This window comes from Quercus robur, chromosome 5 (genome assembly GCF_932294415.1).
Source record: "Quercus robur chromosome 5, dhQueRobu3.1, whole genome shotgun sequence".
Classification (NCBI taxonomy): Eukaryota; Viridiplantae; Streptophyta; class Magnoliopsida; order Fagales; family Fagaceae; genus Quercus; species Quercus robur.
Genome location: NC_065538.1, coordinates 50,273,397 through 50,417,575, shown reverse-complemented (window position 1 = coordinate 50,417,575; position 144,179 = coordinate 50,273,397). Strand labels below are relative to the sequence as shown.

Sequence of the window (144,179 nt, the reverse complement as noted above, 5' to 3'; positions counted from 1 at the left end):
ATGGTTCCATGGAATTTGTTGGATCGCAAGACAAGTACTCGCAAACGGGATATAATATGCAATGAGCATGGAAAGGTATCATAAATCTGATTGTTTCCGATGTCTAAAATCTCCAACATTTTGCAATTGACCAGAGAAGTCGGAAGCTTTCCTTCTAACTGATTCCCATTGAGATCTAGAGTTGTCGAAACGGCAGTTGTCCACAAAAGTATCAGAAATAGTGCCATGGACTTTGTTTCTCTTCAGATTGAGTACCCCAAGATTCTCAATTGCTACAGGTAAACATGTGGGAATTATGCCATTCAAGGAATATTTGGACAGATCAAGAACTTCAAGATATGGAGCCCTGCATATTGACTCTGGGATGCTCCCATAGAAATTATTGTTTGCGAGAGAGAAGAAATAAGTGAAAGAAAGGTAATCACCAATGTTGTTTGGGATGACAGAACTGAAATTACTCCTTGAGTAATCCAAATATGTAGCAGATGGTGGAAGAATTGGGATAACCCCTTGAAATTGGTTGGAATGAAGGTCAAGTAAAATCAGATTAGAAGTAGAACTGAGAAAAGGTCTTCCCATATCCACTAGAGAGTTGCTAGATAGATTTAGGTGTAGAAGGTTTTTGAGTTTCCAAATCCAGTTGGGTGTTTCCCCGTGAAGCAGGTTGTCTGAAAGGTCCAGATGTATCAAATTTGATTGGTTTTTCAAGAAATCAAGAAATTATCACAGTTTGCAATGGGCCAGTCTTAAGTTGGTAAGACTGGGGGAGCATAAACCCGGTAGAATCACTCCAACTAGCACCAGATGATAAGTTGTTGAATGAAAGTTCAAGAACAGTGAGATTTGGAAGGTTTTTCAATATGCTTAGCTCAAAAGTGCCACCAAACCTGTTGGAAGATAGTGAGAGGACGCTAAGACTAGAAAATTGGAAGAAAAACATCGGTATTGGCCCTTCGAAATTATTGCTACTTAAATCGAGGGTGTTTAGAAGACCAGGAGTCATGTTTGAAAACTTTCCAACTAAACCAGAAAATTGGTTATTGGACAATATTATCTTCTGAAGTTCTGGAATGTTGAAGAGGGCTAATGGTGTACACCTGCTGAATGAATTGTTATTTAATTCAATATTTCTTAGATTTTGAAGAGCTTCCCAATCAGTTGAAAGAATTGAACCAGTTAAAAAGTTATGAGCAAGATTCAAATTCACAAGTTTTTTAACAATGTAAACGATGGGATTGGACCTACAAAACCATTGGCTGAAAGGTCCAGATCTACTAGTTCATCGAGTTTTGCCAAGGAATTTGGAAGTGGTCCACTAAAATAGCAACGATCAAGCTTTAACATAGATAACTTCAGGTTAGTGATGGAATGTGGTAATGGCCTAGAAAGATTTGTATGACTGAGCAACAGGTTCTGAAGGGAACTATTCTCAGGCAATACTGGCAAGACCCCATTAAGCAATTGGTTTTCTGAAATGTCAAGAGTCTGTAATGTGGTTACCTAGAAAATGTTCTCTGGAAACCTTGCATGCAAATTACAAGAACTGACATGCAAGGAACTCAAGTTCGAGAAATTAGCAAAAATTCTGAAACTGAAGTAGATAGATTGTTCATGTCCAAATGTATCACTGAGAGTGACCGAAGCATTGCAAGAGAAGAATGAATAGGGCCTGAAAGAAAACATTCAAACATGCTAAAAACTCTCAGATTAGGTAGTGAAGACGATAATGCATGGCACCACTCTTTTCCCTGAGCTGATATATTTACCCCATCAAGATAAAGCTCTGTAATTGTCTTTAAGTTATGAACAAGCATCATTAAGTTTGGATTCTCTAGTTTTAATGAACAAATACTGCGAAAGCATAAAGAGAGATCAAGAATTTCCAACCTTATCAAGCTTGATATCCCAACCGGTATTTGGCCAACGAAATCAGAGTTTGAAAGGTTAAGATAAATCAAATTAACAAGGTTTTCGAACCCAGATGGTATTTGAGTATCATAGAAGCTATTTTCTGCTAAATTCAGACTCTCAAGATAATGAAGATTAAAGAGGCTGCTTGAGTTATCAAGTCCACCTAATATTGACTCATTGACAAGTTCAAGACCAATAACATGACCCATATTGCAGGTCACACCAGTCCAGGAACAGCAGTCTGTGCTTGAATCCCATGAGACCAACTTAGAGGATTGAGAAGAATTGAACTTGAGGCTTTGTATGAGATGGAGTAATAATAGTTGTTAGAAATACTGAATAATTGTATTGTATTTCATGATCATAGAATATACATGAATGCCTTTATATAGGAGATATATGTGTGCGGTACAAGTAAATATGTGTGCAGTACAAGTAAGAGTGTAGTACAAGAATGTGTACTATACAAGTAATCTAGCTGGGCCTAAAACTCATAACACAATATATGTTAGCAGTCCCCCTCAAACTCAAGGTGGATGTGAGACCAACTTGAGGTTGTCAACCAAATCACAAGTGCGTCCCTTAGGAAGTGACTTGGTGAAAATATTTGCAAGTTGATATTTGGAGGAGACTGAGAAAAGCTTGAGAGCATCATAGACAAGATGATAACGGATAAACTGACAATCAATCTCGATGTGTTTAGTCCGTTCATGGAAGACATCATTGTGAGCAATATGAATGGCAGTCGTCACAATAAAGAGGAGTAGCACAGGATGTGGACACACCCAAATCCTTAAGAAGCCATCGTAGCCAAAGGAGCTCAAATGTGGTATCAGCAAGGGCATGATATTTTGCTTCAATACTAGAGCGGGCTACAAAAGTTTGTTTCTTACTTCGCCAAGAAATCAAAGAAGAACCAAGGAGAAAGCAATAACCCGTAATGGACTTGCGATCAGTGGGATCTCCTGCCCAATCAGCATCAGAGAATGCACGGAGTACAAGAGGAGACTGAGCTGGGTAGAAAAGGTCATGGAAGAGAGTGCCCTTCAAGTATCGAAGAATGCGCAGAATAGTAGCATAGTGAGTTGATTGTGGGGCAGACAGATACTGGCTCACCTAATGAACAACATAGGAAATGTCTGGATGAGTAACTGTGAGATAAACTAGGCTGCCAACCAATCGTCTGTAAAGAGAAGGATTAGACAATGGTTCCCCCCCCCCTCCCCCGAGGGTGTCAGATGCGCATTAAGTTTAACTGGAGTGTCAACAGTCTTACTGTCAGTGAGTCCAGCTCGAGACAAAAGGTCAGAAGCATACTTGGCTTGAGTAATATAAAGACCATCTATGGAATGAGTAATTTCAAGACCCAAGAAATAGCTGAGATGTCCAAGATCTTTCATCTCAAACTACTGACTGAGAAAATCCTTGAGTTCTTGAATGCCACTAAGGTCATCACCAGTTATGATTATATCATCCACATATAAGAGAAGCAAAATGGTACCTATATCGGTGCAATGAAGAAATAAGGCAGAATCATACGGATTGGCAGTGTAACCCAAACGAAAGATAGTGAAGCTGAACTTGGCAAACCAAACTCGTGGAGCTTGTTTAAGGCCATAAAGTGCACATCGAAAGCGATAAACCTTGTTTGATTCAACAGAGAGACCAAACGGAGGTTGCATATAGACTTCTTCATTGAGATCCCCATTAAGGAAGGCATTTTTAACATCCATCTGAAAAAGATCTCATTTACTAGCAGCAGCAACAGCTAAGAGGGCACGAACAGATGAAATACGAGCAATTGGAGCAAAGGTTTCTTCATAATCAATCTCATACTCCTGTGTAAAACCTTTTGCAACAAGATAAGCCTTGTAGCGCTCAACGGACCCATTAGAGCGAGTTTTGATCTTATAGATCCACTTACAACCAACCATAGATTGTCCAAGAGGGAGAGTGGCCAGATCCCAAGTATGGTTTTTGGTTAATGCATCAAGTTCCTCTTTCATTGTAATCTGCCATAAATGGTCAATGGAGGCCTCACGATAGGTGTAAGGCTCGTGAAGTGTAGTAAGGGCAATGTAATAATGATAGTCAAGTAAATGAGCAGGAATGGATCTTACCCGGGTTGAGTGGCAAGGTAGAATGTCTTGTGGAGGATCTTCAGGCAGAGCAGGAGCAGGGGACCTAAGCTCAAGGTAGGGTAACTCGTCATCAACCTGTTCATCTTCAACCTGTCTAGGAGAAGCATCAAAAATATCTGGAGGTTGAATAGAGAAGTTCAAAGAATGATCAAAAGTATTTGTAGAAGGAACAAGAGACTTATCTAGAAATATTTCTAAAACAGAGGAGGTAGTTAAGGAAGAACGAAAGTGAAAGAGTTCAACAAACAATCGGTGTTCCCAAAAGACAACATTACGAGAAACACGAAGACGATGAGAGACAGGATCATAACACCTATACCCTTTTTGAGTTTCGCCATAACCAAGAGAACAACAAAGTCTAGATCAAGGCTCAAGTTTGTTGTGCTCATGAGGCTGAAGAAGAACGAAACAAGCAGATCCAAAGGAGCGAAGGTGATGATAGTCAAGGGGTGACCCAAAGAGATGCTCATACGGAGTCTGATTATGGATGACAGCGCTTGGAATGCGATTAATCGCATGAACAGCATGAAGAGCAGTTTCACCCCAAAATGGGGCAGGAACTTTGGCAGAAAGAAGAAAAGCACGAACAATGTCAAAAATATGTCGAAGTTTTCTTTCGACTCGACCATTTTGCTGAGAGGTATCTGGACAAGTTAGATGATGTACAATGCTATAGGAATGTAACAGAGCTTGAAATGCATATTGAGTATATTCAAGAGCATTATCAAATCGAAAAGTTTTGATACGTTTGGAGAATTATGTTTCAACCATTTTTGCAAAGTTGCTGTATATTGGTAAAATTTCAAAATGAGATTTCATAGGAAAGATCCAACTATAACGAGAATAATCATCAATAAAAACAACAAAATATCGAGATCCACTAATACTAGCAATAGGAGAAGGTCCCCAAACATCAGAATGAATAAACTCAAAAATACTATTAGAAATAGATTCACTGTTATTGAAAAGCAAAGCTGGCTGTTTTCCTAATTGACATGAAGTATAATCAAAATTGTCTTTGGACACAGAACCCAACAGACCCTTAGAAGCTAACTGTTGTACCCGAGAAGATGGTACATGACCAAGATGAGAATGCTAAAGTGAGAGAGATGGTAAGGAAGAAACTGCAGCAGCAACAGAAACAGGAGCAACAGGTGGAAGATGAAGATTGTCCACGGTCAAAGTCAACGGTCAAAAGTCAACATGGCCAATGGTCAGCGAATGACGTCAGCAAGATGATGTGGCGTTGACATCAGCAAATGACTGGATGCTGACGTAAGCTAGGGCTGACGTGGCATGTCACGGGGTGACGTCAGTTGGAGTTGAGGACGGCGCGCAGGGCACGTGGGCTTTGACGTAGAAGCTTTAGGTGGCGCATGAGGGCGCGTGCGGTCTCCGATGACTGCGAGGCTTCCACCGACATGTAGATCAGCTCAAGACGATCTTAGTAATACCTCCAGAAATGTGATCGGAGCAATATTCACGGCAATGATGACACATGCAGTGGTCTGTGTGGTGTAGGACTCCTCAACGACAGCGGCTGCAGGTCCAGAACCCAAAGACAACGGTTGGAAGACGTTGGAGGTTCAACAGCGAGAGGCTGTGGCGACTGTTGTGATGGCAAAAGAGATGTTGAGATGGTGAAAGAGATGTTGAAAATGGAGTAACACCAATAAAGACAAGAATGCTAAGAAAAGGTCAGAGCAGTGGCTCGGATATCATGTTAGAAATACTGAATAATTGTATTGTATTTCATAATCATAGAATATACATGAGTGCCTTTATATAGGAGGTATATGTGTGCGGTACAAGTAAATATGTGTGCAGTACAAGTAAGAGTGTAGTACAAGAATGTGTGCTATACAAGTTATTTAGCTGGGCCTCAAGCCCATAACACAATATACATTAACAATAGTTGCTGCTCTTCAAGACATTCACTGTGAACTGAGACAATGTTTTTGTAGAGGAACATAGGGAGTGTGGTGATCAATAATAGCAATGAGAAGTGTGAGAAACTCATTAGGGGCAGCTGTGAAGGACACTTGTGAGACTAGTTGAAGAAAAAATCCACTTATAACTCACTAGAGGGTCCATAAGCTTGACTTTTGGCGTGCGGGTTTGCTCTTGTTTAGTTGCACAGAGGTTGCAAGAAGTGCAAACAAAAAACAGTAACACGCGCGATTGAAGAACAAATGATAAATAACAAGTCTGCTTACTGGGTCTTCCTAGCAACTACTTATCAACATTGGTCTTTCTATAATAGCGTGTTTTTTGGATTTGGAAAAAATGGAAGAAGACAAATGAAATGGAATAAAAATGTTCTCATATTTGGATATTTAGTGAGGAGAAAAGTCGTGTGAAATGGAAGAAAATAAGCCCTAATTATACTCTTCCAAAAATAGTCAGATTCGGGGGATTCTATAATCTAAAATATACAGCATACTATTCTTGTGACTCAACAGCATTTTCTAATCTCCTATATGGAAAGAATTTGGGTTCAAGTTCCTCTCCACCTCTTGTTTTAAGCATATATACATTGTATAAACAAATATCTAGTGCCCAAAACTCACATTTTTACGGGGACTAAGATAGGTCAATGTAAATAGAAGAACTTCAAGTTCCTCTCCCTCTCTTGTTTTAAGCATAAATACATTGTATAGGCAAATATCTAGTGCCAAAAACTCTCATTTTTACGGGGACTAAGATAGGTTAATGTAAATAGTCTTACTCCCAATTTTTTGGAAATGCTGATTTCCAAACTCAAACTTGCCCCAAAATATAGCATAGTCTTCATGAACCCTAATTTCTCAACATATTCTTTTAAGTTTTAATTAAAAAGTTAAATAATAAGTTAGTTTCAATTTTATTTTTAATCTCATCGTTTCTTTTCTTTATAACTAAAATTCGTTTACCATGCCAAACATCAAATGAGGACCGTGTTACAAAATTTTCATTTAAAACTTATTTTTTTTCTTTTCTTTTCTCGTTTTTTAAGAAATATTGTGTAGTTTTCCAAATTTTAAGTTTCCAAATAAAATATAGAAAATAAAAAATATTAATGAATAAGTAAAACAAATACATTCATATCAATTTTTGAATGAAGGTAAAATGTAAGTATAGAATCTATACTATAGATAGCAAGAGTCTTGAATTTCTGAGCTATAAGGTTCTCTTCTTTATCAAACCTCTCTCATTGTCGAATTATCAAAAAAATAGAAACGTAACTATAGTTAAATGGTTTTTCTTTTCATCCATCTTCTCTATCAAACAAGGAAATTTGATATTCATTTTTATCTTTCCACCTTCCATCTCCCTGCCAAATATCCGAACGTCTAGAATAAAGCACTACAATTTCTTTCTCCCACTTTTTTATACCTTCTATTTCTCTTTCTAGCTTTCCATTTTTCCTCTCATTTTTATTTTATTTTTATTTTCTCTATCCTTTCACTTTTTAATCTCAATCCTTTTTAAAGTTGATTTTTTGAAAAGCTCAATATTGATTGGCTAAAATTCCGTCTTATATTGCAGTCAAATGCTTAAAATTGAGAAGGTTTAATTTTATTAGTCCTTGGGTGAATTAATAAAAATCAACACAATAATTGGTTTATATTGATTCCAAGTTCATTTAAAAAAAATTAAATAAATAAATAGTGCACCCTTACTTTGGCTAAAATCCGGTCTTATGTTGAACCATAACTTTGGCTAGAGTTCATTTAAAAAATAATAATAATAATAATACTTTAGCTAAAGTTTGATCAAAATTTCCCGAATTTTTCTTAGGTTGTGTTTGGCGATATGTAAAATCTTTTTCGAGTCTAAATATTTTCAATTGAAAATATTTTCCATAAAGGAAAACATTTTCTGCTTTTTGATTGTGTTGTGAAAATTATACCGGAAAATAATTTCTTGTGTTTGGTATTGGATGTAAAAAAATCTATTTCAAAAAATGTAAGCCCAAGCCAGCCACCAACCACCAGCACCAAGGACAAGCACAACCCACCACCACCCACACAAAATCCAGATCGGAAAGAGGGAAAAAACCGCCTCATTGCTCCGTTGCCATCACCACCCATAGAAAATCCACCACTACCTATACAAAACCCACCAAAACACCACTACCTACACCACCACAACAACAACAAAACCAAAGTTCAAAGAAAAAGAAAATCAGACTCAAAGGGCACTTGAGTGAAGGCACTAGATTGGTGACATGCAATGTCCGATCTGACCTCGGTTGGTAGGAGAGAAAGAGAGAGAAGGTAGATCAGCAAATGGTGACGACAAGATCGAGTGGAGATGGGTTGGTCAAAGGTGGGTTTGAGAGACAGATTCTTGTATATTGGGTTTGAGAGAGATGAAGGAGAAGAGATCGGAAATGGAAGAGAAGAGGAGATGAGGAAGAAGAGAGAAAAGAGAGGAAGCAAGGGAGAACTCACTGACACGTGGATGGAGATGGGCAACGTGATTTGGGTTTGGTCCGAAGCTTGAAGATGGGTCTCTTGGGTGTGTCTTTCTTCTAACGCTTTCTCTCTCTTCGAGTGTGTGAGTCTAGAAATAGAATGAAGGTAAAATGGATGTGTAAAATGTTTTACAGGTCAGCTGGGGGTATTTTATGGTTAACTGAAAATTATTTTCAGTTTAACCAAATTTTCATGTGCACCCCAAACACATCAGATTGTAAAATAATTTCCTAATTCTATTTACACCCGAATCAAACGCAGCCTTAGTCTCAAAATTATTTATTGAAAATTTTTCAAAGCCTTTTTTTGGGACTCAAATACTTCAATTATCATTATCATATGAATATTCAGTCTCCAAATTCCTTAGGCAACTCAAGGCTCCTTCCTCTATTACATCAAAAGAAAATAGAAAAAGCTTCTAGAGATAATGTGTTTTTGGGTGATGACCAGCTGAATTTGCATGTGAGTGACTTGATTGATAGTACAACAATACAATAGGATAGGGAAAAGATCTTTGATCTCTTTGTTTATCAAACTAGAAAAGAAATACTAGCCATTCCTCTGTCCATGACTGCCTCTCGAGACAGGCTAATATGGAAGGAAAATTCAGCAAAGTTGTTTATAGTGAAGTCTGCATATCAGGTTGCTTTAAAGCTAAAGGAAAAAAATCGGGTTGAGCACTCTAGAGCAGTAACTGATCGGGCTCTCTGGAAAAAAACTAGACTCTTAAGACTCCTCCTAAGGTTAAGATGTTTGTGTGGTGCGCCTGCTCAAATATTTTACATACAAGAGAAAACTTGCATGGGAGAAAAATGAAAATTGACCCCCAATGTGAAATATGCTGCCAGAAACCTGAATCCATTGGTCATCTTCTTTGGAAATGTCCCTTAGCAAGGAATGTATGGGCACTTTACCGAGGGAAAATCCAAAAATGTTCGAATGCAGAACAAGACTTCTTTGCACTCTTTAGGCTGATGGCAAATAGGCTTACACAGATGGAGTTGGACAGATGGGCAACGATATCGCGGGCATTATGGAATGCTAGAAATAAATTCTATTTTGAGAATGTCCAACAACATCCTAAAGCTATATTGGAAGGGGCAATTGGCTATTTGGAAGAATATCAGAGATTATGTGCAGCAATGGGGAACCATTAATAATGTTTTTGAACCTTGTTATAATTTGTTGTGTGTTGTTCTAGTATTTAGTGTAGTTCTCCACAGGGGTGGCTTGATGCATCTGGGGGCCTAAGGCGAAAATTGATCATCTTAATTTAGATGCAAAATTACTACTAATTAACATGAACTATATAGAAATTTTTTTTTTTTTTTTGGAATTTTTAAGACAGAAAAAATTTGACAAAATTTTTCATACTTGTTGATGTGGTAGATTGATAGTGGTAAGTAAAACAGTGGTGTTAGTAGTAGATTTAGATGAAAACTAGTAAAAGTTTGCTAATTGAACTCTTATTATTATTCTTTTTTTTTTAGAAGTGCAACATTCACAATATTTTTTACAACAAATCCTAGATTTTAAACTGCTTTTTGTTTTTATCTGAAAATATCATTATAATTATTTTTTTGCCATCAACAATAGGCTGTAACAACTTGCTACTTAGCATTAGTTGTAAAAGTGTTGTGAAAAATATTGTGGACGACGTTGCATTTTTCTCTATTTTTTTATTTGTTTTTCATCTAGTAAAAAAAATTATTTTATTTATTGATTATAAATAATCCTATTGGTTAAAATTTGGGGGCCTTTTTTTTACTTGGGACCTTAGGCGGCCGCATTTCTTGCTCCACCATGGAGCCGGCCCTGGTTCTCCAACAGTTTTGCAATTATGCACATGTGCTGTGAAATTGGAAGGGGCAATTGGCTTCTTGGAAGAGTATTAAAGATTATGTACAATAATGAGAGTTTTTTTTAACCTTGTTATAATTTGTTGGAGGCTGTTCTGGTATTTGATGTACTTCTCCAACAGCTCTGAAATTAGGCACATGTGCTGTGAATTTGGAAATGGCAATTGACTTGGAAGAGTATTAATGATTATGTGCAGTAATGGGGTTGTTTTTGTATGCTGATCTGGTATTTAGTAATGCTGAAACTCTGCACCTGTGCTGTGATATTGGAAGGGGCAATTGGCTTGGAAGAGTATTAAAGATTATGTGCAGTAATGGGGTTGTTTGTATGCTGGTCTAGTCTTTAGCAATGCGTATATAGCAATGATGAAACTACACACTTGTGCCGTGATATTGGAAGGGGCAATGGAGAACCATTAATTCTGTTTTGAATATTGTTATAATTTGTTGTGTGTTGTTGTGGTATTTTTTATTTTGATGTATTTTTTTCTACTAGGCTTGGAGTTTATGCGCTTGTGTTGTGATGGCTATGGTGCTGTACCTTTATACTTTTATATAAATAAAAGTTTCTATCTTTATCTCAAAAAAAAAAAAAAATCTCCGGTCATAAAATTATTAACGTTTAAATAAATTGCATGACTCATTAATTAGGTCATGCAATTAAAAGTTTTCTTCATTTTTTACTTATAGTTCTCCAACAATGAGCTTCTAAAAAATACTAAGTCAAATGAATTTTTTGGGATTAACAAATTAAAAAGAAAACTGTATCCTGTTTATAAAAATATAAAACCATGTTTAACTTTTGGGATTAACAATCTATATAAAAATAAAAAAGTATATATAAAAAAAAAGCAGTATTCTATCTACAAAAATATAAAACCATGTTTAATTTTATGAGAAAAGTTAACCGATGTTCTAATGATATTAGTTTAGAAAATATTTTGTAAACTTTTTATGAGGGAAAAAAAAAACAATTAAATTTTTTATGACTTTTTATATTTCTCATAAAAATTGCATCAAAATTTTCTTAAAATTATTTATATTCAATTGTTATAAGAACACTGATTCTAAATTTAATTATTTAACTTATCTAAGACTATATGTTTACATCTAATTTTCCATTTACAGTCATCTTATATGGTAGATTATAATTGATTCCCTAACACTTTTACCGTCAACATATAACTAGCAATAGGTGTGAAATTGGTTTTATAGTTGTCAAATTTTACAAAAAAATTTTCTTTTTTCTAAAAAACTGCAACCAAACTACACTACCAATTACAGGTTGTTTTTATGTTTCTCAAAAAAAAAAAAAAAAAATTACAGGTTGTTTTCGACCGTTGGGTGACTTGTCACCGATTTTAACGGACTTAGGAATAGTCAAAGAGTCACAAAGTTCAAATAAAAGAGGCTGCTACTATCACTTTCGAGTGAGCCGCGTGGGAATCACTCACCAATAATTGTAACTGACAAATGCATTTAATCGCACGAAAATTATTGCACTTTCGGTGAAACCGCCCACTGTTTTTTCCCGAAAGGACCAAACTATCCTCGTCGATCAACCTAAAATGTCAGATAAAAGGGATATTTTAGTCAATCAAAAATAACAACCAATGAATGACAATAATGTCAACAGGGTCAGTCCAAAAATTACTGTAGCAAATCACGAAGTTCATTCTTCTATTCTTAAATGATTAACGTTACTGTCCACTCTACTCTTGTTTTACCCAAGTTTGATGGTTTTGTTTGGCTTTGTTGTTGTTTATTTCTCATGGATGGTTCATGGGTCATTGAGAGCTTAGACTCTCTTTGGTTCTTCACCAACATTTTTGCATCAAAAAACGAGTCTTTGGATTCAGCCAGTGATGGAATTGACACACAAGAACATGTCAATGATGAGCCTTCCAAAGAAGAATCATCCGAACCCATTTCTCCAATCCTTCAAAACCAGCCAGATGAGTTGCCAAATGATGAGAATTTGGACCCAATGTGGACCAAATGTGGTGAATTTGCTGATGAAATTGAACCCCAGATGGCCAATCATGTTGAAGATGAAGTGATCGAGCTCAAAATGTCAGCTGAGAAGGAAGAGAGAAGGAAGACAAGGAGAAGAAGCAGCAAGAGAGGGTTGAGTCATAGGAAAGAGATTCTTGGAGAGCTTGATTTGTGCCTTGATGTGGAGGAAGTTTCTATGTTTTCAATGTTTAAGGAAACATGTGGGTATCAGAATCAGAGTTTTGGAGATCAACATCGAAGTAAGAATCTGATGCCATCATTCAATGATAATGTGGCCATGAAAGAGCATCTCAAGTATTGGGCTTATGCAGTTGCCTGTACTGTCAGATAAACCAATTTGAAGGTGGGGACTAGCTCTCTTAACTTAGCATAGGATTGTGTCTCATGGTCACGGACTTACTCTCTAATTTAACCCTTTCTTCTCTCCTTTTTCTCTTGCTTTGTTTCAAATTAGACTAAATTAGGTAATATGGGATGCTCATGACAGTGTATTGATCTGTGTAAGAATTTGGCTTGATCTAGTTAATCCAACAAAGTTACAAATTTCCTCTTCCTTTTATTTGTTTATTTGTTTTTTTTTTTTTTTTTTTTTAATTATATAATTTGTGTGGATATTATACGGTGGTAGTGGCAATGTGGCATTTTAAGAGCAGCATACAATACAAGCATATTTCAGTTGTACAAGAAATGGCATGATTTTTGCATATGGAATTTATGATTCAATTAATGGAGACAGTAACAAACTCCAAAATTCAATTTCAAGCGAATGGAGGAAAACACTAATATAAAGAAATAATTTCATTTTCTCGCTGAAGGGAAAGGAAAAAACACAATCGAACCATTGATTTTATAGACTAATCAAAATGAATTGGGACTAAGAATTCTGAAAGTTGACCCAAAATTTTGCCTTGTGGTCCTCCTTGTTACTGAAACCTAAAGATCTTAATATTCAATCTGTCATGTTAGATTTTTGAAGTTGGAATTATTCTACCTTTTAGCTCAATAAAAATGAATAATCCACCTATTGTATACTTTCTTTTGTAACGAAAATTAGAATTCCAATCCCAGACTATCAAATCATATAAAATAAAAAAGCCTAATTCTTGAATATATATTGATCCACATATAATTGAATTAGCTCATACATGAATCATTTACCCTATTCCGACTATGTGACATTGATTTCATTTTCACCCACCCATTTTTAGGAGAATCTATCTCTTATAGTATAAATTATATGAATTGTGGATTTATCTCTCACATTGTATTAGCTTCTCACAAGGTATGGCTCGCACACCACATACTATATATGAGAGGAAATTGTGCATATATCCAAATCATTGAATCCTATGAATCAAAAATGACATTTGAACTGTCCCAAAAATAAAAAATAAAAAGTCCTCTACCTAGTGAAAGTCAAAATAATATACATGAGATAAATATTGCTTTCCTCACGATGATTCTCTCCTTCAAGCTTTCTATTTCACTAGCATTTCCTTGCCAAATGTGAACACTACAAAACTAGTGCCTCTATTTTAGTTCTTCTATTTGGATTTCAAGTTTTCAACCAAGTCTTACTCTAGTTCAGTTACACAGAGTCATAATTAGTTCCACCCCTATTGAATGCTAGGATTGCCTACCAAGAGTGAAGCCGTGAACTTTGCTTAAACAATTGAGTAATGGTGCTAAACTGCTAATACATTAATCAACACAAACCCCACACCAGCAGTTATATATATGAACAACATCAAGTTTACCATTTTGTTAATGTTACACCACTTAATAACATTTTATAAAATTAAGATTTTAAAAAATAGATTACTTATTCTCATTTTTCTTAATATGAATATTAAGTTTCTTGTAATTGGAAGTTGGACACTAGTATTCACTTGCCTTCAGTAATAAACACTTAAGGTTCATTTGGTTGGAAGGGTGAAAAAATAGTAAGATAGAAAAGTTTGATCATAAAAGAGATTTTTTTTTTCTCTCTTATGTGTTTAGTTTGGAAGATGAAAAAGTGGTGGAGTGAAAAATTTATTTGTTTAGTTGAAAAGAAATGTGAGTGGATTGAAAATGAAGTTTGTATAAAATTACTCTCATGCTCCAATTACATAATATAAAAAATAATTTCCTTACAATCATTAAAAAAAGTACTTATTGTCATTTTTTTTTTTTTTTTGCTGAATAAGTATTTATTATCAATTAAAATTAAAAGACTAATATCCTATATAAATTAACATGTCATTAATATTGTAATAATATTTTATTTTTCTTTTTTATTTTATTTATATATAACAATTTGAGGTGCCTTCTTTAAAATAAATAAAAAATAAAAAAGTGAAAGGCACCATCTACATCTACATCTACATATATCTAAAAACTGAAATGTAGCATTTATTGTTACTATGCTCCAGTTACGCCACGTCAACGCCATGTCATTATTTATTTTCTTTCTTTCATTTTTATTTTTCGATTTATTGATTGACATTTATTGAGTATCTCCTTAGATTCAGGTGTTACTCTATCTCCAACTCTACTGCGTGTCTCTCCATCAACTCAGACTCTTCAAATGCCACTATTATATGGAATTTTGATAGTCACCGATAGATTGCAACTTCTTCACCTCCTCATCTCTCATTTCTTTCTTTATAAATTATCAGTTGTCCTCTCTCCACAAATTGATCGGTATGGCCTTCAATGGGATAGTTTCTTGAGTGTTTTAACCGTTCTTTCTGTCATGACTCAAGTATGTCTGCCAAAACCCAATCAAATGAGTGCAAGAGACAGAGAATGACTCTAAAGCTTACAAATGCAACTGAAGCACATGAGTGGCAAACATTAGTAGCCTAGGGGTATGAACTCAAGAAGAGTTTTGTTATTTTTATTATTCTTATTATTTATTTATTTCTATCTCATTACTTGAGAAAAAAAAAATCTAATTCAATTTTGGGATTTCATAATGAATAAGTTTGAGTTTTCATGGCCTTAAAACTATTCAAATATATTTTTTCTTTTTCAAAATTGATTTGAGTTTGGCATTTGATCATGTTTGTTATAAATTGCTTTATGGTTTCTCTTCTCTAGGCTGCAAGAATGTTACTCTCAATATGTTTGCTATAATATTTTTCTATTTAATAATTAACTTCAATGTGATGTTTTCATTTTGGCCTTTGTTTTATAGTAAGAGTGTTATTTATTTTCACCAAAGAAAAATTGCTTTTGTTCTTTTTTTCCTGTCATTTTATATGATGAACTAAATTTCTTTTTTATCTTTATTTCGTTTGTCCACTCATTGGCAGATGTCAACAATCAAGCCTCGCAATCACTGGAAGCTTTTTATTCTATTGAAAATCTTACCAATCAATTGGTAACCATTCTATTCTTAGAAACTTTTGAAGGAAGGGGAATAAATTTTTTTTTTCTTGGGTGATGCTTGATAATTTGATTTTAATGGTTCAATACACATCAGTTATGTTAGATTTCTTTTTTCTTATATTAATATTTTGTTGTTTATTGTTTAATTGGACTGTTTGGTACCCAAAAATTGTGAAAATGGAAGAGAAAAGAGAGTAGAGTTTGAATCTTAACCTTTTTTTTTTCCTTTTTTTTTTTTGTAGGGAACTTGGGGTCTAACAAATTTTTTTTTTTTAAATTATCTTAATTTTTTAAATGAAACTTAAATTCTTCAAAGTACATCAATTTAAGTAGACTGTTGTGTTGTGACTGAAATTTTTGTGTTTTAGACCTTAGTTGGCATGTTTGGTTGATGAATAACTTTGTGGATTGTTTAGCTTTTGAGAAATTGTTTGGGATTTTAGGAGTGATAAAATTCAAAAAACTGAATTCCTTTTAAATTCCATTAGCATCTAGCTTTAGACTAATTGTTGTGTGGATGGAAAAATTAATTGGTTCTTGATTATTGAATATCTATCAATATATAATATTTTGTACATGAACAATAGTTGGGTTTGTAGTTTTAGATTTTGGATTATGTAATTTTTTTCAACAACTTGATTTTCTTTTTAGAATTTTCTCCTCTTAAATATCTAGAACACTGTGTACATGAGTATTAGACAAAACTTAACAATACTACTATATGCTAAGTTTTAAATTTTGAATTTTGCTATTTCTTTCATTATTAAACACAGTATGATATAGCTGACGTGATCCAATGAAGGCAAAAACAATTACTATTTTTGAGGCATAGCAACTGATACAATTTGATAATTTTCTATAGCCATTTAAAGTTCATGAGCTGGAATTCTCATAGTTATCTCTTTGGGACTAGAACAATTGGCTGAGCTCAGCAAGTTTGCCACCAACTTTGACCACCTGTTGGAAAATTTTTATAAAATTATTATTATTGATTAAATGGTCATTTAAGTGGAAAGATCAAATTAATTTATTTTTCATAGCCTTCTCATCAGTTTTCTTTTTAACCAAATTTTGAGATTTGTAAATTACTTTCTATTTAACAATTAATTTCATATATACAGTGATATAACGCATGGTTTAATTGTTTTTTTACCACAAACTTAAAGGCTTAGGTAGAAGCTTTTGAAATCATAGAATTGATTGTCATGCATTAACTACTTTTATGATAGACGTTTTGAATTCTTTAAATTCATAAACATTACCTATACAACTATGAAACAACGAGTAGAAAAAGCTACAATGCAATAAAAATATGGAATTAATTTGGTAAGGCTAGGTCTGACCACAATATTATATGGATGTACGTGGTCAAGTTAGTAAGATATAATATATAGGCCTACGTTCTTAACTCACTTACAATTTGTATACACACTATTCATATTTGCACTATTTTAATTCTTTGTGGGAATTCAGAATATTGATAAAATGAATGTAATGGCAAGTGGGTGATTTGTATATGGACACATTAATAAATGTGTATGGTGGACTAGACATGGGTGGAATCAAGGGCACATTATTGTTTAACAATTTGGTCTTTGATGGAAACTGGTATAAGTGAGGGTCTATTATAAATTTGATTGTTTTTCTTAAATAAGGTTTGTTTAAAACATATTTTATTTATTTACTTTATTGTAAATAAAGTTTTGTACATGATGATTCTAACCTGTTAAACCTCACTTTAGGTTTTTTTTTGGTGGTCTTATCATTTTTTAGTTGGCAACTAATGTTCAATTTTTAAGGTGAACAGAGATGAACGGATTATCTTCAATTAATAAATTATGGATTATATCATATTATAAAATAATTATATATTCTCACGCATTGTGTGAGTCTGTGACTAGTTTGTTATAAATTAAAGAACCCACTATTGATAAAAATAAATAAATAAATAAAACAAATAGCCAAAAAATGCAAAGGCAATTGTTTGACTAAAAAGAAAAAACAACAACACAACGTGAACATAATAGACATAGTAGAGAGGTAGGGGCAAAATTGATCTTTAGCTGTCATAATGATTTCTCTTTTGTTTTATCTTCAATTTTGGGAGAAAATACTTAGATCTCACCAATGATCTTTCCACAAATCCACTTAACTAAACACCAATTTTTTTCCCCTCCCCATTTTCTTTCATGTTTTTTCAATTCTTCCTAAAATCCATCCAATCAAACAGACCTTAATGCCAACAAAGTTATTTTTCTCAAGTCTAAGGTAACCAATTGAACCAAGGGCATGAGATCGAAATGCTTCTCTAAAAGGGAATCCACTTTCCCAATTTGAGGATTCAGGACAAACAATATTAAATGTTGATTGAGTCCTTTATTTGGAGCAAGAAATAGTGTTGGGTTTGTGCGTTTCATGGATCCAAATTTTTTCCAATTCGACATATTGATTTTGCCAAATGTAAGGGCCATATTTATAGGTTGTGAGATTAATTTCTGGTATATGATGCTTAAAGGGTTGGGTTATCAATGCATTGCATTATGGGCTTTGGGATTTGTCTCTTTATTATTATTAGGTAATTATTTTCATTTGCCCGAAAGATGTGCAAAAACTAGCATCTTAACAGGTTTCATCTATAAGTAATAATGAATCTTCAACTCTAAACGAAATACATCATACCCCCTTTTTCTTTTTTTTCTTTTTTCTTTTTTGGAGCTAAAATACACCATAAGATAGGATCAACATAAAGAGAGCAAAAAAGGGAAACAAATCTATATGCAGATTATCAACAACAAAAAAAAGGGGTGAAAGAAGAAGGATATACCGGTACCTGCAGACAGATACCATAGTAGTTGTTGGTTACTTGGTCCTAGACATTAATTTAAATCTAACTAAACATTAAGAAGTCTTTAGTACACCAATTAAGATAAGGTCAATGAGATACTCCTAAGTTACAAGCATTTTTTTTTTTTTTTTTTTTGAGTTAAAGAATTTACGCAAATGTTATTGTTTTATTGCGCATCGAAATCTGCACTCTGCAGCCGACGATGGTGGAAAATTTCACTAATGAGGACAGAGTCCAACATAAATAGGAGCTTCTCAGTCATTTCAATAAATAAATATAGCAATATATATACTATCAACATTAGGTTTATCTTTCTCAAAAAAAAAAAAGGTTTATCTTTTAGTTGGCAAAACTAACATTATTTTTGTCAAAGCAACCCTTAAACTGCACAATGTCATTGAAGAGATCCCATGTGATAGGTTTTAAAATATGTGACGATAAGTAGTGGTTATACCGTAAAGACATTTTGTTCACCTAATTAAATAAAAAAATGTGACAGAGTTAAACAATTACCAAGTTTTTGCAAAAATATAGACCGCTTCTCCCATTCCTCTCTATAAATAGAAATTTCAATATTGCTATGTTTCTCATCCCTCCCTCAACCAAGAATAGTATATCATATAAGATAGAGATAACCTCCTCAAATATAATGAAAGGTGTTTCTTTCCTTGCGACTGTGGCCATTTTGGCCTTGACATCCTCCTTTGTTTCTGCCTATGATCCTAGTCCTTTGCAAGACTTCTGTGTCGCAATTAACGACATCAAATCTGGTGGTATGTATAGAACACACTCTCAATATTATTAGCAGTAGTAGTATTATCAATCAAGTTCTTTTGAATTTATTATAAGTTCCTACATTAATAAAATTATGCCCCAAAGGTATTTTTTCCCCCTACATGACATGTTACAGCACATTGTTACACAAATGTCTTATTTGCAACAATAACTAACTTTTCTCTCTTTGTGTAGTGTTCGTGAATGGAAAATTTTGCAAGGACCCTGCAATGGTCTCAGCAAATGATTTTTTCTTCTCCGGACTTAATATTCCTGGAAACACTGGAAACAAAGTCGGATCAAATGTCACTCTAGTGAATGTCGATAAATTAGCAGGTCTCAACACTCTAGGCATATCTTTGGCTCGCCTTGACTTTGCACCAAATGGCCTAAATCCTCCTCACACTCACCCTCGTGGTACTGAGCTTTTTGTAGTCATTGAGGGTACTTTCTTAGTTGGATTTGTCACATCCAACCCAAACAAACTCTTCACCAAAGTTCTAAACAAGGGAGATGTCTTTGTATTCCCAATTGGTCTCATTCACTTCCAATTCAACATAGGGGAGACTGTTGGTCTTGCCTTTGCTGGTCTCAGCAGCCAAAATCCTGGGGTGATCACCATAGCAAACGCGGTCTTTGGATCTGTTCCTCCCATCAATCTTGATGTTCTCATCAAGGCCTTCCAACTAGACAAAAATGTAGTTGAATATCTTCAAAAAGCATTTGCGCCAAACTAGAATTCTGAAAAATCTATGAAATAGTGAGGGTGAACCACTATAAAATTTGAATAACGAGGTTTGTTTGGTTTTACTTATTGTAACGTCATTTGAATAATTATTATCAAGTAAAATGGTTTCTTCTAATGGCTTTTATGTATCATTGTGTCATTTGCAAGGCAATACAATTTGTGCAAGACTAAATCTAGATTACACCTTGGATCCAAGACGTTTGAAACTACAAATGTTTGTACTATTATATATAAATGGAACAATATTGTATTAAGAATAGATAAAATAAAAAATAAAAAATAAAATAAAATAAAATCATTTTAAAAAATGGCAAGCCATGTTGAGGGTTCGGTAGTACTTATTTTATGTCCAAAAACCATTCCTAAAGGTAACATTGAAGATTTTTTTTTTTTTTTTTTTTGGTTTTAATGTAGAAGAGGAGTTTAAATCTTAGATATCTTTGTTGGAAATACTAAAATATGCTAGTTGAGATACAAGGTTGAAGAAATATTTTTGAGTACTCTTGAAATAGTATGAGTATGGACATTTGTGTTGTATTCATACGAAAGAAATATGGAAATGAATTATACACGATAAAGAAACGTTATATTTAAGCAATTAAATAAAATTATTTTTTTATGCCCTATTTTTGATGTAGAAAATAATGGGAGAAATATACAAAACTCTTTGTGGTGGTCAACCTGTGCATAAGTACGGTGATGTTAACGGATAAAGATTTCATATTGTGCATGCTGACTACCAAACTAATTGCTAATAAATTCAATTACCATTGAGTTTTGATATCAATTAATGATTTTTCATGTAAGAGGTATACTTGAGTCATATCAAATATTAACTTACATGTTAAGGTATTAGTTGTAGACACTTCATTTTGTACCCGTTAAGAAATTTTGGTCCCCAGCCCCAATAATGAGCTTGACATATGTCAACCAAGGGTATTTAAAGAGTTCACAATAGTTTGGATGTAATCACAACTCAAAAGTGCTTAAATTACGTTGAAAACGATTCTAAAAATGACATTTTCTCACTATTTTCACCATACCTTTTGATCCACAAATAATTTTTAAGCAAGGTTATTTCATTAGAAAGTAGACATTTTGGGCTTCAATATGGACACAAATTTTGCCTAATTTGAATTTATATTTTGTGAGTTAAGCTAGGCCTTCAAAGCTGTCAGATCAGGGTTTCTAAGGAGCATGTGTACACATGAATCACGCATGCACCATGCATGTGCAAGCCGATTTTCTAGGTTCCAGAACTTCATTTTTAAGGGCCTAAAACATCATTCTTTGGTATGAGCCGGGCCCTAGACCCTTGGAAACATCCAAAGACCATTAAAAAGCCTCAAAAACCCTAATTTTAATTTATAAATACTCATCTTATGTCTCCAATCAAAAACCTAGCTAGAGAGAGTGATTTTTTGGCCTCCATCTTCTCTAAAACCCTATTTTCTATTTTCAAAACCCTAAGGCAGGGCCTTGGCACATTTTTTACAAAATTAAAACCTCTCTATGGTTTGTTCGAAGGCAGAAAGTTTGCTTTCAAAATTGTTTTCTAAAACCCATTTCAAAACCTTTTATTCTTGAGTTGTGATTACTAACAATTGTTGTGTTTTTTTATTATCTTTGTCTTCTTCATCTAACCTTTGTGTTGTAGGCACTAAGGGGTTGGTTAAACAATCTCAAAACTATGATTCTAAAGCAAGGAGAGTCTCTTTCTATGATTTCCCACTTTGCTACATAGGATTCACATGATTCTTTGTTTAATACTATATTAAGTGTTCTTACTTGTTTTAGTTGATTTTATGATCTTTTTTTGTTTATTAATCTAACCATGGTTTACTATATTTTGTTTTTGTTCTCTTTTGTTTCTTTGTTCTCACATGATTCCTCTTAAGTTTGACATGTTTATTGAGTTAATGTTAGTTTAGTATAATTGTTTGTTTGTTTATATTGATATCTTTTATATTTTATTTATTTTAGTTTAGTGTTTAGGGTTTAGGGTTCTACTACAATTGTTTGATTTATATGTTAATATCTTTGAATGATTAAATATGTAAAAATGTAATTTTTTGAATCTGTGCTAAAAAATGCATACGCATCATTGAGTATGCGTGCGCATGGTTCAACCATGCGTACGTATAGTTGAGTATGTGTGCACACCCCGAATCCAGATTAGGGAAAAATTCTTATTTTTGTTTATTTAGTTATTTTTCACATGATATTTTATTCGATTTGACCATTTTTAGGTTAATTAATTGTGTTTAATTATTTTTCATGTTTGTTTGGATCTGTTTGCCATGTTTGGTTTATTTTATAATCTTTCCTTATATGTGTGATTTAATTGTTATCTTTTCCTTTTTCTAATATGTTTGATTGTATTTTATTTGTTTCCTTTTATATTGTGATCTTTAATATGTTGTCATGTTATTTCCTTAAGTGCATGATGTATGTTCAAGTTAAGGATTAAAACTCTCTTAATAAACTCTTTAATTAAATATGTCCTAGTAATACATAATGGAGGTCGGCCCACAAGCTTGGCAGTCTTGGGTGCCTAACAACTTCTCAAGCTGTACCCAAATTTCAGACCCATAATTTGGTATTCAAACCCATGCATGTAAGTGATTGGCCAAAAAGGCCCGATATGGTTCATAGAGCTAATCTAGATGACGACTCCACTTTTCTCCACCACAATCCCCTCGGCTGGGGCATACTCTCTGTTGTGCCCACATTAGTAAAATCAAGATTTTGGTTCGGGAGCAAGATTAAGATAAAATATATAAGACGAAATTAATTCAAAAAAAAAAACAATATATAAAAAGTAAATTTATTAAACTAAATACTTGATTAGCATAGAAAATATAATGTAGATATAAGTTCTAATTTAATTTATTCATTCTCGGTTCAATTTATTTATTTTTTTCAATCTTAATGTGTTAGTATGATCATTGTTATGCCTAAACTACTTCATAATTTAAGTTGACTATAAATATATATATATATATATTTCAAAAGTAATATATATATAATGTTCTTTGTATAATCTTGTAGACACCTCTATATATATAAAATGTTTTTTGGATAATCTTGTAGACACCCCATTTTCCTATATGCATTTAATGCTATTAAGTGGACAAATGGTAATTTCAAGCCTCAAGTGGTTAAAATGCCACTTTAGTTCCAATTTCTTCACATAAGGTAAATCTTGAAGTTATAATGATGAAAACAATAGGCCACGGGCCTCAATCAAATCACTACAATAAAAGATATCATCAAATCAAGTTTTAACGGTTAATATACATCTATGTGGTTAAGTCTGATCATGTGTGATTATGAATAATTGATTTTGATTGGTCCCATGTGGATTTAATTTAAAATATATAACATTTTGTGTTCCTAATGGTCAAGACTAAATATAATGGTGGAATTGCATGCACTTTATTAATCCAGATGTCAAAGTATTAATGATCCTTTGAATTTTGGTGAAATTAGTGTTTTTAAAGTGATTGATTCAATGATAATCAGGGCATATTAATTCTAAAATAGTGTTAATGTTAAAAGGGAGTTAATTTAGGTCTATGAATGATAATTATACTACAAAACACATTTCCAAGAAATGTCCTTTGCTTACTATTTCATGAATATCTCTCACACTACTATGAATTTATTATTGGGGTTTTAGACATTGTATAGTAGATGTAGGGTGACAAAAAGGAAAGCCCATCCCCAGGCCAGGGCTGAACCCCAGCAAAAAGGAAGGTTCATCCTAAGGCTAGGTCTAGCCTATCTGGGGCAAAAACCAGCTCGAATAAGACCCACCTTCACTAGGTGAGACGTAATTAGAAATGCCCCTCCTTGGCATGACTAAACATGCAGGCAAGGATCTATCTTTGTCGAGGATATAAAGTAGTGCCTTGGGAAATCCGCTTGCCGAGCACAAGATTTGGCGGCAAGTACAATTTACTAAAAAATCTTCTCAATAGCTGAGTTTGGGTCCCACTTTTGGCACACGACAAAACGTGTTGAAAAAGTGATATAGACTCAGAGACCCACTCCGACCCTATAAGTGATGGGTCTCTAAGAGAGAGGTATAAAAGGGATGGGAAAATCAAAGTAGGGGTTGGAACCAGAATTAGGGAGAGAAAAGCGTGAAAATAGATGGCAATCTCAAAGGTAAGAAGGTCTAACTTAGACCTAAAAATGGTGAACTTAGCCACTTGGTAGCCTCCTCGGCTAGCCAAATTCCATAATAAGTTGTTATCGAAACACCATTTAGTCACCACCTTTTACCACAAGAATTTCTCTAGGACATCCCATTTTGGGCTAAACCCAATTCGGAATACAAATTAATCGGGAGTTTGACCCTAACCTGCCTAGGGTTGTTGGGAAAACACCACCGCAGTAGACATTTGGAGTTTCAATTTGAGAACAAGAATGAATTAATTCCAATAAGAAACATGTGGGATATGATTTATTAAATTTGTCTCTATTAGCTATATTTGGGAAGAATTGGGATTTGTAACCCTTTGCTTGCACTCTACTCTCACCACCCAAGAAATTAATGCACCAAAGTCAACTCTCAATTAAATGCCCTATCTCCCTAATTTAGAATACTCTTCCCCACACTATAAAAAGAGGTGGAATGCTTGATCCAAAGCAATCCACTTCCTTAGAGCTCTTTAGGAAGTAACAAAGAAAAAGTAATTTGGTGCTTTGTTCCTCTTGGTCTCGTATAACTAGAAGGGTAAAAACTGGTCCTCCAAGTCTCGAGTTCTCAACCTGATACTTGACCTCACTCCTCCAAAGTTCTTATAGGAGTACCTTGATTCTCATTTGGGATTTTAAAGGAAGTAACAAAGAAGCAAACCTTGTGGTTTGTCCTCCTAGTTTTGCCACAATAGGACAAAGCGCTGGATGAATTCTGACTATCAATTGGCCCAGCTGGGTTAAGAGCCCTAATTTTGCTTCACCTTTACCCGATCTATCACTCTCTCCTTTCTGCTCTCACAGTCGCTCACTCTCGAAGTCTCGACTCTGCTCTGACCTTGTCGTCACAGACCCACGACGAGAGCTCTTTCTCCTTCTTGCCGCCAATAATTCTCTCTATCTCGCTTGCCCCTGATCTGAATCGGAACCACTGAGTCGATTTTTTTTTTCTTTCCCTTTTTGCCTTCCCTTCTCTCTGTTTTTTCATTTTTGGATTTGGGGCCTTGGGCCCTTTTGCTCATGTTTGTATTGTTGTGGCTCGTTGTGTCTCTCTGACTCAGAGACCATAGTATATATATATATATATATATATTTATATTTTTTTTTTTCAGGGAAAGGAATTTGGCTTGTTCTAGTTAATCCAACAAAGTTAAATATTTCCTCTTCCTTTAATTTGTCTATTTGTTCATTTTTTACTTTAATTATGTAATTTGTGTGGACATTATACGGTGGTAGTGGCAATGTGGCATTTTAAGCAAGGTTTTCAGACCCGGACCGTTCATTGAACCGTAAAAGGGAGAGGTTCAAGGGCTTTGAGGTTGGACCGAGGTCGAACCGGGGTCGAACCGTGATGACGTCATAATTAATTTAATAATTATTTTAAACATATATAAAAACATTAAATTAATTAAAAAAAATAGAAAAAATAACTAAAATAGCCTAATTCATTTAGAAAAGCTTATTTCTAAAAAATACATAAAACTTACAAAAATACAGTACAGAATTACACATTGTTACACACTAGACAAAAAAAACTCCTTCCCATCAAAAATGCATGAAAGAAACAAGTCACTAGACAAAAAAACTTTTCAAATGTAACATCCTTTCCACAAGTTAATTGAACCATAATACAAAAACTGATCCCTAAAACATCCTAATCCCACATTCACTTTTCCTTTTCAACTTTCCACAGAACCTACTCATTATGCAACAGACCCAAAAAAAAAAAAAACTAAATAATTAACTTGTATTGCTGGGAAAGCATAGGGTTTCTGAGAATAATGTCTTCTTATCTGGGAAAGCACAGGGTTTCTGCAAGTCATTGGTACTTGTATTACTGTTTTTGCTTCTTCTCACTTTGACTAGCTATTAGCTTACTTTTGTTTCACACTGTTTTTGCTTCTTCTCACTTTGACTAGCTATTAGCTTACTTTTGTTTCACATTTTGATTGGTCATTTCTTCTTCATTGTGCTTGTCAAGTATATTAATATGTGGTCTGATAGCTGTAGTTAAGTAAATTTGAAATCTAGCATATTCAGATGCTATGTTAATTATGAGATTTCAATTATGTTGAGATTGCTTTTAGTAATGGGGCAAATGATTTGAGAATAATGCAAATATTATTGAAACCAACAGCAATAAAAAATACAAAAAAAAAAAAAAAAAAACATGCAGCAAGAAGTTGCAGACACAACAAAGTAATTTTGGCAGACAGAAGCACCAATTGACCCAAATCAATTTTCACAATTACAATAATATCACAAGCCTTGTCTTCACATACACCAACACTTCAGATCTATATCATCATCCACAATCAATTTTCAATTGACCCAAATCAATTTACACACCAACACTTCAAATCTATATCATTATCCACAATCAACTTGCAAATATTAACAAAGAAAAAACAGATTAAAGTACCAACGACGGCGACGGCGACGGCGACGAGGCACAGAGTGAGCTGCGACGGGGACGAGGGAGAGAGGCAGAGATGAGTGTGAGAGAGTGAGCTGCGATCTGGGTTGAGCTGTGACGGCAACGAGGGAGAGAGGTAGAGACGAAAGAGTGATTGAGACTTTGAGAGAGTGAGGAAGAGATCTGGGCTGAGCTGCAACAGTGCGACGGCGACGAGGGAGAGAGTGATTGAGAGAGTGAGGATTGAGGAAGAAATCTGGGCTAAGCTGCGACAGTGCGACGGTGACGAGGGAGAGGCAGAGACGAGAGAGTGATTGAGACTTGAGAGAGTGAGGATTGAGAGTGATTTTTGAGAGAGGCAGAGACAAGTGAGGATTGAGAGTGATTGAGAGAGGGTTTCAGAGTGAGGCTAAGAGTGATTTTTGAGAGAGGGTTTAAAAAAAAAAAAAAAAAAAAAAAAAAAGGCTGAAATTAGGGAACCGTCCGAACCGTGTGAACCGGTCACGGTTCACAGACCCGGACGGTCGGACCACGGTCCGGACGGTTCCATGCTTTTTTCGCATGGAACGGTTCCTTACCTTAAATGGACCGTGAATCTGAACGGTTCCCGGGTTTTCCGGTCGGACCGTACGGTCCGGTCCGGGTTTAATAACCTTGATTTTAAGAGCAGCATACAATGCAAGCATATTTCAGTTATACAAGAAATGGCATGATTTTTGCATAAGGAATTTATGATTCAATTAATGGAGACAGTAACAAATTCCAAAATTCAATTTCAAGCGTATGGAGGAAAACACTAATATAAAGAAATAATTTCATTTTCTCGCTGAAGGGAAAGGAAAAAAAACAATCGAACCATTGATTTTATAGACTAATCAAAATGAATTGGGACGAAGAATTCTGAAAGTCAACCCAAAATTTTGCCTTGTGGTCCTCCTTGTTACTGAAACCTGAAGATCTTAATATTCAATCTGTCATGTTAGATTTTTGAAGTTGGAAATATTCTACCTTTTAGCTCAATAAAATGAATAATCCACCTATTGTATACTTTCTTTTGTAACGAAAATTAGAATTCCAATCCCAGACTATCAAATCATATAAAATAAAAAAGCCTAATTCTTGAATGCATATTAATCCACATATAATTGAATTAGCTCATACATGAATCATTTACCCTATTCATACTATGTGACATTGATTTCATTTTCACCCACCCATTTCTAGGAGAATCTATCTCTTATAGTATAAATTATATGAATTGTGGATTTATCTCTCACATTGTATTAGCTTCTCACAAGGTATGGCTCCCACACCACATACTATATATGAGAGGAAATTATGCATATATCCAAATCATTGAATCATACGAATCAAAAACGACATTCGAACTGTCCTAAAAATAAAAAATAAAAAATCCTCTACCTAGTGAAAGTCAAAATAATATACATGAGATAAATATTGCTTTCCTCACGATGATTCTCTCCTTCAAGCTTTCAATTTCACTAGCATTTCCTTGCCAAATGTGAACACTACAAAACTAGTGCCTCAATTTTAGTTCTTCTATTTGGATTTCAAGTTTTCAACCAAGTCTTGCTCTTATTCAGTTACACAGAGTCATAATTAGTTCCACCCCTATTGAATGCTAGGATTGCCTACCAAGAGTGAAACTGTGAACTATGTTTAAACAATTGAGTAATGGTGATAAACTGCTAATACATTAATGAACACAAACCCCAAACCAGCAGTTACATATATAAACGACGTCAAGTTTACCATTTTGTTAATGTTACACCACTTAATAATATTTTATAAAATTAAGATTTTAAAAATAGATTACTTATTCTCATTTTTCTTAATATGAATATTAAGTTTCTTGTTAATTGGAAGTTGGACACTAGTATACACTTGTCTTGAGTAATGAACACTTGAAGTTCATTTGGTTGGAGGGGTGGAAAAATAGGAGGATAGAAAATGGAGAAGGGATAGAAAAGTTGGATGATAAAAGAGATTTTGTTTTCTCTCTTATGTGTTTAGTTTGAAAGATGAAAAAGTAGAGGGGTGAAAAACTTATTTGTTTAGTTGAAAAGAAATGTAAGTGGATTGAAAATAAAGTTTGTATAAAATTACTCTCATGCTCCAATTACATAATATAAAAAACAATTTCCTTACAATCATTAAAAAAAATACTTATTATCAATTTAAATTAAAAGAATAACATCCTATATAAATTAACATGTCATTAATATTATAATAATATTTTATTTTTCTTTGTTATTTTATTTATATATAACCATTCGAGGTGTCTTCTTTAAAATAAAAATAAATAAAAAAGTGAAAGCCACCATTTGTTATAAACTAAAGAACCCACCGTTGATAAAAATAAATAAATAAATAAAACAAATAGCCAAAAATGCAAAGGTAATTGTTTGACTAAAAAGAAAAAATTTTAAAAATAAATTTTTTTAAAAAAAGACAACAACACAACATGAACATAATAGACACAATGAAGAGGGAGGGTCAAATTTGATCTTTGGCTGTCATAATGATTTCTCTTTAGTTTCTCTTCAATTTTGGGAGAAAACACTTAGACCTCATGAATGATATTTCCACAAATCCACTTAACTAAACACCAATTTTTTTCCCTCCCCATTTTCTTTCATTTTTTTCAATTCTTCCTAAATTCTACCCAATCAAACGGACCTTAATGCCAACAAAGTTATTTTTCTCGAGTCTAAGGTAACCAATTGAACCAAGGCCATGAGAAATGCTTCTCTAAAAGGGAATCCACTTTCCCAATTTGAGGATTTAGGACAGATAATATTAAACGTTGATTGAGTCCTTTATTTGGAGTAAGAAAAAGTTTTGGGCTTGTGCGTTAATCCTACAAATTTGTTATTCTTCCATGAGCAATTGTGTATTGCATATTGCATCAAGTATGAGCTCAATCGTGTCACAAGTACTCCAAGCTCTTTTGAGTTTTTTCAACGTGTTCAAGTCAAAGCAGATGCGGAATGACTCTCTTACCCTCCAATCCACCTCTCCTATTTTTTGCCTTTGCTAGCTTCTTCACACATGGGCTTGGCCTAGAAAGAAGTACCATAAGTATTCTGACATTCGGCCCAGACATGGGCCCTAGGCTTACTAGGGTTGAATTTTTGGTGGGCCCAGTTCGGCCAATTTGGTAGACTATTTAATGGGTTTTTTAGTTGGGTTTCATGGATCCAAATTTTTTCCAATTCGACACGTTGATTTTGCCAAATGTAAGGGCCGTATTTAATTATTTCTGGTATATGGTGCTTAAAGGGTTGGGTTATCAATGCATTGCATTATGGGCTTTGGGATTTGTCTCTTTTTTATTATTATTATTATTATTATTATTATTATTATGTAATTATTTTCATTTGCCCGAAAGAAGTGCAAAAACTAACATCTTAACAGGTTTCATCTATACGTAGTAATGAATCTTCAACTCTAAACGAAATACACCATACACTTTTTTTTTTTTTTGGAGCTCAAATACACCATAACATAGGATCAACATAAAGAGAGCAAAAAAGGGAAACAAATCTTTATGCAGATTATCAACAACAAAAAAGAGGGGGGAAAGAAGAAGGATATACCTGTACCAGACAGATACCACAGTAGTTGTTGGTTACTTGGTCCTAGACATTAATTTAAATCTAATTAAACATTAAGAAGTCTTTAGTACACCAAATAAGATAAGGTCAATGAGATACTCCACAGTTACAAGCAATTTGAGTTAAAGAATTTACGCAAATGTCTTTGTCTTGTTGCGCAGCGAATTCTGCAGCCGACAACGGTGGAAATTTTCACTAATGTGGACAGAGTCCAACATAAATAGGAGCTTCTCAGTCATTTCAATAAATAAATATAGCAATATTATATACCATCAACATCAGGTTTATATTATTTTTGTCAAAGCAACCTTTAATCTGCACAATGCCATTGAAGAGGTCCCATTTGATAGGTTTTAATATATATGTGACGACAAGTAGTGGTTATACGGGTAAAGACATTTGGTTCACCTAATTAAATAAAAAAATGTGACAGAGTTAAACAATTACCAAGTTTTTGCAAAAATATGGACCGCTTCTCCCATTCCTCTCTATAAATAAAAATTTCAATATTGCTATGTTTCTTATCCCTCCCTCAACCAAGAATAGTATATCATATAAGATAGAGATAACCTCCTCAAATATAATGAAAGGTGTTTCTTTCCTTGCGACTGTGGCCATTTTGGCCTTGGCATCCTCCTTTGTTTCTGCCTATGATCCTAGTCCTTTGCAAGACTTCTGTGTTGCAATTAACGACATCAAATCTGGTGGTATGTATAAAACACACTCTCAATATTATTAGCAGTAGTAGTATTATCAATCAAGTTCTTTTAAATTTATTATAAGTTCTTACATTAATAAAATTATTCCCCAACGGTTTTTTCCCCCCTAGATGACATGTTACAGTACATTGTTACACAATCGTCTTATTTGCAACAATGACTAACTTTTCTTTCTTTGTGTAGTGTTCGTGAATGGAAAATTTTGCAAGGACCCTGCAATGGTCTCAGCAAATGATTTTTCCTTTTCTGGACTTAATATTCCCGGAAACACTGGAAACAAAGTCGGATCAAATGTCACTCTAGTGAATGTCGATAAATTAGCAGGTCTCAACACTCTTGGCATTTCTTTGGCTCGCCTTGACTTTGCAGAATATGGCCTAAATCCTCCTCACACTCACCCTCGTGGCACTGAGCTTTTTGTAGTCATTGAGGGTACTTTCTTAGTTGGATTTGTCACATCCAACCCAAACAAACTCTTCACCAAAGTTCTAAACAAGGGAGATGTCTTTGTATTCCCAATTGGTCTCATTCACTTCCAATTCAATATAGGGAAGACTGTTGGTCTTGCCTTTGCTGGTCTCAGCAGCCAAAATCCTGGGGTGATCACCATAGCAAACGCGGTCTTTGGATCTGTTCCACCCATCAATCCTGATGTTCTCATCAAGGCCTTCCAACTAGACAAGAATGTAGTTGAATATCTTCAAAAAGCATTCGCGCCAAACTAGAATTCTGAAAAATCTTTCAAATAGTGAGGGTGAACAACTATAAAATTTGAATAACATTTGTTTGGTTTTCCTTATTGTAATGTCATTTGAATAATTATTATCAAATAAAATGGTTTCATTGTGTTATTTGCAAGGCAATACAATTTGTGCAAGACTAAATCTTGATTACACCTTGGATCCAAGACGTTTGAAACCACAAATGCCTGTACTATTATATATAAACTGAACAATATTGTATTAAGAATACAAAAAAAAAAAAAAAAAAATCATTTTAAAAAATGGCAAGCCAAGTTGGGGGTTCGGTAGTACCTATTTTATGTCCAAAAACCATTCCTAAAGGTAACGTTGAAGTTTTTTTCTTTTTTTTTTTTTGGTTACAATGCGGAAGAGGAGTTTAAATCTTATATGTCTTTGTTGGAAATACGAAAATATGATAGTTGAGATACAAGGTTCTTGGCGTTGAAGAAATATTTTTGAGTACTCTTGAAATAGTATAAGTATGGACATTTGTGTTGTATTCAGAATTTAAGTATTTAAATAAAATTATTTTTTATGCCCTAATTTTTTATGTAGAAAATAATGGGAAAAATATACAAAACTCTTTGTGGTGGTCTACCTTTGCATAAATACAGTGATGTTAATGGATAAAGCTTTTCATATTGTGCATGCTGACTACCAAAATAATTGCTAATAAATTCAATTACCATTGAGTTTTCATATCAATTAATGATTTTTGATGTAAGAGGTATACTTGACTCATAGAGAATATTAACTTACATGTTAAGGTATTAGTTATAGACACTTCATTTTGTACCTGTTAAGAAATTTTGGTCCTCGGCCCCAATAATGAGCTTGACATATGTCAACCAAGGTTATTTAAAGAGTTCACAATAGTTTGGACGTAATCACAACTCAAAAGTGTTCAAATTGCATTGTAAACGATTTTGAAAAATGTCATTTTCTCACTATTTTGACCATACCTTTTGATCCACAAATAATTTTTAAGTAAGGTTTATTTCATTGGAAAGTAGACATCCTGAGTTTCAATACAGACATAAATTTTGCCTAAATTTGAATTTATATTCAATGAGTTAAGCTAGGCCATCAGAGCTGTCAAATCAGGGTTTCTAGAGAGCATGCGTACACATGAATCATGCATGCACCATGCGTATGCAGGCCAATTTTTTGGGTTCCATAACTTCATTTTTAAGGGCCCAAAACATCATTCTTTGGTATGAGCCGGCCCCTAGACCCTTGGAAACATCCAAAGACCATTAAAAAGCCCTGAAAATCCTAATTTTAACTTATAAATACTCATCTTATATCTCCAATCAAAAGCCTAGCTAGAGAGAGTGATTTTTTGTCCTTCATCTTCTCTAAAACCCTATTTTCTATTTTCAAAACCCTAAGGCAGGGCCTTAGCACATTTTTTACAAAATTAAAACCTCTCTTTAGTTTGTTCTAAGGTAGAAAGTTTGCTTTCAAAATTGCTTTCTAAAACCCTTTTCAAAACCTTTTGTTCTTGAGTTGTAATTACTAGCAATTATTGTGTTCTTTGATTATCTTTGTCTTCTCCATCTAACCTTTGTGTTGTAGGCACTAAGGGGTCGGTTAAACAATCTCAAAACTATGATTTTAAAGCAAGGTGAGTCTCTTTTCTATGATCTCCCACTTTGCTACATAGGATTCACATGATTCTTTGTTTAATACTATATCAAGTGTTCTTACTTGTTTTAGTTGATTTTATGATCTTTTTTCGTTTATTAATCTAACCGTGGTTTAGTATATTTTGTTTTTGTTCTCTTTTGTTTCTTTAGTTCTCACATGATTCCTCTTAAGTTTGACATGTTTATTTAGTTAATGTTAGTTTAGTATAATTGTTTGTTTTGTTTCATGTTTGTTTGTTTATATTGATATTTTTTTATATTTTCTTTATGTTAGTTTAGCATTTAGGGTTCTACTATGCTTGTTTGATTTATATGTTTATATCTTTGAATGATTAAATCTGTAAAAATGTAATTTTTTTAATCTGTGCTAAAGAATGCATACGCATCATCGATTCTGCGTGCGCATGGCTCAACCATACGTACATATAATTGAGTATGCGTGCGAACCCTGAATCCAGATTAGGGCAAAATTCTTATTTTTGTTTATTTAGTTATTTTTCACATGATATTTGATTCTATTTGACCATGTTTTGGTTAATTAATTGTGTTTAATTATTTTTCATGATTGTTTGGATCTGTTTGCCATGTTTGGTTTATTTTATAATCTTTCCTTATGTGTGTGATTTAATTGTTGTCTTTTCCTTTTTATAATATGTTTGATTGTGTTTTATTTGTTTCCTTTTATATATATGTTGTGATGTTATTTCCTTAAGTGCATGATGTATGTTCAAGTTAAGGATTAGAGCTCTCTTAAAAAACTCTTTAATTAAATATGGCCTAGTAATACATAATGGAGGCCAGCCCACAAGGTGGGCAGTCTTGGGTGCCTAACAGCTTCCCAAACTGTACCCAAACTTCAGATCCATAATCTAGTATGTAGACCCATGCATGTAATTGATTGGCCCAAAAGGCCCAATATGGTTCATAAAGCTAATCTAGGTGACGACTCCACTTTTCTCCACCACAATCCACTCGGCTGGGGCATACTCTCCGTTGCACCCACATTAGTAGAATCGAGATTTTGGTTCAGGAGCAAGATTAAGATAAAATATATAGGAAGAAATTGATTCAAAAAAAATTAACATATAAAAAGTTAATTTATTAAACTAAATACTTGATTAGCATAGAAAATATAATGTAGATATAAGTTCTAATTTAATTTATTCATTCTTGGTTCAATTTTTATTTTTTTTTTATTTTTAAGCTTAATGTGTTAGTATGATCATTGCCATGCCTAAACTACTTCATAATTTAAGTTGACTATAAATATATATTTCAAACAAGTAATATACATACATATATATATATATATATATATATATATATATATATATATATATATAATGTTTTTTGTATAATCTTGTAGACACCCCATTTTCCTATATGCATTTAATGCTATTAAGTGGACAAAAAGTAATTTCAAGCCTCAAGTGGCAAAAATGCCACTTTAGCTCCAATTTCTTCACATAAGATAAATCTTGAAGTTATAACGATGAAAACAACAAGCCACAAGCCTCAATCAAATCACTAGAATAAAAGATATCATCAAATCAAGTTTTAATAGTTAATATACATCTATGTGGTTAAGTTTGATCATGTGTGATTATGAACAATTGATTTTGATTGGTCCCATGTGGATTTAATTTAAAATATATAACATTTTGTGTTCCTATTGGTCAAGACTAAATATAATGGTGGAATTGCATGCACTTTATTAATCCGGATGTCAATGTATTAATGATCCTTTAAATTTTGGTGATATTAGTCTTTTTAAAGGGATTGATTCAATGATAATCTGGGCATATTAATTCTGAAATAGTGTTAATGTTAAAAGGGAGTTAATTTAGGTCTATGAATGATAATTATACTACAAAACATATTTCCAAGAAATGTCCATTGCTTACTATTTCGTGAATATCTCTCACACTACTGTGAATTTATTATTGAGGTTTTAGTCATTGTAAAGTAGATGTAGGGTGGCAGAAAGGAAAGCCCATCCCCAGGCTAGGCCTAGCCCATCCAAGGCTGAACCCCAGCAAAAAGGAAGGTTCATCCTAAGGCTGGGTTTGGCCCATTCGGGGCAAAAACTAGCCTGAATAAGAGCCACCTACACTAGGTGAGACGTAATTAGAAATGCCCCTCCTTGGCATGACTAAACATGTAGGCTAGGATATATCTCTATCGAGGATATAAAGTAGTGCCCTGGGAAATCCATTAGCCAAGCGTAAGATTCGGCAACAGGTACAAGTTACTAGAAAATCTTCTCAATGGCAGAGTTTGGGTCCCACTTTTGGCACATAACGAAATGTGTAGAAAAAGTGATATAGACTCAGAGACCCATTTCGACCCTATAAGTGATGGATCTCAAAGAGAGAGGTATAAAAAAGGATGGGAAAATTTGAGTAAGAGTGGAACCAGAATTAGGGAGAGAAAAGAGTGAAAATAGAAGGCAATCTTAGAGGTAAGAAGGTCTAGGTTAGACCTAAAAAGGGTGAACTTAGCCACTTGGTAGCCTCCTCGACTAGCCAAATTCCAAAATAGGTCATTATCGAAACACCATTTAGTCACCACCTTTTACCACAAGAATTTCTCCAAGACATTCCATTATGGGCTTAACCCAATCCAAAATACAAATTAATCGGGGGTTCAACCCTAAGCAGCCTAGGGTTGTTGGGAAAACACCGCCATAGTAGACATTTGGAGTTTCAATTTGAGAACAAGAATGAATTAATTTAGATAAGAAACATGTGGGATATGATTTATTAAATTTGTCCCTACTAGCTATATTTGGGAAGAATCAGGATTTTTAACCTTCTACTTGCACTCTACTCTCACCACCTAAGAAATAAATGCACCAAAGTCAACTCTCAATTAAATACCATTTCTCCCTCCTCTAGAATACTCTTCCCCTCACTATAAAAAGAGGTGGAATGTTTGATCCAAAGCAATCCACTTCCTTAGAGCTCTTTAGGAAGTAACAAAGAAAAGGTAATTTGGTGCTTTGTTCCTCTTGGTCTCGTATAACTAGAAGGGTAAAAACTGGTCCTCCAAGTCTCAAGTTCTCAACTTGATACTTGACCTCACTCCTCCAAAGTTCTTATAGCTTGATTCTCATTTGGGATTTTAGAGGAAGTAACAAAGAAATGAACCTTGTGGTTTGTCCTCCTAGTTTTGCCACAATAGGACAAACACCGGTCCACTTGGTCTTGGGTTTGTGGCTAAGTAACTTGTTGCCTCACTCCTGGACAACCTCTAAGATGAATCTTTCCCCTCCTTTGGAGTGCTTTGCATGCATATATGTCTTTCTAACTTTTTTTTCTTCAATAATATGCTAGAAACTAGGGTCTATGTATGTGTTTGTTTGAATATGATTTGAATGAATTATGATATGTTTTGTGTATATGATATTTTTGTTCCTAGGATTCTACTAATTTTGATGCTAAAAATGTTTCTAGCTTCATCACATGGAACACACATAATCACTATATTTTTTATTCAAATAATATGATCACATGCTTAGATTATGGTTTATACTAATCACACACAATCATCATGTTCTTAACTTCCAATCCAAATGATGTGATCATATAATAATATTAGGATCTTTCACCATGCATAAATGAGCACTTATTTCAATCTTGAATAAAATGCTCTTGGATGTCTATAACATGTTGTTTGCTTGGAGGTTGTAACATGACTACTAGTCACCATAATCTAGACGATTGGAATTCACCAAGCAAGGTAGGTGCCTAACCCATTCCCACATTACATCCACCTTTCAACTTAGCCTTCAAAATTAAATCAATATTTTTCTGTATACTTTTCAATTTCTAGATTGTAAAGAGGGAAATGGTTGTGATTCAATATGAAAAAAGGCCAGCACTCACTCTTCAGAAAAATATCTAGCCATTTAGTTTTTCTTATATTGTATCTTGGACAAAGGCAATGTGAAACCCTAGTTATTTACAAATTAATGTGCAAATTTCAATCAATAAAAAGAGGTATTTTTATGTACTTAAAAAAAAAGTGGTGATGAATCCATGTAAAACCATGATTTTAGGGGGGAGGGTATCATTAGTCGAACTACCATTTTGAAAGGCACTAACACAACTCTACCCTTTCATGCGTGTTTGGCCCAACTTAATCAAGCGGGTCGGGGGTGCAATTTGTCACAAAAATTATGTTCTTAACATGCAAAAATGCATGTGAATAAAATACTGTTGAATAAAATACTATGGGTCATATAGACACATATCTTTGGTGGAACGGATCACTAGATTGCTGGATCTTATTCTTCGCTTGCTTTACTAACTCCTCACAATTGCTTCTCTTTTGTGAAACACCTCCAAGTCGCTGGAGAGGCTATTAAAGTCTCTCTTAATTTTCACACTCCAAAGATGGCTTATTTTGAGAGCACTAAAAACCAATATGTATGTTCACTCACTATTACCCATTATCTGACTACTTTGGGAGTACCTTGAATACTAGTAAAGATTCACCCACTATCTAATAAATGATCCCTAAAAGTACTCAACTGCTAAGTTTAAATTACTCCACTACTAATATTAATAGCTCATACCAGTATCAATTAGTTTAAATTTAAACTCACTTATCAGATAACCCATGTAGACAATCCATGGGCCATGGTTTATGGGTTGGGTCAAACCCATCCTAATTTCTACCAAATACAAATGTTAATTTTCTAATACTATAGTAAGTCCAATTATTACATACAAAATTATCAACATTTCATGTTTTTGATCTACAAGAGGTAAATGAGTTTTTACCTTATTGCTCTCTCTCTCTCTCTCTCTCTCTCTCTCTGTGGAAATAAAATGGTGAGCAATATGAGTAAATTAAACAATGCATTTTGCGCGTAATATTTTACAAGTATAATACTATAATAGTTAGGGATGACAACACCCCTCACCCCCCCCCCCCCTCCTAAAAGGGGACAGGTTGGAGATAAGACACCCATCATCCAATCTTAAAAATTTTGAAGAATTCATTTAGTTTTTGTTTTTTGTTTATTTAAAATTTTCAATGAATATTTTTCATATCTCTTTGTATAACATTTATTGAATAAAATATTGGTGAAATTCCTTAAGTAAAGTACATTAGATTATTCAATTATATTCAAATACATAATTGCATTGATTTTTCTTATCTTCAATTACAAGTTTGGAACCAAACTTTATTCAATCCCAAAAACATCCAAATACTCTTTCTCACAAATACAAAGGTTAGAGGTTGCACCTTGCACAATACCCTTAAAGAGATTTCTCTCTAACCAAACTAACAAACCAAAGATTCATGGGATCAACAATGGTTCAGACACAAAATTTTTTACAACCTTTGAGTTCGCAAGTTTTAATGGTTCTTATCTAGACCAATCATATATGTTACTTTTTCATCTACCAAAAACAATTTGCTACATTAGTCAGATGCGAAAATTTTTGTCAATTTTTTGTGTGTCTAACTATCTCTTCAAGGGATTACTAATCTCACAAGTGGTGGTCCAAACTCATTTGAGAGTTTTTTTAAGTGGGCCCAAGAAATGTAGGTTGACTCTTTTGTCCTTCAATCCACCTGGCTAATTTTTCCCTTTTGATGACTTCTTCACACGAGGCTTGAATCTTGATCCACAAAATTAGAAAGAAGTACTTAAGGTGTTATGGCTAAGCCCAGCCACGGGCCCTTGGCGGCCTAGTATTGGATTTTTGGTAGGCCTAGGTTGGCCAGCTTAGTTGGTAGACTCCATGCTTTTGTAAGCTATATTAATGGGCCAAAATGGCCCATTAGCATTAATTTTTGAAATATTTAGCAACAGAGCACTGTTTCGGAAATAATTAGGGAAATACCACTTTTTCTGGTACTCGAGCTTGGTGAGCTCGAGTACCATCTTTTCATTGGTCAAACATCTTCTCAAAAAAAAAAAAACGCCGCTATAGGGCCCGAAAACGTCACTATAGGGCTTAAAAACGCCACTATAGGGCCCCTTGAACCTGTTATAGGACTTATAAAAAAAATTTGCAGGAAAACGCCGCTATAGGGCCCAAAAACGTCACTATAGGGCTTAAAAACGCCACTATAGGGCTCCTTGAATATGGGGCGATGGTGGATTAAAAAAACATGGTACTCGAGCTCACCAAGCTCGAGTACCAGAAAAAGTGGTATTTCCCTAATTATTTTCGAAACAGTGCTCTGTTGCTAAATATTTCAAAAATTAATGCTAATGGGCCATTTTGGCCATATTAATGGGTATTTCGGTTGGATTTCGTGGACCCAAATTTAGACAATTCCAGGAGATAATTTTTCCATAGGCATAGGGCTATATTTATGGGCTTAGATTACTGGCGTATGATCTTATGCGCTTGGGCTATCAATTCATAACATTTATAAAGGCTTCGGGATTTGTATATTTGGTAGATAAGTCTTTTCATTAGTTCAAATGTACATCAACAGGCCTCATCTGTAAACAGTATAACTTTTTTTTTTTTTTTTTTGGGAGTACAAATTCACCGTCAACATTAAGAAAGAACGAAGGAGAAAAGCAAGAATATGCCTGGTAGTTGTTGGCCACCTGGTTTTAGAAAACCATTAAATCTAACTAATACTTAAGATTAAGAAGTCTTTAGTACCCACCACTTTAGATTAGGTCAAGAAGAAAAGGTCAAAGAAGAGGAAAAGCAAGAACATAAGAATAATGTTATTCCGCAGATAGCATGTTGCAGCCTATGAGGCTGGAACATTTCAGTAATAATTATTGCTTTCTTGATTGATTTTGGCCAAAGTAACATTAAAACTACAAAATTCCATTTGATTATGTTTTAAGATTGTACGACAAGTAGTGGTTAAAGAAATTTGGTTCACCTAATTAAATAGAAAAATGTGACCAAGGGTTGAACAATTACCAAGTTTTTGCAAAAACATACACCGCTTCTCTCAATCTCCCCTCTATAAATAGACATTTCGATATTGCTATGTTTATCATCCCTCACTCAACCAAGAATAGTATACCATTTAAGATAGAGATAACCTCCTAAAATATAATGAAAGGTGTTTCTTTCCTTGCGACTATGGCCATTTTGGCCTTGGCATCCTCCATTGCTTCTGCCTACGACCCTAGTCCTTTGCAAGACTTTTGTGTCGCAATTAACGACATCAAGTCTGGTGGTATGTATAAAACACACTCTCATTATTATTAGCACAAGTAGTATTATCAATCAAGTTCTTTCGAATTTATTATAAGTTCTTACATTAATGCCCCCCCTCTAATGACATTGTTGCTGTCCATTGTTATGGAAACTGTCTTATTTGTGACAATTACAAACTTTTCTTTCTTTGTGTAGTATTTGTGAATGGAAAATTTTGCAAGGACCCTGCAATGGTCTCAGCGAATGATTTTTTCTTCTCTGGACTTAATATTCCCGGAAACACTGGAAACAAAGTCGGATCAAATGTCACTCTTGTGAACGTCGATAAATTAGCAGGTCTCAACACTCTAGGCATATCTTTGGCTCGTCTTGACTTTGCACCATATGGCTTGAATCCTCCTCACACTCACCCTCGTGGCACTGAGCTTTTGGTAGTCATTGAGGGTACTCTTTTAGTTGGATTTGTTACATCCAACCCAAACAAACTTTTCACGAAAGTTCTAAACAAGGGAGATGTCTTTGTATTCCCAATTGGTCTCATTCACTTCCAATTCAACATAGGAAAGACTGATGCTCTTGCCTTTGCTGGTCTCAGCAGCCAAAATCCTGGAGTGATCACCATAGCAAACGCGGTATTTGGATCTGTTCCTCCCATCAATCCTGATGTTCTCATCAAGGCCTTCCAACTAGACAAGGGTGTAGTTGAATATCTTCAAAAAGCATTTGCACCAAAGTAGAATTCTGACATTGGGATGGTGAATCACTATGTAGTTTGAATAAAGTTTGTTTGGTTTTCCTTAATGTAATGTATTTAAAATAATTATTATAAAATAAAATGGTTTCTTGTGATGGCTTTTATGTATCATGGTGTCATTTGCAAGGCAAGGCAATTAGTGCATGACTAAATCTTGATTACATCTTGGATCCAAGACATTTGAAAGCACAAGTATCTTTATTATTAAATATAAATTGAATAGTATTGTATTAGGAATAGTCAAAATTTTTAATTTTTCATTTTTAAAAATGGCAAGCCAAGTTGAGGGTTCAATAGCACCTAATCTATGTCCAAAAACCACTCCTAAAGGTGACAATGAAGGTCTTTTTAGTTACATTATGAAAGAGGGGTTTGAATCTTAGACATTTCCATAGGAAATATTATGATCCGCTAGTTAAGATACAAGACTTTTAGCGTTGAAATTTTTTTAAGTACTCTTGAAATAGTACGAGTATGAACGTTTGTGTTGAATTCATAAATAGGAATTTTGGAAAAATATTTATACATGATAAAGAAACGTCATACTTGAGTATACGCCTTATTTTTTTATGTAGAAAATAATGGGAAAAATAGACAAAATCCTCTGTGGTGGTCTACCAATGCATGAGTACGGTGATGTTAACGGATAAAACTTTTCATATTGCACATGCTGACTACCAAAATAATTGCTATTAAATTAAATTTCCATTGAGTTTTCATATCAATTAATGATTGTTGATGTAAGAGGTGTTAGTTTTTAGACTCCTATAAACTAGATTGTTTAACCTAATTAATTAACCAAGTGAATACTTAGGTTTATTATTCAGATCTAGGTTAAAACAATAAAATCATATCATGTAAAACAACGGAAAATAAATAATAAAATGATATGATCATCCAAGTAAACCAAATCGGTAAAAAACTTGGGAAGGATTTAACCTAGCTATTCTCAAAGTAAAAAGCAAATCCACTATAGAGAATCGAAGTTTACAATAAGATTTAGACCACTAACATCTTATTGCTACTACATGTAGAACTTACTAACATGACCACATGTAAGCTTCGAATCCATGGACTCCTTCTCTATTAGGCCTTTGCAACACAAGTACCCACACTTGTGATAAAAAACACAAACTTTCCTGTATGTGACTCCAAGACCACTCTTGAAGGTTTAGATCATCAACACCTTTAATGACTAGAAAAGGCAGCAACTTCTACAACACCGGATGTTGAAATTCTTCAAGGAATAACATCGGTAGAAGATATGAGAGAGCTTTTTGGATACAAAACCCTAGGTCTACAAAAGAGGCACAAGATGCACTCTAATCTCTCTAAAAAGCCTTTATAAAAACGTGTTTAGGGTTTACTTTATATACTAGTAGTGTTTTACTTGTAATCTAATACGTTTAAGTAGAGTTTAGGCTAAAATAGAATTTTGCAGATACGTGTTTTGATTGGTCGAGCCTGTCTTTCGATTGATCAAACTAGACAAATTTCAAATTCTTCTTTCTGCAGCTTGTATATTCTTGAATCTTGACTTGTATCACCTTGAGCATTGTCTAATAATACCTATAGACTCCAGGATCTATATCTAGACAAGTTTGTGTTCACGATTTGCCAATTATTCTAAACTTTTAGAACCTAATAAGAGGTACACTTGAGTTATATTGAATATTAACTAATATTAACTTACATGTTAAGGTAGTGGTAGAATCGGGATTTTGGTTCAAGGCAAGATTAAAATAAGCATATATAAGACAAAATTAATTCATAAAAATAATTAATATATAAAAAGTTAATTTATTAAAATAAATATTTGATTAACATAGAAAATATAATGTAGAAATAAGTTCTAATTTGTTTTATTTGTTCTTGGTTCAATTTATTTTTCAAGCTTAACATGTTAGTATGATCATTGTTATGCCTAAACTACTTCATAATTTAAGTTGACTATAAATATATATCTCAAACAAGTAATTTATATGTGTGTGTGTGTGTGTGTGTGTGTGTGTGTGTGTGTGAGGGCTAAAATCCGATGGGCCCAAAAAGGTTTTGGGCTGAACCAAAGTCCACAACGATTTATTTATAAAAGAGAGTTTTTGAACCAACAATTAAACTTGAAACAGTAATTTCTCACGAAAAATTGATAACAAACAGTGTATGGGGTAAAATTTGATAATAAGATAAGTTTTGTTTTATTTCTTCTTTCTTAAAATTGCCAAGTGCCTTTACACTTAGTAAGATATAAGATTAGACTCTTGTTTACTATATTATCTTTTTTCTCTCTTTTTTCAAGATCCAATCCTTGTTCATTGGGATTTTTCCCTTCTTATAATCTTAGAGTTTCAATCCTGGCCCTCCACCTGGATGGCAAGTGATTCTTCTCTTAAATACTTGTCTCATCCCCCATATACCCTCTTTTGAGGTTGTTCTGAGCAGGTAATAGGCTATGCAAGCATTGTTTAGTTATCATTCAGCCATTAATACAGTATGCCTAGTTGGTACAAAGCATTTAATGCGAAGGTGGAGGTGTCTTTATTAGAAAGTTTCCTTCGACACTTATCTAGGTCAACTAATGTTGCCCTCCTTTGTCAAGCATATTTAGCTTTGCCTAAGAGCTTTGTGGCTTCCTTGGCTCATTTGCTTCCTAGCTCTTTCTTCAAACTTACTACTTCCTCGAACGTTTTTTTTTTTTTTTTTTTTTTTTCTGCGCTTTCGTGGCTCGAATGGGCTTTATACAAATCACTCATAACTTTAGTTGGGCCTGGTTAGAAAAGGGACGAGGGATTTCCTTCTATTCTTTATGTTGTGTCCTGGCCAATACTCACCAAATCTTTTTAGAATAGTCAATAGCGTAGCCAGTATAAACAAAATAATAATAATAATAATAATGAATGTTTGCCTTACTCACCACGATGTCAACCTTATAAACGAAAAAATGAATGTCAACATTTATAAAAGGCTTTGGGATTTGTATATTTCATAGGTAAGTATTTTCATTGGTTTAAACTTTAAATGTAAATCAACAGACTTCATCGGTAAACAGTAAAAATAATCTTCGACTGTAAACCAAATACACCATAATTTTTTTTTTTTTTTTTAGTTCAAATACACCATCAACATAAAGAGAGAACGAAGAAGGGGAAAAGCAAGAATATACCTGGTCGTTGTTGGTCACTTGGTTCTAGAAAACCATTAAATCTAACACACACTTTAAGGTTAAGAAGTCTTTAGTTCCCACCAAATACCAATTAAGATGAGGTCAAGAAGAAAAGGTCAAAGAGGACGAAAAGCAAGAACATAACATTAAAATTTAAAACCATACATTGCCATTTCAGTAATGATTACTGTTGGTCACTTGGGTTATGTTGCAATTGCAAGTCGAAGAGGTCCCACTTGATTAGAACATTTCAGTAACGATTATTGTTTTATTGATTGATTTTGGCCGAAGTAAAAAAAGTAACATTAAAACTACAGAATGCCATTGAAGAGGTCCCATTTATTTGGGTTTTAAAATTGTACGACAAGTAGTGGTTAAGAAAATTGGTTCACCTAATTAAATAAAATAAATGTGACAAAGGGTTGAACAATTACCCGTTTTTGCAATAACATAGACCGCTTCTCTCACTACTCTCTATAAATAGACATTTCCATATTGTTAAGTTTCTCATCCCTCACTCAACCAAGAATAGTATACCAATATACCACAGAAGATAGAGATAACCTCCTCAAATATGATGAAAGGTGTTTCTTTCCTTGTGACTCTGGCCATTTTGGCCTTGGCATCCTCTATTGCTTCTGCCTATGACCCTAGTCCTTTGCAAGACTTCTGTGTCGCAATTAACGACATCAAGTCTGGTGGTATGTATAAAACACACTCTCATTATTATTAGCACAAGTAGTAAGTTCTTTCGAATTTATTATAAGTTCTTACATCAATGAAATTACGCCCAAAGGCTTCCCCCCTCCCTCTACATGACATTGTTGCTGTCCATTGTTATGGAAACTATCTTATTTGTGACAATAACAAACTTTTCTTTCTTTGTGTAGTATTTGTGAATGGAAAATTTTGCAAGGACCCTGCAATGGTCTCAGCGAATGATTTTTTCTTCTCTGGACTTAATATTCCCGGAAACACTGGAAACAAAGTCGGATCAAATGTCACTCTTGTGAACGTCGATAAATTAGCAGGTCTCAACACTCTAGGCATATCTTTGGCTCGTCTTGACTTTGCACCATATGGCCTAAATCCTCCTCACACTCACCCTCGTGGCACTGAGCTTTTGGTAGTCATTGAGGGTACACTCTTAGTTGGATTTGTCACATCAAACCCGAACAAACTCTTCACCAAAGTTCTAAACAAGGGAGATGTCTTCGTATTCCCAATTGGTCTCATTCACTTCCAATTCAACATAGGGGAGACTGCTGCTCTTGCCTTTGCTGGTCTCAGCAGCCAAAATCCTGGAGTGATCACCATAGCAAATGCTGTCTTTGGATCTGTTCCTCCCATCAATCCAAATGTTCTCATCAAGGCTTTCCAACTAGACAAGAATGTAGTTGAATATCTTCAAAAAGCATTCGCGCCAAACTAGAATTCTAAATAATCTAAGAAATAGTGATGGTGAACCACTATAAAGTTTGAATAAAATTCATTTGATTTTTCTTATTGTAATGTCATTTGAATAATTATTATCAAATAAAATGGTCTCTTATGATGGCTTTTATGTATCATTGTGTTGCAAGGTAGTACAATTTGTGCATGACTAAATCTAGATTACACCTTGGATCCAAGACGTATGAAACCACAAGTATTTGTACCATCAAATATAAACTGAACAATATTTTTATAAGAGTAGACAAAAATTTTATTTTCATTTTAAAAAATGGCAAGCCAAGTTGAGGGCTCCGTAATACCCATTCTATGTCCAAAAACCATTCCTAAAGGTAATGTTGAAGGTATGTTTTTTTTTTTTTTTAGTTACAATGCAGAAGAGGAGTTTAAATCTTAGATGTCTCTGTTGAAAATACTATGTTGTGCTAGTTAAGACACCAAGTTCTTGGCGTTGAGAAATATTTTTGAATACTCTTGAAACAGTATGAGTATGGACATTTGTGTTGTATTCATACTAAGGAAATATGGGAAAAAAAAATTATACATGGTAAAGAAATGTCATACTTAAAAGGGTAAATATAATTATTTTTTTATTCCTATATTGTGGGGCCAGAGAATTTGTGATCCCGGCCCACTTTACATTAGGGCCCAAGGCCCACGCCGAGGAGAGGTGTTGCCGAAGACATACAACGGAAGTCCAAATGGCCAAGAGATATAGCCGAGGACAGTTCTGTCCTCGACATTCCAAAGCGCTTCTAGAAGAAAGGGCGAGTACGGTATAGGAGCGGTTCATGGAAAAGCTAAACACCTCCGCATTGATGGGGAAATGACCCCTAAACAGTGTGGCGACAAAGGACAAGGGAAAGGCTACTATTACTGCAATTAAGTACTCTGTGCCTGACAGAGCAATGCTTTTCAGCTTTTACAACCACCCCCAACCACTTTGGGCATGGGTTGATAGGACAAATATCAGCCCTAGAAAGCTAAACCTGCACATGGACGTTGGAGGAAGGGTAAAGGCTAGTATAAAAAGGAGAAGGAAGCAATCCAGAGAAAGGGAGGAGGGCCAAAAACCAGAGCCTCCCAGACCGTGCCGAGGAGAGAGCCTTCTTGGGTAAGCACGGCCCTCCCGAGTGATTATCATGAATACCATGACTAACCACTGTCCGGTGACTAAAGCCTAGCCTTTTAGCCCACTCTCTACAAATTTTATTGTTTGGGCCATCAACGTACGAACCCAATACCAATTTGGGGTCGTTACAAATTGAGTCCTTACATATATAATAAAGAATCATTTTTTATGTAGAAATTAATGGAAAAAATATACAAAATTCTCTGTGGTGGTCTACCTATGCATGACTACCGTGATGCTAACGGTAAAGCTTTACATATTGTGTATGATGGCAACCAAAATAGTTGCTGCTAAATTCTATTTCCATTGAGTTTTTTTATCAATTGATGATTGATGTAAGTGGTACATTTGAGTTATATCAAATATTAACTTTCATGTTAAGGTAGTGGTTAAATAGAGATTTTGGTTTGGGAGGCAAGATTAAGATAAAATATATTAGACAAAATTAATTCCAAAAAAAATTAGTTTATTAACTAAACACTCGATTAACATAGAAAATATAATTTCATAAAAAAAAAAAGAAACATAAAAAACATAGAAAATATAATGTAAATATAAGTTATAATTTGTTTTATTCGTACTTGGTTTAATCTATATTTCCGTGCTTAATGCATTAGTATAATCATTGTTATGCCTAAACTACTTCATAATTTAAGTTCAATATAAATATATATTTCAAAAAAGTTATATATATATATATATATATATATATATATATATATATATGGCTGAGTTCAAGTTATATCTTGTGTAATTTTAAGTAATATTACACTACTTAATATTTTTTAACTAGATGCAAATTTTGAAAAATATACCGTTAGATTATATTATCTTCATATATTCTCCATGCTTGCAAAATTTCAAGGTGATCAAAGATTAATAGTCATGTCATCAATCAATTGTTTAAATTCAAGTTTCTGTAGTTTAAAATAATGCATGAAAGACGAGTTTATAGATTAAATGGTAAATAACATCCAATGGACATGAAAATTGGATGGTAAGAACATATAGAACATGTAATTCAATGGTGGGATTTTCAAAATATGAATTCTATAACAAATTATTAGATAGTGTAACATTGCTTAGAGTTACACCTAGTGTAACTCAAATCTATGGTGCAACTCAAATCTATGTTACACCACTCAATATTTTTTAATTGAATACGAATTTTGACAAATCCGCCATTAGATTACATTATCTTCATATATTCTCCATGTTTACAAAATTTTAAAGTGATCAAAAATTAATAGCCATATTATCAATCAATTTTTTAAATTCAAGTTTTTGTAGTTAAAATTAATGCATAAAAGATGGATTTATGGATCAAATGGTAAATAACATCCAATTGACATTAAAATTGGCATTAATGTTAAGAACATATAGAACATATAATTCAACGGTGGGATTTTCAAAATATGAATTCTATAACAAGTTATTGGGTAGTGTAATATTGCTTAGAGTTACACCTAGTGCAACTCAATATTTTTTAATTGAATGCAAATTTTGACAAATTCACCATTAGATTATATTATTTTTGTATATTTTCCATACTTGCAAAATTTTAAAGTGATCAAAGATTAATAGCAATATCATCAATTAATTTTTTAAATTCAAGTTTTTATAGTTAAAAATAATGCATAAAAGATGGGTTTATGGATCAAATGATAAATAACATCCAATTGACATGAAAATTGGCATGAATTTTTAGAACATATGAACAATGGTGGGATTTTCAAAATATAAATTCTATAACAAGTTATTGGATGGTGTAACATTATTTAGAGTTACACTAGGTATAACTTGAACTCAACCCTATATATATATATATATATATATATATATATATGATGTTTTTTGTATAATCTTTTAGACACCCTATTTTGCTATCTGCATTTAATGTCATCAAGGGGACAAATGGTAATTTCATGCCTCAAGGGATAAAATTGTAATTTTGACCACTTTATTTCTAATTTCTTCACATAAGATAAATCTTGAAGTCATAACAATCAAAATAATATGTCACGGGCCTCAAGCAAACCACCAAATTAAAAGATATTACCAAATCAAGTTTTAACGGTTAATATACATCCATGTGATTGAGTTTGACCACGTGTGATTATGAACAATTTATTTTGATTGGACCCATGTGGATTTAAATTAAAATCAATAACATTTCTTGATCCTATTGGTTAAGACTAAAAATAGATATGATTTTTTTAAGTTGGCCCTACTAGCTAAATTTGGGAAGAATTTGGATTTTCAACCCTCTACTTCCACACTACTCCCACCACCTAAGAAATTAATGCACCAATGCAAACACTTAATTAAATGCCTCCCTCCTCTAGAATACTCCCCTCCCCCCCCCCCCCCCCGGCCTCTAATAAAAAGGAGTGGAATGATCATTCCAAAGCAGCCTACTCCCTTAGAACTCTTAAGGAAGTAAGAAAGAAAATGTACTTTGATGCATTGCTCCTCTTGGTCTCGAATAACTAGAAGGGTAAACACCGGTCCTCTAGGTCTTGAGTTCAAAACTTGATACTTGTTACCTCATTCCTCCAAATTTCTATAGGAGTACCTTGATTCTCTTTTAGGGTTTTAGAGGAAGTAACAAAGAAAAGAACCTTGTGGTTCATCCTCCTAATTTAGCTATCTTAGGACAAACATTGATCCTTTTGGTATTGGATTTGTGGCTTTGTAACTTGTTTCCTCACTCCTCGATAATCTCTAAGAGGAATCTTTCCCCTTCTCTGGTGTGCTTTGCATGCATGTATGACTTTCTAACTTGTTTTCTTCAATAATATGCTAGAAATTAGGATCTATATATGCATTGTTTTTTAAAATAAAAATTTTTTTAAAAATATTTTATGATATATTATGCATATACGCTATGCTAGATCCTTGGATTCTACTAATTTTGATGCTAAACATGTTTCTAGCTTCATCACATGGCACACACATAATCACTATATTTTTTTATTCAAATAATATGATCACATGCTTAGATTATGGTTTATACCAATCACGCACAACCATCATGTTCTTAACTCCTAATCCGAATGATGTGATCATAAGATAAAATTAGGATCTTTCACCATGCAAAAACAAGCACTTATTTCAATTTTGAATAAATGCTCTTGGATGTCTATAATATGTTGTTTGCTTGGATGACGTAACATAACTACTGGTTACCATAATTTAGAAAACTGGTTTCACTATATAAGGTGGGTGTCTAACTCCTTCCCCACCTTGAAGCTTAGCCTTCGGACTTAAATCAATACTTTTCTATGTACTTTTCAATTTTCAAATTTTAACTAAAACCAAAGCCATGTAGTTTTTTGTAGATTATATCTAGGATAAAGGTCATATAAAACCCTAGTTATATTCAAATCAATGTACACATTTCAATCAATAAAAAGAGGCACTTTTATGTAGTTTTTTTTAAGTGGTGATAAATCCATGTAAAACCCTTGATTTAGGGCAAAATGTATCATTAGTTGAACTATCATTTTGAGAGGCACTAACACAACTCTACTAGCTCACGTGTGTTTGGCCCAACTTAATTAAGTAGACCTAACACGCTATTTTTCACAAATCTAATGTTCTTAACATGCAAGTGAATAGAATACAAATCTTAAGTCCAAGTATTGCATACAAAATTATTGACACTTCATACTTTTGATCTACGAGAAGTAAATGAGTTTTTGCCTTTTTGGTCAATTTTTCCTCTCTCTCTCTTGGAAATAAAATGGTGAGCTATATAAGTGAATTAAACAATGTCTTTTGCATGCAATTTTCAATTTTTTACAAGTATAATACTATTTTTTTTTTCAAGATTTTCCATAATAATTTTGTATTCCTTAAAACATTTTTCTCTCTCATCAAAGCCAAAACAAAGTAGTTAGAGATGACAATAACCCTCTACCCTACCTTGCTCCAACTTGTCATGCTTGGGTTCCCCCACACAAAAGGGGACGAGATGGAGATAAGACACTCATCATCCAATCCTAAAAATTTTAAGGAATTCATTTTGTTTTGTTTTTGTTTTTTTGTTTTTGTTTTTGTTTAATGTTTTTTTAAAATTTTCAATTAACATTTTTCATATCTCTTACGTAACATTTATTGAATAAAATTTTGGTGCAATTCCTTAATTATAGTACATTAGATTATTCAATTATATTCAAATACATAACTACATTGATTTTTTTTTTTTTCAATTATATGTTATAAACCAAACTTTGTTCAATTCCAAATACACTCAAATACTCTTTCTTACAAGTACAAAGGTCAGAGGTTACACCTTTCACAATATTCTTAAAGGGATTTCTCTCTAACCAAACTAACAAACAAAAGGTTCACTGAATAAGCAATGCTACAAACACAAAAAATTTGCATAACAATTGAGTTGGCAAGCTTAATTTAATGATTTTTATTTGGATTAACTACTAACATTACCTTTTTACCTATTACTAACAATTTGCTGCATTAATCGAGTGTGAAATAAGAGGAAAATCAAGAACATAACATAAAAACTACCCAATGCTAATTCAGTAACGATTATTGTTGGTCACTTGGATTATTGTTGCAATCTCCATGTTTGAGCTCTTAGATGAGACTCAATTGGTTCTTGATAAGATTTCAAAAGATCTTTAAGGAACATCACTGTTATAGTGAATCGAAATTACCTAATTTGGAGATCCAAAGAGAAGGCTTTACTCACCTTCATAAGCTCCACACTTTCTCCATCAATATTGGCTCTAAGAGTTGGCTGTGCTCTTTTACCCTCCAATCCACCCCTACTATTTCTTCCCATTGCATGACTTCTTCACACGTGGCTTGATCCACAGAATAAGAAAGAAGTACTAAAGGGTTTATGGCTGGCTAGTATTGGATTTTTAGTGGGCCTAGGTTGGCCAACTTAGTTGGTTGACTCCATGTTTAGTGGGCTACATTAATGGGTATTTGGGTTTTGGATTTCATGGGCTCAAATTTACACAACTCCAGGAGCTAATTTTGCCACACGCAAGTATTTTCGTTAGATAAGGGTGGTGTTTGGGTATTGCGTTTCTAGCGTTGTGTTTTCTGTGTTGTTGTTTTTTTTTTTTTTTTTTCCTTGGACACACATTTGGCACTGTGATTTTAGGCTTATGAATAGTGCCGAATGTATGAACAGTAACTTTTTTATTATTTTTTTATTGTTTTCAATTTTCAGTTTTCAGTAAAATAAGTGGTATCCAAACAGACCCTTTAGTTGGCTGACTTATATTTTGCTAACTTATTTTACTATTTAGCATATTTTTAGTATTATTGGGTTTTACTGTACTTTTCGGTACTATTCATGAGTCTCACGGTACTATTTCAACTAACATTTATCTTTCTCTACAGTACTTTTAGTAAAATGTTTTCAGTTTCAGCAAAATAAATGAATACCCTAAATATAGTAAACAGTAAAGCAAGAACATAAAGAGAGAACAAAAAAAAGGGAAAAGCAAGAATACACCCGAAACCTGGTAGTTGTTGGTCACTTTGCTCTTGAAAAGAATTAAATCTAACATAAACAGTAAAAAGAACCTTTGACTCTAAACCAAATACGCCATCAACATAAAGAGAGAATAAAGAAAGGGAAAAGCAAGAATATACCAGAAACCTAGTAGTTGTTGGTCACTTTGTTCTAGAAAAGAATTAAATCTAACTAACACTTACAATTAAAAAGTCTTTAGTGCCCACCATTTAAGATTAGGTCAAGAAGAAAAGGTCAAAAAGGAAGAAAAGCAAGAACATAACATTAAAAACAATGCCATTTCAGTCACAATTACTGTTGGTCACTTGGGATATGTTGCAATCCCAAGTCGAAGAGGTCCCACTTGATCGGAACATTTCAGTAACGATTTTTTTTTTTATTGACTGATTTTGGCCAAAGTAAAAAAAAGTAACATTAAAACTACAGAATGCCATTGAAGAGGTCCCATTTGATTGGGTTTTAAAATTGTACGACAAGTAGTGGTTAAGAAAATTGGTTCACCTAATTAAATAAAATAAATGTGACAAAGGGTTGAACAATTACCAGTTTTTGCAATAACATAGACCGCTTCTCTCACTGCTCTCTATAAATAGACATTTCCATATTGTTAAGTTTCCATATCCCTCACTCAACCAAGATTGTATACCATATAAGATAGAGATAGCCTCCTCAAATATGATGAAAGGTGTTTCTTTCTTTGTGACTGTGGCCATTTTGGCCTTGGCATCCTCCTTGGCTTCTGCCTATGACCCTAGTCCTTTGCAAGACTTCTGTGTCGCAATTAACGACATCAAATCTGGTGGTACGTATAAAACACTCTCATTATTATTAGCAGTAGTAGTATTATCAATCAAGTTCTTTCAAATTTATTATAAGTTCTTACATTAATGAAATTATGCTCCCCCCCCCCCCCCCCTACATGACATGCATGTTACCGTCCATTGTTATAGAAACTGTCTTATTTGTGACAATAACAAACTTTTCTTTCTTTGTGCAGTGTTTGTGAATGGAAAATTTTGCAAGGACCCTGCAATGGTCTCAGCGAATGATTTTTTCTTCTCCGGACTTAATATTCCTGGAAACACCGGAAACAAAGTCGGATCAAATGTCACTCTTGTGAACGTCGATAAATTAGCAGGTCTCAACACTCTGGGCATATCTTTGGCTCGCCTTGACTTTGCACCATATGGCCTGAATCCACCTCACACTCACCCTCGTGGCACTGAGCTTTTGGTAGTCATTGAGGGTACTCTCTTAGTTGGATTTGTTACATCCAACCCAAACAAACTCTTCACCAAAGTTCTAAACAAGGGAGATGTCTTTGTATTCCCAATTGGTCTCATTCACTTCCAATTCAACATAGGGAAGACTACTGCTCTTGCCTTTGCTGGTCTTAGCAGCCAAAATCCTGGGGTGATCACCATAGCAAATGCGGTCTTTGGATCTGTTCCTCCCATCAATCCTGATGTTCTCATCAAGGCTTTCCAACTAGACAAGAATGTAGTTAAATATCTTCAAAAAGCATTCGCGCCAAACTAGAATTATGAAAAATCTATGAAATAGTGATGGAGAACCGTTATATAATTTGAATAAAGTTTGCTTAGTTTTTCTTATTGTAATGTCATTGAAATAATTATTATCAAATAAAATGATTTCTTATGATGTCTTTTATGTTATGATGTCTTTTAATATGCCCTACGGTTTTTTTCCCCCTACATGACATGTAACTCTACATTGTTACAGAAATGTCTTATTTGTGACAATAACAAACTTTTCTTTGTGTAGTATTTGTGAATGGAAATTTTTGCAAGGACCTAGCACAAGTCATAGCAAATGATTTTTTCTTCTCTGGACTCAATATTCCCGGAAACACGAGAAACAAAAATGGATTAAATATCACTCTTGTGAACGTCGATAACTTAGCAGTTCTCAACACTCTAGGCATATCTTTGGCTTGCATAGACTACGCACCATATGCCGTGATTTCTCCTCACACTCACCCTCGCGGCACTGAGCTTTTGGTAGTCATTGAGGGTACTCTCTTAGTTGGTTTTGTCACATCCGACCCAAACAAACTTTTCACCAAAGTTCTAAATAAGGGAGATGTCTTTATATTCCCAATTGGTCTCATTCACTTCCAAATCAACATAGGGGAGACTGCTACTCTTGCCTTTGCTAGTTTCAACAGCCAAAATCCTGGGTTTATCACCATAGAGAACGCGGTCTTTGGATCTAATCCTCCCATCAATCCTGATGTGCTCATCAAGGCCTTCCAACTAGACAAGGGTGTAGTTGAATATCTTCAAAAGGCATTTGTGCCAAATTAGAATTCTGAAAAATACATGTAATAAGGATAGTGAACCACTATGTGGTTTGAATAAAGTTTGTTTGGTTTTCCTCAATGTAATGTCATTTAAATAATAATTATCAAATAAAAGGGTTTCTTATGATGGCTTTTAAGTATCATGGTGTCATTTGCAAGGCAAAATTAGTGCATGACTAAATCTTGATTACACCTTGGATCCATGATGTTTGAAATCACAAGTATTTGTACTATTATATATAAACTGAACAATATTGTATTAAGCATAGAAACAATTTTTATTTTCATTTTTAAAAATGGCAAGCCAAGTTGAGGGCTCAGTAGCCCCTTTTTTTTGTCCAAAAACCACTTCTAAAAGTATCGATGAAGTTCTTTTTTAGTTACAATGTGGAAGAAGGGGTTTGAATCTTTGACGTCTCTATTGGAAATACAAGGATGTGCTAGTTGAGATACAAGGTCCTCAGTGTTGAAAAAATATTTTTGAGTACTCTTGAAATAGTATGTGTAAGGACCTAATTTGGACTCCTAGCCCAACGGGTATATGGACTTAGGCCCAAAACAGCCCAAAATAATAAATTTGTAAAGAATGGGTTGGAAAACTGGGCCTTCGTGAACCAGATAAAAAAAAAAAAAAGATTTTGATGCTTCAAAAGAGAAAGATAAAAGGAGTTGGTTAAGGAATAACGCTCTCGGATTGGTCCAAGAACACTGATTCTTCAATATTAGCTCTTAAAACTTTATTACAGATTTTGTTTACAGTTTTCCCTCCCCCCCTTTCATGGAGGGTCTTTCACGTTATATAGCCCTCCCTAGACTATCTTGATCCTACACTTATTGATCATCTAAGCCTTTACTTGAGTACCTATCCCATCAGACACCCTCTCTGGCTTTCTATGAGTTGCTTTTGCCAAGACAGCACTGTTCAGAGGTCTTCTCCACATAAATGCGACCAGAAAAGTAGTTGTAGTGCATTTAATGCGGTAGTAGCAGCTTTCCCTTAGATATTTTGAGTTTCCTTCCTTCTTGCACGTCCATGAGACACATTCCGATTGCTGGAGCTTTTTGGGGGATTACCTTAGTTGCTAGAATGCATGCTTGAGCTGCATTCATCATATCCGAGGAGGAGTTCCTCCTCGGATCACCTTCCGTTTGTTCCTCATTTATAAGACTTTCATTGGAGGCTTCTAATAACTACTTGCTTCTCCTTGGACAATCTAGCGTTCTCGGACCAAGGCCCAAGGCCCAACATGTCATTTTGGGCCTTATCTCCACAGTATGAGTACTGACATTTGTGTTGTATTCATACTAAGGAATTATGGAAAATACTTATACACGGTAAAGAAATGTTATACTTAAGCAGTTAAATAGAATTATTTTTTCTACCTTATTTTTGAAGTAGAAAATAATGGAAAATATATACAAAACTCTCTATGTTGGTCTACCGCTACATGAGTACAGTGATGTTAACAGATAAAGCTTTTCATATTGTGCATTCTTGCTACCAAAATAATTGCTAATAAATTCAATTTTCATTGAGTTTTCATATCAATTAATGATTGTTGATGTAAGAGGTACACTTGAGTTATATCTAATATTAACTTACATGTTAAGATAGTGATAGAATCATGATTTTGGTTCGGGGGCAAGATTAAGATAAAATATATAAGATAAAGTTAATACAAAAAATTAATATATAAAAAGTTAATTTATTAAACTAAATACTTGATTAACATAGAAAATATAATGTAGATATAAGTTCTAATTTGATTTATTCGTTCTTGGTTCAAAAAAATATTTCAAGCTTAATGTGTTAGTATGATCATCGTTATGCCTAAACTACTTCATAATTTAAGTTCACTATAAAATATATATTTCAAATGCACTTTTAGTCCCTACATTTTGGCTTTTTTCCATTTTGATTCCTATATTTTTATTTCACCACTTTTAGTTTCTAAACCAATTAATGCATATTATTTTAGTCCTTTCCATCAGTCAATAGACGGAAATAACTGAGGTGACTAACGGAGGGATTAAAATATTATTAAAAATTCACTGTAGCACTCATCAGATAAAAAAAAAAAAAAAAAAAAAAAAAAAACTGACCTTCTTAAGTTTTTAACAGATTTAAAATTGAAAAAACAAAATTAAAATCCAAAAATACATCAAGACCTATGTTTATCTTTAACAAGAACACCAAAGAACACAGACCCAGATTTTAAACATAAGAACACATGCCCAGATTTACTTGCATTTTCTTGCCCGTTTTTGTCAACCAAACACAAACACAAATCGATCTCGAACAAGAACACAAACACAAACCTAGCAACAGATCTTCTTAGATTTTCTCAAACCACAAAACCCAGATATACAAAATCACAACTCAAACCCAGATTTTCTCATCTTTCAATCAACAACGAAACCTCCAGCAAATAAAATTAATAAACCCAGAAACCAAATTCATAAACCCATAAAATTTAGCATAAAAACACCATAAAAAAAAAAAAAAAAATCATAAATTCCAAAGCCTCCATCCTCAAACCCAAGCAAAATCATTTCTTAGTTCTTTTTCAGTCTTTGTTTGGTTGCCAAGAAAATGAAAGAATAAAAAATTGGACAATGAAAAAGACAACCCAACCTTCGCCGGTCTGATCGTGCTGCAGGTTCAGGCCTTAGCCTCACCAGACCGTCATCATCTTTGCCACAGATCTACACTGTCGGTCAAAGAAGCTTTCTCTTCTCTCTTCCTCTCTCTTTCCCTCTGACCAACCAAAGTTGAGAAGCTAACACGATCTCTGATCTACAAACCAATCTCATTGTCGTCGCCTCCTTCAGACCCACCCACCAATCTGTGGTCCTTTACCTCTCTCTTTCTCTCAATCTATTTCTCCCTCTCTCTCTCACGATCGATGCTTATTTTTGAGGAAGACTGAATTTTTTTTTGTTATGATTTTTTGCTGATTTGGCTTATATATTTAGATTTCCTATTATAATATTTGTTTGGAAATTGAGAAAATGTGAGAGAATGTGTTTTCTGGAGGATTTTCAGAAACATGATCAAACAACTTAAAATATTTTCCAAAACATTTTTTGTGATGCGACCAAACACCTGAAATCATTTTTATTTCTAAAAAATATTTTCACTTGAAAATATTTTACACTTTGAAATCATTTTACATTGAGCCAAATCTGGGTTTCTGGTGTTTCTGTTCTTGTTCTTATGTTCTGGTGTGTTCTTATTTTTTTAAAAATTTTAACTCATATTTTTTCTTTTGTTAAAATTGAGAAATAAATATTTTAAATTATAATCTGATGTGGCATGAATGATGAGTACTACAGTGAATTTTTAATAATATTTTAATCCGTCCATTAGTCACCTCAATTATTTCTGTCTGTTGACTGACGGAAATGACTAAAATAACACGCGTTAATTGGTTTAGGGACTAAAAGTGGTGAAATGGAAATGTAGGGACCAAAATGGAAAAAAGCCAAAATGTAGGGACTAAAAGTGCATTTACGCCTATATAAGAAAAGTGTGAAGACTTTTGGGGCAGCAAAATCAGATAAGAGAAGTGGAAAATTAGGGTGGATACGTGTATGGCTAGGGAAAGAAATATCCCACCCACTTTCAACTTTCTTGCATTCACACTTATATATATATATATATATATATATATATATATATATATATATATTCTTTGCATTCACACTTATTTTTTTCTTTGCATTCACACTCATTTACAAATAATAATATCACTTTACACACACACACACACACACACACACACACACATATATATATATATATATATATATATATATCCTTACCTTTATAAGGTTATATCCATCACATTAAAAGAACATATATGTTCTATAATATCTCATGCATCATACATAGTTAAAACACCAACAACTATATATATATATATATATATATATATATATATATATCTCATGCATCATGCTTAATTAAAATACCAACTATGTATGTAATAACTTAACCCACTTAAATTATAAAATAATATGTTTATTAAATACTCTTATATTAATTTTTGTAAGTAAGTGGCTTAAAATATTAATAATACTTAACCAGTTAAACACATAGTTTAATTATAAAAATTGGGTCGAGGTGTTACAAAAACTACAAACAGTTCAAGATTCCTACCATTCTCCAACACGAAGCCTACTAACTCATAGAAGTTTGTAAACTTTTTTGACCTGCAAAACAGCCATAAAGTGTCAGCTTCCCAAATGGCCGAAAGGTTAGCACAATCCCATAGCACATGGACTCCATCTTCTACTTTCAAATTACAGTGGCAGCAAATGTCTTCGGTTAAGACTTTCCTACGAACCAGATTAGTCTTCACTGGTAAAGCTTCCTTACACGCTCTCCATAGGAAGTTTTTAACTTTGTTCGGCACCAAAAGCCCCCATATTCGACGCCAAACACTTGGAGTATCTGCCTGAGCTTGAAGAGAAGGCTGTGAACTAGCTTTTTCTTTAACCAAGAACTTATAACCTGACTTCACCGTATATACTCCTTTGGAAACATGGGGCCATATGAGTTTGTCTTCAACGTTTGTAGGGCTAAGTGGGATTTTTAGTATCAAGTCAGCTTCCAAAGGAGCAAAGAAACCAGCCACAACATCCCTATCCCAGCTTCTACTCATTGGGTTGAATAGGCAGTTTACTGTAGCTTCATGTAGACCATCAATGACCGGAGATAAGACCCTTGGATGCTCTAAGCTAGGCAACTAAGGGTAGTCCCAAATCTTGATAGATTCTCCATTACCCACTCTCTAACATGCCCCTCTCCACAACACCTCCCTGCCCTTAAGTAAACTACTCCAAGCATATGAACCACTAGCACACTCTGGGGCCTCCATGAAAGAACAGTCCGGAAAAAATTTGCTTTTAAAGACTCTATGGAGAAGTGAGTCTTTATTGTGTAGGAGACGCCAAGCTTGTTTGGCTAGCAAGGCGTCATTGAAGAGAGCCAAATCTTTGAAGCCCATACCACCATCAAGTTTGGATTGTACAAGAGTCTCCCATTTAACCCAATGAATTTTACGCATGTCTCCTCGTTGTCCCCACCAAAATTTCCGAATAAGACTCTCCAATTCAGTACATAGCCCTACGGGTAGTTTGAAGCAATTCATAGTATAGGTGGGAATTGCTTGTACGACTGCTTTGATCAAAACCTCTCTCCCTGCCTGAGATAATAATTTTTCCTCCCACCTTTGCAACTTTCTCCAAACCTTTTCCTTTATGAATTCAAAGTTAGCTTTTTTCCTCCTCCCTACAAAAGATGGTAAACCAAGATACTTCTCATACTGTTTAATCTTCGGAACCCCCAACACTTATTTGATGTGCTCCCTTTTATCTTCAGAAGTGAGCTTACTGAAGAAGATGGTGGTTTTATTTCTATTAATTTGTTGGCCAGAACAGCTTCCGTACACCTCCAAAATCTCCAAAATATTATTGCATTCCTGATCTGTGGCCCTGCAAAAAAGTAGACTATCATCTGCAAAAAGAAGATGTGTTAGTCTAGGGCCATTTCTGCATAAAGCAAAGCCCTTAATATCTCCATGGTTGGCTGCTTGAACAATCAGACCATTCAAACCTTTAGTGCACAACAAGAACAAAAAAGGGGATAATGGATCCCCCTGTCTGATACCCCGGGTTGGATTGATCAAGCCTTTAGGTTCCCCATTAATCAGGATAGAATAGGAAACAGTAGTAATGCAAGTCATCATCAGTTGAATCCATTTTTCACCAAACCCCATTTTCCTCATCACTGCTTCCAAATACACCCACTCCACTCTATCATAAGCTTTTCTCATATCCAGCTTTATGGCCATATAATCATCTTTGCCAGTATGCCTCTGCATGCTATGTAAGGTCTCAAAAGCCACCAAAATATTATCTGAAATAAGACGACTCTTTGTGAAAGCATTCTGATTTTCAGTAATAATATCTGGTAGGATTTTTTTGAGTCTATTTGCTAAAACCTTTGAAAAAATTTTATACAATACATTACACAGGAAAATAGGCCGAAATTCAGACACAAATTCCGGATTTTTAATCTTAGGAATGAGAGTAATAAAAGTATGATTAAGGTTAGCAGGCAAAGATGCAGTATTTAAAAAGTGCAACATAGAAGAGGTGACATCCTCACCTAATAAATCCCAATAAGACCGATAAAAAATAAGGGGCATACCATCCGGGCTGAGAGCTTTTTAGGGAGCCATTTGTTTAATTGCATCATGTACCTCCAAAGCTTCAAAATTAGCCACCAATTTTGCATTCATCTCCTCATTAATAATGGTGTTGATGTACTGAGTGGTATTCTCCAAGTTAGTGGGGTTGGCCGAATTAAATAACTCCTGATAATAAGCCATATTAGATTCGGCCACTTCCTCCTGATTTTGGCACCAAGTGCCATCACCTTTCTTCAAAGCATGGATAGAGTTACGTCAAAGTCTCTGAGTTGCCCGTGCATGAAAGTACTTCGAATTCCTATCACCATATTTTGCCCATTGAACTTTGGATCTTTGCAACCACATCCTAGCCTCCTTATCCATAAGATTATTGAGCTCAAGCATTAGTTCTTTAACTCGAAAATTTTGTCCATACCTCATGGCTTCTTTCTCAGCTTTCCCAATCTCCTTTTTCCTTTAATTCTAACTCTCTCCGTATGCTGCCAAAGCTCTTCATACTCCACTTCTTCAATTCAACACCACACCTCTCAATCTTCTTTATAACTCTGATACCCATGTTTGTAGAATCCTGCTCAGCCCAAACAGCTTGAATAGTATCCGTGCACCCTTTTTCAGCCAGCCACATTTCTTTGAACCTGAAAGGTTTGGTTGCAGTCGAAAAAATCAGATCTCTTGGTACTATCCATATAGGATTGTGATGTGTACATTAGATGTACAAATTGTCTAGAATCATAGATAAAATTGAGTATGTTGGATATATTAAATGTATATAATTTTGTAAATTCAATGAACAATTGTGTGAATTAAATGTACAAGGGAGTTAATTTGGGGCTGGGAATGATAATTGTGGTGAAAAACACATTTCAAAGAAATGATCATTGATTACTCTTTCGTGAATATCTCTCACACCATTGTGAAATTTTTTGTGAGGTTTTATTCATTGTAAAGTAGACTTGGAGTTTCAATTTGAGAACAAGAATAAAGCATTGCCGATAAGAAACATGTGGGATATGATTTTTTTATGTCCCCAGACTCCCTACTAGCTAGATTTAGGAAGAATCAAGATTTTCAACTCCACTCCAACCACCCAAGAAATTAATGCAATAAAGTCAACTCTCAATTAAAAGCCTCCCTCCTCTAGAATACTCTTCCCCACATTATAAAAAGGGGTGGAATGTGCATTCCAAAGTTATCTACTTCATTAGAGCTCTTAAGGAAGTAACAAAGAAAATGAACTTTGGTGCTTTGTTTCTCTTGGTCTCGTATAACTAGAAGGGTAAACATTGGTCCTCCAGGTCTCGAGTTCAAAACTTTGTTGGGGATATTATACAAAGTAATAATGGAAGAATAAGGTTAACACAAAAGACAAATAGAAAATAGATAACTTGGAGGCACAATATCGTTTTCCTTAGACAATATTTGCCCCCCACACTATTGTTGCTATAGGGTTATCACAAATTTGTCCCCAAGATAAAACCAAGATGTTGGGTTCTATAGATAGCAATTCCAGACAATAACCACAGGATTTTCCAAGTGAACATAAGCCTCTATTTATACCCATAGGGTTATATTTCATCAAAAGGCACGTATAGAGAGTTAAAATGTTTCAAAAAACCGTTCACAAGTCTTGAAACCTCTTCAACCTTTTCGAACAGTCACTAGAAAAATTTCGTAGAAAATTCAGCTTTCGAGTTTTGATCTATCGAGAGGTTCTTTTGATCAATCGAATGCTCATTTCAATCGATCGAACAAGAATCGACTAGCGATCGAACCAGGCAAAAGCTCCAGGATTTTTACTTTACCATTTCAATCGATCGAGCCAAAGCTTCGACCAATCGAAAATGCTTAATTCAGAATTTTCACTTAGAAAATTCTAGAACCTGAATTTTCACTTTATGAAACGATATTCTCTAAACTCAAACAACATTATTACAACCTATCCTTGTATGTAATATACAACAGACTTGATACTTGTTACCTCACTTCTGAAAAGTCATTATAGGAGTACCTTGATTCTCTTTTAGGGTTTTAGAGGAAATAACAAATAAACAAACCTTGTGGTTTGTCCTAGTTTTACCACATTAGGAAAAACACCGGTCTGCTTGGTCTTGGGTTTGTGGATAATTAACTTGTTGCCTCACTCCTAGACAACCTCTAAGATGAATCTTTCCCCTCCTTTTGTGTGCTTTGCATGCATATATGGCTTTCTAAATTGTTTTCTTCAATAATATGCTAGAAACTAGGGTTTATGTATGCTTTTGTTTGAATATGATTTGAATGTTTTATGATTTGTTCTGCATCTATGCTATTCTAGATCCTAGAATTCTACTAATTTTGATGCTAAACATGTTTCTAGCTTTATCACATGGCACATACATAATCACTATATTTTTTTTATTCAAATAATATGATCATATGCTTAGATTATGGTTTATACTAATCACACACAATCATCATGTTCTTAACTTCCAATCCGAATGATGTGATCATATAATAAAATTAGGATCTTTCACCATGCACAAATGAGCACTTATTTCAATCTTAAATAACATGCTTTTCGATGTCTATAATGTTGTTTGCTTGGATGATGTAACATGACTACTAGTCACCATAATCTAGAAGATTGGAATTCATCGGGCAAGGTGGGTGCCTAACCCCTTCCCACATTGGACCCACCCTACAACTTAGACTTCAAACTTAAATCAATACTTTTCTATATACTTTTTAATTTCCAAATTTTAACTAGAACAGGAGCCATGTAGTTTCTTTTAGATTTTATCTAGGACAAAGGCCATGTAAAACCCTAGTTATATTCAAACAAATATGCAAATTTCAATCAATAAAAAGAGGTTTTTCTTATGTAGTTTTTTTTTTTCTTTTTTTTCTTTTTTCCCTAAAGTGGTGAAGAATCCACGTGAAACCCATGATTTAGGGGGGAGGGTATCATTAGTCAAACAACCATTTTGAGAGACACTAACACAATTGTACCCTCTCATGCTTGTTTGGCCTAACTTAATCAAGCGGGTCGAGGGTGCAATCTGTAACAAATATGATGTTCTTAACATGCGGACATGCATGTGAATAGATTACAAATCTTAATTTTCTATTACTTATAAGTCTAATTATTGCATGCAAAATTATTGAAACTCCATGATTTTGATCTATGAGAAGCAAATGAGTTTTTGCCTTTTTGGTCAAATTCTCTCTCTCTCTCTCTCTCTCTCTCTCTCTCTCTCTTTTCTCAGTTCTTGATTTCCACACAAACCTTGCTTTTCATCATGGTATCAGAGCCTACTATCTGTGCTAACAATAATTCCTCAAAGGTGGCTTCGAGTGCTATAGGTTTGTCTTCAGTGGCTCCTGCAACTGTATTGATAAACTTGATGAATCAACCACTTTTGCTCTTGTCAAACATGTCCAACATGATGATAGTCAAGCTTGACAACACCAATTATATAGTGTGGAAACACCAAATTACAATGGTGTTAGAGACATACTCCATGTTTGAGCTCTTAGATGAGACTCAATTGGTTCCTGGTAAGTTTCAAAAGATCTTTCAAGTAACATCACTGTTATAGTGAATCCAAATTACCTAATTTGAAGATCCAAAGAGAAGGCTTTACTCAACTTCATAAGCTCCACACTTTCTCCTTCAATATTGGCTCTAAGAGTTGGCTGTACTCTTTTACCATCCAATCCACCCCTACTAATTTTTCCCATTGCATGAGTTCTACACACGTGGCTTAATCCACAGAATAAGAAAGAAGTACTCAAGGGTTTATGGCTGGCTAGTATTGGATTTTTGGTGGGCCTAGGTTGGCCGACTTAGTTGGTAGACTCCATGTTTAGTGGGCTATATTAATGGGTATTCGGGTTTTGGATTTCACGAGCCCAAATTTAGACAACTCGGGGTGCTAATTTTGCCACACACAAGGGCCTATATTTATGGCTTGTGGGCTTTAATTACAGGTGTATGATGCTTATGCGCTCGGCTATCAATTCTTAACATTTATAAAGGCTTTGAGTTTTGTATATTTTGCAGGTAAGTATTTTCATTAGTTTAAGGGTCTATTTGGATACCGCTTATTATTAAAAATTGAAAACATTGTAGCAAAATAATTTTTAAATGTGTGAATAGTATCGTATGACCTAATTTTAATGAAAATTTTGTTAAAAAAAGTACTTGTGAGTCCCGTAAACAGTGCACGGGGACCCACTCATTTAGACACAAATGCAGCTAAATACTACTTTCAGCAACATCCAAACGGAGGCTAAATGTTTGTTTGGCTAGCTTATTTTTTGCCAACTTATTTTACTATTCAATTTATTTTTGGTACTATTTATGAGTTCTACTGCACTTTTTGGTACTATCCATAAATCTCACAGTACAATTTCAACTAACATTTACAAAATATTTTCAGCAAAACGTTTTCAGTTTCAGTAAAATAAGCAAATCCCAAATATACCTTAAATATACATCAAGTCTATAAACAGTAAAAAGAACCTCATACTCTAAACCAAATACACCGTCAACAAAAAGAGAGAACAAAGAAAGGGAAAAGCAAGAATACACCAGATACCTGGTAGTTGTTGGTCACTTTGTTCTAGAAAAGCATTAAATCTAACACACACTTACGATTAAGAAGTCTTCAGTGCCCACCATTTAAGATTAGGTCAAGAAGAAAAGGTCAAAGAGGAGGAAAAGCAAGAACATAACATTAAAATTTAAAACTACACAATGCCATTTCAGTCACAATTACTGTTGGTCACTTGGTATATGTTGCAATCCCAAGTCGAAGAGGTCCCACCTGATTGGAACATTAAAGTAACGATTATTTTTTTATTGATTGATTTTGGCCAAAAAAAAAAAAAAAAAGTAACATTAAAACTACACAATGCCATTGAAGAGGTCCCATTTGATTGGGTTTTAAAATTGGTCGACAAGTAGTGGTTAAAGAAAATTGGTTCACCTAATTAAATAAAATAAATGTGACAAAGGGTTGAACAATTACCAGTTTTTGCAATAACGTAGACCGCTTCTCTCACTGCTCTCTATAAATAGACATTTCCATATTGTTAAGTTTCCATATCCCTCACTCAACCAAGATTGTATACCATATAAGATAGAGATAGCCTCCTCAAATATGATGAAAGGTGTTTCTTTCTTTGTGACTGTGGCCATTTTGGCCTTGGCATCCTCCTTGGCTTCTGCCTATGACCCTAGTCCTTTGCAAGACTTCTGTGTCGCAATTAACGACATCAAATCTGGTGGTACGTATAAAACACTCTCATTATTATTAGCAGTACTAGTATTATCAATCAAGTTCTTTCCAATTTATTATAAGTTCTTACATTAATGAAATTATGCCCGAAGGCTCCTCCCACCCGCCCCCCCCCCCCCCCCCCCCCCCCCACATGACATGCATGTTACTGTCCATTGTTATAGAAACCGTCTTATTTGTGATGATAACAAACTTTTCTTTCTTTGTGTAGTGTTTGTGAATGGAAAATTTTGCAAGGACCCTGCAATGGTCTCAGCAAATGATTTTTTCTTCTCTGGACTTAATATTCCTGGTAACACCGAAAACAAAGTCGGATCAAATGTCACTCTTGTGAACGTTGATAAATTAGCAGGTCTCAACACTCTGGGCATATCTTTGGCTCGCCTTGACTTTGCACCATATGGCCTGAATCCACCTCACACTCATCCTCGCGGCACTGAGCTTTTGGTAGTCATTGAGGGTACTCTCTTAGTTGGATTTGTTACATCCAACCCAAACAAACTCTTCACCAAAGTTCTAAACAAGGGAGATGTCTTTGTATTCCCAATTGGTCTCATTCACTTCCAATTCAACATAGGGAAGACTTCTGCTCTTGCCTTTGCTGGTCTTAGCAGCCAAAATCCTGGGGTGATCACCATAGCAAATGCAGTCTTTGGATCTGTTCCTCCCATCAATCCTGATGTTCTCATCAAGGCTTTCCAACTAGACAAGAATGTAGTTGAATATCTTCAGAAAGCATTCGCGCCAAACTAGAATTTTTGAAAAATCTATGAAATAGTGATGGAGAACCGTTATATAATTTGAATAAAGTTTGCTTAGTTTTTCTTATTGTAATGTCATTGAAATAATTATTATCAAATAAAATGATTTCTTATGATGTCTTTTATGTGTCATAGTGTCATTTGCAGGGCAGATCAAATTAGTGTATGACTAAATTTTGATTACACCTTTGGATCCAGGACATTTAAAATTACAAGTACTTATACTATTAAATAGAAGCTAAACAAATATCAAGTCAAATTGAGGGCACAATAGCACCTATTCTATGTCAAATAATAATAATAATAATTCCTAAAGGTAACGTTGAAGAAAATTTAAAAAAAAAATTTTATGGAGTTATTAAAAGATGTATCATTTTAATTTCTCTTATATAACTTTTACGGCGTTATTAATATTTAAACGATTATAAATTTTGAATAAAGTTTGAATTCTGGAAAATCTATGAAATAGTGATGGTGAACCACTATAAAGTTTGAATAAAGTTTGCTTAGTTTTTCTTATTGTAATGTCATTGAAATAATTAATATCAAATAAAATGATTCCATTACAACATATTTTATTCTAAAAATAAAGATTACTATTCCTGCATAATCTATATTCAGTGTACCAAACATGCATGTAGTAATTATATGTTCTTGTAGTTTCAAACCTGATTGATTTAAATTCAAGCTTAAACATTCTATACATTCCTTTTTTACCTCAATTTTCTTTGGGGAAACGATTATTCCATAATTTTGAAATCTTTGACAAATAATTTTAAGATGTTTTTTATATCATCTATAGTTTTAAAGCACAGGAATACCATCAATACATGCTACACAAAAAACCTTTTAGGTCTTTAAAGATTTTATCCATCAATCCTTGAAAAACTTGGGGAGCTATATTAAGTTAAAAGTGTAAAGTCCATATTTTTAGATTGACAACAATGAACAAGTGTAACAGCTTAGAACTTAGTTTGTATAAATAGATTTGCATCGGATTATATTTGATCAAGATAGACCAGGTTCAAAATCGTGGAAGACTCAAGAATGTAGAAAATAGACTGCTAAAGGACTGCATTTCGACTGAAGCTCGATAGATCGAAATTCATTTATCTTAAGAAATGGTTGAATTGCACATCTCGACCGATCGAGATTTGTGTAGATTTGACAAGCAACTTATTTTCTTAACCGTTGGATCTAAGGTGTTGGTGCAACTCATACAATGTAAATACAAACCCTAGAGCACATTTTTACATACACAAAAAATAGTGTTTCTATACACAGATCTTGAATTTTTAGTCCTCATTCAACTAGAGCTTGCGTGCATACAAAAGATTTAGGGATCAAGTGAAGTTGTTGTAACCAGTTGACTACAGTTATTGTCTAAATCTTTGAGTGTGGATCTTGGAGTCATGAACTGAGAGGTTGCATGCAACAAATCAGAATAGAATAGTCCATGGATCTCGAAACTATGTTTGGTCACGTTAGTAAGTACTACATGTGGTAACATTAGATTTAGGGTTAAATTTTTTGTATAAATTTCCACTCTTTTTTGTAGATTTGTTGCCTTGGAGATTGATGGTTGAATGCCCCCAAGTTTTTACTATGAAATGGTTTGTTTCATCAATTTCCTGAATCATTGTTTGGTGTCTTATGTGATTCATGTTTGTGTGATGATATTCAATTGAGATCTAAAGTATAATTAATCTAATTAATTACTTCCTTTTTTTTTTTTTTTGGAATCTAAAGTATAATTAACCTAATTAATTGCTTGGCTAAGAATTGGTTAATATTGTAAATCATGTGACAATCGGGGCCAAAAGCCTTAACACAAAGGGTTACGAGTATTACGTTTGAATGTCCACTAAGTGTGCTAGATGTTGTTAATGGTTTGGACTCCTTAATTGGTTGTCTTTTACAAAATCTTGAGTTATAAGAACTCCAATGCTCATGGTGCATCTAAAAGGTTTTGTATGCAAAAGACTCGAACTAATTGAGTCTTTCTGACATTGTCCTTGTACTTCATTGCTCTACCCTTTGTGACTATTGTTCTTTGGTTCTGTGTTTTTTTTATAGGATTTGCATTGCATAACATTCATGCATTTCATTCTAGGTTTTTTTTTAATTTAAAAAAAAAAGGAAAGAAGGAAGAAAATTGTGGTTTGCACTAGTTTCTTGGTTTTTGAGAACAAGGTTGGTCAATTTATTCTCACATAACATGTCTTTTATACCTTGTTTAGCCTTGATGAGCTTACTTATTGCACTTTACTAGTTCAAACTTTGTAATGCATGTTGTGTAGGAAAGATGTTTATGTTTTTGATCACTTTGTCTTAATCTTGAAGTCACATGTTTTTTAAACTGTCGGACTTGAACTTTTAGAGAAAGGCATAAATAATCATCTCACCACTATTCACTAGCCAATCATGAACACCTTAGTGCATATCGTAAGATTTTGTGCTCGAGAAAGTGTAGCACATGCACAAAAAGAACATAAGGTGTAGCATCGGTTTAATTGCTTAATGCTTAAAATTGGTGTGTACTATTAGGCTTGATGCCAAATCACATAATTAAAATTGGTGTGTACATTATCCTGACTTTTTAATAAGTTTCTAAATAAATTAAAATTGGTATGTATATTATGAGGCAAAATTCAAGAAATTTACATGATTGCAAGCTTATGTTCTAGGAAATGTAAGAGTTATATGATGTAATTATTTAGGTGATAGTCTCTTTTAAATTCTATGAGATGAATTTTGTAGACTTTGTGATTGATTGCTATTTACATATCACCTCACTTGTATTTCAAGTTTTTGCTAGTTGCACACACTACACGAGTTAGTCTTTGCTAAACATTGTACATGTTATTGTGTGTGTTTTTGGTCTGACCAACCAAGTTTGCAAATACTTTGAGTTCTGTGCAAAACTGATTTGATGCTTGAAAATTTTTGGAGAATGTAAGAAATTTTAAATTTGGGAAAATTGGGCTTCAATTCTTGTTTTTGAAAATCATATCATCACATACTCATGCATTTTGTTCCTCAATTTCAATGCTTTGGGATGTTTCTAAAACTTTTTCAAAAACTGTGTTTATTTCTCAAAAATTTGTGTGTCTCTGTCTGTTTCGATTGATCGAGTCTGTTTTTCGATCAATCGAAATTGGTTTTAAAAATTTTCGTGAGCCTCTGTTTGTTTCGATCAATCGAAAATCATATGGGAAGTTTTTTAAAAACTGAGTTTCAGATCAGACAAACACTTTTTCAAAAAATTCTTTGCTTTTTCTCTCTCCATACAACTCGGTCAAGGCTCACTCACAATTTTTTGTCGTTTTCGTCCATTCTTTTTGCAAGGTTTTCCTCTCCCAAGGCCGGTAAGACCTTTATACCCTTCCCTTTGCATTTATTTTCATGTTTCCATGCATAAACTCATGCATTTTTGTGAGATTTTCGGACCTATTCAAAATTGGGATTTTTGTTGAATCAAGCTTCTTTTTCTGAAATTGATCATTGGGTTTTGTTCCTATATTGTTATAATCATGTTATATGATGGTTAATTTGATCAATTTGGTGCTTTGTGATAAATTGAAAATTCTAGGGCTTGTATTGAACCTGAATTGGGGCTTTTTGTTCAAATTGGTTCAATTGATGAAATTGGCTTGTTGAATTGATGTAATTGGTCATTATTTTCTGAAATCTATCTTGTATGATGATCAATTCATCAATTTCTTACAAATTGATCAAGTGGTTTTTCAAAATTTTGGGGTTTTTTGTTAGAAACTCTATGCTCAAGCCAAATTTGTGAACTTGAACTCAATTTGAACTTAATTGCACTGCATTTAGTCATGCATCACTATATTTAATTTGTTCATGCATCATATAGTTTTTTGTTCTATATTTTTTTTGTGCTAACTTGCAGTCTGCCCTTGGTTTTTTGGTTTTTTTTTTGCTTTGTGTCTTGGTCCTTATCCTAGCACTATGCCTAAGAAAAGTAGAGCACATAGGACCCCCTCCACTTCCTCTGAGTCTCCCTCTAGGAGTGAGGTGTTTAGGAATGATAAAAGCAGAGAGGCCTTTAAGAAACTGAATAGTAAGCGTAAGATTTGGGCTAAGCGTTCTGTAATTTTAGATGAGATTGATCCAGCTATTAGGGCTAACTTTGAGTCTAGAGGTTGGTTGTCTCTATTAGAGATAGATCATCCACCTCCGACCGCCCTGATTAGAGAGTTCTTCTCGAATCTCTCTTGCCACATCTATGATTCCAACATTCTTGTTAGGAGTTGGATACGAGGTGTTGAGTTCACCATTACTCCTCGGGTAATGGTTGAAGCTCTTGGGGTTCCGGTTGTTAGGGAGCCTGACTATCCCTATGATAAGTCTCCACCCTTAGATGTTGTCATGTCATACATCACTGGGTCTTCTATCCAGTGGGGTTCTGATCCTCGAATCACGTCTGCTGAGCTTAGCGAGACTGCCTATCTTTTCTTTAGGATAGCGTGTCATTCTTTGTGGCCTATTTCTCATCTCCATACCATCCCTATAAAGCGATGTGTGTTTTTGTACGCTTTTATTTCTAGTGCATCTATCAGCTTCCCGCATCCGTTCCTTCGTTCTTTGAACGAGGTTCATAGGAGTTCTGCCATAGGGCATGTGGTTATCCATCCTATTTTCATTCATAGGATTTTGTTGTTTCTTGGTCTAGATGGTTTTCCTTCTGGTGAGTCTGTTCATGTTGTTGCTCCCATAGGTGCCACCTTTCTTAGGCAGAGGGCTGCATACTTGAGAGTTGATCCTTCGCATCCTAGAGGTGCGTCATCTGGTGCTGTTCCCCCTCCTCCCTCTTCTACAGGTGCTGATGCTGTTGAGGCGTCTGGTGCTGCTGCTGTTGATGCTGATGTTCCTCCACCGACTACTTCGGATGATTCGGACATTTGACGTACGTTGGATCATGTCTTGACCGTTCAAGTGGCTCATGGATAGATTTTGGTGGACGTGCTCAACGAGATCTGTGCTTTGCACGCAGAGTTGGCACAGTTTAGACGGTCTTCACCGCCACCTCCCTTTTGATGATGGATTTTGATTACCCTTTAGCATTCCGTCACAAAAAGGGGGAGTACATATTTGAGCTCTTGTAGAGTTTTGTTTTTAGGGGGAGAGAGTATTTTTGTTGGTTGGAGCTTGTGGAGTTTAGATTGTATCTAGGTGCTTCACATTGTATTTTATCTTTTTAGCTCTTGCCATCTTTTTGTTGGGATATTCATGTTAGGGGGAGTTACTTTTATTGATTTATATGTTTTTTGTTTTCAACTACTTATTGATTTATATTTATGAGTTATTCATTGATATATGTCTTTATTGTGTGTTGTTTGAAATCAAGAATTTAATTTGTTTACTTGTATTTTCCACACATGCGGTTATGTATGTTGTTTAGTGTTTCAGGAAATATACAGGTTGATTCAATTGAACTGCTGTTTACACTTGCAATTGATGGATAGTAGTTAGGATTGAGTTTGTTTTATGAGCATTTGTTTTGTAAAGGGCTTTTCTTTGTAAACTTTGAGCTTCTAGTTGTATTTTGCCACGGATTGCCAAAGGGGGAGTTTGTTAGGTTCTAAAGACTTAGGTTTTTATGTATTTAGAACTCTAATGTGTATTGTTGGCAAACCATGATCAAAACAATATGTTTAGTAGTGTTTAGACTTACTCAAAGTTGTATCTTTTATGTAAAGTTGGAATCGAGCTAATGCAGAAGTTACTATGCATTTCGGCCTGGCTTGATAGATCGAACCTCGGGCAGAATGCGTTTTTTCTACAGAATTCCAACTCAGCCCTAGTTTGTTTAAAACGTTTAGGGTTTTCTAATTTGTCCTAAGTATAAAAGGCAAACCCTAGCCACGTTTTAGTGTTGCTCATATTGCTGTTTGTGTAAATCTCTTGTGAGATCTAGAGAAGCTTTCCTTTACACAAACTTAGGGTTTTCAAGGAGGAGATATTATCTACACCTTGATGATCAATTCAGTTGCTGCCATTGAAGTTTAAAGAAACACAAGTAGGTGTGCTTGTATCTGGTGGTGAATCCAAGAAAGAAGGAGTCCATGGATTTGGAGCTTGCACGTGATCGTGTCAGTAAGTTCTACTGAAGGGTAGCAATAAGAAGTTGAGCGTGGGGGCTTGTAAGTCTTATTGTATGAACTTTGATTCTTTCAAGATAGTGGATTCAGGTTTACCTTGAGGATAGTTAGGTCAAATCTTCCCCAGGTTTTTACCGGTTTGGTTTCCTGGGTGATCATATATTTGTGTTATTTATCTTTCTGCTGCTTTGCATGATATGATTGTTTGATTGTGATAACTTAGATTTGGAATTTGGACTAAGTAACAAATTGGCTAATTACCTAGGTAAATCTGATTGTGTTTTTAAGAGGTCTAAAAACCATCACCATTTTTTTATGTCTAAAAGCCGCTCCTAAAATTATCGATGAAGTTCTTTTTTAGTAACATTGTGGAAGAGGGGTTTGAATCTTTGACGTCTCTATTGGAAATACTAGGATGTGCTAGTTGAGATACAAGATTCTCAGCGTTGAAAAAATATTTTTGAGTACTCTTGAAATAGTATGAGTACTGACATTTGTGATGTATTCATACTAAGGAATTATGGAAAATACTTATACACGGTAAAGAAACGTTATACTTAAGCAGCTAAATAGAATTATTTTTTCTGCCTTATTTTTGATGTAGAAAATAATGGAAAATATATACAAAACTCTTTGTGGTGGTCTACCGCTGCATGAGTACAGTGATGTTAACGGATAAAGCTTTTCGTATTATGCATGCTGGCTACCAAAATAATTGCTAATAAATTCAATTTTCATTGAGTTTTCATATCAATTAATGATTGTTGATGTAAGAGGTACATTTGAGTTATATCTAATATTAACTTACATGTTAAGATAGCGGTAGAATCAGGATTTTGATTCGGGGGCAAGATTAAGATAAAATATATAAGACAAAGTTAATACAAAAAATTAATATATAAAAAGTTAATTTATTAAACTAAATACTTGATTAACATAGAAAATATAATGTAGATATAAGTTCTAATTTGATTTATTCATTCTTGGTTAAAATTTTTTTTTCAAGCTTAATGTGTTAGTATGATTATCGTTATGCCTAAACTACTTCAAAATTTACGTTGACTATAAATATATATTTCAAACAAGTAATATTATATATATATATATATATATATATATATATATATATATCTAATGTTTTTTGTAAAATCTTGTAGACACCTCATTTTTGTATTTACATTTAATGCCATTTGTAAGGACCCGAACTTGAATTCCTAGCCCAGCACGTGGACGGACTTTGGCCCTAGAGGCCCAAAACAATGAATTTGTAGAGAAATGGGTTAAAACACTAGGCTTTAGTTAATCAAACAACGTTATAGATAGGCTTGATGACAAAAATCTAAAAATGGACTATTATGAAATGAAGAAAGAACGTCCTCGGCTTGATCCGAGGAAAATAGTTCTAATATAATATTCTTAGAAAGTATTACAAATTTGATTGTGGATTGCTACAGTATTTCTTCTCTCTGATTTCCGATCCCCTTCCTTGTTCTTTCCCCTCTTCTTTTATACTCACCTTCCCTTTCACCTCCACCGTCCACTTGTATGCTAGATGGTTAGGGTTGATACTTGTCCCATTAGTCCTTCTCATAAATCTTCACGTATTAGCAATAAGGCTGAAATACACTATTCAGATATCACTTCTTCATTAATGCGGCCAGGGGATTAGCTGCAGTGCATTTAATGTGAAGGCAGTAGCTTTCCCCCCAGATATTTTGGGGCTCATTCTTATCTCATATCTCTGTTGTGCTTATCCACCCCAAACGAATTTCAAGGATTGTCATCAGTGCAATCTCCTCTCACGAAGACATCTCATCCTCGGGCGGATCTTCGTCCTCGACTTGGGCCACAGGCCCAATATATGAATAAATAAGGCACTTCTGGGCCCAAGGACCCTACAATAGCCCCTCGAGATTCCCCTTTCTGTCTCCTCAGGAAGAAAGGAGGATTTCAATGTCTCTAAATTAACCCGTGCCTATTTCGTTCTTCTTCTACTTATGAAGATGCCTTTTTGTTTGCCCAAAACACGATCCTGACACTGCAGCATTCAAGGCACGTCCTTATTAAATTCTGGCGGCTCTTTGTTCCCCACGTTCTACGACATGATGCCAATCGTAAGGTTGAGGGCTTCGTTGGGAATTTAGCGGGAATTTTCCTGCTCTCTTCTCTTTCCTTGGTATAAATACCCATTAAATCAACTTTTTCCCTCACTTTAGAATTCATTTCGTTCTAGCACTCATACGTTGAACCTACACACTTTTTCAACCTTCCTGAGCCCTTACAAATACTAAGGACCCGTCCGAGGACACCTTTACTCTCCCCGTAAGTCTTCTTAAACTTTTGCTCTTTAAGTTTCTACATCCTTCTCTTTTCCTCACACTCTTTCTTTTTCAATCTCTTTAGTTTTCCCAGCCTTTTCTAGAAATGGGTAGATTTAAGAATTTAGTAGATTCCGAGAAAGGGATAGAAAGCTTTAGGGCTCATTATAATATCCCTCTAAGAGTAGGAATTAGATACTGTGATGAGAGTCAATAGCATGAGGATAGCCAAGTCGAGGAGGTAGTGATCCTGATGATTGCATTCATAGAAGGAGGGATGAAAGTCCCCATGGGTGGAGTCACTAGAGACTACCTTAGAGCTCATAGGTTGACTCCCACTTAGTGTGCTCCTAATATGTTTAGGATCCTAGCCTCCGTTGATGCCCTCAACGAAAAGATGGGTTTAGGTCTAACCCACCATAATGTCAATTGGGTCTATGACCTTCACTGCCTAAAGGGACAGGGATACTACTTGAAATCAAGGTATCCCGAGGTTAGGCTCATTCAGTGCCTCCTTGAATCCAATAAGGGGCTGAATAAAGACTTCCTGATCTTGTCAGGGGAGTGGAGTAATGGTCTCCCTTGCCCGACAAGAGAAGGAGAACCAGGTGGGGTACTTAGACTAGGGTATTCATTTACAAGTCCTTTCTTTGATTTACGGTATTTTTATATCTGACAAAATTTTATTTCGCTGATGGATTTGTAGACAGACGTGCTGCTAAACTGAATTTCAACCTAGTCAACAAGGATAGCCTAGACAAAATCCTTAAGGCCGAGGTATTTGTAAATTCAAACGACCAGTTATGAGCGGCTCACCTGATCCTCGAATACACGCCGATCTCGTCTAGCTTCCAAGCTTCGAAGTGCGTCATAAGGACCAGAGACCCCCGCTTACATCGGATAAGTGCAGCTATTCCTGGTTTCCTTCTTCCTAGTCCAAAAGTAGAGATTGAAGAAATTACAACCCCCATTCCTGAAGGTAAACCGACGGAAGGGGCCTTGTCATTACAACAAACAATTAGTGCGGCCATTTCATCTTACCCCCCCAGCATTCAAGAAGAAGAAGTGGTAGAAGTAACTGATTTCGAGGACGAGTTTGAAGTTTTCAACTGAGTACTGTCTCCGGAAGCTTCAAATCTTGACCTTGGCCCTCCATTCTCACCAATAATCGATAAGATAGGGATTCAACGCAAACCAAAGTCCAGTTTGCTTGACTTGATAGAGTCTCAACCTGGGAGGGACGCACTTGGGAAGGATGCCCAGACCAAACTTCCCACTCCATCCCAGACCAGGCTTCCCACTCCTCCACCTACCTTGCCCTCTCAACCGATAGAACTGAAGAGAAAAAGAGAACCAAAAGGGAAGAAGGTGGTCGGAGCTGGACAAACCCTTCCTCCCCGCGAGGACGAGGTTCAAAAGGCCCCCAAACAAGCTGAAATGGGGTAAAGGGGAGCCGAGAAGAGAAGCGATCCTTAGATGGGGCCCCTAGCTTGGCTCCTTGCCCTAATGTTGGATGGGGAACTTCTTTTCGCCGATGCCTCTATCCGTGATTTCCAAGGAGGAAAGGGCGGCTATGTTGCAAACGCGGTGGAGCAGGCTTTGCTCCTTCTTGGGGATATGGCTAAGCTCCGAGGCATAAGGAGACATGAGGTCTTCCTTAGCCTTAAAAGATACCTTGCCATGGTACATTCTTTTCCTATATTTTTAGTCTATTTTCTTTTATCTTCTTTCATTAATCCTTGTTAATTTCTTTGGCAGGCAATTCAGGCCTCCTTCCGGGCATAGGAGATTACCAATTCCTGCTATAGGCAAATGAAGGAAGAAGAAGGGAGGTGCAACACCGTCATGGAGGCTTTTCAAGTAGCTAATAAGAGCCTCTAGGAGCTCAAAAAAAGGCTGTAAGAGGAGGAAAAAGAAAGAAAGTACGCGGCCACCGCCCTTGAAAACGGCAAAAAACAAGTCGAGAGTCAAAGACTGCTGCTACGCAGTATCGAAGAACAGCTGACCTCCTCCAAGACCCAAATTGTTGCGCTAAAAAAGAAATTAGAGGAGGTTGAGAAAGCAAAAGCTCAGGCTGAGAAGGCCAAGGATGAGGCAGAGAAGGCTAGAGACAAAGCAAAGCAGCATGGGTACGACGTTGGGGTGGCTGAGATTGAAGACACCCTTAGGGCCGAGGTCCCTGCCATCTGTAGGACTTATTGTGCCCTGGTATAGGATGAAGCCCTCAACCAAGCTGGGGTTGAGGTTTCTTCTATACTTAGGAAACCAAAAAGTATCTATTATCCCCCAACCATTCGTCCTCCAAGCTCTTCGAGTTCCCAGGTTGATCTTTTGTCCTCGGAGGCTGGTGAAATTCAGGGCAGCCCATCTAAAGTTCCTCCTGCAGCTAACACTTCCTCAAAGGGGGCAAAACTAGCTGAGGACGCATCAGGAACGGGGGGTGCCAATAAAGAAACAATCCAAAGCACCAAACTGCCTCCCCCTATTCCGAAGGACCTCCCCCGGGAAAAAAAAGACTTCTCAGGGTATGGAATTGGTATTGGCAACTCTTGCCATACCACCAAAAGAGGCTCCCAAGGACAAGGACCATGAGTCTACTACAGTAGCCGATACCCAGCTTCCCAAGGACACAAAAGAGAAACTTGTAATAAAAATGAAAAAATAGGTCACTCCCTTCTTTTTATTGATTTATTTATTTTTTGTTAGCAACCCACCTTCTTGTACTTGATCTGCCTTATCTAAGGCTTTTGTTAATGAAACTTATGAATATTTTCCCTTTTCTTTGCTGTAGTTTATATATTGGAGTGAATATGAATTTGGTTCTATCTGACATTTAAAGAAAACAGTGATAAAAATGGAATTTCCCCCATTAATTCACATAAGGGATAGAAAATTTCACCCATTTCACATGATCTGCAGCCATAATAAGTAAAATTTAAGTAGTCCACCACCTCGGCAAAGGATCATTCCATATTTCGAAACACACTTTACCACAATATCTGCATATAGTTCCAGATTTGAACTGTTCCCTACTTATTGGTAATTTTGAAGGAACGAAACAATAATTATCTCTTTAATGAATATGAATAATCCAGCGAATGCTTCAGGTGACGCTTATGAGCATTTCATTTTGACCCTTGTTGCAATGAAAATAATTACAGTTCAAAGTGATTTTTCTTGACATTGAAGTCATTAATAAGGGATATTGACTTACCTTAAATTTACAATCCAAGGAGTCTTCTATAACTGAGGTTTTGCCTTGACCCTCAGCAATTTAAATAGAAAACGCTAACTTAACCGAAATATGTGGTTCGAGGATCCAAAGAGTATTAATCTTCCCAAAGCAGATGGTTCGTGGAACCAGGCATAGCTAAAATTCTGTTTAATACTTTTAATAATGAATAAAGTTATCAATTTTCCCAAGACATATGGTCTGAGGAGCCAGGCATGGCCGAGGTTCAGTTTGATACTTTGATAGATGCCAAAAAGTATTAATTTCCCTAAAGCAGATGGTCCGAGGAACCAAGCATAGCTAAGGTTCTATTTAAGACTTAGAATAATGAATAAAGTTATCAATTTTACCAAGGCATGTGATCCGAGGAGCCAGGCATGGCCGAGGTTCAGTTTGATACTTTGATAGATGCCAAAGAGTATTAATTTCCCCAAAGCAGATGGTCCAAGGAACCAGGCATAGCTAAGGTTCTATTTAATACTTAGAATAATGAATAAAGTTATCAATTTTACCAAGGCATTTTGTCTAAGGAGCCAGGCATGGATGAGGTTCAGTTTGATAATTTTAATAGATGCCAATGAGTATTAATTTCCCCAAAGCAGATGGTTGGAGGAACCAGGCATAGCTAAGGTTCTGTTAATACTTAAAATAATGAATAAAGTTATCAATTTTACCAAGGCATGTGGTCCGAGGAGCCAGGCATGGCTGAGGTTCAGTTTGATACTTTGATAGATGTCCAGATCACATGACAAGCAATATAACATACCCAAAATGAATACATCTCATCCTCGGGCGGATCTTCATCCTCAGCTTGGGCCACAGGCACAATTTATGAATAAATAATGCACTTCTGGGCCTAAGGACCCTATACCATTGATTGGACAAATGGTAATTTCATGCCTCATAGTAAAATTGTAATTTTGGCCACTTTAGTTCCAATTTCTCCACATATGATAAATCTTAATGTCATAACGATCAAAACAACAGGCGATAGTCCTCAATCAGATTACTAAATTAAAAGCTATCATCAAATCAAGTTTTAATGGTTAATATATATTTATGTAGTTGAGTCTGATCATGTGTGAATATGAACTATTTATTTTCATTGGTCCCATATGGATTTAATTCAAAATAAATCACAGATGTTCCTATTGGTCAAGACTAAAAATAATGATGGAATTTTTTGGTGAAATTACACTTTTTTAAGGGGTTGATTCAATGATAATCTAGGCATATTAATTCTGAAATAGTCTAGATACGTTAAATGTAAAGAATTGTATAAACTCTATGGAAATATTGTGTACATTAGATGTACAAATTGTCAAGAATCATAGATAAAATTGAGTATGTTGGATATATTAAATGTATATAATTTTGTAAATTCAACAAACAATTGTGTGAATTAAATGTACAGGGGAGTTAATTTGGGGCTAGGAATGATAATTGTGGTGAAAAACACATTTCAAAGAAATGATCATTGCTTACTCTTTCGTGAATATCTCTCACACCATTGTGAAATTTTTTGTGATGTTTTATTCATTGTAAAGTAGACTTGGAGTTTTATTTGAGAACAAGAATAAAGCATTGCCGATAAGAAACATGTGGGATATGATTTTTTTATGTCCCCAGACTCCCTACTAGCTAGATTTAGGAAGAATCAAGATTTTCAACTCCACTCCAACCACCCAAGAAATTAATGCAATAAAGTCAACTCTCAATTAAAAGCCTCCCACCTCTAGAATACTCTTCCCCACACTATAAAAAGGGGTGGAATGCGCATTCCAAAGTTATCTACTTCCTTAGAGCTCTTAAGGAAGTAACAAAGAAAAGGAACTTTGGTGCTTTGTTCCTCTTGGTCTCATATAACTAGAAGGGTAAACATTGGTCCTCCAAGTCTCGAGTTCATGACTTTGTTGGGGATATTATACAAAGTAATAATGGAAGAACAAGGTTGATACAAAAGACAAATAGAAAATAGATAACTTAGAGGCACAATATCGTTTTCCTTAGACAATATTTGCACCCCACACTATTATTGCTATAGGGTTATCGCTAATTTATCCCCAGGATACAACCAAGATGTTGGATTTTATAGATAGCAATTCTGAAGAATAACCACAGGATTTTTCAAGTGAACATAAGTCTCTATTTATACCCATAGGGTTATATTTTATCAAAATGCATGTATAGAGAGTTAAAATGTTTCATAAAACCGTTCACAAGGCTTGAAACCTCTTCAACCTTTCTGAACAGTCACTAGAAAACTTCTGTAGAAAATTCAGCTTTAGAGTTTCAATCGATCGAAAGGTTCTTTTGATCGATCGAATGCTCTTTTCAATCGATCGAATAGGAACTGACTAGCGATCGAACTAGGTAGAAGCTCCAGGATTTTTTCTTTACCATTTTGATTGATTGAACCAAAGCTTTGATCAATTGAAAATGCTTAATTCAGAATTTTCACTTGGAAAATTCCAAAACCTGAATTTTCACTTTATAGAACAATATTCACTAAACTCAAACAACATTATTAGAACCTATCCCTGTATTTACCTATATATATAACAAACTTGATGCTTGTTACCTCACTTCTCAAAAGTTATTATAGGAGTACCTTGATTCTCTTTTAGGGTTTTAGAGGAAATAACAAAGAAACAATCCTTGTGGTTTGTCCTCCTAGTTTTACCACATTAGGAAAAACACCAGTCTGCTTAGTCTTGGGTTTGTGGCTAAGTAACTTGTTGCCTCACTCCTAGACAACCTCTAAGATGAATCTTTCGCCTCCTTTTGTGTGCTTTGCATGCATATATGGCTTTCTAACTTGTTTTCTTCAATAATATGCTAGAAACTAGGGTTTATGTATGCTTTTGTTTGAATATGATTTGAATGTTTTATGATTTGTTCTGCATATATGCTATTCTAAATCCTAGGATTCTACTAATATTGATGCTAAACATGTTTCCAGCTTTATCACATGGCACATACATAATCACTATATTTTTTTATTCAAATAATATGATCATATGCTTAGATTATGGTTTACACTAATCACACACAATCATCATGTTCTTAACTTCCAATCCGAATGATGTGATCATATAATAAAATTAGGATCTTTCACCTTGCACAAATGAGCACTTATTTCAATCTTAAATAACACGCTTTTCGATGTCTATAATGTTGTTTGCTTGGATGATGTAACATAACTACTAGTCACCATAATCTAGAAGACTGGAATTCATCGAGCAAGGTGGGTGCCTAACCCTTTCCCACATTGGACCAACCCTGCAACTTAGCCTTCAAACTTAAATCAATACTTTTCTATTACTTTTTTATTTCCATATTTTAACTAGAACAGGAACCATGTAGTTTCTTTTAGATTGTATCTAGGACAAAGGCCATGTAAAACCCTAGTTATATTCAAACTAATGTGCAAATTTCAATCAATAAAAAGAGGTATTTTTATGTAGGTTTTTTCTTTTTCCTAAAGTGGTGAAGAATCCATGTAAAACCCATGATTTAGGGGGGGAGAGTATCATTAGTCGAACAACCATTTTGAGAGGCACTAACACAATTGTACCCTCTAATGCTTGTTTGGCCTAACTTAATCAAGCGGGTCGAGGGTGCAATCTGTAACAAATCTGATGTTCTTAACATGCGGACATGCATGAGAATAGATTACAAATCTTAATTTTCTATTACTTATAAGTCTAATTATTGCATGCAAAATTATTGAAACTCCATGATTTTGATCTATGAGAAGCGAATGAGTTTTTGCCTTTTTGGTCAAATTCTCTCTCTCTCTCTCTCTCTCTCTCTCTGTTATACTCTTTTCTCAGTTCTTGATTTTCACACAAACCTTGCTTTCCATCATGGTATCAAAGCCTATGATCTGTGCTAATAATAGTTCTTTAAAGATGGCTTCGAGTGCTATAGGTTCGTCTTCAATGGCTCTTGCAACGGTATTGATAAACTATGAATCAACCACTTTTGCTCTTGTCAAACATGTCCAACATGATGATAGTCAAGCTTGACAACACTAATTATATAGTGTGGAAACACCAAATTACAATGGTGTTAGAGACATATTCCATGTTTGAGCTCTTAGATGAGACTCAATTGGTTTCTGATAAGTTTTCAAAAGATCTTTCAAGGAACATCACTGTTATAGTAAATCCAAATTACCTAATTTGAAGAACCAAAGAGAAGGCTTTACTCAACTTCATAAGCTCCACACTTTCTCCTTCAATATTGGCTCTAAGAGTTGGCTGTACTCTTTTACCCTCCAATACACCCCTACTAATTTTTCCCATTGCATGACTTCTACACACGTGGCTTAATCCACAGAATAAGAAAGAAGTACTCAAGGGTTTATGGCTGGCTAGTATTGGATTTTTGGTGGGCCTAGGTTGGCCGACTTAGTTGGTAGACTCCAAGTTTAGTGGGCTATATTAATGGGTATTTGGGTTTTGGATTTCACGGGCCCAAATTTAGACAACTCCGGATGCTAATTTTGCCACACGCAAGGGCCTATATTTATGGGTTGTGAGCTTTAATTACTGGTGTATGATGCTTATGCGCTTGGGCTATCAATTCTTAACATTTATAAAGGCTTTGAGTTTTGTATATTTTGCAGGCAAGTATTTTCATTAGTTCAAAGGATTATTTGGATACCGTTTATTATTAAAAATTGAAAACTAAAAATTGAAAATATTGTAACAAAATAATTTTTTAATATGTAAATAGTGTCGTGTGACTCAATTTTAATTAAAATTTTGCTAAAAAATTACTTGTGGGTCCCATAAACAGTACACAGAATCCACTCATTCAGACACAAATGCAGCTAAATACTACTTTTAGCAACATCCAAACGGAGGCTAAATGTTTGTTTGGCTAACTTATTTTTTGCCAACTTATTTTATTATTCAACTTATTTTTTGTACTATTCATAGGTCCTTTTACACTTTTTGGTACTACTTATGGGTCTCACAATACTATTTCAATTAATATTTACCTTTTTCTACAGTACTTTCAGCAAAACATTTTTAATTTTAATAAAATAAGAAGATCCCAAATATGCCTTAAATATACATCAAGTCTATAAACAGTAAAAAGAACCTCTTACTCTAAACCAAATACACGGTCAACAAAAAGAGAGAACAAAGAAAGGGAAAGGCAAGAATACACCAGATACCTGGTAGTTGTTGGTCACTTTGTTCTAGAAAAGCATTAAATCTAACTAACACTTACGATTAAGAAGTCTTTAGTGCCCACCATTTAAGATTAGGTCAAGAAGAAAAGGTCAAAGAGGAGGAAAAGCAAGAACATAACATTAAAATTTAAAACTACACAATGCCATTTCAGTCACAATTACTGTTGGTCACTTGGGATATGTTGCAATCCCAAGTCGAAGAGGTCCCACCTGATTGGAACATTAAAGTAACGATTATTTTTTTATTGATTGATTTTGGCCAAAAAAAAAAAAAAAAAAGTAACATTAAAACTACACAATGCCATTGAAGAGGTCCCATTTGATTGGGTTTTAAAATTGGTCGACAAGTAGTGGTTAAAGAAAATTGGTTCACCTAATTAAATAAAATAAATGTGACAAAGGGTTGAACAATTACCAGTTTTTGCAATAACATAGACCGCTTCTCTCACTGCTCTCTATAAATAGACATTTCCATATTGTTAAGTTTCCATATCCCTCACTCAACCAAGATTGTATACCATATAAGATAGAGATAGCCTCCTCAAATATGATGAAAGGTGTTTCTTTCTTTGTGACTGTGGCCATTTTGGCCTTGGCATCCTCCTTGGCTTCTGCCTATGACCCTAGTCCTTTGCAAGACTTCTGTGTCGCAATTAACGACATCAAATCTGGTGGTACGTATAAAACACTCTCATTATTATTAGCAGTACTAGTATTATCAATCAAGTTCTTTCAAATTTATTATAAGTTCTTACATTAATGAAATTATGCCCGAAGGCTCCTCCCCCCCCCCCCCCCCCCCCCCCCCCCCCCACATGACATGCATGTTACTGTCCATTGTTATAGAAACTGTCTTATTTGTGATGATAACAAACTTTTCTTTCTTTGTGTAGTGTTTGTGAATGGAAAGTTTTGCAAGGACCCTGCAATGGTCTCAGCAAATGATTTTTTCTTCTCCGGACTTAATATTCCTGGAAACACCGAAAACAAAGTCGGATCAAATGTCACTCTTGTGAACGTTGATAAATTAGCAGGTCTCAACACTCTGGGCATATCTTTGGCTCGCCTTGACTTTGCACCATATGGCCTGAATCCACCTCACACTCATCCTCGTGGCACTGAGCTTTTGGTAGTCATTGAGGGTACTCTCTTAGTTGGATTTGTTACATCCAACCCAAACAAACTCTTCACCAAAGTTCTAAACAAGGGAGATGTCTTTGTATTCCCAATTGGTCTCATTCACTTCCAATTCAACATAGGAAAGACTGCTGCTCTTGCTTTTGCTGGTCTTAGCAGCCAAAATCCTGGGGTGATCACCATAGCAAATGCAGTCTTTGGATCTGTTCCTCCCATCAATCCTGATGTTCTCATCAAGGCTTTCCAACTAGACAAGAATGTAGTTGAATATCTTCAGAAAGCATTCGCGCCAAACTAGAATTTTTGAAAAATCTATGAAATAGTGATGGAGAACCGTTATATAATTTGAATAAAGTTTGCTTAGTTTTTCTTATTGTAATGTCATTGAAATAATTATTATCAAATAAAATGATTTCTTATGATGTCTTTTATGTGTCATAGTGTCATTTGCAGGGCAGATCAAATTAGTGTATGACTAAATTTTGATTACACCTTTGGATCTAGGACATTTAAAATTACAAGTACTTATACTATTAAATAGAAGCTAAACAAATATCAAGTCAAATTGAGGGCACAATAGCACCTATTCTATGTCTAATAATAATAATAATAATTCCTAAAAATAACGTTGAAGAAAATTTTTAAAAAAAATTTACGGAGTTATTAAAAGATGTATCATTTTAATTTCTCTTATATAACTTTTACGGAGTTATTAATATTTAAACGATTATAAATTTTGAATAAAGTTTGAATTTTGGAAAATCTATGAAATAGTGATGGTGAACCACTATAAAGTTTGAATAAAGTTTGCTTAGTTTTTCTTATTGTAATGTCATTGAAATAATTAATATCAAATAAAATGATTCCATTACAACATATTTTATTCTAAAAATAAAGATTACAATTCCGGCATAATCTATATTCAGTGTACCAAACATGCATGTAGTAATTATATGTTCTTGTAGTTTCAAAACTGATTGATTTAAATTCAAGCTTAAACATTCTATACATTCCTTTTTTTACCTCAATTTTCTTTGGGGAAACGATTATTCCGTAATTTTGAAATCTTTGACAAATAATTTTAAGATGTTTTTTTATATCATCTATAGTTTTAAATCACAGGAATACCATCAATACATGCTACACAAAAAAACTTTTAGGTCTTTAAAGATTTTATCCATCGATCCTTGAAAAACTTGGGGAGCTATATTAAGTTAAAAGTGTAAAGTCCATATTTTTAGATTGACAACAGTGAACAAATGTAACAGCTTAGAACTTAGTTTGTATAAATAGATTTGCATCGGATTATATTTGATCAAGATAGACCAGGTTCAAAATCGTGGAAGACTCAAGAATGTAGAAAATAAACTGCTAAAGGACTGCATTTCGACTGAAGCTCGACAGGTCGAAATTCATTTATCTTAAGAAATGGTTGAATTGCACATCTCGACCAATCGAGATTTGTGTAGATTTGACAAACAACTTATTTTCTTAACCGTTGGATCTAAGGTGTTGGTGCAACTCATACAATGTAAATACAAACCCTAGAGCACATTTTTACATACACAAAAAATAGTGTTTCTATACACAGATCTTGAATTTTTAGTCCTCATTCAACTAGAGCTTGCGTGCATACAAAAGATTTGGGGATCAAGTGAAGTTGCTGTAACCAGTTGACTACAGTTATTGTCTAAATCTTTGAGTGTGGATCTTGGAGTCATGAACTGAGAGGTTGCATGCAACAAATCAGAATAGAATAGTCCATGGATCTCGAAACTATGTTTGGTCACGTTAGTAAGTACTACATGTGGTAACATTAGATTTAGGGTTAAATTTTTTGTGTAAATTTCCACTCTTTTTTGTAGATTTGTTGCCTTGGAGATTGGTGGTTGAATGCCCCCAAGTTTTAACTATGAAATGGTTTGTTTCATCAATTTCCTGAATCATTGTTTTGGTGTCTTATGTGATTCATGTTTGTGTGATGATATTCAATTGAGATCTAAAGTATAATTAATCTAATTAATTACTTCCTTTTTTTTTTTTTTTTGGAATCTAAAGTATAATTAATCTAATTAATTGCTTGGCTAAGAATTGGTTAATATTGTAAATCATGTGACAATCGGGGCCAAAAGCCTTAACACAAAGGGTTACGAGTATTACGTTTGAATGTCCACTAAGTGTGCTAGATGTTGTTAATGGTCTGGACTCCTTAATTGGTTGTCTTTTACAAAATCTTGAGTTATAAGAACTTCAATGCTCATGGTGCATCTAAAAGGTTTTGGATGCAAAAGTCTCGAACTAATTGAGTCTTTCTGACATGGTCCTTGTACTTCATTGCTCTACTCTTTGTGACCATTGTTCTTTGGTTCTGTGTTTTTTTTATAGGATTTGCATTGCATAACATTCATGCATTTCATTCTAGGTGTTTTTTTTAATTTTTTTTAAAAAAAAAAAAGGAAAAAAGGAAGAAAATTGTGGTTTGCACTAGTTTCTTGGTTTTTGAGAACAAGGTTGGTCAATTTATTTTCACATAACATGTCTTTTATATCTTGTTTAGCCTTGATGAGCTTACTTATTGCACTTTACTAGTTGAAACTTTGTAATGCATGTTGTGTGAGAAAGATGTTTATGTTTTTGATCACTTTGTCTTAATCTTGAAGTCACATGTTTTTTAAACTGTCGGACTTGAACTTTTAGATTAAGGCATAAATAATCATTTCATCACTGTTCACTAGCCAATCATGAATACCTTAGTGCATATCATAAAATTTTGTGCTCGAGAAAGTGTAGCACATGCACAAAAAGAACATAAGGTGTAGCATCAGTTTAATTGCTTAATGCTTAAAATTGGTGTGTACTATTAGACTTGATGCCAAATCACATAATTAAAATTGGTGTGTACATTATCCTGACCTTTTAATAAGTTTCTGAATAAATTAAAATTGGTATGTATATTATGAGGCAAAATTCAAGAAATTTACATGATTGCAAGCTTATGTTCTAGGAGATGTAAGAGTTATATGATGTAATTCTTTAGGTGATAGTCTCTTTTAAATTCTATGTGATGAATTTTGTAGACTTTGTGATTGATTGCTATTTACATATCACCTCACTTGCATCTCAAGTTTTTGCTAGTTGCACACACTACACGAGTTACTCTTTGCTAAACATTGTACATGTTATTGTGTGTGTTTTTGGTCTGTCCAACCAAGTTTGCAAATACTTTGAGTTATGTGCAAAACTGATTTGATGCTTGAAAATTTTTGGAGAATGTAAGAAATTTTAAATTTGGGAAAATTGGGCTTCAATTCTTGTTTTTGAAAATCATATCATCACATACTCATGCATTTTGTTCCTCAATTTCAATGCTTTGGGATGTTTCTAAAACTTTTTCAAAAACTGTGTTCATTTCTCAAAAATTTGTGTGTCTCTGTTTGTTTCGATTAATCGAGTTTGTTTTTCGATCAATCGAAATTGGTTTTAAAAATTTTTGTGAGCCTCTGTTTGTTTCGATCAATCGAAAATCGTATGGGAAGTTTTTTTAAAAACTGAGTTTCAGATCAGACAAACACTTTTTCAAAAAGTTCTTTGCTTTTTCTCTCTCCATACAACACGGTCAAGGCTCACTCACAAATTTTTGTCGTTTTCGTCCATTCTTTTTGCAAGGTTTTCCTCTCCCAAGGCCGGTAAGACCTTTATACCCTTCCCTTTGCATTTATTTTCATGTTTTCATGCATAAACTCATGCATTTTTGTGAGATTTTCGAACCTTTTCAAAATTGGGATTTTTGTTGAATCAAGCTTCTTTTTTTGAAATTGATCAATGGGTTTTGTTCCTATATTGTTATAATCATGTTATATGATGGTTAATTTGATCAATTTGGGGCTTTGTGATAAATTGAAAATTCTAGGGCTTGTATTGAACCTGAATTGGGGCTTTTTGTTCAAATTGGTTCAATTGATGAAATTGGCTTGTTGAATTGATGTAATTGGTCATTATTTTCTGAAATCTATCTTGTATGATGATCAATTCATCAATTTCTTACAAATTGATCAAGTAGTTTTTCAAAATTTTGGGTTTTTTTGTTAGAAACTCTATGCTCAAGCCAAATTTGTGAACTTGAACTTAATTGCACTGCATTTAGTCATGCATCACTATATTTAATTTGTTCATGCATCATATAGTTTTTTGTTCTATATTTTTTTTGTGCTAACTTGCAGTCTGCCCTTGGTTTTTTTTTTTTTGCTTTGTGTCTTGGTCCTTATCCTAGCACTATGCCTACGAAAAGTAGAGCATATAGGACCCCCTCCACTTCCTCTAAGTCTCCCTCTAGGAGTGAGGTGTTTAGGAATGACAAAAGCAGAGAGGCCTTTAAGAAACTGAATAGTAAGCGTTAGATTTGGGCTAAGCGTTTTGTGATTTTAGATGAGATTGATCCAGCCATTAGGGCTAACTTTGAGTCTAGAGGTTGGTTGTCTCTATTAGAGATAGATCATCCACCCCCGACCGCCCTGATTAGAGAGTTCTTCTTGAATCTCTCTTGCCACGTCTATGATTCCAACATTCTTGTTAGGAGTTGGATACGAGGTGTTGAGTTCACCATTACTCCTCGGGTAGTGGCTGAAGCTCTTGGGGTTCTGGTTGTTAGGGAGCCTGACTATCCCTATGATGAGTCTCCACCCTTAGATGTTGTCATGTCATACATCACTAGGTCTTCTATCCAGTGGGGTTCTGATCCTCGAATCACGTCTGCTGAGTTTAGCAAGACTGCCTATCTTTTCTTTAGGATAGCGTGTCATTCTTTGTGGCCTATTTCTCATCTCCATACCATCCCTATAGAGCGATGTGTTATTTTGTATGCTTTTATTTCTGGTGCATCTATCAGCTTCCCGCATCCGTTCCTTCGTTCTTTGAATGAGGTTTATAGGAGTTCTGCCATAGGGCATGCGGTTATCCATCCTATTTTCATTCATAGGATTTTGTTGTTTCTTGGTCTAGATGGTTTTCCTTCTGGTGAGCCTGTTCATGTTGTTGCTCCCATAGGTGCCACCTTTCTTAGGCAGAGGGCTGCATACTTGAGAGTTGATCCTTCGCATCCTAGAGGTGCGTCATCTGGTGCTGTTCCCCCTCCTCCCTCTTCTACAGGTGCTGATGCTGCTGAGGCGTTTGGTGCTGCTGCTGCTGATGCTGATGTTCCTCCACCGACTACTTCGGACGATTCGAACATTCGACGTACGTTGGATCATGTCTTGACCGTTCAAGTGGCTCATGGATAGATTTTGGTGGACGTGCTCGATGAGATCCGTGCTTTGCACGCAAAGTTGGCACAGCTTAGACGGTCTTCACCGCCACCTCCCTTTTGATGATGGATTTTGATTGCCCTTTGGCATTCCGTCACAAAAAGGGGGAGTACATATTTGAGCTCTTGTAGAGTTTTGTTTTCAGGGGGAGAGAGTATTTTTATTGGTTAGAGCTTGTGGAGTTTAGATTGTATCTAGGTGCTTCACATTGTATTTTATCTTTTTAGCTCTTGCCATATTTTTGTTGGGATATTCATGTTAGGGGGAGTTACTTTTATTGATTTATATGTTTCTTGTTTTCAACTGCTTATTGATTTATATTTATGAGTTATTCATTGATATATGTCTTTATTGTGTGTTGTTTGAAATCAAGAATTTAATTTGTTTACTTGTATTTTCCACACATGCGGTTATGTATTTTGTTTAGTGTTTCAGAAAATATACAGGTTGATTCAATTGAGCTGCTGTTTACACTTACAACTGATGGATAGTAGTTAGGATTGAGTTTGTTTTATGAGCATTTGTTTTGTAAAGGGCTTTTCTTTGTAAACTTTGAGCTTCTATTTGTATTTTGCCACAGATTGCCAAAGGAGGAGTTTGTTAGGTTCTAAAAACTTAGGTTTTTATGTATTTAGAACTCTAATGTGTATTGTTGGCAAACCATGATCAAAACAATATGTTTAGTAGTGTTTAGACTTGCTCAAAGTTGTATCTTTTATGTAAAGTTGGAATCGAGCTAATGCAGAAGTTACTATGCATTTCGGCCTGGCTTGATTGATCGAATCTCGGGCAGAATGCGTTTTTTCTGCAGAATTCCAACTCAGCCCTAGTTTGTTTAAAAGGTTTAGGGTTTTCTAATTTGTCCTAAGTATAAAAGGCAAACCCTAGCCACGTTTTAGTGTTGCTCATATTGCTGTTTGTGTAAATCTCTTGTGAGATCTAGAGGAGCTTTCCTTTACACAAACTTAGGGTTTTCAAGGAGGAGATATTATCTACACCTTGATGATCAATTCAGTTGCTGCCATTGAAGCTTAAAGAAACACAAGCAGGTGTGCTTGTATCTGGTGGTGAATCAAAGAAAGAAGGAGTCCGTGGATTTGGAGTTTGCACGTGATCGTGTCAGTAAGTTCTACTGGTGGGTAGCAATAAGAAGTTGAGCGTGGGGGCTTGTAAGTCTTATTGTATGAATTTCGATTCTTTCAAGATAGTGGATTCAGGTTTACCTTGAGAATAGCTAGGTTAAATCCTCCCCAGGTTTTTACCGGTTTGGTTTCCTGGGTGATCATATCTTTGTGTTATTTATCTTTTCGCTGCTTTGCATGATATGATTGTTTGATTGTGATAACTTAGATTTGGAATTTGGACTAAGTAACAACTTGGCTAATTACCTAGATTAATCTGATTGTGTTTTTAAGAGGTCTAAAAACCATCACCATTTTTTTATGTCTAAAAGCCGCTCCTAAAAGTATCAATAAAGTTCTTTTCTAGTTACATTGTGGAAGAGGGGTTTGAATCTTTGACGTCTCTATTGGAAATACTAGGATGTGCTAGTTGAGATACAAGATTCTCGGCGTTGAAAAAATATTTTTGAGTACTCTTGAAATAGTATGAGTACTGACATTTTTGATGTATTCATACTAAGGAATTATGGAAAATACTTATACACGGTAAAGAAACGTTATACTTAAGCAGTTAAATAGAATTATTTTTTCTGCCTTATTTTTTATGTAGAAAATAATGGAAAATATATACAAAACTCTTTGTGGTGGTCTACCACTGCATGAGTACAGTGATGTTAACGGATAAAGCTTTGTGTATTATGCAATTGCTAATAAATTCAATTTTCATTGAGTTTTCATATCAATTAATGATTGTTGATGTAAGAGGTACATTTGAGTTATATCTAATATTAACTTACATGTTAAGATAGCAGTAGAATCAGGATTTTGATTCAGGGGCAAGATTAAGATAAAATATATAAGACAAAGTTAATACAAAAAATTAATATATAAAAAGTTAATTTATTAAACTAAATACTTGATTAACATAGAAAATATAATGTAGATATAAGTTCTAATTTGATTTATTCATTCTTGGTTAATTTTTTTTTTCAAGCTTAATGTGTTAGTATGATTATCGTTATGCCTAAACTACTTCAAAATTTACGTTGACTATAAATATATATTTCAAACGAGTAATATTATATATATATATATATATATATATATATATATATATATATATATATATATCTAATGTTTTTTGTAAAATCTTGTAGACACCTCATTTTTTTATTTGCATTTAATGCCATTTGTAAGGACCCGAACTTGAATTCCTAGCCAGCACGTGGACGGACTTTGGCCCTAGAGGCCCAAAACAATGAATTTGTCGAGAAATGGGTTAAAACACTAGGCTTTAGTTAATCAAACAGCGTTATATATAGGCTTGATGACAAAAAGATAAAAATGGACTATTATGAAATGAAGAAAGAACGTCCTCAGCTTGATCCGAGGACAATAGTTCTAATATAATGTTCTTAGAAAGTATTACAAATTTGATTGTGGATTGCTACAGTATTTCATCTCTCTGATTTCTGATCCCCTTCCTTGTTCTTTCCCCTCTTCTTTTATACTCACCTTCCCTTTCACCTCCACCGTCCACTTGTATGCTAGATGGTTAGGGTTGATACTTGTCCCATCAGTCCTTCTCATAAATCTTCACGTAGTAGCAATAAGGCTGAAATACACTATTCAGGTATCACTTCTTCATTAATGCGGCCAGGGGATTAGCTGCAATGCATTTAATGTGAAGGCAGCAGCTTTCCCCCCAGATATTTTGGGGCTCATTCTTATCTCATATCTCTGCTGTGCTTATCCACCCTAAATGAATTTCAAGGATTGTCATCAGTGCAATCTCCTCTCACGAAGACATCTCATCCTTGAGCGGATCTTCGTCCTTGGCTTGGGCCACAGGCCCAATATATGAATAAATAATGCACTTCTGGGCCCAAGGACCCTACAATAGCCCCTCGAGATTCCCCTTTCTGTCTCCTCAGGAAGAAAGGAGGATTTCGATGTCTCTAAATTAGCCTGTGCCTATTTCGTTCTTCTTCTACTTATGAAGACGCCTTTTTGTTTGCCCAAAACACGCTCCTGACACTGCAGCATTCAAGGCACGTCCTTATTAAATTCTAGCGGCTCTTTGTTCCCCACGTTCTACGACATGATGCAAATCGTAAGGTTGAGGGCATCGTTGGGAATTTAGCGGGAATTTTCCCACTCTCTTCTCTTTCCTTGGTACAAATACCCATTAAATCAACTTTTTCCCTCACTTTAGCATTCATTTCGTTCTAGCACTCATACGTTGAACCTACACACTTTTTCAACCTTTCTGAGCCCTTACAAATACTAAGGACCCATCCGAGGACGCCTTTACTCTCCCCGTAAGTCTTCTTAAACTATTGCTCTTTAAGTTTCTACATCCTTCTTTTTTCCTCACACTCTTTCTTTTTCAATCTCTTTAGTTTTCCCAGCCTTTTCTAGAAACGGGTAGATTTAAGAATTTAGTAGATTCCGAGAAAGGGATAGAAAGCTTTAGGGCTCATTATAATATCCCTCCAAGAGTAGGAATTAGATACTGTGATGAGAGTCAATAGCATGAGGATAGCCAAGTCGAGGAGGTAGTGATCCTGATGATTGCATTCATAGAAGGAGGGATGAAAATCCCCATGGGTGGAGTCACTAGAGACTACCTTAGAGCTCATAGGTTGGCTCCCACTTAGTGTGCCCCTAATATATTTAGGATCCTAGGCTCCGTTGATGCCCTCAACAAAAAGATGGGTTTAGGTCTAACCCACCATAATGTCAATTGGGTCCATGACCTTCACCGCCTAAAGGGACAGGGATACTACTTGAAATCAAGGTATCCTGAGGTTAGGCTCATTCAGTGCCTCCTTGAATCCAACAAGGGGTTGAATAAAGACTTCCTGATCCTGTTAGGGGAGTAGAGTAATGGTCTCCCTTATCCGACGAGAGAAGGAGAACCAGGTGGGGTACTTAGACTAGGGTATTCATTTACAAGTCCTTTCTTTGATTTACGGTATTTTTATATCTGACAAAATTTTATTTCGCTGATGGATTTGTAGACAGACGTGCTGCTGAACTGAATTTCAACCTAGTCAACAAGGATAGCCTAGACAAAATCCTTAAGACCGAGGTATTTGTAAATTCAGACGACCAGTTATGAGCGGCTCACCTGATCCTCGAATACACGCCGATCTCATCCAACTTCCAAGCTTCGAAGTGCGTCATAAGGACCAGAGACCCCCGCTTACATCGAATAAGTGCAGCTGTTCCCGGTTTCCTTCTTCCTAGTCCAAAAGTAGAGATTGAAGAAATTACAACCCCTATTCCTGAAGGTATACTGACGGTAGGGGCCTTGTCGTTACAACAAACAATTAGTGCGGCCATTTCATCTTACCCCCCCAGCATTCAAGAAGAAGAAGTGGTAGAAGTAACTAATTTCGAGGACGAGTTTGAAGTTTTCAACCGAGTACTGTCTCCGGAAGCTTCAAATCTTGACCTCGGCCCTCCATTCTCACCAATAATCGATAAGATAGGGATTCAGCGCAAACCAAAGTCCAGTTTGCTTGACTTGATAGAGTCTCAACCTGGGAGGGACGCACTTGGGAAGGCTGCCCAGACCAAACTTCCCACTCCATCCCAGACCAGGCTTCCCACTCCTCCACCTACCTTGCCCTCTCAACCGATAGAACTGAAGAGGAAAAGAGAACCAAAAGGGAAGAAGGTGGTCGGAGCCGGACAAACCCTTCCTCCCCGTGAGGACGAGGTTCAAAAGGTCCCCAAACAAGCTGAAATGGGGCAAAGGGGAGCCGAGAAGAGAAGCGATCCTTAGATGGGGCCCCCAGCTTGGCTTCTTGCCCCAATGTTGGATAGGGAACTTCTTCTCGCCAATGCCTCTATCCGCGATTTCCAAGGAGGAAAGGGCGGCTATGTTGCAAACGCGGTGGAGCAGGTTTTGCTCCTTCCTGGGTATATGGCTAAGCTCCGAGGCATAAGGAGACATGAGGTCTTCCTTAGCCTTAAAAGATACCTTGTCATGGTACATTCTTTTCCTATATTTTTAGTCTATTTTCTTTTATCTTCTTTCATTAATCCTTGTTAATTTCTTTGGCAGGCTATTCAGGCCTCCTTCCGGGCATAGGAGATTACCAATTCCTGCTATAGGCAAATGAAGGAAGAAGAAGGGAGGTGCAACACCGTCGTGGAGGCTTTTCAAGTAGCTAATAAGAGCCTCCAGGAGCTCAAAAAGAGGCTGCAAGAGGAGGAAAAAGAAAGAAAGTATGCGGCCACCGCCCTTGAAAACGCCGAAAAACAAGTCGAGAGTCAAAGACTGCTGCTACGCAGTACCAAAGAATAGCTGACCTCCTCCAAGACCCAAATTGTCGCGCTAAACAAGAAATTAGAGGAGGTTGAGAAAGCAAAAGCTCAGGCTGAGAAGGCCAAGGATGAGGCTGAGAAGGCTAGAGACAAAGCAAAGCAGCATGGGTACGACGTTGGGGTGGTTGAGATTGAAGACACCCTTAGGGCCGAGGTCCCTGCCATCTGTAGGACTTATTGTGCCCTGGTATAGGATGAAGCCCTCAACCAAGCTGGGGTTGAGGTTTCTTCTATACTTAGGAAACCAAAAAGTATCTATTATCCCCCAACCATTCGTCCTCTAAGCTCTTCGAGTTCCCAGGTTGATCTTTTGTCCTCGAAGGCTGGTGAAATTCAGGGCTGCCCATCTAAAGTTCCTCCTGCAGCTGACACTTCCTCAAAGGGGGCAAAACTGGCCGAGGACGCATCAGGAACGGGGGGTGCCAATAAAGAAACAATCCAAAGCACCGAACTGCCTCCCCCTATTCCGAAGGACCTCCCCCAAGAAAAAAAAGACTTCTCAGGGTATGGAATTGGTATTGGCAACTCTTGCCATACCACCAAAAGAGGCTCCCAAGGATAAGGACCATGAGTCTACTACAGCAGCCAATACCCAACTTCCCAAGGACATAAAAGAGAAACTTGTAATAAAAATGAAAAAATAGGTCACTCCCTTCTTTTTATTTATTTATTTATATTTTGTTAGCAACCCACCTTCTTGTACTTGATCTGCCTTATCTAAGGCTTTTGTTAATGAAACTTATGAATATTTTCCCTTTTCTTTGTTGTAGTTTATATATTGGAGTTAATATGATTTTGGTTCTATCTGACATTTAAAGAAAACAGTGATAAAAATGGAATTTCCCCAATTAATTCACATAAGGGATAGAAAATTTCACCCATTTCACATGATCTGCAGCCATAATAAGTAAAATTTAACAAGTCCACCACCTCGGCAAAGGATCATTCCATATTTCGAAACACACTTTACCACAATATTTGCATATAGTTCCAGATTTGAACTGTTCCCTACTTATTGGTAATTTTGAAGGAACGAAACAATAATTATCTCTTTAATGAATATGAATAATCCAGCGAATGCTTCAGGTGACGCTTATGAGCATTTCATTTTGACCCTTGTTGCAATGAAAATCATTACAGTTCAAAGTGATTTTTCTTGACATTGAAGTCATTAATAAGGGATATTGACTTACCTTAAATTTACAATCCAAGGAGTCTTCTATAACTGAGGTTTTGCCTTGACCCTCAGCAATTTAAATAGAAAACGCTAACTTAACCGAAATATGTGGTTCGAGGATCCAAAAAGTATTAATCTTCCCAAAGCAGATGGTTCGTGGAACCAGGCATAGCTAAGATTCTGTTTAATACTTTTAATAATGAATAAAGTTATCAATTTTCCCAAGACATGTGGTCTGAGGAGCCAGGCATGGCCGAGGTTTAGTTTGATACTTTGATAGATGCCAAAAAGTATTAATTTCCCTAAAGCAGATGGTCCGAGGAACCAGGCATAGCTAAGGTTCTATTTAAGACTTAGAATAATGAATAAAGTTATCAATTTTACCAAGGCATGTGGTTCGAGGAGCCTGGCATGGCCGAGGTTCAGTTTGATACTTTGATAGATGCCAAAGAGTATTAATTTCCCCAAAGCAGATGGTCCAAGGAACCAGGCATAGCTAAGGTTCTATTTAATACTTAGAACCTTAGCTAAGAGTATTAATTTAAACTATGATTGTTGTTGATCTTTTGATCACTAAGCTGATCCTTGACCCCTGTTGTCATGGAATACGGACACACTCTTGTTATTCCTCCTCACTTTGATGGGAATAATTATGCTTATTGGAAAGTAAGGATGAAAGCATTCCTGAAATAGATTGATGAGAGAGTCTGGAACTCCGTTGAATATAGATAGGAGAAGCCCACTACTCCTGTTAGAGAATGGCAAACTTCTCAAAAAGAAGCAGCCGCGTTCAATAGCAAGGCTATGAATGCTATCTTTAACGCTGTTTCTACGGAGGAATTTAAGAGAATCTCTAATGTTGAGGTTGCTCATACTGCTTGGAATATCCTCCAGACTGTGCATGAAGGCATAAAGGCTGTCAAAATCAATAAATTGCAGTAGTTAACTTCAAAATTTGAAAGCATTAGGATGTCTGATGATAAATCTTTTGATGAATTCTATGCTAAATTGAATAATATTGTTAATTCTGCTTTTAACTTGGGTGAAATCTATGATCAACCTAAAATTGTTAGGAAGATTCTTAGATCATTAACTGAAGACTTTAGACCCAAGGTGACTGCCATTACTGAGAGCAAGGGTGTGGACTCCATCCTTGTTGATGAACTAGTAGGATCACTTCAATCTTATAAGTTGGACCTACCAAAAACTAACAAATCCAAATCAATGGCTCTTAAGTCAGTTGATGATGTTGAGGTTGGTGGATTTGATGATGAGCTCTCTGCTACAGAGATTGCTTATCTTGCCAAGAATTTTAGAAACTTTCTCAGGAATAGTAACAGAAAGGCAAGAGGTACGAACACTGCTAAACCTAGAAACTTTAAGAAGAATGATCCTACTAAGGTTAACAATAATGATAAACCTAGAGAAAAAGTAGGACAATCTTCAAATAATTATATGGGTCTTCAGTGTTTTGGTTGTCAGGGGTATGGTCACATGAAATCTAAATGTCCTACCTATTTGAAGTCTAAGGGTAAGACTATGGCTGTAACCCTTAGTGATGGTGAAGTTTCTGATGATAAGTCTAGATATGACGAGGATGGAAACTTCATTACTTTCACTGCTACTACTGTAGTCAATGAGAGCATATCTGTTGAAAAAAACCCTTTTGATGGGGAACTCTCTAAGGATGTAGATCTTCAAGAGGCCTACAATAAACTTTGCAAAGTTGCTGCAAAGGATGCTATGAATGTTGAACTTGGCCTGAAGAAAATTGAATCTCTTGAGCTTGATAAGAAGAATTTGCTTGTAAAACTGTTTGATGCTAATAAACTTTTGAACAATGTGAAAACTGAGAATATGCTATTGCTTGATAAAGTTAAATCTTTGGAACTTGATTTATCTGTTGCTAGATTTGCTAGTTCTAAACTTGAGTGTTCAAAAGTCTCCTTCTGACAAATCTGGATTAGGTTTTGTTGAAAGTATCTCTGTGTCTGCTCCACATTCCACAAACTTTGTCCCTTCATCTTATTCTGAACCTTCTGTGAGTGAGATTGGTTGTGAAACTGTCAAACTCCCTGTGAGTGAGGTTGTCAAACCCATAAAAGTTTCACCATCTAGGAAGATTAGGGTTGATCTGAAAGAGTCTAAACCTAAGAAGCCTACCCTATCTAAGGACAAGTCACATGATAAACCTGCATGGGTTTGTCATTTTTGTGGAAAGTCTGGACACATTCGTCCAAACTGTTATAAGTTGCAAGCTGCAAGCTGCAAAGAGAGCAAACAAACCAAAAGTACCTGTGCCTCAAGCACAAGATCCTATGGTAATCATTGGTGAATTGGCAAAGGCTTTAAACCTTTATTCCAATCCTGGAGTTGGTAATCATTCCCATGTGGATAAGAACTCCAATACTCATGGTACATCTAAAAGGTTTTGGAAGCAAAAGACTCGAACTAATTGAGTTTTTCTGACATGGTCCTTGTGCTTCATTACTCTACCCTTTGTGACCATTGTTCTTTGGTTCTGTGTTTTTTTTTCTAGGATTTGCATTGCATAATATTCATGCATTTCATTCTAGGTGTTTTTAAATAAATAAATAAATAAAAAAAGGGAAAAAGGGTACAAAAATGAAGAAAATTGTGGTTTGCACTAGTTTCTTTGTTTTTGAGAACAAGGTTGGTCAATTTATTTTCACATAACATGTCTTTTGTACCTTGTTTAGCTTTGATGAGCTTACTTATTGCACTTTACTAGTTGAAGATTTGTAGTGTATGTTGTGTGGGAAAGATGTTTATGTTTTTTATCACTTTGTCTTAATCTTGAAGTCATATGTTTTTTGAACTGTCGAACTTGAACTTTTAGAGAAAGGCATAAATAACCATCTCACCACTGTTCACTAGCCAATCATGAACACCTTAGTGCATATCGTAAGATTTTGTGCTCGAGAAAGTGTACCACACGCACAAAAAGAACATAAGGTGTAGCCTTGGTTTAATTGCTTAATGCTTAAAATTGGTGTGTACTATTAGGCTTGATACCAAATCACATAATTAAAATTGGTGTGTACATTATCCTGGCATTTTAATAAGTTTTTGAATAAATTAAAATTGGTATGTATATTATGAGGCAAAATTCAAGAAACATGCATGATTGCAAGCTTATGTTCTAGGAGATGTGGGAGTTATATGATGTAACTCTTTAGGTGATAATCTCTTTTAAATTCTATGTGATGAATTTTGTAGACTTTTTGATTGATTGCTATTTACATATCACCTCACTTGTATCTCAAATTTTTGCTAGTTGCACATACTACACGAGTTACTCTTTGCTAAACATTGTACATGTTATTGTGTGTGTTCTTGGTCTAACCAACCAAGTTTGCAAATACTTTGAGTTCTGTACAAAACTGATTTGATGCTTGAAAGTTTTTGGAGAATGTAAGAAATTTTAAATTTGGGAAAATTGGGCTTCAATTCTTGTTTTTGAAAATCATATCATCACATACTCATGCATTTTGTTCCTCAATTTCAATGCTTTGGGATGTTTCGAAAACTGTGTTTATTTCTCAAAAATTTGTGTGTCTCTATCTGTTTCGATTGATCGAGTTTGTTTTTCGATAAATCGAAATTGGTTTTAAAAATTTTCGTGAGCCTCTGTTTGTTTTGATCGATCGAACCTAATACTTCGATCAATCGAAAATCGTATGGGAATTGTTTTAAAAACTGAGTTTCAAATTAGACAAACACTTTTTCAAAAAGTTCTTTGCTTTTTCTCTCTCCATACGACTCAGTCAAGGCTCACTCACAAATTTTTGTCGTTTTCGTCCATTCTCTTTGCAAGGTTTTCCTTTCCCAAGGCCGGTAAGACCTTTATACCCTTCCCTTTACATTTATTTTCATGTTTTCATGCATAAACTCATGCATTTTTGTGGGATTTTCGGACCTTTTCAAAATTGGAATTTTTGTTGAATCAAGCTTCTTTTTCTGAAATTGATCATTGGGTTTTGTTCCTATATTGTTATAATCATGTTATAAGATGGTTAATTTGATCAATTTGGGGATTTGTGATAAATTGAAAATTCTAGGGCTTGTATTGCCCGAATTGGGGCTTTTTGTTCAAATTGGTTCAATTGATGAAATTGGCTTGTTGAATTGATGTAATTGGTCATTATTTTCGGAAATCTATCTTGTATGATGATCAATTCGTCAATTTCTTACAAATTGATCAAGTGGTTTTTCAAAATTTTGGGGTTTTTTGTTAGAAACTCTATGCTTAAGCCAAATTTGTGAACTTGAACTTAATTGCACTGCATTTAGTCATGCATCACTACATTTAATTTGTTCATGCATCATATAATTTTTTGTTCTATATTTTTTTTGTGCCAACTTGCAATCTGCCCTTGGTTTTTTGTTTTTTGTTTTTTTTGCTTTGTGTCTTGGTCCTTATCCTAGCACTATGCCTAGGAAAACTAGAGCATATAGGACCCCCTCCCCTTCCTCTGAGTCTCCCTCTAGGAGTGAGGTGTTTAGGAATGACAAAAGCAGAGAGTCCTTTGAGAAACAAAATAGTAAGCGTAAGATTTGGGCTGAGCGTTCTGTGATTTTGGATGAGATTGATCCAGCCAGTAGGGCTAACTTTGAGTCTAGAGGTTGGTTGTCTCTATTAGAGATAGATCATCCACCCCCGACCGCCCTGATTAAAGAGTTCTTCTCGAATCTCTCTTGCCACGTCTATGATTCCAACACTCTTGTTAGGAGTTGGATACGAGGTGTTGAGTTCACCATTACTCATCGGGTAGTGGCTGAAGTTCTTGGGGTTCCGGTTGTTAGGGAGCCTGACTATCCCTATGATGAGTCTCCACCCTTAAATGTTGTCATGTCATACATCACTGGGTCTTCTATCCAGTGGGGTTCTGATCCTCGGATCACGTCTGCTGAGCTTACCGAGACTGCCTATCTTTTCTTTAGGATAGCGTGTCATTCTTTGTGGCCTATTTCTCATCTCTACACCATCCCTCTAGAGCGATGTGTATTTTTGTACGTTTTTGTTTCTGGGGCGTCTATCATCTTCTCGCATCCATTCCTTCGTTCTTTGAACGAGGTTCATAGGAGTTCTATCGTAGGACATGCGCTTATCCATCCTATTTTCATTCATAGGATTTTGTTGTTTCTTGGTCTAGATGGTTTTCCTTCGTTCTTTGAATCTTTGACGTCTCTGTTGGAAATACTAGGATATGCTAGTTGAGATACAAGGTCCTCGGCATTGAAAAAATATTTTTGAGTACTCTTGAAATAGTATGAGTACTGACATTTGTGATGTATTCCTACTAAGGAATTATGGAAAATACTTATACACGATAAAGAAACGTTATACTTAAGCTGTTATATAGAATTATTTTTTCTGCCTTATTTTTTATGTAGAAAATAATGGAAAATATATACAAAACTCTTTGTGGTGGTCTACCACTGCATGAGTACAGTGATGTTAACGGATAAAGCTTTTCGTCTTGTGCATACTGGCTACCAAAATAATTGCTAATAAATTCAATTTTCATTGAGTTTTCATATCAATTAATGATTGTTGATGTAAGAGGTACATTTGAGTTATATCTAATATTAACTTACATGTTAAGATAGCAGTAGAATCAGGATTTTGATTCGGGGCCAAGGTTAAGATAAAATATATAAGACAAATTTAATACAAAAAATTAATATATAAAAAGTTAATTTATTAAACTAAATACTTGATTAACATAGAAAATATAATGTAGATATAAGTTCTAATTTGATTTATTCCTTCTTGGTTTAAATTTTTTTTAAAGCTTAATGTGTTAGTATGATTATCGTTATGCCTAAACTACTTCAAAATTTAAGTTGACTATAAATATATATTTCAAACGAGTAATATTTTATATATAAATATAATATATATATATATATATATATATATATATATATATATATATATATATATATATATATATATCTAATGTTTTTTTGTAAAATCTTATAGACACCTCATTTTTGTATTTGCATTTAATGCCATTTGTAAGGACCTGAACTTGAATTCCTAGCCTAGCACGTGGACCGACTTTGGCCCTAGATGCCCAAAACAATGAATTTGTAGAGAAATGGGTTAAAACACTGGGCTTTAGTTAATCAAACAACGTTATAGATAGGCTTGATGACAAAAAGATAAAAATGGACTATTATGAAATGAAGAAAGAACGTCCTCGGCTTGATCCGAGGACAATAGTTCTAATATAATGTTCTTAGAAAGTATTACAAATTTAATTGTGGATTGCTACAGTATTTCTTCTCTCTGATTTCCAATCCCCTTCCTTGTTCTTTCCCCTCTTCTTTTATACTCACCTTCCCTTTCACCTCCACCGTCCACTTGTATGCTAGATGGTTAGGGTTGATACTTGTCCTATCATTCCTTCTCATAAATCTTCACGTAGTAGCAATAAGGCTGAAATACACTATTCAAGTATCACTTCTTCATTAATGTGATCAGGGGATTAGCTGCAGTGCATTTAATGTGAAGGCAGCAGCTTTCCCCCCAGATATTTTGGGGCTCATTCTTATCTCATATCTCTGCAGTGCTTATCCACCCCAAACGAATTTTAGGGATTATCATCTTTGTTGTCAATTTATTTTCTTGGACCTTGGCCAAGTTCGGCCAAGGAAGTTATCGTCCTCGGCACACTTTCCGGAGCCTTTAGGACCAAACCCCACCTTTTATTCATCAGTGCAATCTCCTCTCACGAAGACATCTCATCCTCGGGCAGATCTTCGTCCTTGGCTTGGGCCACAGGCCCAATATATGAATAAATAATGCACTTCTAGACCCAAGGACCCTACAATAGCCCCTCGAGATTCCCCTTTCTGTTTCCTCGGGAAGAAAGGAGGATTTCAATGTCTCTAAATTAGCCCGTGCCTATTTCATTCTTCTTCTGCTTATGAAGACGCCTTTTTGTCTACCTAAAACACGCTCCTGACGCTACAACATTCGAGGCACGTCCTTATTAAATTCTGGCGGCTCTTTGTCCCCCACGTTTTACGGCATGATGCAAATCGTAAGGTTGAGGGCTTCGTTGGGAATTTAGCAGGAATTTTCCCGCTCTCTTCTCTTTCCTTGGTATAAATACCCATTAAATCAACTTTTTCCCTCACTTTAGCATTCATTTCATTCTAGCACTCATACGTTGAACCTGCACACTTTTTCAACCTTCCTGAGCCCTTACAAATACTAAGGACCCGTCCGAGGACACCTTTACTCTCCCCGTAGGTCTTCTTAAACTTTTGCTCTTTAAGTTTCTACATCCTTCTCTTTTCCTCACACTCTTTCTTTTTCAATCTCTTTAGTTTTCCTAGCCTTTTCTAGAAATGGGTAGATTTAAGAATTTTGTAGATTCCGAGGAAGGGATAGAAAGCTTTAAGGCTCATTATAATATCGCTCAAAGAGTAGGAATTAGATACTGTGATGAGAGTCAAAAGCATGAGGATAGGCAAGTCGAGGAGGTAGTGATCCTAATGATTGCATTCATAGAAGGAGGGATGAAAATCCCCATGGGTGGAGTCACTAGAGACTACCTTAGAGCTCATAGGTTGGCTCCCACTTAGTGTGCTCCTAATATGTTTAGAATCCTAGGCTTCGTGGATGCCCTCAACGAAAAGATGGGTTTAGGTCTAACCCACCATGATGTCAATTGAGTCTATAACCTTCACCATCTAAAGGGACAGGGATACTACTTGAAATCAAGGTATCCCGAGGTTAGGCTTATTCAAAGCCTCCCCGAATCCAAAAAGGGGCTGAATAAAGAATTCTTGATCTTGTCAGGGGAGTCGAGTGATGGTCTCCCTTACCCGACGAGAGAAGGAGAACCAGGTGGGGTACTTAGACTAGGGTATTCATTTACAAGTCCTTTCTTTGATTTACGGTATTTTTATATCTGACAAAATTTTATTTCGTTGATGGATTTGTCGATAGACGTGCTACTAAACTGAATTTCAACCTAGTCAACAAGGATAGCCTAGAAAAAATCCTTATGGCCGAGGTATTTGTAAATTCGGTTGACCAATTATGAGTGGCTCACCTAATCCTCGGATACACGCTGATCTCGTCTAGCTTCCAAGCTCCGAAGTGCGTCATAAGGACCAAAGACCCCCGCTTACATCGGATAAGTGTAGCTATTCTCGGTTTCCTTCTTCTTGGTCCAAAAGTAGAGATCGAAGAAATTACAACCCCCATTCCTGAAGGTATACCAACGGTAGGGGCCTTGTTGTTACAACAAACAATTAGTGCGGCCATTTCATCTTACCCCCCTAGCATTCAAGAAGAAGAAGTGGTAGAAGTAACTGATTCCGAGGACGAGTTTGAAGTTTTCAATTGAGTATTGTCTCCGGAAGCTTCAAATCTTGACCTCGGCCCTCTATTCTCACCAATAATTGACGAGATAGGGATTCAGCGCAAACCAAAGTCCATTTTTCTTGACTTGATAGAGTCTCAACCTGGGAGGGACACACTTGGGAAGGCTGCCCAGACCAAACTTCCCACTCCATCCTAGACCAGGCTTCCCACTCCTCCACCTGCCTTGCCCTCTCAATCGGTAGAACTGAAGAGGAAAAGAGAACCAAAAGGGAAGAAGGTGGTCAAAGTTGGACAAACCCTTCCTCCCCGCAAGGACGAGGTTCAAAAGGTCCCCAAACAAGCTAAAATGGGGCAAAGGGGAGCCGAGAAGAGAAGCGATCCTTAGATGGGGCCCCCAGCTTGGCTCCCTGCCTCAATGTTGGATGGGGAACTTCTTCTTGCCGATGCCTCTATCCGCAATTTCCAAGGAGGAAAGGGCGGCTATGTTGCAAACGCAGTGGAGCAGGCTTTGCTCCTTCCTGGGGATATGGCTAAGCTCCGAGGCATAAGGAGACATGAGGTCTTCCTTAGCCTTAAAAGATACCTTGCCATGGTACATTCTTTTCCTATATTTTTAGTCTATTTTATTTTATCTTCTTTCATTAGTCCTTGTTAATTTCTTTGGCAGGCTATTTAGGCCTCCTTCCGGGCAGAGGAAATTACCAATTCCTGCTATAGGCAAATGAAGGAAGAAGAAGGGAGGCACAACGCCGCTGTGGAGGCTTTTCAAGAAGCTAATAAGAGCCTCCAAGAGCTTAAAAAGAGGCTGTAAGAGGAGGAAAAAGAAAGAAAGTACACGGCCGCCACCCATGAAAACGCCAAAAATCAAGTCAAGAGTCAAAGACTGCTGCTGCGCAATACCGAAGAACAGCTGACCTCCTCCAAGACCCAAATTGTCGCGCTAAAAAAGAAATTAGAGGAGGTTGAGAAAGAAAAAGCTCAGGCTGAGAAGGCCAAGGATGAGGCAGAGAAGGCTAGAGACAAAGTGGAGCAGCATGGGTACGATGTTGGGGTGGTTGAGATTGAAAACACCCTTAGGGCCGAGGTCCCTGCCGTTTGTAGGACTTACTGTGCCCTGGTATAGGATGAAGCCCTCAACCAAGTTGGGGTTGAGGTTTCTTCTATGCTTAGGAAACAAGAAAGTATCTATTATCCCCCAACCATTCGTCCTCCAAGCTCTTCAGGTTCCCAAGTTGATCTTTTGTCCTCGAAGGCTGGTGAAATTCAAGGCAACCCATCTAAAGTTCCTCCTGCAGTTGACACTTCCTCAAAGGGGGCAAAACTGGTCGAGGACGCATCAGGAACGGGGGGTGCCAATAAAGAAACAGTCCTAAGCACCGAACTGCCTCCCCCTATTCCGAAAGACCTCCCCCAGGAAAAAAAGATTTCTCAGGGTATGGAATTGGTATTGGCAACTCTTGCCATACCACCAAAAGAGGCTCCCAAGGACAAGGACCATGAGTCAACTACAGTAGCCAATACCCAGCTTCCCAAGGACACAAAAGAGAAACTTGTAATAAAAATGAAAAAATAGGTCACTCCCTTCTTTTTATTTTATTTTATTTTTTTTGTTAGCAACCCACCTTCTTGTACTTGATCTGCCTTATCTAAGGCTTTTGTTAATGAAACTTATGAATATTTTCCCTTTTCTTTGCTGTAGTTTATATATTGGAGTTAATATGATTTTGGTTCTATTTGACATTTAAAGAAAACAGTGATAAAAATGGAATTTCCCCCATTAATTCACACAAGGGATAGAAAATTTCACCCATTTCACATGACCCGCAACCATAATAAGTAAAATTTAACAAGTCCACCACCTCAACAAAGGATCATTCCATATTCCAAAGCACACTTTACCACAATATCTGCATATAGTTCTAGATTTGAACTGCTCCCTACTTATTGGTAATTTTGAAGGAACGAAACAATAATTATCTCTTTAATGAATATGAATAATCCAGCGAATGCTTCAGGTGACGCTTATGAGCATTTCATTATGACCCTTGTTGCAATGAAAATCATTATAGTTCAAAGTGATTTTTCTTGACATTGAAGTCATTAATAAGGGATATTGACTTACCTTAAATTTACAATCCAAGGAGTCTTCTATAACTGAGGCTTTGCCTTGACCTTGATCAATTTAAATAGAAAACGCTGACTTAACCGAAATATGTGGTTCGAGGATCCAACGAGTATTAATCTTCCCAAAGCAGATGGTTCGTGGAACCAGGCATAGCTAAGGTTCTGTTTAATACTTTTAATAATGAATAAAGTTATCAATTTTCCTAAGACATGTGGTCTAAGGAGCCAGGCATGGCCGAGGTTCAGTTTGATACTTTGATAGAAGCCCAAAAGTATTAATTTCCCTAAAACAGATGGTCCGAGGAACCAGACATAACTAAGGTTCTGTTTAAGACTTAGAATAATGAATAAATTTATCAATTTTACCAAGGCATGTGGTTCGAGGAGCCTGGCATGGCCGAGGTTCAATTTGATACTTTGATAGATGCCAAAAAGTATTAATTTCCCCAAAGCAAATGGTCCGAGGAACCAGGCATAGCTAAGGTTCTGTTTAATACTTAGAATAATGAATAAAGTTATTCAATTTTACCAAGGCATGTGGTCCGAGGAGCCAGGCATCGCCGAGGTTCAGTTTGATACTTTGCTAGATGTCCAGATCATATGACAAGCAATATAACATACCCAAAATGAATACATCTCATCCTCGGGCGGATCTTCGTCCTTAGCTTGGGCCACAAATACTTTAATTCTGAAATAGTTTAGATATGTTAAATGTAAAGAATTGTATAAACTCTATGGAAATATTGTGTACATTAGATGTACAAATTGTCAAGAATCATTGATAAAATTGAGTATGTTGGAGATATTAAATGTATATAATTTTGTAAATTTAACGAAAAATTGTGTGAATTAAATGTACAAGGGAGTTAATTTGGGGCTAGGAATGATAATTGTTGTGAAAAACACATTTCAAAGAAATGATCATTGCTTACTCTTTCGTGAATATCTCTCACACCATTGTGAAATTTTTTGTGAGGTTTTATTCATTGTAAAGTAGACTTGGAGTTTTAATTTGAGAACAAGAATAAAGCATTGCCAATAGGAAACATGTGGGATATGATTTTTTTATGTCCCCAGACTCCCTACTAGCTAGATTTAGGAAGAATCAAGATTTTCAACTCCACTCCAACCACCCAAGAAATTAATGCAATAAAGTCAACTCTCAATTAAAAGCCTCCCGCCTCTAGAATACTCTTCCCCACACTATAAAAAGGGGTGGAATGCGCATTCCAAAGTTATCTACTTCCTTAGAGCTCTTAAGGAAGTAACAAAGAAAAGGAACTTTGGTGCTTTGTTCCTCTTGGTCTCGTATAACTAGAAGGGTAAACATTGGTCCTCCAAGTCTCGAGTTCATGACTTTCTTGGGAAAATTATACAAAGTAATAATGGAAGAACAAGGTTGATACAAAAGACAAATAGAAAATAGATAACTTAGAGGCACAATATCGTTTTCCTTAAACAATATTTGCACCCCACACTATTATTGCTATAGGGTTATCGCAAATTTATCCCCAGGATACAACCAAGATGTTGGGTTTTATAGATAGCAATTCTGAAGAATAAGCACAGGATTTTTCAAGTGAACATAAGCCTCTATTTATACCCATAGGGTTATATTTTATCAAAATGCACGTATAGAGAGTTAAAATGTTTCATAAAACCGTTCACAAGGCTTGAAACCTCTTCAACCTTTCCAAACAGTCACCAGAAAACTTCTGCAGAAGATTCAGCTTTAGAGTTTCAATTGATCAAAAGGTTCTTTTGATCGATCGAATGCTCTTTTCGATCGATTGAATAGGAATTGACTAGCAATCGAACTAGGTAGAAGCTCCAGGATTTTTTCTTTACCATTTTGATCGATTGAGCCAAAGCTTTGATCAATTGAAAATGCTTAATTCAGAATTTTCACTTGGAAAATTCCAGAACCTGAATTTTCACTTTATAAAACAATATTCTCTAAACTCAAACAACATTATTACAACCTATCCTTGTATGTACCTATATATACAACAAACTTGATACTTGTTACCTCACTTCTCAAAAGTTATTATAGGAGTTCCTTGATTCTCTTTTAGGGTTTTAGAGGAAATAACAAAGAAACAATCCTTGTGGTTTGTCCTCCTAGTTTTACCAAATTAAGAAAAACACCGGTCTGCTTGGTCTTGGGTTTGTGGCTAAGTAACTTGTTGCCTCACTCCTAGACAACCTCTAAGATGAATCTTTCCCCTCCTTTTGTGTGCTTTGCATGCATATATGGCTTTCTAACTTGTTTTCTTCAATAATATGCTAGAAACTAGGGTCTATGTATGCTTTTGTTTGAATATGATTTGAATGTTTTACGATTTGTTCTGCATATATGCTATTCTAAATCCTAGGATTCTACTAATTTTGATGCTAAACATGTTTCTAGCTTTAACACATGGCACATACATAATCACTATATTTTTTTATTCAAGTAATATGATCATATGCTTAGATTATGGTTTACACTAATCACACACAATCATCATGTTCTTAACTTCCAATCCAAATGATGTGATCATATAATAAAATTAGGATCTTTCACCATGCACAAATGAGCACTTATTTCAATCTTAAATAACATGCTTTTCAATGTCTATAATGTTGTTTGCTTGGATGATGTAACATGACTACTAGTCACCATAATCTAGAAAACTGGAATTCATCGGGCAAGGTGGGTGCCCAACCCTTTCCCACAGTGGACCCACCCTACAACTTAGCCTTCAAACTTAAATCAATACTTTTCTATTACTTTTTTATTTCCATATTTTAACTAGAACAGGAACCATGTAGTTTCTTTTAGATTGTATCTAGGACAAAGGCCATGTAAAACCCTAGTTATATTCAAACTAATGTGCAAATTTCAATCAATAAAAAGAGGTATTTTTATGTAGTTTTTTTTTTTTTTCCTAAAGTGGTGAAGAATCCATGTAAAACCCATGATTTAGGGGGGAGGGTATCATTAGTCGAACAACCATTTTGAGAGGCACTAACACAATTGTACCCTCTAATGCTTGTTTGGCCTAACTTAATCAAGCGGGTCGAGGGTGCAATCTGTAACAAATCTGATGTTCTTAACATGCGGACATGCATGTGAATAGATTGCAAATCTTAATTTTCTATTACTTATAAGTCTAATTATTGCATGCAAAATTATTGAAACTCCATGATTTTGACCTATTAGAAGCAAATGAGTTTTTGCCTTTTTGGTCAAATTCTCTCTCTCTCTCTCTCTCTCTCTGTCTGTCTGTTATACTCTTTTCTCAGTTCTTGATTTTCACACAAACCTTGCTTTTCATCATGGTATCAAAGCCTACGAACTGTGCTAATAATAGTTCTTTAAAGGTGGCTTCGAGTGCTATAGGTTTGTCTTCAATGGCTCTTGCAACGGTATTGATAAACTATGAATCAACCACTTTTGCTCTTGTCAAACATGTCCAACATGATGATAGTCAGGCTTGACAACACTAATTATGTAGTGTGGAAACACCAAATTATAATGGTGTTAGAGACATATTCCATGTTTGAGCTCTTAGATGAGACTCAATTGGTTCCTGATAAGTTTTCAAAAGATCTTTCAAGGAACATCACTGTTATAGTAAATCCAAATTACCTAATTTGAAGAACCAAAGAGAAGGCTTTACTCACCTTCATAAGCTCCACACTTTCTCCTTCAGTATTGGCTCTAAGAGTTGGCTGTACTCTTTTAACCTCCAATACACCCGTACTAATTTTTCCCATTGCATGACTTCTACACACGTGGCTTAATCCACACAATAAGAAAGAAGTACTCAAGGGTTTATGGCTGGCTAGTATTGGATTTTTGGTGGGCCTAGGTTGGCCCACTTAGTTGGTAGACTCCATGTTTAGTGGGCTATATTAATCGGTATTTGGGTTTTGGATTTCACGGGCCCAAATTTAGACAACTCCGGATGCTAATTTTGCCACACGCAAGGGCCTATATTTATGGCTTGTGAGCTTTTATTACTGGTGTATGATGCTTATGCGCTTGGGCTATCAATTCTTAACATTTATAAAGGCTTTGAGTTTTGTATATTTTGCAGGCAAGTATTTTCATTCGTTCAAATTTTTGTTTGGGTACCGCTTATTATTAAAAATTGAAAACTAAAAATTGAAAATACAGTAATAAAATAATTTTTAAATGTGTGAATAGTGCCGTGTGACCCAATTTTAATGAAAATTTTGCTGAAAAATATTTGTGAGTCCCATAAACAGTGTAGAGAACCCACTCATTCAGACACAAATGCAGCTAAATACTACTTTCAGCAACATCCAAATGGAGGCTAAATGTTTGTTTGGCTAACTTATTTTTTGCCAACTTATTTTATTATTCAACTTATTTTTTGTACTATTCATGGGTTCTACTGTACTTTTTGGTACTATTTATGAGTCTCACGGTACTATTTCAACTAACATTTACCTTTTTCTATAGTACTTTCAGCAAAATATTTTTAATTTCAGTAAAATAAGTGGATCCCAAATATGCCTTAAATATACCTCAAGTCTATAAACAGTAAAAAGAACCTCTTACTCTAAACCAAATACACGGTCAACAAAAAGAGAGAATAAAGAAAGGGAAAAGCAAGAATACACCAGATACCTGGTAGTTGTTGGTCACTTTGTTCTAGAAAAGCATTAAATCTAACACACACTTACGATTAAGAAGTCTTTAGTGCCCACCATTTAAGATTAGGTCAAGAAGAAAGGGTCAAAGAGGAGGAAAAGCAAGAACATAACATTAAAATTTAAAACTACACAATGCCATTTCAGTCACAATTACTGTTGGTCACTTGGGATATGTTGCAATCCCAAGTCGAAGAGGTCCCACCTGATTGGAACATTAAAGTAACGATTATTTTTTTATTGATTGATTTTGGCCAAAAAAAAAAAAAAGTAACATTAAAACTACAGAATGCCATTGAAGAGGTCCCATTTGATTGGGTTTTAAAATTGGTCGACAAGTAGTGGTTAAAGAAAATTGGTTCACCTAATTAAATAAAATAAATGTGACAAAGGGTTGAACAATTACCAGTTTTTGCAATAACATAGACCGCTTCTCTCACTGCTCTCTATAAATAGACATTTCCATATTGTTAAGTTTTCCATATCCCTCACTCAACCAAGATTGTATACCATATAAGATAGAGATAGCCTTCTCAAATATGATGAAAGGTGTTTCTTTCTTTGTGACTGTGGCCATTTTGGCCTTGGCATCCTCCTTGGCTTCTGCCTATGACCCAAGTCCTTTGCAAGACTTCTGTGTCGCAATTAACGACATCAAATCTGGTGGTACGTATAAAACACTCTCATTATTATTATTAGCAGTAGTAGTATTATCAATCAAGTTCTTTCAAATTTATTATAAGTTCTTACATTAATGAAAGTATGCCCGAAGGCTCCCCCCCCCCCCCCCCCCCCCTCACCTACATGACATGCATGTTACTGTCCATTGTTATAGAAACTGTCTTATTTGTGATGATAACAAACTTTTCTTTCTTTGTGTAGTGTTTGTGAATGGAAAATTTTGCAAGGACCCTGCAATGGTCTCAGCAAATGATTTTTTCTTCTCTGGACTTAATATTCCTGGAAACACCGAAAACAAAGTCGGATCAAATGTCACTCTTGTGAACGTCGACAAATTAGCAGGCCTCAACACTCTAGGCATATCTTTGGCTCGCCTTGACTTTGCACCATATGGCCTGAATCCACCTCACACTCATCCTCGCGGCACTGAGCTTTTGGTAGTCATTGAGGGTACTCTCTTAGTTGGATTTGTTACATCCAACCCAAACAAACTCTTCACCAAAGTTCTAAACAAGGGAGATGTCTTTGTATTCCCAATTGGTCTCATTCACTTCCAATTCAACATAGGGAAGACTGCTGCTCTTGCCTTTGCTGGTCTTAGCAGCCAAAATCCTGGGGTGATCACCATAGCAAACGCGGTCTTTGGATCTGTTCCTCCCATCAATCCTGATGTTCTCATCAAGGCCTTCCAACTAGACAAGAATGTAGTGGAATATCTTCAAAAAGCATTCGCGCCAAACTAGAATTCTAAAAAATCTATGAAATAGTGATGGTGAACCACTATAAAGTTTGAATTATGTTTGTTTTTCTTCCATATTGTAATGTCATTTGAATAATTATTATCAAATAAAATGGTTTCTTATGATGGCTTTTGAGTATCATTGTGTCATTTGCAAGGCAGTGCAATTTGTGCATGACTAAATCTAGATTACACCTTGGATCCAAGACGTTTGAAATCATAAGTATTTGTACTATTAAATATAAACTAAACAATATTTTATTAAGAGTAGACAAAAATATTATTTCCATTTTTAAAAATGGCAAGCCAAGTTGAGGGCTCAGTATTACCCATGTGCAAAAACCATTCCTAAAGGTAATGTTGAAGTTACGGTTTTTTTTTTTTTTTTAGTTACAATGCAGAAGAAATAGTATGAGTACGGACATTAGTGTTGTATTCATACTAAGGAAATATGGGTAAAAAGAATTATACATGGTAAAGAAACGTCATACTTAAAAGGGTAAATATATATATTTTTTTATTCTTATAAAATAAAGAATTATATTTTTATGTAGAAATTAATGGGAAAAATAAAATCCTGTGTGGTGGTCTACCTATGCATGACTACCGTGATTTTAATGGTAAAGCTTTACATATTGCGTACGATGGCAAACAAAATAGTTGTTACTAAATTCAATTTTTATTGAGTTTTCATATCAATTGATGATTGTTGATGTAAGAGGTATATTTGAGTTATATCAAATATTAACTTACATGTTAAGGTAGCGGTTAAATAGATTTTGGTTTGGGGGGCAAGAATTAAGATAAAATATATTAGACAAAAGTAATTCCAAAAAAGTTAATTAATATAAAAAAATTAACTTATTAACTAAATACTCGATTAGCATAGAAAACATAATGTATATATAAGTTATAATTTGTTTTATTCGTACTTGGTTTGATCTATTTTTTTGTGCTTAATGCATTAGTATAATTATTGTTATGCCTAAACTACTTCATAATTTAAGTTCAATATAAATATATATTTCAAAAAAGTAATATATATATATATATATATATATATATATATATATATATATATATATATATATATATATATATATATATATTGTCTGATGTTTTCTGTATAAACTTGTAGACACCCATTTTGCTTTCTGCATTTAATGTCATCAAGGGGACAAACGGAAATTTCATGCATCAAGGGATAAAACTGTAATTTTGACCACTTTATTTCCCATTTCTTCACATAAGATAAATCTTGAAGTCATAACGATAAAAACAATATGTCACAAGCCTCAATTAGACCAACAGATTAAAAGATATTATCAAATCAAGTTTTAATGGTTAATATACATCCATGTTGTTGAGTTTGATCACGTGTGATTATGAACAATTGATTTTGATTGGTCCCATGTGAATTTAAATTAAAATCAAAAATATTTCTTGATCCTATTGGTCAAGACTAAAAATAGTGGGGGGATTGCATGCACTTTATTAATTCGCTTGTTGAAGTATCAATGATCCTTTAGTTTTTGGTAAAATTTCTCTTTTTAAAGGGTTGATTTAATCATAATCTGGGAATATTAATTTTGAAATAATGTTATTTCAGGATAATTAATGTTAAAAGGGAGTTCATTGTAAAGTAGACATCTGAAACTTTGTGATATGATTTTTTTTAAGTTGACCCTACTAGCTAAATTTTGGAAGAATTTGGATTTTCAACCCACCCTCTACTTGCACTCTACTCCCACCACCTAAGAAATTAATGCACCAATGTGTAAACACTTAATTAAATGCCTCCCTCCCCGAGAATACTCTTCCCCCCATTATAAAAAGGGGTGGAATGATCATTCCAAAGTAGCCTACTCCCTTAGAGCTCTAACGAAGTAACAAAGAAATGTACTTTGGTGCTTTGCTCCTCTTGATCTTGCAAAGCAGCCTACTCCCTTAGATCTCTTAAGGATGTAACAAAGAAAATGTACTTTGGTGCTTTACTCCTCTTGGTCTTGAATAACTAGAAGGGTAACCACTAGTCCTCTAGGTCTCGAGTTCACAACTTGATACTTGTTACCTCACTCCTCCAAATTTCTATAGCAGTACCTTGATTATCTTTTAGGGTTTTAGAGGATATAACAAAGAAAAGAAGCTTGTGGTTCATCCTCCTAAATTAGCCACCTTAGAACAAACATTGATCCTTTTTGTATTGGATTTGTGGCTTTGTAACTTGTTTCCCCACTCCTTGACAATCTCTAAGAGGAATCTTTCCCCTCCTTTGGTGTGCTTTGCATACAGGTATGACTTTCTAACTTTTTTTCTTCAATAATATGCTATAAATTAGGATCAATGTATGCTTTTTTTAAAATATGATTTTTTTTTAATATTTTATGATATATTATGCATATATGCTATGCTAGATCCTTGGATTCTATTAATTTTGATGCTAAACATGTTTCTAGCTTCATCACATGGCACACACATAATCACTATATTTTCTTATTCAAATAATATGATCACATGCTTAGATTATGGTTTATACCAATCATGCACAACCATCATGTTCTTAACTCCTAATCCGAATGATGTGATCATATGATAAAATTAGGATCTTTCACCATTCAAAAACGGGCACTTATTTCAATTTTGAAGAACATGCTCTTGGATGTCTATAACATGTTGTTTGCTCGGATGATGTAACGTAACTACTAGTTGTCATAATCTAGAAAACTAGTTTCACTAGGTAAGGTGGGTGCCTAACCCCTTCCCTACCTTGAAACTTAGCCTTCAGACTTAAATCAATACTTTTCTATGTGCTTTTCAATTTTCAAATTGTAACTAAAACCAAAGCCATGTAGTTTTTCTTTGATTATATCTAGGATATAGGTCATGTAAAACCCTAGCTATATTCAAATCAATGTACAAATTTCAATCAATAAAAAGAGGTACTTTTATGTAACTTTTTTTTTTTTTAAGCGGTTATGAATCCATGTAAAACCCTTGATTTAGGGGAGAATGTATCATTAGTCGAACTATCATTTTGAGAGGCACTAACACAACTTTACCCGCCCACGCATGTTTGGCCTAACTTAATCAAGCGGGCCTAGTGCGCTGTTTTTCACAAATCTAATGTTCTTAACATGCAAGACATGCATGTGAATAGAATACAAATCTTAATTTTCTAATACTATAGTAAGTCCAAGTATTGTATACAAAATTATTGACACTTTATGCTTTTGATCTATGAGAAGTAAATGAGTTTTAGCCTTTTGGTCAATTTTTCCTCTCTCTCTCTCTCTCTCTCTCTCTCTCTCTCTCATGATGAAATAAAATGGTGAGCAATATGAGTGAATTAAACAATGTCTTTTGTGTGCAATTTTCAATTTTTTACAAGTGTAACAACACTATATGGTTTTTTTTTCAAAATTTTCCATAATAATTTTGTATTCCCTAAACCACATTTCTCTCTCATCAGAGCCATAACAAAGTAGTTAGAGATGACAATAACCCTTTACCCTACCTTGCTCCAACTTGTCATGCTTGGGTTCCCCCAGGGACAAGATGGAGATAAGACGCCCATCATCCAATCCTAAAAAATTTTAAGGAATTCATTTTATTTTGTTTTTGTTTTTGTTTAATGAATATTTAAATTTTTTATAAATATTTTTCATATCTCTTACGTAACATTTATTGAATAAAATTTTGGTGTAATTCCTTAAGTACAATACATTAGATTATTCAATTATATTCAAATACATAACTACATTGACTTTTCTTTTCTTCAATTATATGTTTTAAACCAAACTTTGTTCAATTCCCAATACACTCAAATAATCTTTCTTATAAATACAAAGGTCAGAGGTTGCACCTTTCACAATACCCTAAAAGAGATTTCTCTTTAACCAAACTAACGAACAAAAGGTTCACAGGATGAACAATGCTACAAACACAAAAAATTTCACAACAGTTGAGTTGGCAAACTTAATTTAATGATTTTTATTTAGACTAACTATTGATATTACTTTTTTATCCACCACTAATAATTTGCCGCATTAATCAAGTGTAAAAATTTTGTCAAATTTTGTGTGGTTATACTGTGTCTCTTCACGAAACTATTAATCTCACAAATGGGACAAAATGGGCTTCTATCATTTTCAGACAAATTAATTAGCTTTTTACCCTTCTTCCCAAACTAAATAAGAAAATGCCCCTCTTTTGAAAATCGACTTTCTCAAAATCGAGTTAAGCCCTATAATGACGTTTTTAAGGACCTATAGTGACGTTTTCAAGGATTTATAGTGACGTTTTAAGAACCTATAGTGACATTTTATAACTTGATATCCATAAAATCGAGTTATAGGCAATAATATATTGCCTATAACTCGATTTTATGGATATCAAGTTATAAAATGTCACTATAGGTTCTTAAAACGTCACTATAAGTCCTTGAAAACGTCACTATAGGGCTCTAGAAATTTTTTTTTTTTAACTCGATTTTGAAAAAGTCGATTTTCAAAAGATGGGTATTTCCCTATTTAGTATGGGAAGAAGGGCAAAAACCTAATTAATTTGCCAGAAAAGAGAAGAAGCCCATTTTGTCCCTCACAAATGTTCCAAACTCATCGGAAAGTTTCTTAAGTGAACCCAAGAAAATGCAGGATGACTCTTCACCCCCCAATCCACCCCCTTCTAATTTTTCCCCTTTGATGACTTCTTCACACGTGGGACGTGGCTTGATTCACAATGGGCCCTTGGCTGACTACTATTGGATTTTTGGTGGGCCTAGCTTGGCCAACTTATTGGGCTATAAAACTGGGTATTTGGGTTGGATTTCGTGGGCCCAAATTTAGACAACTCCAGGTGCTAATTTTGCCACAGGCATTGGGCTATATTTATGGGTTGTGGACTTAAATTACTGGTGTATGATCTTATGCGCTTAGGCTATCAATTCGTAACATTTATAAAGGCTTGGAGATTTGTATATTTGGTAGATAAGTATTTTCATTAGTTTAAATGTACATCATCAGAATTCACCTCTAAACCAAATACCTTCTTCATGTGTAAACACCATAACCTTTTTTTTTTTTTTTTTTTTTTGAGTACAAATACTGAAGAGAGAACAAAGAAGGGGGAAAGCTAGAATAAACCAGATACTAGGTAGTTGTTGGTCGCTTGGTTGGTTCTAGAAAATGATATAATCTAACACACACTTAAGATGAGTGCTAGACTCCTCCTCTGCATCACAAAACAGACATCTAGTAGAGGTTAGAATTCCTCTTATCAGAAGAGTCTTCTGTTGAGGGTAGCAAAAATAGGCACACTGTCATGCATAATTTTCCAAATGAAGGTAAGAATCTTAATAGGCAGTTTCACCCTCCATATTAGTTTCCAAACACCTTCAGAAGTTCCAAAGTTGTTTAGCCCTTCATTGACAGACTCAGGTTGGTCTTGTTGGATTAAAGAACAAGCCCGATTGACCCTATACTCCCCTGAGCTTGAATGTTTCCACACCAACTTATCCAGTTGCCCACAGTTTTTGTGATAGAAGTTTTTAGAATCTCTACACTGGTAGGACAAGGATATATTTTCCGAATTAAATCACACTTCTAAGATCTTGAATTTGAGTCAATAAGATCTGCCCTGTGCCATTAAGAAGATTATGCTCTCTTAATTTCTGATTTGAGGTTTGAAACCAGTCAGGGTGAGTGAGTGGTATTTGCTACCCTGACCGCACAAGCCACCTACCTTGCTGCAGATCTGCACATTTTGATTTGGTAATACTTCTCCAAGTCCATGAATTTTGAGGTTTAGGTTTGTAATCCTTTAAAGAGTTTCTAGGGAAGTATTTAGCTCTATAGGTTCTTAATAGCAGAGATTCAGGTCTATTTTGAATCCTCCAATACTGCTTGGCTAGCATAGCCTGATTTAAGGTACTGAATTTCTTGAACCCCAAACCACCCTTTTCCTTTGCTTTGCAGATTTTGTCCCAACCCACTAGATGCAGCTTCCTAGTTCCAGAATCATGACCCCACTAGAAATTTCTAATTGTAGCATCTAGTTTATCACATATAGATTCAAGCACACTGAAACAGGCAAAAGTATAAAGGGGCATAGGTGGAAGTACAGATTTGATAAGGGTTGCCCTCCTTGCCTGAGATATTGATGCTCCAACCCTGAAGTCTAGATTGTAATCTATCAACTAAGTCCTGAAAATCATCTGTCCTTCTATCTCTCAATTTGAAATTTAATCCCAAGTATTTACTAGGATTTTTGACAAGGTTAACCTGTAAGGATTTAGCCAAGGCTTTTTGATCATCTGAAGGAATGTTAGGAGAACATAAGAGATCAGACTTAATGAAATTAATACATTGTCCTGACAGGGAGCAATACCAAAGAATTATGCTTTTCAGATGCCTTAGGGAATCCTTGTTATTTTGGAAGAAGAAGAAGAAGAAGAAGAAATCATCTGCATAGAAAAGGTGAGCGAAAGAAATACCATTCCTACCAATCTTAATTCCCTTTATTTTCTTTTGATTTTCTGCTTGTGTGAGGGCAATAGATAGGATGTTGGCACACATTAAGAATAAGTAAGGAGAAATAGGACACCCCCCCCCCCCCCCCCCAATCTAATTCCCCTGGTTGGAGTGAAGGATTGAGTAGGGCTTCCATTGAGCAGGAGGAAGTATTCTACAGAAGACACACACTCCATAATCCATTGAACCCAAGACTCACTAAAATTCATTGATATCAACACAGCTTTTAGAAAATTCCAACTTACTCTATCATAGGCTTTACATATGTCTATCTTTAGTGCACCCTACCCTTTTTTTTCTGCCCTTTTTCTTCTTCATAGAATCAATAATTTCATGGGCTAGTAAAATATTATCAGTGATATTCCTCCCTTGGATGAAAGTATTTTGGAAAGGAGAAATCAGCTTATCCATAAGAGGTTTAAGTCTAGAAACCATTATTTTGGATATGATCTTATAAGTGACATTGCAAAGACTTATCGGTCTAAAGTGTGAGACTTCCTCAGGAACAGAAATTTTGGGAACAAGGGTGATGAAGGTTTTGTTGAGAGATTTCAGAAGTGTACCTAAATGAAAAAAGGCATGAATAGAGTCAAGAATATCTTCTTTGACAATATTCCAGTATTCTTGATAAAAGAAAGCTAGAATTCCATCAGGGCCAGGGGATTTATGAGAACCTAGTTGGAATACAGCCAACTTAATTTCAGCATCAGTGAATGGACTATCTAGCTGCAATTGCTGATTTTGGTTTAGTTTGGGGATAGGCAAGGACCTTAATTCCTTAAGGATAGATTGGGTAGTGCTAGGATTTGTTTCAGTAAATCTATGTCTAAAGTGATCCACTAGGATTCTCCCAATCTCATCAATGTTATCAGTTAGATTTCCATTCTCACATTTAAGATGTAGAATCCTATTTCTGGCCCTTCTTTGTTTAACTATAGTCTGGAAGTACTTAGTGTTCCTATCTCCCTTAACAATCCAGTCACTCCTAACTTTTTGAGCCCACATAATTTCTTCTTTAGCCATTAAGTTCTCAATATCTTCCTTGAGCTCTCTTTTCTTCTCAATATCTCTCATTATTTGTCTTTAATTTCCTTCTCAATTTTTCCAAACACCTTCCTATTCCATTCAATGAATAGTTTCTTAAAATTGAGGATCTTGTTCCATAATTTGAAAGGCCTAGACCCTTGTTCTTCCAAGCTTCCTGAACTACAGATTTACACCCCTCATGAGTAGTCCACATTTTCTCAAATCTAAAGGGTCTTCTCTTAAATATTTCAAAATCTAAAAGAATAGCCCCATGATCAGATCTCAAAATAGGTTGATTATGAAGGGCATATTGTGGGTATGAGTGAATCCAACCCACTGAAGCAAAAGTCCTGTCTAATCTCTCCATTACAAAAGTCTTATCCTCCCTTTTATTCATCTAGGTGAATTTTTGGCCCTTGGCCTCAAGTTCACACAGCCCCAATTCATTTAAAGTTTGTTGAAAGATATCATTCCCAATGATTTTCCTATCTAATAATGCAAATTTATCACCTTTAGATAGAATGTGATTAAAGTCTCCTATACACAACCAATTAGTTCTTGCTATGTGTTTGAGTTGTTTGAGCTCAAGCCATACTTCCTCCCTTTTAGAATGTTCAGGCTAACCATAAATAAAAGTAATTGAGAGAGGGGTACCTTTATGGTCTAGTAAGTCTGTGTGAATAAGATGCTTTAAGCTGTGCATGATGTTGAGATTTTGATCTGGTAGCCATCCAAGCAGCAAACCTCCACTAAGTCCCACCCGAGGAACTTCCCATCCTTTCCAAAAACCACATTTCTTCAAAACACCAGCTCCTATGCCTCTGTCCAGCTTAGTCTCCATCAAAAACACAATAGAGGGCTTAAACTTCTAGGCCATATTTTGACATTGTAGAACTGCAAAGAGATTGCCCAGCCCTCTACAATTCCAACTAAGCATTTTCATGGTTGCTAGGGAAGCTGTTGAAGGCCAGCTTCCCAATGTGTAAGAGGGGTTTGAATCTTTGACGTCTTTGTTGGAAAGACTAGGATATGCTAGTTGAGATACAAGGTCCTTGGCATTGAAAAAATATTTTTGAGTACTCTCGAAATTGTATGAGTACTGACATTTGTAATCTATTCATACTAAGGAATTATGGAAAAAATTATACACGGTAAAGAAACGTCATACTTAAGCAGTTAAATAGAATTATATACAAAACTCTCTGTGGTGGTCTACTGGTGCATGGGCACGGTGATGTTAATGGATAAAGCTTTTCGTATTATGCATGCTGGTTACCAAAATAATTGCTAATAAATTCAATTTTCATATCAATTAATGATTGTTGATGTAAGAGGTACCCTTGAGTTATATCGAATATTTACTTACATGTTAAGATAGTGGTAGAATCGGGATTTTGGTTCGGGGGCAAGATTAAGATAAAATATATAAGATAAAATTGATTCAAAAAATTAATGCATAAAAAATTAATTTATTAAACTAAATACTTGATTAACATAGAAAATATAATGTAGATTTAAGTTCTAATTTGATTTATTCGTTCTTGGTACAAATTTCTTTTTCAAGCTTAATTTGTTAGTATGATCATTGTTATGCCTAAACTACTTCATAATATAAGTTGACTATAGATATATATTTCAAATGAGTCATATATATATATGATAGGCCACAAACTGAATGACCCATTGTGATAGAAATTAATTAATTAATTAATTAGCCAAGTAATTAATTAATCAATTTATCACGCAAACGCGTGGTAGCACAAACAAATCACCAATAAACTAAATATACAGCGGAAAATAAATAATACGGTGATTTGTTTACGAATAGGGAAAACCTAACGGCAAAAACCCCACCGGTGATTTTCAGGTCACCATTCCCGAAACTCCACTATTATCATAACAAGCGGTTACAAGTAAAGGAATCCAAGTACCTTACCAACCTACAGTTGAACCCTTACCCCAATACCCAATTGGACTTGTTCTGTAGTGACAGTTCCCCTTTCGATGCACGACTCCCAAGTACGTGACTAACCAATTGCGCGAATCCCAGTATGCGACTTCAATCACCAACTAAGAAGGTTGTTAGTTGCAATGTTTTTCAGTTCATCCACACGATGAAGATCAAGAAAATGCTTGGTCACAAAACCCTACGGTGCACATACACAACAACTTCTTCAAGAGAAAGAGATGAACTAGGGCAAGAACTTCGTCTCCGATCACAATTTGTTTGAACAGAGTTTGCTCAAAACTTGTGCAACTTGTGAACACTTTGACAGCCCTTAAACTGATCATTTTATATGTCTAGGGTTAGGAGAAAAGAAAGCCCAAAGACAAATTCACGGATCCCAAGAAAATCATATTGGAATTCTGAAAATCTTAAATCTCGATAGATAGAAGGTGTCAAGCAGCTGTCGAGTAAGTGTCAAGCACACCGAATGTAGTACAGCTTCCTTAAGTTCGATAGATGTAGCTGTTGAGCCAACTATCGAGCTTTAATGATTTTGCACAATGAACTTGTTTTCTTGAATAGACTTGAAGGCTTCAATACTTGATCTTGAAACAAAGTTTCTTGAAGTATTTAAAGACATCCTAAATCTACCCAAATACAAGTAAAGTGCGTTTTGTCAAAGGATAAGCCAATTACATAAAAGAATGATATATGTTCCTAACAAGTGAAACACATATGTCCTAACCATATATATATATATATATATATATATATATATATATATATATATATCTAATGTTTTTTGTAAAATCTTGTTGACACCTCATTTTTGTACCTGCATTTAATGCCATTGATTGGACAAATGGTAATTTCATGCCTCATAGTAAAAACGTAATTTTGGCCACTTTAGTTCCAATTTCTCCACATATGATAAATCTTAAAGTCATAATGATCAAAACAACAGGCCACAAGCCTTAATCGGATTCTCAGATTAAAAGATATCATCAAATCAAGTTTTAACGGTTAATATACATTTATGTGGTTGAGTATGATCATGTGTAATTATGAACCATTTATTTTGATTGGTCCCATGTGAATTTAATTTGAAATAAATCACATATGTTCCTATTGGTCAAGACTAAAAATAATGATGGAATTTTATGCACTTAATTAATCCGATTGTCAAAGTATTAATGGCCCTTTAATTTTTGGTGAAATTACACTTTTTTAAGGGGTTGATTCAATGATAATCTAGGCATATTAATTTTGAAATATTTTAGATACTTTAAATGTAAAGAATTGTATAAATTCTATGGAAATATTGTGTACATTAGATGTATAGATTGCCTAGAATCATAGAAAAAATTGAGTATGCTGGATATATTAAATGTATATAATTGTGTAAATTCGACAAACAGTTGTGTGAATTAAATGTACAGGGGAGTTAATTTGGGGATAGGAATGATAATTGTGGTGAAAAACACATTTCAAATAAAAGATCATTGCTTACTCTTTCGTGAATATCTCTCACACTATTGTGAATTTTTTTGTGAGGTTTTATTCATTGTAAAGTAGACTTGGAGTTTTAATTTGAGAACAAGTATAAAGCAATGCCGATAAGAAACATGTGGGGTATGATTTTTTATGTCCCTAGACTCCCTACTAGCTAGTTTTAGGAAGAATTGGGATTTTCAACTCCACTCCTACCACCCTGGAAATTAATGCAACAACGTCAACTCTCAATTAAAAGCCTCCCTCCTCTAGAATACTTTTCCCCACACTATAAAAAAGGGTGGAATCCTCATTCCAAAGTTATCTACTTCCTAGTTCATCAAAAAAAAAGTTATCTACTTCCTTAGAGCTCTTAAGGAAGTAACAAAGAAAAGGTACTTTGGTGCTTTGTTCCTCTTGGTCTCGAATAACTAGAGGGGTAAACGTTGGTCCTCCAAGTCTCGAGTTCATGACTTGATACTTGTTACCTCACTTCTCAAAAGTTCTTATTGGAGAAACTTGATTCTCATTTGGGGTTTTAGAGGAAATAACAAAGAAATGAACCTTGTGGTTTGTCCTTCTAGTTTTACCATATTTGGACAAACACCAGTCCACTTGGTCTTGGGTTTGAGCCTAAGTAACTTGTTGCCTCACTTCTCGACTGTATGTTTTCAGACCCTTGTAAACTAGATTGTTTAACCTAATTAATTAACCAAGTGAATATTTAGGTTTATTATTTAGATCTAGGTTAAAACAAAACAATCATATCATACAAAGTAGCGGAAAATAAAGAACACAATGATATGATGGCCCAGGAAAGCCAAACCGGTAAAAAACCTGGGGAGGATTTGACCTAGCTATCCTCAAGGTAAAAAGCAAATCAACTGTAGAGAATTGAAGTTTACAATAAGACTTAGACCACTAACATCCTATTGCTACCACATGTAGAACTTATTGACACGACCACGTGCAAGCTCAGAGTCCACGGATTACTTCTCTATTCGGCCTTTGCAACATAAGCTCCCACACTTGTGACAAAAAATACAAACTCTCCTATTTGTGACTCCAATACCACCCTTGAAGGTTTAGATCATCAACACCTTTGATGACTAAAGAAGGTAGCAACTTCTACAATACCGGATCTTGAGATTCTTCAAGGAATAACACCAGTAGAAGATATGAGAGAGCTTGGGTACAAAACCCTAGATACAAAGGAGGCACACTCTTCTCTCTCTAAAAATCCTTGAAAACCCTACCTAGGGTTAGCTTATGTCGTCCTTTAAATACTGGAAAAAATGGATCACGATTTGGGTTTCAAACGGATAAGTTATGACATTTTTATGTTTTCTGATTTTTGCTGATCTGCGACTTTTGATCGATCGAATCTAATTTTTGATCAATCGAGCCTTGTAGAAATTGAATAGTAATTTCCTGCAATTACTCGATTCCAAACTTAATTTAAACCAAACTCTAAGCAAGTCTAAACCTAGACTAAATGTTTTGATCATGGTTTGCCAACATATACAAATTGAAGTTCTAATACATTAGTTCCTAAAGTCTTAGAACCTAACATCAACAACCTCTAAGATGAATCTTTCCCCTCCTTTTGAGTGCTTTATATGCATATATGGCTTTCTAACTTGTTTTCTTCAATAATATGTTAGAAACAAGGGTCTATGCATGCTTTTGTTTGAATATGATTTGAATGTTTTATGATATGTTCTGCATATATCCTATTCTAGATCCTAGGATTCTACTAATTTTGATGCTAAAAATGTTTCTAGCTTTATCACATGGCACATACATAATCACTACATTTTATTATTCAAATAATATGATCACACAATCATTGTGTTATTAACTTCCAATCTGAATGATGTGATCTTATAATAAAATTAGAATCTTTCACCACGCACAAATGAGCACTTATTTCAATCTTAAATAAAATGTTTTTCGATGTCTATAATGTTGTTTGCTTGGGGGATGTAACATGGGTACTAGTCACCATAATCTAGAAGACTGGAATTCACTGAGCAAGGTGGGTGCCTAACCCCTTCCCACATTGCACCCACCCTGCAACCTAGCTTTCAAGCTCAAACCTAAAAAGGGAGAACTTGGCCACTTGGTAGCATCCTTGGCTAGCCAAATTCCTAAGTAAGTCGTTATTGAAATATCATCCAGCCACCACCTTTTACCACAAGAATTGATTTTGGGACCTCCTATTGTGGGCTAAAACCAATCTAGAATACAAATTAATTGGGGGTTCAACCCTAACCAGCCCAAGGTTGTTGGGAAAACACCACCACAGTAGACATTTGGAGTTTCAATTTGAGAACAAGAATAAAGTAATTCCGATAAGAAACATGTGAGATATGATTTTTTAAAGTTGACCCTACTAGCTAGATTTGGGAAGAATTGAGATTTTTAATCCTCTACTTGCACTCTACTCCCACCACCCAAGAAATTAATGCACCAAAGTCAACTCTCAATTAAATTCCCTTTCTCCCTCCTCTAGAATACTCTTCCCCACACTATAGAAAGAGGTGGAATGCTTGCTCCAAACCAATCCACTTCCTTAGAGCTCTTTAGGAAGTAACAAAGAAAATGTACTTCGGTGCTTTGTTCCTCTTCGTTGTGAAACTTTAAAATACTCGCAAGTGAACGAACCATACCAAAGTATAGTTTAATAAGAACGAGGTCGAACTCACAGAAACTTGAATGAACGTAGTAAAATTAATCAAATCTTAACCAAATTAACCCTAATCTAGTTTAATAAAAATTGGTTGTTTGCAATCAAATATACTAAGCAAATAATTAAACTAAGCAAAGATAAAATATAAAGCAGTGAAGAGATGTAAAGAATTTAGAGAAAGGAATTAAGGTTTTAGAATCTGCCTCGTAAGTCATATCAACATATATTTTTTATCATTAATTTTTCCCAACTATTGCATGATAATCTGGAAATCAATCTTGCTATCATGGAAAATATTCTCATTAAAATCCTTGTTTTAAAAATCAAAGGCATGTTCTTCTTTGCTTCTTAAGTATAAAATCAAATCATCAATTGTATCCATTGACAAACAAATTATAAGAGATATCCAATTATATATTTAAGAAATAATAAACCAAACATTCAATTAATTAAGATAAATCCTAAATCATAAGAAAAACATGATTGAACTCATATCTAGAATCCCATCTTAGTCAATCGATATGAAGCAAGAATAATTTCAATCATTAAAGAACAACTATTGTGAGAAAAATCAAATCACATAAACAATACTGATAATCCTTAACAAGGTTTCACCCTCAACCTTAATTATAAACTTAGCTACTTATAATAATTGAAAGAAAACACAAGAATAAAATACTAAGCATTAAACTAGACAAATTATTAAAACTAATTGTCATGGAGGAAGACCAAAGAGGTAGCTGCGACCTATTCAGCCCCCAGCTGTCCTCTGAATTTTACCCTAAAGAGCCTTTAAATAGGTCAAGGAATCCTATTACTAGTTGAATTCCAGTTTGGAGAAAATCTCATATTTTTAGGCTTCAATTAACCGACGATTTTGGCCCATTTAAATTCAGAATTCAGAATTTTGGTAAACTAAAAAGTTGTAGTCCTTTAAGTTAACTTTCCAGCCCAACTTGAATCATTGAGAATGGACATCTGAGAAGAAAGTTATGTCAAAAATACTAACTGATGTGCAGGCTGGAATCCTAATCCGAATTGGACTTAGATTCAGTGCAAATTTCTTTTGATTCCTTGCTTCAATTGGAATTAAATTTAATTGGATTGGCCTTATTTAACTTCATCATGGCCCTTGTAAAAGTAAATTCCACTAGCTTTCTTCTTTGCACAAATCATCTTATTTAATTCTATTTTCCTACAAAAGACAAATTCATGCAATAAAATTCAATTAAGTACAAAATTTATTATTCAGCATTATTCCAAAACCAAATATAAAATGCATGAATTAACTCAAAATAAGTATGATAATGCTTTCTAATAATGATATAAATATGCAAAATTAAGCTATTATCAATGTACATCACTCTTGGTCTCGTATAACTAGAAGGTTAAAAACTAGTCCTCCAGGTCTCAAGTTCTCAACTTGATACTTGTTACCTCACTCGTCCAAAGTTCTCATAGGAGTACCTTGATTCTCTTTTGGGATTTTAGAGGAAGTAATAAAGAAAAGAACCTTGCGGTTTGTCCTCCTAGTTTTGCCACAATAGGACAAACACCAGTCCTCTTGGTCTTGGGTTTGTGGCTAAGTAACTTGTTGCCTCACTCTTGGACAACCTCTAAGATGAATCTTTCCCCTCCTTTGGAATGCTTTGCATGCATATATCTTCCTAACTTTTTTTTCCTTCAATAATATGCTAGAAACTAGGGTCTATGTATGCGTTTGTTTGAATATGATTTGAATTTTTTATGATATGTTCTACATAAATGCTATTCTAGATCGTAGTGTTCTACTAATTTTGAAGCTAAACGTGTTTCTAGCTTCATCAAATGGCACACACATAATCACTATATTTTTTATTCAAATAATAGGATCACATGCTTCAATTATGGTTTATACTAATCACACACAATCATCATGTTCTTAACTTCCAATCCAAATGATGTGATCATATAGTAAAATTAGGATCTTTCACCATGCACAAATGAGCACATATTTCAATCTTGAATAACATGCACTTGGATGTCTATAACATGTTGTTTGCTTGGATGATGTAACATGACTACTAGTCACCATAATCTAGAAGATTGGAATTCACTAGGCAAGGTAGGTGCCTAACCCCTTCTCAATTGCACCCACCTTTCAACTTAGCCTTCAAACTTAAATCAATACTTTTCTATGTACTTTTCAATTTCCATATTGTAACTAGAAACAAAGCCATTTAGTTTTTCTTAGATTGTATATTGGACAAAGGCCATGTGAAACCCTAGTTATATTCAAATTAATGTGCAAATTTCAATCAATAAAAGGAGGTATTTTTATGCACTTAAAAAAAAAGTGGTGATGAATCCATGTAAAACCCATGATTTAGGGGGGAGGGTATCATTAGTCGAACTACCATTTTGAAAGGCACAAACACAACTCTACCATCTTATGTGTGTTTAGCCCAACTTAATCAAGTGGGTCGAGGTGCAATTTGTCACAAATCTGATGTTCTTAATATGCAAACATGCATGTGAATAAAATATTATTGAATAAACTACTATGGGTCATATAGACACAAACCTTAGATCTTGTTCTTTGCTTGCTTTACTAACTCCTCATAATCTCTTCTCTTTTGTGGACCACCTCCAAGTCCCCAGAGAGGCTATTAGAGTCTCTTTTAATTTCCACACACAAAATTCTTGGGAACAGTAGATGGTATCCCCAGAGAGATCGCTTATTTTGAGAGAGCACTAAAAAACTATACGTATGTTCACTCACTGTAACCCATTATCTGACTACTATAGGAGTACCTTAAATACTAGGAGAGATTCACCCACTATCTAATAAGTGATCCCTAAAAGTACTCAGCTGCTAAGTTTAAATTACACCACTACTAATATTGACAACTCATATTAATATCGATTAGTTTAAATTTAAACTTACTTATTAAATAACCCATATAGACAATCCATGGGCCATGGTTTATGAGTTGGGTCTAATCCAGCCCAATTTCTAACAAATGCAGATGTTAATTTTCTAATTGAATAAAATATTGGAGCAATTCCTTAAGTAAAGTACATTAGATTATTCAATTATATACAAATACATAATTGCATTGATTTTTCTTATCTTCAATTACTTGTTTGGAACCAAACTTTATTCAATCCCAAAAACATCCAAATACTCTCTCTTGAATACAAAGTTTAGAGGTTGCACCTTGCACAATGCCCTCAAAGAAATTTCTCTCTAACCAAACCAATGAACTAAAGATTCACAAAAAATTTCACAATCATTGAGGTCACACACATTAATGGTTCTTATCTAGGCCAACCACATATGTTACTTTCTTACCTACCAAAAACAATTTGTTGCATTAGGCAAATGTGAAAATTTTTGTCATTTCTTTTTGTGTTTATGTGTGTCTATAAACTATCTTTTCAAGGGATTTTTAATCTCACAATAGTCCAAACTCATTTGAGAGTTTTTTAAGTGGGCCCAAGAAATATAGGATGACTCTTGCTCTCCAATCTACCCCTACTAATTTTTCCCCTTTGATGACTTCTTCACACGTGGCTTGATCCACAAAATAAGAAAGACGTACTAATGACGTTATGGCTAAGCCCAGCCATGGGCCCTTGGCTGACTAGTATTGGATTTTTGGTGGGCCTAGGTTGGCCGACTTAGTTGGTTGACTCCATGTGTTTGTGGGCTATATTCATGGGTTGCGGGCTTAAATTACTGGTGTATGATCTTGTGCGCTTGGGCTATCAATTCATAACATTTATGAAGGCTTTGGGATTTGTATATTTGGTAGATAAGAATTTTCATTAGTTTAAATGTACATCAACGGACTTCATCTGTAAACAGTGTAACTTTTATTTTTTTTGGGGGAGTACAAATGCACCATCAACATAAAGAGAGAACAAAGGAGAAAAGCAAGAATATACCACACCTGGTAGTTGTTGGCCACTTGGTTTTAGAAAACCATTAAATCTAACTAATACTTAAGATTAAGAAGTCTTAAGTATCCACCAATTAAAATTTGATCACGAAGATAATGTCAAAGAGGAAAAGCAAGAACATAACAGTAATGTTATGCCGCAAATAGCAAGTTGCAGCCTATGAGGGTGAACATTTCAGTAACAATTATTGCTTTACTGATTGATTTTGGCCAAAGTAACATTAAAACTACACAATGCCATTTGATTTGGTTTTAAAATTGTACGACAAGTAGTGGTTAATAAATTAGTTCACCTAATTAAATAGAAAAATGTGACAAAGGGTTGAACAATTACCAAGTTTTTTCAAAAACATAGACCCCTTTTTCTCTATAAATAGACATTTCAATATTGCTATGTTTCTCATCCCTCACTCAACCAAGAATAGTATATCATATAAGATAGAGTACTCCTCAAATATAATGAAGGGTGCTAGGGACATATTTTACATAATTGGTTAATCTTTTGACAAAACGCACTTTACTTGTAATTGGATAGATCTAGGATGAATTTAGTACTTCAAAAAACAATTGTTCAAGTTTAGTATTGAAACTATGCAAATCTGACAAAAGAACAAGTGAAGAATGTGCTGCTCATTAAAACTCAACAGGATCCTTTCTATCGAGAATTATTGTTGAAGCTCGATAGAAGCTTGACACAAGCTGTATCTGTCGAGAATTAAGAAATCAAGTTTTCCAGATCCAATTACACACATATCCTTGACTATTTGTGTAGGGTTTCTTTTCTCACAACCCTAAACATATATAATGATTATTTTAAGAGCCGTCACAAGATGATGCAAGGTCTTGCAAAAGAATAATCCATGCACATTGTGACCAGAGACAGAATTTGCTCTAGTTCATCATATTCTCTGTAGAAGTTACTGCATCTTTACGCCAAGGGTTTTATGACCAAGGAGCTTCCTAATCTTCATTGTTGATGAATTGAAGAACTTTGCGGCCAACATCTTCCTCAAGTTGGTGTATTAGTCACATACTGGAATCCGTGTATCATTGGTAGTCATGTATTGGGATTCATGCATTGAACGAAGAGATTGCTGCTACAATACAAGTCCAATTGGGTATTGGGATAAGGGTTCAACCGTAGGTTGGTATTAGGTACTAGGATTCCTTTTACTTGTAACCGCTTGTGATTAATAATAGTGGATTCTCGGGAGTGGTGACCTTAAATTCACCCGGTAGGGTTTTGCCTCGGTAGTTTTCCCCATTCGTAAACAAATACTTGTGTCAAATTTATTTTCCACTGTATTTAGATAATTTTGTGATTTGTTTATACTGTCACGCTATTGCATGTTAAATTGACTTAATTAATTAACTTCGATAATTAATTAATGAATTTGCCAAAGGGGTTAATACATTTTTGGCCTATCAAGTGGTATCAGAGCAGGCACACTCTGATTAAGTTTAATTTTTTCTATGTGATCCATTGACCCCTGATTGTCATGGATAGAAGACAATCTCTTATTATACCTCATTTATTTGATGGCACTAACTATGCATTCTGGAAAGTACGCATAAGAGCTTTTTTGCAGTCTTTAGATGAAAAGGTGTGTCAAGCTGTGGAGACTGGCTGAACTAAGCCAAAGGAAGCGTCGACTGATTGAAATGATACAAAGATCAAAGCGACAAACTTCAACAACAAAGCATTGAATGCCATTTTCAGTGCGGTCATGAATGAGGAGTTTAAGAAAATATCCTTAACTGAAACTGCAAAGGAAGCATGGACCATCCTTCAGACAACCTATGAAGGGATTAAGGCTGTCAAGGATTCAAAACTCCAAAGGCTCAACTAGCTTTGAAGAGATAAAGATGAAGGAGGATGAGTCATTTAATGAGTTCTATGCCAAGCTGAAGGACATAGTCAACTCAACCTTCAATCTTGGGGAAATTATTCCCGAACCCAAGGTTGTGAGAAAGGTGCTCAGATCTCTGCTTGAGAGATTTCATGCCAAGATCACTATCATTGAAGAATCAAAGGATATTGACTACATTCCTTTGATAAAGTTGGTTGGAAACTTACAAACCTATGAATTGGGTTTGACTAGAATTGAGAAAGGATGCAAAAGTAAGAACATGGCACTGAAAGCCAAAAGTAACGAGACTGATGAGTCTTTAGATGATGAAAATTCCAAGATGAAGTCCTATATCACTAGGCAGTTTAAGAAGTTCATAAAGAATGCCAATGCAAAAGGATTTGATAAGGACCGTAAGCAATCCAGTTCTTCTCAATTCGAAAGCCAAGACAGAGGAAAGTAGGATGCTAAGAATGGCAGTCAGTACACTATTCCCTCCGGATCAAAGTATTTCGGATGTCAAGGTTTTGGACACATAAAACAAAAATGTTCAACATATCTCAAGTCAATTGGGAAAAGCAAGGCTCTTGCTACTACCTTGAGTGACACTAAGCCTAAGATTAAGTCAGATGACAGTGATGACAAGGGAATTTTGAATGCTTTCACTGCTACAATTGATCCTACTGAAGGGGTTACAGAAATAGTAGATGATGAAGAGGACTTGGTGGTATCTAAGTTTGAGAAAATGGATGAACAAGATGACATCCATACAGCTTATGCAAAATTGTACAAGGTTTATGAGAAGTATGAGAACCTGTATAGGCTAGCCACCAAGAAGTTGAGTGATGTGGAGCTAGATTGAGAGGAGCTCTCTACAAAGGTTGATGAAGCAAATCAAACCATTGGAGCTTTGCGGAACAACTTCCTTGCTGAAAGGACAAAGAATCTTGAAGCGAAACTATTCCAAGTTAGACCTCAATTGGAGAGGACTTCCAGTGCAAAGCTCGATGAGATGCTAAACTTTTAGAAAGTTGCTTCTGATAAAACTGGTTTAGGGTATGATTTCTCTTCTTCTAATATTGCCTTATCTAGTACAACTGTGTTTCTCTCACCTGCCGATAATGTTAATTCTAAGAATAATGAATTTAAAACTGAAATAGCTAGTGAGAACTTAGATAAAGGCAAATCTATTTAAGAGCACCCCCTAAGGTTGAAAAGTAAGAGGCTAGAAACCCTAGGACTAAATGGGAAAACAACAAAAAGTCTCAATAAAAGAAGCCGCATTTCTGTCATCACTGTGGAGCTTCAAGGCACACTCATCCAAATTGCTACAAGTGGTTAGCCACTCAACAAAGCAATAGTATGCTCTCATCTGAAAACCAAAATCAGTTTCCATCCTCTTTTGCTCCTCTTAGAGATCTTCTTAAGGCCCTCATGTTCCTTTCGAACTTGAACAGTTTCAATTCTTCTCCCTCACCTCTAGATCAAAGGTTCGCACAAAGAAAAGGTTCTTCCAAGGTGTGGAAGGAAAAATGCTCAAAGTGATCCAGTCACTTGTTCTCTCTCTCCCCTTATGGTTATGCATTACTCGTTTGTTTTGCTTTCTGATTTTGAGTCAGTCTAGCTTTATGCTTTGTTGTTTTTTCAATTCTTGTTTATTTTGATTTTCTTAAAAATAAAAAAAAAATTTGAAAAATCAGAAAAATACAAAAACAATGTGTGTACGTGTATATTGGTACTTGTGTACCTTGGATGGCCATTGAAACAAAGTTTTCTAAACTTTGTATCTCTTGTAACTTAGACGGGTATCTTAATGCACAACTAAGCAAGTGAGCTTTATGACTCGTGTTTGTGATGAGTATGATTAAGTAATCTCTTATAATTAATACTCATATCACTCTTTTTGACGGGAAGGACTAGAAAATCCTAAGAGAAAGGTATAAATAACCATCTCACCATTAAAGCCTTCCAATCATGTATAACATCTATATGCTTCGGCATAGCAAAATTGTGATGTTTTGGCTTACATAATTGAGTACTTCTTCTCTCTCTTATTTATCCATGCATGCTATGTTCAAAAAGAAAAATATGCAAAGACAAAATAAAAGCAAAAAGAATCAAAATGATTTTAAATATGGTTGTAAGCATGTTTTTAGGAGATGTGGGAGTTATAGGATGTATCTCGAAGGTGATAGTCCCATCAAGCAGTTATGATTATGTGTGAGTGTATTTCATTTTCTCATATCTCAAATAGTTATAATATGAGACACTTATGCACTCTTGCTATGTTTCACACATAACACGCAAACTCTTTGCTACTTTTGATACGTGTGCAGGTACAATGTGATTTGGCCATCACAAGGAATACATGTATTAATATATGCTCACTAAACTATCTTAACTTGGTTTTGAAATATAAAATTGGTTAGACTTGTTTAGTGTGTGTGTGTGTGTTTTGGATCTATGAATGCTTTGCATAAGTTGTTGAGAGATGTTTTGAGAGCTAAATATGTTGTTTGGATTTATGTTTAAGTAGCTTGCTTGTTGCATCCATCTCTATGTGTTTCTCCCTTCTTGAAAAACCTTCTTTCTTCAAGCTCGACAGCTTCTCGACAGATCCTCGACAGATTCTCTTCTATCCAGTCCTTCTTTCTCATTTTCTCGACAAATCTAGATGGATTCTTGATCCATCAAGATTTCTAGGTTTCTTCTCAACATATTCTCAACAGCTTCTTCGATCCATCGAGACAATTTTCAAAACCTTTTGTCTGGCCGATAGATTCTGGACAAATTCTCTATCCATCAAGGTGTTTTTGCCGTCGATAGATCCTCGACAATACCTCGATAGATTCACTTCTATCGAGATTTAGTGCTCGATAGATCTTGACAGATACTTCGATTCATCGAGATGCGTTTTCCTTATATAGTCTGAGCGCGAATCAGATTTCATTTTTCACTTCTCTCTCTCGCGCTTCAAACACATTTCTTTCACTCAAATCTCACTACCCACTACATTTTCGGCCTTTATCAAGTTTAGATCACTTGGTAAGCTTCCTAAATGCCTTCATTTTCATGCATTCATGCATTTTTGACCTAGTTTTTAGGGTTTTGAAAATTTTTGGGTTTTTGAGATTTTTTGTGAACTTGTTGGGTTGGGTGTTCTTGTTTTGATATTATATGCTTATGCATTGCATTCTCATTGCATTTTAACAATATTTCATGCATTTAGATGTATGTTTGATATTGTTGAATGTGTGCTGGTAGGATTGGATTGGGTTTTACCCATAATGCTTTTTAAATATTATGTCATGTTCATACATTTTTCATGCATACGTCTTTCCTTTCTTTTCTATTTCCTTGTTTCTGGTTGTGATTGTGCTCTCTCTCTCTCTCTCTCTCTCTCTCTCTCACAAATAGGCTGCGCTATGGCACCCAAAGCATGTAAATCCACTTCAGCTTGGAATCCTTTTGGTTTTGGGTCTTCTTCTTCTTCTAATCCTATTCCCCCTCTTCACGTTCAATTCCGTGATAAGAAGGCCTGAAAGGACTTCTTGGAGAACTTTCGAAAATATGGCGTTCATCCAAAGCGTTATGTTATTCTGTCGGACTTTTCCGACACTTCTCTCCCCGTCGTCATTTAGACTCAGGGCTGGGAATCTCTATGTGAGAGACCCTTGAGGTGTCCCATCGTGTTTATATAGGAGTTTTACTCCATATACACAGTATCAATAACTTTGTACCTCGGTTTGCCACTACATTTCGAAGTACACGAATCGTAGTTACCATAGATCTTATATCCGAGGCACTACATATTCTGCAGGTAGCACATCTTAACTGCCCTGGCTGTGAGTGTCTTAGGATTGTGTCCAAAGATGAGCTTTTGTCTTACTTTTATGAGACACCTTCCATATGGGGTAGGAAGCAAAACACCCCATGCTCGGACTTTGCAAAAGGTCTGAGATTCCTTAACATGGTGATGACATTTACTCTTACTCCATTGTCTCACTATAACTCTATCATTGAGTCTCGTGCTTATTTTATTTTATCTCTTCTTGAGGACCTTTCTATAGACTTTCCCTCTCACTTCATCACATCTATCCTCGATGTGTATCAAGCTATGGCGACCCATGATAAGCTCATCTTTCTTTCATCTATCACGTGGATCCTTCGCCACTTTTCCATCCCCATTCCTGATTCTCCTTATTTCACCACTATGGGTGCCATCTGTTGACACCCCATTTTGCAACTCGTATTTAACCTCACATGGAGGGTAAAAGGGTAATTTCATTTTGGAAATATGCATCTTGATTCTGGTCACTAGATCCTTAATCTCATTTCACCAAAATGATCTTGATGTTGTAACGATCAAATTGACTGGTCATAAGCCCTAATCGGACCATCAGATTGAAAGTTATCATCAAATCAAGTTCTAATGGCTGAGATGCACTATCACAAATTGAGTCCGACTATATTTGATTATGAATAATTAATTTCAATATAACTATAATCAATTTGAGAACGATGGTGTGTCATAATTTGATTGGTTAGGACTACATTTTATGGTAGAGTTGCACACGCCTAATTAACTAGATAGTTAAATATTAATTATTCAATGAGTAATTTGTGTAATTATCTTTTAATTAGGGTAAATTTTGAACCAATTAAGTCTGAAATGGGAGTGATTTGAGTCATTTAATGTTAATTGGGAGCTAATTTGGGACCTATTAATGTTAATTGTGCTAAAATCATTTTCTAACAAATGACCTCTGCTCACCCTTTCATAGATATCTCTCAGAATATTTTGAATTTGTGAATGAGGTTAATTTTCTCATAAACTAGACAACCAGGGCTTCAATTTGAGCACAAGAACGAGACAATTCCGGTCAGAATTAAGTCAGATATGATTATTCGAAATTGGCTCTACAGGCTATTACAACAGTTACGGGAAAACCGAATTTTGGCTTGCTCCTCACTCCCACCAATCTTTCCATTTAATGCACCAGATTTCCCTTAAGGCTAAAATGAGGTCTAGGTTCATGATTCTTTGTCAACCCTCATTAAATGGCATTTCATTTATATTTCCTCTACCATTACTATATAAACCCCCCTCTTTTTCATTCCAAAACACAAAAAAAAAAACCCCATCTCTTTTCCTCTCTTGAGTTCTAAGAAGTTGAGTAGTCTTGTCATATCTTGGTCTTCTTGAGACTCAAGGTATTGAGTAAGACTTACTCTTCCTCTCCTAACTCTTCTTTTTCTCCACCCTTAGAATCTCTACCAAGAGACTCCTCCTCCACTAAATGGATCTTGCATGAAGGTATAATCTATTTTCCTAACTTGTTTTTTGTGTTGTCATGATGAGAATTTAGGATTAAAGCATGATAATAACTATTTAAATTCTCTTGAGTATGTTTGAATGTTCTTAAATGTTCTTATATATTCTTCACATGTTCATGCATAACACTAGTTTTAATCTTAAATCTATATCAAAAATATGAAAAACATGTTTGTTTAATAATTCTTTCAAATCCTTGAATCTAGAATATCACAATCCACACACATTCACTATAATTTATTTTTCAATCCAAATGCAATGCTTAATAAATTGAATTAGGGTTTATCGCATGTAATTTTTCAATTTCTAAATTGTAACTAGGAAACAAAGCCATGTACTTTATCTTAGATTGTATCTAGGACCAAAGCCATGCAATTTACCTATGATCAATGTAAATTCAATTTCAAATTAATAAAATGAGAAAATTTTCAATTATGGTTTTCTTATTTTTCGAATAATTAAATAAGTGGCAACTCCATTATAAAACTCTTAATCTAAGGGGGAAAATATAATCAGTCGAACCTCCATTTTGAGAGACAATAACACGACTTCACCCATTCATGTGGGTTTGGCCTAACATCCTATAAAATGGGCCAGGGGCGCGATCTCTCACACCATCAGTGCCGGTTCTGTTTGGCGGAGTGAGGCTTAACTTTGACCGAAGTGGCCATTAATGGAGACAACCGATCACGCAGATCCTATAGCTTCTTCTTCTTCAGCTCCTTCCACCTCTGCTCCTTCTTCTTCGGCAATTGGTGTGACCTTGAAGGCCATCCTGGCACAGTTTCAGTGCATGGATGCTCGCCTTGACTCTTTCACTGATGAGATGTGTCAAATGAACACCCTTGTTAGTCGTATAGCACGACAACAAGCTCGCCTTGGTGGTTTCGCTCCCTCTCCATCTCCTTCTCCAAAGGCTTTGACAGATAAGGATGGTGATGATGGTGATGATGAGGATGACAATGCTAGCTTTTCCAGTGATGACAAGATGATGACCTCTTAGTAACTTACCATTTGTCATTCGTGACAAAAAGGGGAAGTAATTTTGAGAGTAGCCTTGTACTTTAGGGAAGAGTTAGTATAGGAAATTTTTGTTAGGGGGAGTGTTTATAGATCTTGAGGGATGTAGTGAGGTTCTTATTTACTTTTCTTTTCTTTCTTTTTTACATTAGCCTCATGTATACTGGTCTTGTGACCATTTATTAACATACATTGTACTTATCTTTTCTCATATATAAGATGACGATGTATGTTTCTTCACCTATCTTTACATGTGTTGTTTCTTTTCTCTCTTTATACACATGTTTCTTTATATATGCAATCCTTATTTTTTGTTTCACACAAGATGCCTTGATAAGTTTTGTTTAAGTGTTTTAGAAAGACGGGTTATGAAAGTCTACCATGCTATGAACTCTCTTCTTGCAAATTTTTTCAAGAGTTTGTGTTGGGGTTAGATTTATTTTGTAATTCAACAAGTGGTTATGAGTTTAGTGATTTAAGACTTTTCTCATGATTCATTTGTTTGTTGTGGTTTTGTCACAAATTGCCAAAGGGTGAGATTGTTAGGGACATATTTTATGTAATTGGCTAATTCTTTGACAAAATGCACTTTACTTGTAATTAGGTAGATCGAGGATGGATTTAATACTTCAAGAAACAAGTGTTCAAGTTTAGTATTGAAGCCATGCAAATCTGACCAAGAAACAAGTGAAGAATGTGCTGCTCATTAAAGCTCAACAAAAGTCTCGGCAGAATCCTTTCTATCGAGAATTATTGCTGAAGCTCGACATAAGCTCGACACAAGCTGTATCTATCGAGAAATATGAAATCAGGTTTTCCAGATTTGATTACACGCGTATCCTTGAGTATTTGTGTAGGGTTTCTTTTCTCACAACCCTAAACATATATAAGAATTATTTTAAGTGCCGTCACAAGATGATGCAAGGTGTTACAAAAGAATAATCCATGCATATTGTGACCAGAGACGGAATTTGCTCTAGTTCATCATATTCTCTGTAGAAACAACTGTGTCTTTACGCCAAGAGTTTTGTGACCAAGGAGCTTCCTGATCTTCAATGTTGATAAACTAAAGAACTTTGCAGCCAACATCTTCCTTAAGTTGGTGTATTAGTCACATACTGGGATCCGTGTATCATTAGTTAGTCACGTATTAGGATTCGTGCATTGAATAGAGAGATTGCCGCTATAATAGGAGTCCTATTAGGTATTGGGGTAAGAGTTCAACTGTAAGTTGGTATTAGGTATTGGGATTCCTTTTACTTGTAACCACTTGTGATTAATAATAGTAGATTCTCAGGAGTGGTGACCTTAAATTCACCCGGTGGGGTTTTGTCTCGGTGGTTTTCCCCATTCGGAAACAAATCACATATGCTAAATTTATTTTCCGTTGTATTTATTTAATTTGGTAATTTGTTTGTGTTGCCACGCTATTGCATGTTAAATTGACTTAATTTATTAACTTTGATAATTAATTAATTAATTTGCCAAAGAGGTCAATACATTTTTGGCCTATCAAAAGGTGTTTCTTTCCTTACGACTGTGGCCATTTTGGCCTTCGCATCCTTCTTTATTTCTGCCTTTGACCCTAGTCCTTTGCAAGACTTCTCTGTCGCAATTAATGACATCAAATCTGGTGGTATGTATAGATCACACTCTCATTATTATTAGCATTAGTAGTATTATCAATCAAGTTCTTTTGAATTTATTATAAGTTATTACATTAAAAAAAATTATCCCTGACGGTTTTTTTCCCCTTACATGACATGTTACTGTACATTGTTACATAAATGTCTTATTCGTGACAATACCTAACTTTTCTTTCTTTGCATAGTATCTGCATAGTATCTGTGAATGGAAAAATTTGCAAGGACCCTGCAATTGTCTCAGTGAATGATTTTTTCTTCTCTGGACTTAATATTCCTAGAAACACTAGAAACAAAGTTGGATCAAATGTCATTCTTTTGAATGTTGATAAATTTCCAGGTCTCAACACTCTAGGCGTATCTTTGGCTCGACTTTGCACCATATGGCCTGAATCCTCCTCACACTCACCCTCGCGGCACTAAGCTTTTGATATTCATTGAGGGTACTCTCTTAGTTGGATTTGTTACATTCGACCCAAACAAACTTTTCACCAAAGTTTTAAATAAGGGAGATGTCTTTGTATTCCCAATTGGTCTCATTTACTTCCATTTCAACATAGGGAAGATTGATGCTCTTACCTTTTCTAGTTTCAGTAGCCAAAATCCTGGATTGATCACCCTAGCAAATGCAGTCTTTGGATCTTTCCCTCCCATCAATCTTGATGTTCTCATCAAGGCCTTCCAGCTAGACAAGAATGTAGTTGAATATCTTTAAAAAGCATTCGCACCAAACTAGAATTCTAAAAAAATCTATGGAAAAATCTATGAAATAGTGATGGTGAACCACTATAAAGTTTAAATAAAGTTGCTTAGTTTTTCTTTTTGTAATGTCATGAAATAATTATTATCAAATAAAATGGTTTCTTATGATGCCTTTTATGTGTCATTGTATCATTTGCAAGACACAGGGGCGGCGTTATGTATGATTTAGGGTGGTCATAGGACCACCCTGAACTTTGAAAATAATAATTTTTATATCTTAGAAAAATCATTTTTAAATTAATATGGGTTGTTGACAACCCTAAAAAAAAATAAATAAAAAAAAAAACTTTACCACCCTAAAAGAAACTTGAATATCTTAAATAAAAATATAAGCCCATTAAAAATAAAATTTGACCGCTCCAAAATTTTGGTCTGTTAAAATTGAACCAAAAAATTGTGAAAAATGCTATATTCACAATATTTTCACTACAAATCTTAGGGGGTAGGTTGTTACCGGTGAAGAAAAAAACAATTTTAATGATATGTAAATTAGAACCAATAACAATTGCCAACTAGTATTTGTTGTGAAAATTTTGTAAACATAGCATTTCTAAAAATTTGTGCAAAACAAATAAATTAGCCTAAAAGCCCAAATCAAATGTTTAATTGTGATATTTTATTTTATTTTTTTTCAAAATATCTATTTTAATGCTATTTTTTATATAATAATGCATATTTTCCAATAGCTAGTTGGTTAGTGCTTACTTTAGTCTTTAGCCGAATTTATTAGATTTATGTAATACATCTTGTACCATATTCACTAAACTAATATAATGTTTCAATATTTTATTGAACATGATTAATGTAACGGGTTAATGCCTAAGTTGAATATTTTGAATGAACTTATAGTTTACCCTTTATTCTTTTGTTAGCACTATTGACAAAATTCTTATAAGGAAATAACTTTTATTGTAAAATTTATCTTCTAAGCAAATTCATATTCACTTGAATAATCTTCTTTCAAATCCTAGGCTATAAAAATATGTCTCATCTTTTCATCCTAATGATAAAGAGAAAATAAAAAGAGCATATATACAAAGATGTTCTTGTCAACCTCTTTACCATGATTTCCCTAAAAAAAGAAATTAGTGGAGCATTGCATTGATTTAATCCTGATTAGTTTAAAGAATACAAAATATTGATTGGATCATAAAAAAGGATGATACATTTTTGTTTAAATTGTTACTTATTTAGGCACAATACTAATAATTGAATGGGAGATCAGTAGTTTAATGATTACTTGGTGGTGTGTATTGAAAAAGATGTAACTAATAGTATAAATAATGAAGCTATCATACAAAAATTTCAAATATGAAAAACTCGTAGAATGAATTTTTAAAATTTTATGTATTTGAGATTTTTTTTTTTTATGTCAATATATTCAAGTTTTATTTTTATTAAAATTTTAAGTTTCTTAATGACCACCCTGAAAACAATTCCTAGAGCCACCACTGGCAAGGCAGTTCAATTAGTGCATGACTAAATTTTGATTACACCTTGGATCTAGGGCATTTAAAATCACAATTAATTGTACTATGAAATATAAACTGAACAACATTGTATTAAGAATATACAGAATTTTTCATTTTTACAATTTGCAAGCCAAATTGAGGGCTAAATAGCACCTATTCTATGTCAAAAAAATATATATATATATATATATCCTAAAGGTAACATTGAAGAAATTTTTTATAAATTTTTTTTCCTATAATTTAATAGTTACAATGTGGGAGAGGGTTTGAATCTTAGACGTCTTCATTAGAAATATTAGGAGGTTTTAGTTAAGTTACAAAACTTTTAGCATTAATAAAACATTTTTAGGTGTTTAAATAGTATAAGTAAGGAGGTTTGTGTTGTATTGGTACCAAAGAAATATGGAAAAAATATTATTCAAGGTAAAGAAATGTCATACTTAAGAGTATTCACATCAACCTCCTCAAATATTTAGCTAAACTAACTCAAAAAACTTCATTTTTTCTAGTTTAGCTATCTATGTTTTATATAGATATACATCAACCTCAATACTCTATCACTATTATTCCAATTAAATATTATCTATTTCTTTATTTTTATTCATTCATGTTTACAATCCATCCCAACCACCCAACAAAACAGTATACTATAAAATAATATGGGTCCGGTTAATG

The 144,179-nt window shown here is 35.0% G+C and overlaps 8 protein-coding genes and 1 pseudogene across 11 annotated transcripts; all 9 read left to right on the top strand.

Moving 5' to 3' along the window:
* The first annotated feature begins 19,185 nt into the window (after window positions 1–19,185).
* Window positions 19,186–20,244, top strand: LOC126726244 (germin-like protein subfamily 1 member 16). Its single transcript, XM_050431466.1, has 2 exons — window positions 19,186–19,380; window positions 19,577–20,244. The coding sequence occupies exons 1-2, from the start codon at window positions 19,188–19,190 to the stop codon at window positions 20,116–20,118; spliced, it is 735 nt and encodes a 244-aa protein (XP_050287423.1). The 5' UTR covers window positions 19,186–19,187; the 3' UTR covers window positions 20,119–20,244.
* A 10,658-nt stretch (window positions 20,245–30,902) lies between these two features.
* LOC126726243 (germin-like protein subfamily 1 member 16) lies at window positions 30,903–31,959 on the top strand. The gene is made up of 2 exons (XM_050431465.1): window positions 30,903–31,096; window positions 31,292–31,959. Exons 1-2 carry the CDS (start codon window positions 30,904–30,906, stop codon window positions 31,831–31,833), a joined length of 735 nt encoding a protein of 244 aa, XP_050287422.1. The 5' UTR covers window position 30,903; the 3' UTR covers window positions 31,834–31,959.
* Window positions 31,960–40,476: 8,517 nt separating this feature from the next.
* Window positions 40,477–41,519, top strand: LOC126726250 (germin-like protein subfamily 1 member 16). Its single transcript, XM_050431476.1, has 2 exons — window positions 40,477–40,676; window positions 40,853–41,519. The coding sequence occupies exons 1-2, from the start codon at window positions 40,553–40,555 to the stop codon at window positions 41,392–41,394; spliced, it is 666 nt and encodes a 221-aa protein (XP_050287433.1). The 5' UTR covers window positions 40,477–40,552; the 3' UTR covers window positions 41,395–41,519.
* A 3,569-nt stretch (window positions 41,520–45,088) lies between these two features.
* LOC126726245 (germin-like protein subfamily 1 member 7) lies at window positions 45,089–54,344 on the top strand. Its single transcript, XM_050431467.1, has 3 exons — window positions 45,089–45,155; window positions 53,359–53,475; window positions 53,671–54,344. Exons 1-3 carry the CDS (start codon window positions 45,146–45,148, stop codon window positions 54,210–54,212), a joined length of 669 nt encoding a protein of 222 aa, XP_050287424.1. The 5' UTR covers window positions 45,089–45,145; the 3' UTR covers window positions 54,213–54,344.
* On the top strand, window positions 45,131–113,933 carry LOC126726246 (germin-like protein subfamily 1 member 7). Of its 4 annotated transcripts, none has more exons than XM_050431472.1 (3): window positions 45,131–45,155; window positions 112,924–113,040; window positions 113,257–113,933. In XM_050431472.1, the coding sequence occupies exons 1-3, from the start codon at window positions 45,146–45,148 to the stop codon at window positions 113,796–113,798; spliced, it is 669 nt and encodes a 222-aa protein (XP_050287429.1). In that variant the 5' UTR covers window positions 45,131–45,145; the 3' UTR covers window positions 113,799–113,933. The 4 variants fall into 4 exon arrangements, with proteins under 4 accessions (XP_050287429.1, XP_050287428.1, XP_050287426.1 ...); XM_050431471.1 differs by lacking the exon at window positions 45,131–45,155 and adding an exon at window positions 53,262–53,358; XM_050431469.1 differs by lacking the exon at window positions 45,131–45,155 and adding an exon at window positions 66,344–66,368.
* On the top strand, window positions 45,133–46,139 carry LOC126726248 (germin-like protein subfamily 1 member 7). The gene is made up of 2 exons (XM_050431474.1): window positions 45,133–45,272; window positions 45,462–46,139. The coding sequence occupies exons 1-2, from the start codon at window positions 45,146–45,148 to the stop codon at window positions 46,001–46,003; spliced, it is 669 nt and encodes a 222-aa protein (XP_050287431.1). The 5' UTR covers window positions 45,133–45,145; the 3' UTR covers window positions 46,004–46,139.
* LOC126724710 (germin-like protein subfamily 1 member 16) lies at window positions 54,446–55,000 on the top strand (the record flags this gene model as incomplete). Its single annotated transcript, XM_050429088.1, has 1 exon — window positions 54,446–55,000. A coding segment is annotated over one exon (555 nt), but the record flags the coding sequence as incomplete, so codon positions are not given.
* Window positions 84,689–85,704, top strand: LOC126726247 (germin-like protein subfamily 1 member 7). The gene is made up of 2 exons (XM_050431473.1): window positions 84,689–84,815; window positions 85,035–85,704. The coding sequence occupies exons 1-2, from the start codon at window positions 84,689–84,691 to the stop codon at window positions 85,574–85,576; spliced, it is 669 nt and encodes a 222-aa protein (XP_050287430.1). The 3' UTR covers window positions 85,577–85,704.
* Window positions 113,934–139,280: 25,347 nt separating the features above from the next.
* LOC126728323 (germin-like protein subfamily 1 member 16) lies at window positions 139,281–141,985 on the top strand (annotated as a pseudogene).
* Window positions 141,986–144,179: the final 2,194 nt, after the last annotated feature.

What these genes read in the sequence shown, in the direction of transcription:
- LOC126726244 (XM_050431466.1), top strand. Translation starts at nt 19,188, where the DNA reads ATGTTTCTCATCCCTCCCTCAACCAAGAATAGTATATCATATAAGATA. An exon ending in TAACGACATCAAATCTGGTG is followed by an intron (nt 19,381 to 19,576) that starts GTATGTATAGAA and finishes CTCTTTGTGTAG; the next exon opens with TGTTCGTGAATGGAAAATTT.
- LOC126726243 (XM_050431465.1), top strand. Translation starts at nt 30,904, where the DNA reads ATGTTTCTTATCCCTCCCTCAACCAAGAATAGTATATCATATAAGATA. An exon ending in TAACGACATCAAATCTGGTG is followed by an intron (nt 31,097 to 31,291) that starts GTATGTATAAAA and finishes TTCTTTGTGTAG; the next exon opens with TGTTCGTGAATGGAAAATTT.
- LOC126726250 (XM_050431476.1), top strand. Translation starts at nt 40,553, where the DNA reads ATGAAAGGTGTTTCTTTCCTTGCGACTATGGCCATTTTGGCCTTGGCA. An exon ending in TAACGACATCAAGTCTGGTG is followed by an intron (nt 40,677 to 40,852) that starts GTATGTATAAAA and finishes TTCTTTGTGTAG; the next exon opens with TATTTGTGAATGGAAAATTT.
- LOC126726245 (XM_050431467.1), top strand. An exon ending in TAACGACATCAAATCTGGTG is followed by an intron (nt 53,476 to 53,670) that starts GTACGTATAAAA and finishes TTCTTTGTGCAG; the next exon opens with TGTTTGTGAATGGAAAATTT.
- LOC126726246 (XM_050431472.1), top strand. An exon ending in TAACGACATCAAATCTGGTG is followed by an intron (nt 113,041 to 113,256) that starts GTACGTATAAAA and finishes TTCTTTGTGTAG; the next exon opens with TGTTTGTGAATGGAAAATTT.
- LOC126726248 (XM_050431474.1), top strand. Translation starts at nt 45,146, where the DNA reads ATGATGAAAGGTGTTTCTTTCCTTGTGACTCTGGCCATTTTGGCCTTG. An exon ending in TAACGACATCAAGTCTGGTG is followed by an intron (nt 45,273 to 45,461) that starts GTATGTATAAAA and finishes TTCTTTGTGTAG; the next exon opens with TATTTGTGAATGGAAAATTT.
- LOC126726247 (XM_050431473.1), top strand. Translation starts at nt 84,689, where the DNA reads ATGATGAAAGGTGTTTCTTTCTTTGTGACTGTGGCCATTTTGGCCTTG. An exon ending in TAACGACATCAAATCTGGTG is followed by an intron (nt 84,816 to 85,034) that starts GTACGTATAAAA and finishes TTCTTTGTGTAG; the next exon opens with TGTTTGTGAATGGAAAGTTT.